The sequence below is a fragment of the Lampetra planeri genome, chromosome 49 (assembly GCF_965212315.1).
Source record: "Lampetra planeri chromosome 49, kcLamPlan1.2.h2, whole genome shotgun sequence".
NCBI classification, from domain to species: domain Eukaryota; kingdom Metazoa; phylum Chordata; class Hyperoartia; order Petromyzontiformes; family Petromyzontidae; genus Lampetra; species Lampetra planeri.
In genome coordinates, this window is record NC_136155.1 from 6731779 (window position 1) to 6875957 (window position 144179).

Below are 144179 nucleotides of genomic sequence, written 5' to 3' on the forward strand. Positions count from 1 at the left end.
GAGTGTGGTGAGTGGTGAGCTGAGTGGTGAGCTGAGTGGTGAGCTGAGTGTGGTGAGTGGTGAGCTGAGTGTGTTGAGCTGAGTGTGGGTGAGCTGAGTGGTGAGTTGAGTGGTGAGCTGAGTGGTGAGTTGTGGAGTGTGGTGAGTTGTGGAGTGTGGTGAGCTGAGTGGTGAGTGGTGGGCTGAGTGGTGGAGTGTGGTGAGTGGTGAGCTGAGTGGTGAGCTGAGTGTGGGTGAGCTGAGTGGTGGAGTGTGGTGAGTGGTGGGCTGAGTGGTGAGGCTGCTAGAGGCCCCCTGTAAGGAGCGGGGAGGGTGCCCCGCGTCTCGTCGCCACGGCAACCGGCGCTGTCGCGCGCAGCCAAACAACGCGCACGCAGCCTCCACTCACTCTCAGCCGCAGACTCAGAAAGTTCACATCTTGGTGATTTTAATTAACCATTATTATTAGTATCGTCGTCGTCGTCGTCGTCAATCAATCAATCGAAGGGAATCCGAGGCAGCGTTATCGCGATCGAAAGAGTTTTCATAGCAGCAGGAGCAGGAGGATGAGGATGGTGATCGCGCGGGTCTGAATCCTCTGGTGAGTAAAACGTTTCCCAGATGCACAGCTGTGATGGTGGTGGGTGACGAGGCGACGAAGACGACGAAGACGCCGCCACCGTCGTCGTCGTCCTCACGCTGTCGACGACTCTTTGTGACTTTCGGTGGAGTCGCGATGCGGTTGCGCGGACTGTGTGGGGAGCGGTGGTGCAGTGGTTAGCGCGCTGCGCTACGAACCCAGAGTTCCATTCCCGCTCACGGCCCAACACCGGTCACGATTATCTGAACCGGTCCCTGGGCCTCGCCTAGATCGACTCGGCCTCAAATTAGTACCTGGTGTGGTGCATAGCAAACATCGCCACTGGGGAGACAAAGGCGGCCGGGCGTGGAGCTGGCCACCCACCCCCTCGTGTGCCGTGCCGGCCTTCATAGGTGCTGCTCGCTAACAGCACTTGCCCCTACAATCTGTTAAGGCTACACGGGGGATCTTTATCTTGTGTGTGTGTGTATCAGCAGCGTGGACAATTCGCACGGATTTACGTTCATCACGACTTGACGTTGACGATTTAAAAGACCGCGCGGTGTCGGTGAGCGCGGTGTGACACACGCAGCAAGGAGGAGGCCCCAGAGCGGCAAGCAACAAACATCGCCACTCGTCGTGTTTGTAGAATGGGCACGAGCTTGCGTGACACCTGCACGTGCAGTACGTGTCCCGAGTTGAGAAAGTTTACACCGTGTTTAGGAACTTGGAGGAAAAGAGATGATGGTGGTGATCATGGTTATCTGGTTTTGGAGAAAATCAACCCGGAATGTGTCTGATCTCGGAAGTTCAGCAGGTTTGAGCCTGGATACTGCTGGCATCATAGACTCATCACCATGCATGACCGCACGGTTAAATAGGCGAGCGGGGACTACTGTATGGTTTGACAGCATGGGACAATCCTACGTATGAATGTTGAACTTCTTTCGCATCTAATGCCATCCTAAGCATGGCCATCATCACCGTTGCTTTTGTTATTTCTGTGTTCCTACTACGTGCCTGGGGGGAGTGGCGATGCAGCAGCTAGCGGGACCACTGCCTTGTGGACTAACCTGAGTTCGAGTGGCCGGTCCGGACGTGGCTGATAACAAACGTCAGTGGGGAGCGAGATCTGAATCGTTCCTTGCGCCTCTGCCAACACCAAGTCCGCACTTACTAACGTGGTGAAGTATGGTCAAATAGCCCGCTCCCCACCACGACCCGCACGGCGTGGAGAGGAGACCATCCATCCAGCCAGTGGATTAGCAAAACGTAACCGTACATGTGCATTGGGTTTTATATGGACATTTACAGGGCTTAATCTTTCATGACATTATCCTGGCACCCACCCCCACCCCCACAAATCCCCAGACACCTGCCCCCTACCTCTGACAGGGGTTGAATATTTTTTTTCCGGAGCTTAGCCTGGACAGCTCCATCTGAGTGAGTGTCTGTGTGTGTGTGGCAGATTTTACTTGGCAACTGGGCGTGTGCCCCACGGCGCCTCACGTGCCCTGTCTTGCCACGACATACACGTGAGGCAACGTTTGGCATGTTCGACGTGACGCTTATCGTTCAGACCCCCTGTACTTTCACTCCTGGATGGAGGCTTCGTCTCCACGCCATGTAGACCGTGGAGGTTGTTTGACGATTGTTTATCTTGCTGGTCGGTGAAGGTGAGTGAGGATCGGGGTTGCCCAGTTATTGATCACCACTGGTTAGCCAAGGCTGGGAATCGAACCGTTATAAAAAAAGTCTTGAGCTCAGTCGAGGCTTCACAGGATAAATAAATGGCACACATTAAGTATTATTGCTCAATTACAATTACGACTGTCCTTATCCCACATATGGAATATGTTTGTTTGGTGTTAGGGTACAAATTGTTTGGCAATTGTTATAATACACGTACATTGTTATAGATGGAAGTTGTATTCATGAAATTTTAGTCTTAAAAATACAAAATGCACTTCATATTTACTTCAGAAAAAGCATTTAAAGAAATACCACTGTGAGCCACGGTACTGCGTAAAGACATTTGCGAGTTATGTCATACTGCACAGTGTCGTTTCGCCGGACACACTGAAATGGGATTATTTTGTATCAAGTTAAAGCCTGGAATGCTCGTCTGTGACAAGCCCTGCTTTTATTATAATGCATTGAATGCATGCACGGTCATATGCCCTATGCTCTTAGTTTACAGATGTGAATGGGTCCTGGTGGTTTCAGATTTTCCCTGACACTGGCAGTAACAGGAGATGTGCTCCGGTCACCTGAACTGCGCGCTGTTTAGATTTTTGGTTGTATTATTTCTTCAGTGCTGCCAGACCTATACAAACAAGACAATATAGTTTTTCACATTTTCAAACTGATATATATATATATTTTGGCATAATCGTGTGGTGTACAATTGTGCCTAAAATGTGCAGGTAAATATATTGCAATACAGTAGTAGTAACTATAATATACAGGTAAATTTGCCGTATGACATTATATGTGGGATTGGCCACAACATTAAATTTAGCTCTTCTAATGCATTACTGTATAGCCTTTGATCAAATGGCCAAGAATGCACAGATCCCATCAATGCTAAGTGGGGTTGAGCTTGGATAGTGCTTGGATAGGTGGCCATGTGCATGGCAGTTTCTTGTAAGTGGCTGTGGCGCTGTGCTTGCGTGTGGGGCAAGCAGAGGGCGGTGCAGCGAAATTCATGACAGTATCGCTCTTTACTCCTCGGCTCTACCAACCCACGTTGACCGGTGCGGTGAAGTATGGGCAACTAATCCCAGCAGCTCACGTGGCATGGCGAGGCCCTCATCCCGCACTGTGATCATCAACGTCACCGTGTTATTTATCGTCAGGTCAATTCGCTGAGCCCACGTGTGCGTGGCAACTGATAACCAAGCTCTTTGTTAAAATCCACACATCCATTCGCGTTTGCACAATGTTTCTGTCATTGTCGTGTACATTACTACATGGTGTACGTACTGTATACGTGCCACCGAGCACACTCAGTGGCGTGTACAGTCATGTCATGGTGCCACATAGACACCAATGCTTGTGTATAACTCAGTAATGCAGCAAATTATATAATCACTGACCCTGAAATGCCAAGGGATAAGCATTTGTATATAAATATATTGTTGCATGACAAGAGCATGAAAGAGGCTGAAGGCTTTGTGAGGCCTTCATCCAGCACTGCACTGGTTATGGCTGATATGATATATTATGATTATGGTTATTCATATCCAAAAACACAATTATATTGTGTTTATAACCTTGTTCAGCCAGCAATGTGAATTGTAAAACTATTCCTTGGCATTCACTGGACACTCAATTAGTCATGTGGCCGAACCTAAGACTAAATCACCCTGAATGTGCCTGATCACTAAGATCTCAGAAGATAAGCAAAGTTAAGGCTTGGTTAGTACTTGGATGGGAGACTTGGGCTTTGATATGGCCAGAATCCATTGCATTACAGCAATGAATCGTTGAAGGGTTCTGAGCAGAGCGTTGAGTGGTATCTCCTCATGCGCATGATTTTTTTCTGGTACTCCGGTTTTTCCCTTATATCAAACTCGCCTTTTGCCCGTCCAAGGACGGGTGTATTGCAGTAAATTTGAAACTTGCAAGCGAAAAGCAGATCGCGACGTGATATTCATTGCATCAATTTGTGTGCAATTTGTAAGGCGGCGGTGACACAGACTTATTTCATTTTAAGGTTATAATCCCTTGTTCATCATGACGTCCTCTTTACTTTGATGTCTCAACAGCTTTACGGAGATCGCGTGACGTGAGGGTTCTGCCTTTGTAGTGAGGGTTGTAAGTTGACGCCGAGGAGGGGGGGAGGAGGCGCCTCGCCCCCCCCATGTGGAGTGACGTCACCCACTAATGAATATTAATGGTGGGGGGTGTCCATTTGGAGGACGTCACCTGTTCATGAGTATTAATGAGGGGGGCTGTTCATGTGGAGTGACGTCACCTGCTCATGAGTATTATTGAGGGGGGCTGGCCGACGTGGAGTGACGTCATGCGCGGGACACAGACATTCTTGGCTCATGGTAGTAAATATCCCTTGAGCGAGGATCCTCGTGAAGAAAATCGTTTTGAGGTTTGGTGAGAGGCATTCTTGGCTAAATATAGGGCATTCTTACATATTTGTGGCTGGTAGAATAAAACACTTTGTATTATTACTTGCAATTGCACTGCCTTTCATGAGCACGCAACTTGAGGGGCTGTACCTTTAACTTGTTTACTTTTTTGAATGGTATTTGGAGTAAAATATTCTTCAGATGTTTATGCCACTGCTCTGTCCCATTATGCTTGTGTCTTTACTGGCCAAATCAAATTTTTTTCTATCAAGTACATACTGTATATCCCACAAGTAAAGACATTGTTACGGTCATTAAGAGCCTTACCCACAGACATACTAAAGTACAACACATCATGTGGAGAATGGAATGTGCTGCTTTTGTATAGTGTACTGTTATGTATAATCATTGGCGTTTGTGTTCAATACAAAAAGTCATTCCAATTTCCTTTCAGTGGATGTTGACATGGTGACTGTATACAGTATTTGTTATGCATGCAGGATTTCCCTGGAACTTTTAAAAACTGGCAAATAACCAGATACCAAACGTATTACAAATTACCTTGTGTTCAAGTATCGTCTTCCTATAACTATTGAGGGAGTTTTAACACATCTGTAATGAGATCTTTAAAGCATTTGTCAACTGTACAGATAGATTGTTAGGAATAATCAAATACACAAGTACACTAAGTTATTCATCACCACACGTCGTGAATAACATATGTTACACACATTCACAAGACTCAATATTCATGGGCTATTCTTTGAAGAGGGATATAGTTTCAGTTGATCAAGGGAGTTAGCTGCTACTGGTCATAGGATCATGGTACAGTGTCATACAATAGAGTATAATTCATAATAAACGTTTTTGGGTTAGATCGCGTTATTTATAAATGTGTCGTAACCCTCCACCATCCGACACGGTCAATCAGCAAAAAAGTGTCACGTTGACAAAAGACAAATAGTTCACTACTTTAGCTCCACACCGGTGTGTTGAAGAGTGAATCCACAACATGACAATTTTTGAGTACGACGTTTCGCTGGTAATTACATCCAGCATCATCGGGCAATTCGCACTCAAAAAATGTAAATGTTGTGGATTCACGCTTCAACACACCGGTGGGCCAAAGTAGTGAACTATTTCTCTTTTGTCAACGTGACACTTTTTGCTGATTGGCCGTGTCGGGTGGTGGAGGGTTACGACACATTTATAAATAACGCGATCTAACCCAAAAACGTTTATTATGAATAATATTGGTCGCGAAAGCCCTACGTGTTAAATAGAATATAACTTCTCTTTCCCGAGGTGATTTGGGGGACGAATATCGCGCCTCCGATCAGCACGGTTGGCGACGTAGGATACGAAATAATTTCCACGTCTATATGGCGGATCCTAATGCCCGCAATGTCATCCGAAAATGTATTCCACTTATGCGCGACAAAATGCAAATAACCAACAAATAATAGGCTACATTTTCCGGATAACTCCTGGATAATAAAATTGTGGATAATGTGAAGCGGCTCCACGGTGCAGGATGGGATAGAATGTGGACAATAGTAAGACTAATGGTGCAGACCAAACAGCCCCCACGGATATTAGGAGCTGTGGGTAAAAGGCACGCAGATAATCAGACGATACTGGAGAAATCCGATTAGCTATACAGCTCTTTTTCACAGATGTGCAGTAGATGTCTGCTGCAATGCAACCTGGCAGTGTGACCTTGTTTATAAGTGGGAGGGTGGAGGCATAAGAACAGTCAACTTCAAACAATCTTGAAACTATTTTTTATAGCTGAGCCGATACGTCTATGGTCATTCACTGCATTGAAAACGGATGCAACGTGGAAACATCTTTTTGATTTCAGGTTTATTTGAATTGGCAAACGTTCAGGAAAAGCCACCACTGGTGATACATATTGTACTGGCAATTTTTTACTTTAATATTATAATTAAAATGGGATCTGAGTTTCCCCCCCCCCCCCCTCCGTGACGCTACAGGACTGACTCAGTACTGTGGCGTTATGGGTAACTGCGAAAAATCGTCCAGCACACTTCCTGTGCCTTGACCATAATGCCACTTGTCTTCCTCAATTTTGGTGGAGGAAAGAGCTATGTGTTCCGCATCCGTTGTGAAATTTACAAACGCCACTTACAGTGGTAGTGTCTCGTAAAAAATTTAGTGCGTACACTCTACCGTTCAATAAATGAAGCATTTTCTTTGGGTGGATTAAAGTGATGGTAAGGCTTGTCATGTTAAGCAATATCTGCCAGATAACGGTTGTACAAGAAAACGGAACGTTCCAGGCAAAAAGTAAGCCACTTATGTAAGTTACTGCTTCTGTGATACTATCAGTACTGCTATATACTACTGCATGAATATGTATAACAGTCAATAGGTTTCAGGAATATTGTAATGCAAGTGCAATTACTATACAGTAATGTACAATTGTTAAGTACTCAACTGGAACATACGTATGAAACAAGCATGGGTTTTGTAACAAATCCCAACGTGCGTTTGTCCGTCAGTATTTAATGGACGATGATCGTGGCACTATTAGGGTCAGGCGTGCAGGAAGCAGCACGTCCGTAAGCCATGACATGAGACAAAAGGGGCTTGGATAGCGGTACTCCAGGAGAGCCTGTGGAGAACGTTGAGATCAATTTAGCCGGTGTTCTCCAGGGTGGAAACCCAACTTTATACTTAAGTTTTGCTCACATTGGATCAACGTCACGAGAGTTAATGTGTGCACCCCTTTTTACAGACAGAGGGGCAGATGGAACTAATGCGCTTAAGCATTAGGGCTGAGAAGTATTAAAAAAGGCATGCAATGATTCACACCCACTCGGGATTAATCAAGTATCATTATTTGAGAAATGGGTCATGATTAAATTAATCGATTGTTTTTCTTTGCCTCACGTAGTAAATGTAGATTTTTTTTAAAATAACATAGTTTACATGTTTTGAATGTATTGTGTTATTTTCATAAACGTAATGCATATCGTGTGTGTAAAAATACAATAAATAATACAGTCTCAAATGGACACACTTCGATGTATGTAATTTGAACGTTAAATGTTTTTTTAATTGATATACTGTACTGCAGTGTGTTAAAATCACACTTTCCATGATCAAATGAGCATTCAGCAGTGCTAATCTCAGTTGGTGATCCTCAGCCAGTTGTGGAAATTCCGAATTACTGTGCTGGGGGTCTGTATCTGTTAACTTCCCACAAATACCCCTATTTGTCTGGCACATCTAAGTTGAGCCTCGCAGTAAGGGTGGCTTTCCACTGGCTATTGTCTGCGCTGAGCCAGAACCAAACCATGCTACGCTGGCTTCACAAGACATCCAAATCTGACTCGGAGCCAAGCAGGGCCAGGGATGGGTCTCATAACGCGTTCATTGCGTCAGCACGACTGAAACAGCGTCACCGCATCATATATGTGTGTTACGACTCATTCGCTGATGGCACGGCTCGGGTTTTGCAGTGGAACAAACACCTGGCACCTCCTCAGCAATGCTGGGCTTGGCTCGGTTTTGACCCAGTACGGCTTATTTGAACAGTGGAAAAGGGCAAATAGTGATCCTCATAAGTAGATGATGGACTGAGTTGACCCCCAACTCGGATTTGAACCAGAAACCTTTTGATTCAAATCTTTTGATTGTTACTGAAGCGTTCTTGCCTCTGTTCCATCCAACCAGATAAGTAATGTATGTACAGCCTTCAAAACATTTCAGGCGACTAGTGTTTGTATACAATACGGTACTGACTCACTGAGCCACATCCTGCAGACCAGTTATTCAATGTTGTGTATTAAGTGAGCTTTCTAGCACCTTCTGCCCCATATTGCATATGGTGCAAAAAGTTTTTTGCATGTTCTGCATGCCTGGTCCATACTTTACAAACACAGTGCCTTTCATGCTGTTGCCAGTGTTTAGTTTGTAAGGGCCACTTCCATTCCAATGCAAAGACTGTGCAAACACACAGACAAGTCCAGGCAAGTGTAACTATGATTTAAAACGGGCCAGAGTTACACAGTAGCCCACTATTTTCCAACTGGTGAGACGTACTCGACTCGTACCGTGTGCTGTATTATTACAGCAATCATTCTGCATGCACACGGGCAGCGTTTTATAATTCCGTGTACTCTGCAGCACTGTATACCATTCACTGGAATTAATTACACAATTGTTGGTAACCTTTACATTCATAAAGTAATACCGCACTGTATGAAAAAGACACATTTTTGGCAATTTCGTATCGTTGTGGGTTTTTGTTGTTGTAAAATTGGACAAGTCAACCAGGACATGCCACTAGCTTTAAATTGATCGCGTAATTTATGCTAAAAACTTTTACTAGTATTCTAGAGCAGCTTTAGCATGTTTAAAGGAGGCAAGCACATTCCTTTGTGGGCGTGAATGCTGGCATGGTTACCCACGTTGTATCCACCATGCTGGATCTTCACACACTGCACGGGCAGTGAAGAACCTTGTTTGCTCTCAAAATGAAGGCGAGCCCCTGTGCAGATGTACTATTCAGAGGCCTCGTTAGCCGTGCTGCTTTTAGGCGTGTTGCTAGTCACATAAGGCATTCAGGCGTGTGGCTCCAATTTACGATGTCTGTGGTCGAAGACTTTGATGTAACTATTGGTTTGCAGCGTAAGAAAATTGGATCACCGCTGCATTGGGCCCATAATTCGTCCACGAATTCCATCTTGGGGACTGTCAAACTCTCGGACTGCTGCGAGGTCTTCAGGATGTTCACGATCTGGACGTGCAAATTGTTGTCCACTGTACAGTAACAACACCACGCACCCCACCTTCTCGTATCCATCCTGACCAGTCAGCCGTCCACAACCAGTGGCTAAGCTCACAGTGTAACTGTCGTTTTGGACAGAAGTTCACCAATTTGACCTTTCACATTTGCTCACTTCTAAAGCAGTTTGTACTTATTTTCTATCCAGTAACCTATTTGTGCTTGGTGTAACATATTTTACGTATGTTTACATGTCTGCTTACCAGAGGTGGGACAAAGTCATTGTTATGCAAGTCCAAGTCGAGTCGCAAGTCATCAAATTCATGACTCGAGTCTGACTCGAGTCCAAGTCACATGACTCGAGTCCACATCTCATAGGTGGGACAAAGTCATTGTTATGCAAGTCCAAGTCGAGTCGCAAGTCATCAAATTCATGACTCGAGTCTGACTCGAGTCCAAGTCACATGACTCGAGTCCACACCTCTGCTGCTTACTATATACCCCAGTCCCCAGTAAGTTGGATATGCAGCTTAACACTTTATCCCCCCCGACTTCCACTCCCGCATGTGTGGATTTTCCATGGGTACTTAAGTTTTAGATTAAACGAAACTTTTATTTTTATTTCAACCAGGTAAGGCCCACTGAGCTATATACTGTAGCTCGTTTTTAGAAGCGACCTGACCACACATAATAGCTCAACGAAGTGGGTTACCGTGTGGAAATGTATATCACCCATATACAGGTAGTCCCCGACTTACGACGGTCCGACTTACGATATTTCGATCTTACGATGGCGATAGCGATACGACAAAATTGTCAAATATTTCACATTTCGCGCGGCAGGCAAACGCAGCAGCGTACGAGGTACGATACTGTACGTTGGGACGCATATAGTTTATACAGTACGGTACTGTAAATTGCTCTGTTTTTGCTAAATTATCACCATTCTTTAAGACTCCTGGGTAGGCTAGGCCATCTTCGACTTACGATATTTTTGACTTACGATGGGGTCGTCGTAACGCATCTCCATCGTAAGTCGGGGACTACCTGTATTCGTATCGAATGTTTCTAAATATGGAGTGAAAAACTGTAGAACCCGGAGAAAAATCCACGCGACCACGGGGAGAACGTGAAAATTCCAAATTTGCGGGTGTCAGGGTCGGGTTTGCACCCACGACCTCCTGTATACCAGGCGAGGTAGTTAACACCTCGCCACCATGGCGATCCTGCCATGTGCATGCACACAATGGGGAACTGGCCAAACACCCTGATGTAGTGCTTTGTTGAAAGGGTATTGAGACTCGGGGAGAAATTCCTGAATATACGCTTAGGTTTTTTCGGTAAAGTCACGTAGATAAAAATAAATAATAATAAAAATAATAATAGAAATAGAAATAAAATTTATAAATCACGAATTATAAATCACAATTTATAATTTTATTTTTATTTCTATTATTATTTATTATTATTTATTTTTACCTATGTGACTTTGCCGAAAAAACCTAACCTTGCAGTCACGAAAGCTTCACATCTAGAATTCCTGAATATGAGAAAGGAACAATATCATTGATGCTGTAGAGCAGTGGAACCAGATTCAGGCACTATGCTATGAACCCAGCGAACTTTAGTTCGAATCCCGGCCATGGCTAGAATCAGCGGTGAGTGATACCAATAATTCACTGCTGGCTCGCACACAAGTGACAGTTCCAAAAGTGGCACTTAACACTTAATTCGACAAAGCCTCTCTCAGCTCATACAGTGCGAAGCAGCAGCTAGGACGGAGGTGGGGGTTGGTTAAAAATAGCTCATTGATTCTGGTATTAAGATGAGCCCTGTTGCTGGCTTTAACTAATCTAGACTTAGTCAAGATTTCAGTCGCTTACTGTGACAGGGAACTCAGAAAGTAAAAGAAGATTCCACCCATCGCGTTGTGTGCCTGCTCGTTGCTTGGAGAGGAGGCTTTTGTAGGGCAATGTTGAAATGAAACAATAACACATCCCTTTCGTTTTTGTACTGTAGTTGTTGATCTGCATCTACAGCAGCCATACGGAAGAAGAAGACTGCTCGATTGTCAGGTCGCGCGTGGTGGGGTGATATGTGGGTGCTCTCAACTCTTCTAAGAGGGTTGTCTGGACAGCGTGGAAGAGTACGCAAACCATACCCTCGAGGCGGGCTTTGAGCAATTAATGCCAGGGCTGCACCTTTACCTTTGTATCGTTAAGTGTATTAACTGGGACATGGTTCTGGCTACAACCAGCCACATGTGGACCGTGCCTGCTCTTTATAGGTGCTCACAAACAGCACTTGCCAGCAACATTCTATATGGATGGCAATACGGGGGATATTTGTATACCCTGTATTTTAGGATTTTTTTCACTCTTACTATCATACAGTGCTTCCCAGCAGATGTGGAGTTGGGAGCAAGGTCACATGAGACAGGTAAATATCCCAGGTGCATTGCCGACTGCACGACACTGCTGCGTTGCTAGGGCTCAGCAGAACCGCTGTATAATTCGTAGTGAACAACGTGTGATGTTGTAATTGGGAAGACTGTGTCTCCGTTACTGGATTAAATAATAGCCAATGATTTAAACTGCCTTGCAGATTAGGGACGGCATGTTTCGCGTATTTGGCTGCTATACATTTCCACATAAGCCACTCCGTTGGGCTTTCACTTGTGACCAGGTCGCTTCTGAAAAACAGCTATATAGCTCAGTGGGCCTTACTTGGTAATATAAAAAAAGAGTTTTTTAAATGTTAGTTATGTCCACTAATTTACATTTTCTCCATGACCATGCTCCTGGTTTCTGCAAGCGGCAAGTTGCACATTCGATTAAACATTTAGATGCCCTTTTTATGTACGTAGTAAAGGAATACTTGTAAATATTGAGCAGCGGGACCTGGAATAGGAATTTGTATAGGTCAAGAGCTGTTTATGCAAAGGAACATATGCATGAGCTTGATCCCAGCCATGGCCAATACCAGTGGCGAGCAATATCTGAATTTGCTCCCTTAACCAATCCACACTGACCAGCCTGGTGAAGTATAGGGGAGCCGCAGTGGCGAGATGTTAACTACCTCGCCTGTTATGCAGGAGGTCGTGGGTTCGATCCCGATCCTGACGCCTGCTGTTTATTTGGAGTTTGCATGTTCTCCCCGTGGTCGCATGGATTTTCCTCCAGGCTCTCCATATTTTCCCTCCACATTTAGGAACATGCGTTTATAGAATATTCGGCTGCTGTCAATTTCCACGTGATGAGCCATTTCGTGAGCTATCATTTGTGGCCAGGTCACTTCTAAAAAAGGGCTACGGTATATAAACTCAGTGGGCCTTGCCTGGTAAAATAAAAAAAAATAGTGTACGTAAGTTTATAGTCAACAATCTCCATAACCGAGATAACATGGGTGGGGGCCTTCATCTAGAAGTGGATTATCAAAGAGCTGTGCATTATTATTTTACATGTATCCTTCACACAAACCTGCCAATACTAATACAAATGCATAGCAAAAAGGTCGAAATTAATATGCATCATTCACTTTTATCCGATTAAAACTTAAACATATTTAGAATTCTGTTAATATTTTGATTTAAAGCTTTCGTGACTGCAGGGATTCATATTCTTGGTTCTTTCGGTAAAGTCAAGTAGAAGGGAAATAATAAAAAAACATTCTCACGACGTTTCGACTGCCACACAAGCAATCATCATGCAACACAAGCAATCATCATCACCTGATGATGATTGCTTGTGTTGCAGTCGAAACGTCGTGAGAATTTGTATTGTTTTATATTTTTATTATTTCCCTTCTACGTGACTTTACAGAAATAACCAAGAATATAATTCTGTTTATGTTTTTATTTAGCTTGCCAAACGTGTAATTTATTTGTGCGTAAGTGTTATGCCACTTATTTGCTATTTTGTACACGCGAGTTGAAGTGCTAAACCATGAGGGGATCATCTACCATCCATAAACCCGTGACTATATCCACTGTGATTGTGTTGAGCAATGCAATGCTGTTATACTAATTGCGATTGACAAATCATTAAATGCAAATCTGTTTAATCGGCAGCAATAGGATGGGTCTGGTTTGTTTAAAGTGAGTTTAATTCTACGGGGAGACGGGGTATCTGCGTGTGTACACATTGTTGCATTTGTTGTTAACATCTTCGTGGCAAAACAAGCCTCTTGTGCATTCGCTGTTAATTACCGTTTGTTGAAAGAAATTGCATCGGATGTATCGTCAGGCGGGGTAGTGGGAAGTACAATGCAGAAGTTTGTGTGTGAAATTAAAAGTGCAAGACATTGCTGACAGATGGGCTGACAGCATTCTTTCAATCAACATGGCAGCATTGAAAGAATGCTAACGAGTGGAGAATTATTCATAATGACGGTAGTTTATTGTACTATAATGTCACATTGCATTTGATTATGATTATGAATGTTACCTCTTTAGACCACATAATGACAAGCCATAGTGAGTGTTTTAAAAAGTTTTCATATCGCCATACCAATTAGTAGTTACTTTAATCAAACTTGATTTTAAGCTTTCGTGACTGCAGGAATTAATCTTTGGTTCTTTCGGTAAATTCACGAAGAAGGAAAATAAATTAAATAATAGAATACGACGTTTCGATTGCAACACAAGCAGTCGTCATCAGGTAGAACTAAATTTGAGAGAGAGACAAAACACAGACACGGAGACACACAGACAGACACACAAGCAGAGAGAGACAACACAGAGACACACAGAGAGAGACACACAACATAATATACACAGAGATCCAATGCCTCTGTGTCGTGGCCTTAAATAGAGAGAGGGGGGGAGGTGGGTCTGCTGGAGCAGAGAAATTAGCATGTCTATGAGAGAGTTGTGTGGAAATCCACCCCGAAGCGGCCGGGGGAGAGAACAAGCGAATGGACCTATGAGAGCCTGGTCAATTTTAGAGAGAGAAATAGGCAGTTTGAGTCCGTGTATGCCCCATGCATTTTCGACACGACACTTCCCTGGTTATTCACGACGGATACGTTCCGGAGATGCTCGTGAACATAGCAAATTTGGCGGATAATGATATTGGCCTATGCAAACGTATCTTGAATGAATTACGTTGAATAAATACATACGCTGTTAAATAATGCAATTTATCATAACACAAATACATCAACATTGGTTAGAATAAGCGTAACGTAAATTTAAATAAATATTAAAGAATCACACTTCATAAATTAACTTACCTTAAATCATGACGCTGCTGCGCATAATTATTTTATTTCATCCTTTTCATTTCACCACTTTCTCACATCACATTCTCTCTTATCACTTTCTGTCATCACGGTATTTCTCTCTCCCCCAATGCAGTTGTGTAAAGTTCCAGATGCGAAACTGTTTTCTATATAAACCAAAAACTATAGCCATCCTCCATCCACCAAATCATTAAGGCCTCCCCAAACCAAACAATTAGTTATTCTTGTGCCTGGTACGTATTTTAAGCTGAGTTGACCAAAGGGAAGAACAAGCCAGATTTAGATGCCACCTGCCCTTGAGGTTGTACCTGGTTTTGAATTGAATCCAGGTTGTTGGGAGCAACAGACGCGTTTATTATTAATACTAATTTTACAGGCACTTTGTCAAGCCCACTATGATGTGAAGGTTTATGCGGACATCATCGCTTGCCACTGATGTGAGGAGCTGCGCCTTGGATTCGAACTCGGGTGGCCGGCGTGTCAGCTCAGTGCGCAAGCCACCGCACCATCAGCTCTGCAATACGACACCGCGCGTCTCAATCTGTGCCTCCTTTTCTTACAGACGAAGTTGTTGTGCGCTCTGCTTGAGCCACGTGCTTCGAGGGGGCCGCCACTGGAACAGCGCGGGGGCGCGTTGGGCATGGGGCGAACGTTGCCATAACGAAGGGCGGCGGTGGATTCGGAGCGCCCCTCGTGCACGCGACGGCGATGTCTGCCCGCTCGTCTGACGCCGAGGTGGAACGAAGCGTCCTGGAGGAGATGGATGAGAACGGCATCATCCGAATGGCGCAGTTCCCCGACGAGTTTGAGTATCAAAACGTGTGTTGTTGTTTTTTTTCTCTGTCTAAATGTTATTTTACATTGGATGCACGTGTTATTTAAATGATCGCGCCGCTGTTTAAAAGGAACGCACCCCGCTATTTGAAGGGAATGGAATGGTTGGTACAATGTTTGCGTAGACCAGACTCGCAATCCAGGGGTCGCCGGTTTGATTTGGCAGTGTGTGATGGAGTGAAGTGTGGGTACTTCCACCTATCTTCAAGATGACGGACCAGCGGTGAAGGAATAGGCTAAATTACGTTCTTGAGGGGCTCTCTTGGGCTCCCTCTAGTGGCTTCTGTTTTGCCAGAAATGGTGTGAGCAAACAATTGCAGAGCTTGACCCTATTATTTTAGAATTCATAATGTTCTCGTAATACTATGGGGCAATAACGCATTGCATTTATGAAGGGTCTCATTGTGACCACTTGTGTGGGTCGTTTCAATGGTAGAGGCCACACCGCCAGGGTAAACATCGATGATCGGTAAGAGGGAGAGGAGAGCTGGGAAAAATGGGCGGGAGGTCGTTACGTAGTGGAGATGTCACTCGTCAGAGGCGAAAGAGAAACACATGAAAGGTCTTAAGCCTGGAGTTCAAGAGGGACTGTGCGGAAAGGCATTCCAGACAATATGAAGTGGAAGAAGCCACTTACCACACATTCGATCCCAGGATAATCGATTCTTACCGTTTGGTTGTATTCCTCCCTCCCCCACCCCGAACAATATTTTTTTGAACGTACAAAATGTGTCGCAATACTCCAGGGGCAGAAGTGGAGAAAGACACAAACAAACAAACACAAAAACATGCCTTCAGGCAAGCTGTGTCGTCAGTGTAAATGTCAGATAAACACAGCTATGGCGAGTAGTGTGCGGGCGATAAGGGGAACAGTTCCGTGTTAAACTGTGTGAAGAAAATGGAGCGAGTTCATAAAATACCAATATTCTTAGGTTGTTATTTTATATATTTACCAATTTATAAAATTCCACTTTCTTGTGGTCAAACCATTCATAATACCACCAATCCCAGCGTATCTCAGCAGCTAAGCAGTGCGAAGGCTGGATGGTGCTTTGATGGGCCACCACCACCATGTACAAACAGGGTGCCATCAGGCTGCTGTGGAGCTACGTGGTGGGGCAGCAGAGGGCTGTGTGTCAAAATACATTGTTGCGATGTGGTGTAATGTGCTTCGATGTTATTATCACGTCTTCGCTGCCTGCCTTCACCGACCCATCCTGAGCGGCGTGGTGAAGTATGGTCAGATAACCTCCACGACCGACAGACAGCGTGGTGAGGTCCTCATCCAGCAGCGGACTGACACAAGGTTCCGTACATGTGGAAATATCCACTGTGCAGTGTACCTAGCATGTGAGTGAAACTGGATATTTAAATGATGATTATTTTTGGCTGAACAAAATTCAAGCTCACCTCGCAAAAACACGTGTTCATTTAGCACTCTGTCCAGTAGAGGGCATGTGTGTTCTTCGCGGGTGAGAACATGAGATGAGAAAAGAGGCAAATCTAAAGTGCTGAGATTTTTGTTCAGCATTCATTGGCATCTCACCTTATTGTCATGCACGTTTTATGGTCTTAGCAGCTTGATAATAAGTGGCTTCCATTGGCATAGGCAATTACCGTTGTCATTTCATGCACACGAGAAACATTCATTTCTAATTTGATTGTGAAAAAAATATCACGCCTGGATTTCGCCACAAAACAGCATGTATGCTGTTGTTGCTGTTGTTGTTTTGACATGTACTCTTACGTAAAAACATGCTTTGTTTCACACAGAGGGTGCTTGACAGGGGAGATGATGGCATTGAGGAATTTTATACACCTGGTGATGAGCTGCCAGATGGCGACCCATCCAAGCACGGGTACGACGGAGACTTTTATACCGACGAGCCGAGCCTCACGGCCAGTGACATCCCAGACTCGGCAAATTCGTGGGGCCCTCCTGCACAGAATGGTAAGTACCACGTGTGAAATTAAAGGGGAGGGCGGTGGGGTGGAGGAAAACGTCGTGTTTTGTTTTTGACTGATTTACGTTGTGGATGCTGTGTAATGGCGAGCACGCTAAACTTGAAATCCACTGGTCATCAGTTTAGTCTCTTGGCATGGCAGTTGAAATAATGGTGCAAGTTTATTAAATTTCCCCCACACCCGCTTCTGTCCATCTAGGGGTTTGTTGGGGAGACCATGGTTAGTTTATTTGCAGATTGCGTGCGGTGCGGTAAAGTGTGGGTACTCTCACCTTTTCCAAGACGTCTGGCCAGCGTGGACAAATAGACCAAAATGCTCTTGAGTGGAGGCTCTTCTGCCAGCAGTAACATCAGCGAGTAATTGCAGGGCTGCAACTTAACCTTTAGTGAACAAAGGTCAAATCCAAATGGCTCCTTTGCTCCAGTGCTCATGTCCATTCGTGACCATTGGATATTGCACATTTTTTTATGGCAAGAGCTACTTTGCCAATAAAATGAACGCGCATCAGTGGAGATACTTATGCCACCGGAGTATTTTGTTGGTAAAATAATATTTGACCAACATGGAATGGGGAATGCATTCATGCAGCAGTGAATTAACAAAGTCGTCTAAATTCTTTAAGATTCACATCGAATAGGCCAACCTTAAGTGACAAACTCCATTTTAACTTATTAAAAATTATATTTTAAAAGTATTTTAAAACAATATAGAACATCAATTAATATTAGGATTATCTGGATATAACTACCAGTATTGCAGACCATACTCAACAGCACCTTCGGGTAGGCCTTGCACCATGAATTCCAAACGTACAAATTATTTTCTTTTATTATCTTACATAGATTTCTATCTCACCTTGTTCCAATGCACTTTACAGCGATTATACAATTGTACATAAGACGATGGGAGTTGAGATAAAATATGGGGTTATTCAAAGTGGTGGTGTAGTTATGGTGACACTTAGGAGAACAGGTGGGAGAGGTTAAGGAGGGGTTGGGGTTGGCATAGGAGTAGTGGTAGTGATAGGGGTAGACGCAGGCCTGGTCATAGCTGGGAGGGCAGGAGCGGGGATTAGCAGAAGCAGAATGGGCTAGGGCAGGGGTCGGAAACCAAAATGACAAGAATACATATTTTTTTCGAATTCGGTAAAAAAACTCAATATTTCAAGAGCGGCAATGCATGTGAATACGAGACGGTACTTAATAAATAAAGTCACGAAGCAGTCCTTAAAGAGCTGTACGCGGTTCCGGAGCTGCAGATCGCCAACCCCTGGGCTAGGGAGAAGAAGTGGGTTGTTTTAAGGGAGGAACGGAAGCAGGTGAGTGAAGCCGATTGTGTTGTTGTGCAGAGCGATGGGCGAGTCGGTGGAGGCGCTCGAACACCACCGGCGGCCATGGTGGCAGCCGGAAGCCATCGCTGCAGGAGTTTGTGGAAGCAGAGGACGCACTGGGAGGCGCCCACGGGAGCGCGGAGGAGCAGCCAGACCTGCCGTACGACCGCTCGCTCATGAACGACAGCCTGGCCCAGTGGCAGGAGATGGAACACCTCCTGGAGGTGTACAACAAAACCCTAGATGCCAGTGAAGATTTCTCCGATGGACCACACAATGCTGGCGCGGCGGACTTCCTCGGCTCTGGGCACGAGTCGCACTTTGAAAACTCTGAGGAGATGTACGGGAACACCGGGAACCTGCTGGGGGACACCATGCACTTTCCCAGAGACTCGGACGTGCAGGGTGTGTACAACCTGGAGGACGCGCGCGAAGCAGTGGGTGCTGGCCAGCTGGACGGCGGTGCGGAGCTTCGTTGGGCGGGCGCGCCTCGGGAGAGGATGGATTTGAACAGGCATCGCCTGTCGGAGGAGTTTCAGCGCGACGAGATCCACCCGAGCAGTTTCATCGCCGCCGAGATCATGCCGGACTTGAACGGGGAGAGTGCGGACGAAAGAAACAGCAGAGTTAGCGAACCCTCACAAAGGAGCGACCACTCGTCGAGGCTGCGTAATGTGAATAAACAACAGGACAGATGGCTAGAGGGAGACGCAGACTACTCGCCACAAAATAGGCACGACGTTGGCAAAACGCCGGCTGGACTGATGTCCACACAGCACAAAGGGACGTACGTGCAGAGAAGCCCGCTAAAGGCCGACCATGGGCTAAACGTGATTTACAATGCACAGGACGACCATCAGCACGTTGCAAGATCGCCGAGCTCGAACGCCACGCTGGCAGCTCCGCAGATGGTAACGGAAACACCAGGCAGGTCGAGGCGCTCAAAGCCGTCGCCTATGGAACCGCGGGGTCACGTGAAGACGCCGAATCGGTCACAGAGCTCGAGAGCGTCCGCTTCGAGGTCTGGTCACACGAAAACAGCTTCCAACGACAGAATTGGCTCCAGGTCACCGAGCCCTATCGGAACCGCGCACAATGCACGAGCCTCCCGCTCCATAAGCCCCGGCCGGTCTCAAAGGCAGCTGAATTACCCACTTCCCGACTTGTCCAAAGTTGGACCCAAGGTTAACTTTCCCAGGCAAGGCCACGTCTACCAGAATAAAAGGGCATCACTCGGGGAGGTCGAAACACCGAAATCCGCGCGGTCGCCGGCTGATGTCGTGCGCAGGGTCCTGGCGGATTCGGATGCTGCACCGTTGTGTGAAGGTCAGAGTTCAAGGGTTGTCACTTCTGACCCCGCGACAGACTTGGTGCACCAATTGCAGGTGAGAGCTTTAGTGAAGAATTACAAATGTGATTGTTTTTTTATATATATGATTTTAACAAGCTACAAAAATGTCAGTGCTGCATCATGCTTTCTGATTAAATAAGTTGACATTTAATACTGCTGGATGGATAGATGCAGGGGGATTAAAACTTCCATGCCTGGGAAATTTAATTTGGGACATACATAAGGATTCCAAGTCCAGAGTGCTAACCATTATACCAAGGCAGCATCCCTTTTGCCAAAAACTAATAAAGCATACTTATAAAACCATCCTGCTTGCATTTATTACCACATTCAGTTATCCTTAGTGGATAATTGAATGTGATGATTAAAGGAAAATTAGTTGGTATGTTTATGGTGATTATTATTGATGGTGTTGTAAGTGGCCATGGATTATTCTTTTTTTGACCATGTTTATATCTATTTTTTATTCTGCAGGAAGATTATGACCGGTTACTTACTAAGTACGCTGAGGCTGAAAACACTATTGACCAGCTACGACTTGGAGCAAAGGTCTCTGCAACAACAACAACAATCTCGTTGACTGTAAACTGAACAAATGTGTGCCGATTCAAGTCTCTACTACAGATGTCTGTGTTGTATGGTCATTTATTTAAGTGATCCATTTAAAGTGGTTACACGTGGGTTTATCGTTGTCACTGAATTATAGTTGTCATTGAATTGCTGTTCTAAACACAGCAGAATGATGTCGGGAGAAGGGGCTTAATTCTAAAAGATAGCTTCACGATTCAATTGCACGGATGTTGTGCTCGAAAATAGGATCATTGAGCTTGTTGTATCAAAGAATGATAGTGTAATATTTATTAGAGCATTTGACATAGAGTACAAGAGCTTACCCTGCTTCCCTGGGGTTTTTGCTATTTTCCGCTGTGGCTCGGGACGATATGTACTCATTCACATTTCATTTTGTCCATCACAGGTGTCTCTGTATTCGGATAGTCCTGTGCCCAGACAAGTGGTGCAACAGCGAGTGCTCCCCCATTCCAGTCAGGTCATGACCTTACAATTCCCACACTCCCAGCAAGCAATGCTGCATAACACCAATCCCGCGACGTCGGAATGGGCACATTCGACAGCACAGTTTGGTGAGTCGGGATATTTTTGGCTGCTTTTATTTTATAATTTACACTAATATGGGACTATCGTTTTTAATGGAAAAAGAACGGATGATACACTGTAACTTGATAACAAATGTCATTTTAATGGCTTCAAAAAGTCAAAAAGTCTCCCACTTGTTCGCCATCGTTGTCAACGCGTGTCTGGAATCTTCTCCAGGTGGTCTCCAGAGCACGGAGGCACATTTATTGTGGTATTGTTGCATATTCTCAGAAGCGTTAACATTTTTTGAAGCAGCTAGTATATATGCATACGTATATTCGGTGCACATTACAAGGCTGCTGCCCTGATGTCAAGCACACTGGACTCGCAATACAGAAGTTGCCGTTCAAACAGTGGTGCAAGGTTTTCTTTTTATTCTCTCACCTCCGCACACCCCGCAGTATAAATGGGTGCGTCACAGTCGATCGGCAGGTTGTGTGTGGTGGAGTAAAATATGCGTACTCCCACCTCTTGCAAGATATCTGGCCAGCGTGGAATAGTAGGCCAAATACCCTCAAGAGGGGCTCCCCAGAGCTCTCTCTAGTGGAGGCAGTTCTGCCAGCCCGAGCACAACATTGTAGGGATGCAGCTTTACCTTTTACACTTTGCAAAGCAGCCTGCAATGGTGGTGTTATACGTTTACAGCCTTTCATTTGGGGACATTTTTTCGGAGTTTAAATACCCTTCCAGGTGATGGTCTAGCATTGTGTCAGGGTAACATTCAGAACTTATTTTGTTAATATCTTGATGAAGGTGCTCCAGTGTCAAAAACATTATTTTCACTTTGTGGGAAGCCAACAACAGTGATATACATGGATTGGCCCCTGCTCTAAGATCGTGAAAGTTCTGCTACCGGTCATCAAGCAGTGGATTGATCATGGCTGCTGCTGCTGATCCAGGAACTACTAATTGAGGATGTGCACCACCCACGAGCAAATGCTCACTTAAATATATCATAAGAGACCAAACTTTGTCTCTACATTAAATAAAAAAAAATGCTATGGGGCAATTGGTCCAATCATCCCATAAGTGTTTTTGGACCAAACTTTTTGCCGCTGTGAATTATTTTAGTTTTTTATACCTAAAGAATATATGATCTGTGGTTAAAGCGGCTGACGTTTCACTCCGCCTGCTGGGAACGGAGCGTTGGACATCGTGTGGAACAGCAACGCGTAGTGCATCTCGAATACACATCGCACCCAGTAGAGTGTGTATTCATCGTGTTCATTTACAAACACACTCCCCACAGCTCCTTACACGCAGCCAGGAGAGCATGAGGTCGTGAATGAGCACGGGGCACAAGGCAGCACTGGGAGTTTCGGTAGGGCCCCACAGCCTCCCTTGGATTCCCTTGATCCTAGCATCACCTCTCAGCTGGAGACAGAGCTGGCCAAGCAGGTGAAGAAATTCAAGGAGCAGGTGAGCCACTCGGCACGCACAGCGATGATCATCAATGCTGTAGATGCCACCCAGAGGCAGATGTAGAAACTTCCCAAACGGAGGCCGTTCAGAAATGTCAAGCTTTTTTTAAATCAGGCCCTCCATGAATAATACGCAAAATCACGTTCAGTGTATTTATATCAATAAATACAAATAAAACACCAATTGTATTTGTCTCAAGAAGGTTGTGATCCATCCCCATGAGCCCCCTGTCTGCCCAGTCGTTGCCTCCCAACTCTCACTGCCCTATCTTGCTGCCCCTTCTCTTCCGCTGTGGAGTTTGTATGTTTTCTTGTTGTGCACAAGTTTCTTCTGCGTTCTCCCGTTGTCTCCATTAGCTTGAAGTAAACGTGCAATGCAACATCCCAATGTTGAAGATTTACCAGCAAATTATCTAATTGGGATTACACATAGCTGCAAAGTTGGCAGGACCCTCCTGAAAAAGAGTTTTGAGACTCAGAGATGTTTTACTACATAAACAAGCATAATAACAACAACAACAATAAAATACGAACTTGGTAAGAGCTGAAGGAATCGGATTCCAAAACCGAGCAGTGTGAACATAATGAGGAGATGTTATTTATTGCTCTTTGAATTTACTTTTCTGAAGTTATCGCCATTCATTTTGCAGCCTGGCAGACCTTTCCTCTCCATGGCCCAGAAGTCGATCTCTTTTTCATTTTAGAGCTCCCAAATGGCTAAATTAGCTGTGGTAAGGTTCTTACAATATCCCTCCACCTGGCTGAGAGTCTATGGTTGATAATATATTCAATAATCATTAATTAAATTTAACCAGTGTTGGCAGTGCTATGAATTATACAACTGCTTATAGGCCTAGTGGTGACAATGCAAGTCATTTTATTTACCCATTAAAGCCTCCCTGAGTCTCAAGGCTCCTGTTCAGGAGGGTACCGCATTGGGATATTTGGCCAATTTCATTCATGAGCATATGGCACGAGGGAGGAACAAGGCATACTCAGAGGAAACACACACATACAACGGAATATCGCTCAAAGCTCTGCGCATATAATATATATTCAATCTATTGCTGTACTGCACACAAGCTAAATAAATGTAAAGAAATAATTTGCAATTTCCTCGCCAGCTGGCATGCAGTGCTGCAGATGTAAATGGCGATGTTTATGATAACATTATCTACAATATATGCAATATTTTACACATGATACAATTTCAAGCCTCGAGAATGTGTATATAATATGGGAGCCACGGTACCTGGTATACAGGAGGTCGTGGGTTCTATTCCAACCATGACCCCTGTATATTTGGAGTTTGCATGTTTTCCCCGTGGTCGCGTGGATTTTTCTCCGGGTCCTCTGGGTTTTTCCTTCCACGCTTAGAAACATGCGTTTAGAGTATTATGCTGCTATACATTTCCACGTGATAATCCATTTTTTTCAGCAAAAATGTGTGGCCAGTACGCTTTTGAAAAATAGCCGTATTGCTCAGTGGGCCTTTCCTGGAAAAACAATTTTTTTCTCGTTTACAATATGTGGCAGGCAGCAGAGGGCAATACTGACAAACTCAATGCTGTAAGTATAAGGTGGTGATGTGGCCGAGCCGTAGCGCGTTTCGTCCACTTGTTTCACGGTTGGAATCCAGTGGCTGCCCTGATTAATACTGCGGGTGTAATACACTTGATAATGCTGCATGCCTTCTGCTTCACTCACAGTGCACGTGAAAGGTGCCGTGACGTAATTCACATCAGTGGGCCATTGGTGTCGGGATCTACATTTCCCCAATTCGAAAATTAACCGCAACTTACTCAAATTGGGATTACGCGTAGCAATCAACGCCCCCTGCTGGCAGAATGATGCCCCAAGTCACTTCTTGCAAATGAGAATCGTGCTGCTCTCTTGAGTCCTTACCTCGTAAAAAAAATACACCTTAAAGTTCACGTACTATTACTTAATGTATGTTGCTCCCCCACGTTTACGCTCACCGCCTTCACCAACCTGCACTGACCAGCGTGGTGAAGTATGATCGATTAACTCCCGTGACCTATGGTGTAAGGATGCTCTCATCAAGCAGCGGATCGACACAAAGGGCTCTACATGTGCATTATGGTGCAGGGAATACATCGCACACGACGAAGTGATTGAAAGGCGTAACGTATGCACATGCGTTTAGCCGAGCAGGGGGATTTATAAGCAATTTCACAATGTTTGAGCAGACCCCGCAGAGAGGCGAAATGAAATTGTACAATGAGCTGTTGACGCGGTGGATGTATCTCAAGATTCATCTCACGTCATCTCACTGGGTCTTTGTTGTAAAATACAATCGTGCCCTTTGGCGCAACTTTCCACATGGCGTACACGCTGCTGGGAAAAGTATTCGAGAGGAGACATCAATCCGGCTGTGTTGAGACAATCTTGTGACTCTTGCCACGATGTGCCCACTGCCGTAGCTGAACAAAACAGCTCTTAGCGATAGCCAGATAGATAGAGATATATTTAAAGCACGGTACAAAAAAATATATTGGTGAATAAAAATACACAAATCAATTGCAGATGAAGGCCTCCCCTTGCTGGGTTGGTCATTTTTGGGGGGTTACTTGACCATACTTCACCATGCTGGTTATTGTGGGGTCGTGAAGAGAAGTACCCAGGCCCAGTTGACAGTGATTTTAGAAATAACCGCGAAACACTGTGCCACTGCTCTACTGATTATTGACTAGCATCTTTGAATGCTGACATTTCATTAAGTCACTGGGGAAGGGCGGTGGAGGAGGCGGGAGGTGTACGCTTATGAAATACACTGCACAGCAACCACAAATATAAACACACCAACATGATGCAAAACGTTCCGTTACTTAGCAATGCAGCCTTCAAACACATGCCCTAAGTCACTGCTGACCTGCCCTTTCTGGACATTCGTGAAGAAGAGCTGTATAGCAACTTCGGATTCCTCCAGTATAAGTAAATGTTCTGATTCTGGTAATCTTACCACTACGATGCTACTATCTCTGAGACGTGTTTTCGGGTTGGACCGTGTGTTCTCAGATAGCAATGCAGCACAACCGCGAAAACCTACCCAGTATCACTACACCAATGCAGCAATACACAAGTGCCAATATATGCTGGCTGATTCACAGTGGACGTCAAACGTCCGTTGGCGTCATTCACAAGAATGGGTCATCGTGTGCCGGTGTCAGGGTCCAAATTTGCCAAATTCACAAGTCTCCCGAAAATTACTAAATTGGAAATAGGCGTAGCGATAATCGCCCCCTACTGGCAGACTGATGCCCTAGGGTCACTCTCGCGAATGTGGCTAACCCTGGCCTTTTGAGTTCTCACCTGGTGCAACAAAATAACCGTGAACTCAACTTTATACTTGCATACTCTTAGGTTTTTTTGGTAAAGTCACGTAGGTAAAACTAAATAAAAATAATAAATAATAAAAATAATAGAAATAAAAGAATAAATCACTGTATTACAGAATTTACTGTATTACAGTAAATTCAGCTGTGACGGTCCCACCTGATGACGGAGACTTGTGCTGCCTCCGAAACGTCGTGATTTATTATTTTATTTCTATTATTATTTATATTATTTACTTTTATTATTTATTTTTACCTACGTGACTTTACCGAAAAAACCTAAGAGTATGAATCTTTGCAGTCACGAAAGCTTCAAATCTATAATTTATACTTGCAATTCTGCCTGCATTCATATCACTTTGTTTTGCTGTACAAATATTCGTGTAAAATGTGCCGCCATATGTGCCGGCTCATCATTAGCAGCCAGGCCTCACAAGTGATGAAAGAAACCTGAATAATAATAATTATTTTATGCTCATTATGAAGATTATCCACCCCCTGTCCCCTCCCCCCCTCGCCCCTCCTCCTCGTACCTCCCCACTTCCCCCACCCCCATAGGCTTCTGTGCCTTACCAATATACTGGCCCATAAGCCACCACTGAAGACCATCCTTACCCGAGTAATCATACCACTGCAAACACCACAATACCGTCTCTTTTTCTGCTGCCATGGCAGGTGGACATCTTCCAAAGGATGCAGAAAGCTGGACAAGTGACCCAACAGGAGCAGTTTCAGGTACATGTGAAACAACCGAATCACTGCCCATCACTGCTCTGACATCACGTTAGCTCTCAGAAGCTAAGCAGGGGCGAGCCTGATTAGCGCGTGGATTAGAAACTACTAAGTTGGCGAGGAGATTGCAGTCCAACAATGGATTCTGGAATCTATCTGCACGGAGGTTTGAGTGTGTTACCTACTCGTATGTGTCGGTTTGGACTGCGTCCTCAAGTTTCCTCCCACATTAAACCAAACATTCGTTAATTAAATCGACCAAGCACTCCAATGAGTGAGATTAAATCCTAGTCGATGGTTGACTAAGCCCATCATTATCCCACGTTCATAAAACTAATACAACTTTTGGGGAAATTAATCGTGGTCCTTCTATATAAAGACTATCCTGGGCCACAGGAATGTAACATCTCCACCACTTGCTTAGTACCACCAACAGACATGAGCACGATCACTTTATTCATTTGATCAGATATACATTTTGACTCTGACTTATCAGTAAATATTAAAAGCAGGGCATATCATGCAACGAACAATATCTAACAATACTGAAAGAGGGGAGAGCCTGACTTATTGTTATGCAACTGATACCGCTGAGACTTACAGATTTCTCACGACAGCTGCTTCAACAATAGGATGTCCTGGAAAACTTACCTATACTCGTTGCACTGGATATACTGAACTGAGATAACAAACTTAGCTGCAATGAAGTGGGGTAAACAAGTCAGGGTATATTTAGTTCACTGCTGATGCATTGGGTGCCTACACAAATATTGTGCTAAGTTGTGACCTTATTGAATTACGCTAACAGAGGAAGTTTAATTAAACTGTGCAGTGAGATGGATGTGTGTGTGTACGTGTTTGTGTGTCGGGAGCGGTAGTTGAGTGGTTAGCGCGCTGTGCTAAGAACCCGGCGACCCGAGTTCGATTCCCGCTCATGGCCAACACCAGTGACAAATATCTTAACTGGTCCTGCCCCCCCCTCCCCCTAGGTCGACTCAACCTCAAATTAGTGTGGTGTCTAAACATCGCCACTGGAGAAACAACGGCGGTCGGGTGTGGTGCTGGCCACCCCCCCTCCTCATGTACCGTGCTGGCCTTCATAGGCGCTCGCTAACAGCACTTGCCCCAACAGTCTGTGAAGGCTACACGGGGGATCTTTGTCTTTATTTGCATGTACCCCCACAGACTTACCAGCGGCTGCGCGAGGGTCAGGATGTCCTGGAGCGTGGCTATATGGCCGCCAAGCAGCAGCACCAGATGGCTCAGAGAAACTCAGCTGGCAGCGGAGAGTTTGATGCCAACAGGTTCTGTGATTCAGCCAGCAAGAGTGCACTACCTCACCCCATGCTTTAATATTCTTTACATTTGAAAATTCAGCACTCGAGGCGGAAGGGTGGCTCAGAGGTCAGAGCGCTGAGTTGGCACTGTTCAGATTCTGGGTTTGATTATGTTGGTTGCACTCTCTCTCTGATGGCATGTTCTAGTCATGCGAGTTGACTTTCTTGCAGCTTGTCTGAGATGGGCACCTCTATTGTCTTCTTTCTCATTTCTCCATGTCTGACCTAAGTCAAATGTTGTCATTCCTGAGCTCCGTATCATCCTCATTTTTTGTGGTGCTCATCATTCATCTCCTTTCTAGAGTCCAACAACAAGTCGCCCATGTAAAGACAGGTTTTATTACACTGCTATAAATGTCCCTCTTCAAGCTTCCTCTCACACATCACTCCATTGCTCTCTGTACATGTCGGCCGAGTGTAGTTTGTTGTTGTTGTAGTTGTCATCCCGTGACTTCCCACTGCTGGGCAAAGATCTCCCCCCATTGGCTTCCATTGCCCCCCTTTTCACAGTGCCTCCTGTCCAGTTGTGACCCCCGAACTCTCTGATGTCGTCTGGCTGCTGCTGCTGCCCCTTCTGCTGTCTCTCTCTCTCTGCTTCTCTTTCCTTCTTGCGGTCTCTACTCCCCGAGTAGATGTTTGTCTCTTGTCTCTCGTCAGCTGTTTTCATGACACATCGTGACCATTAGCACTCAATTTCCTTTGCTTTAATGACAGAGTTTGCGACCCCTGTTCTTTCTCTTATTTATATAACTGTTTATTTATGTATTCTTTATCCTGTCTCTTCCACTTACTCCAAGCATACTACTTTCCAGAATGTTTTGGTGAACCTGTAGCTTTTTTTTTTACGTGTAGTATAGTTACATGTGGTATAGTTATTCATCTATTTTTGTACTCGTGAGGTTTTCTGGGGTGGGCTGCGCGTTGAGCATTTCTTATCGCAGGCTCTCACCAAGCATTGCTGTGGTGGGCTTCTTCAGGAGGCGAGTTAAAATTAAAATGCTCGCCACGAGGCCCAACACGGAAAAGCCTCACTTGCATTGTCAAGCGCCTTCGAAATAACGTAAGTGGCTCAATTTACATTGCGTGCATTTTAAGCAAATCGTCTGTTGTGTTACAGGGTGTTGGAGAGTGCCATATTCCAGTTGGGCATGCAGCTGGAGGAGATTTCCGAGTGCATGAATGAAACGCCGAGGACACCGCTGCAGTTTGGGGACGATGACACGCTCCTCCTGCCAATCGCGCCATCGGCTCTCGCCCCATCGCCTACCTCACAGACTCCGTACCCTCACGTATGTTCACAAGCATGATCCGGCTTGAGGTATTAGCCTGAGCCATTAGCGAAAGAAACAAAAAAACACACACAATACAACTGGTACTGGCCAAATATCACGATGCTGATACATTGCCTATAAATTACTCAACTGGGATTACACTTATAAATATCGCCCCCTACTATGAGAACTGTGCGGTACCCTGCTGAAATAGTTTTTTACCAGGTCAGTGAAGCTCACCTGGTCTAAACAATCATAATAAATAATAATAATTGTGTTAATTACGGTGGCCTGTCAGCATTCGCAGCCTGGATTTAGCTATCGTTTTTGGAGCTGAATGGTGAAAAAAACCTAAGAGTATAACGTAGGGGGTGTAGCATGGTGTTTATTATTATTATAATCAGCAGTTAAGTATTGTTGAAGTTTTTTTTTATGTTTTCTTCCTCACCTGGTATACAGGAAGGTGTGGGTTCAATTCCTGACCCCTGTATATTTAGAATTCGCGTGATCTCTCTCCCTTTGGTGGTCACATGGATTTTTCTTCTGGGTCCTCCAGTTTTTCCCTCCACGTTTAAAAATCTGTGTTAATATTTTTTGGCTTTGACTATAAATGACCACATGTGATGATGATGATGATCAGATGATATCAGCCACTTCGACGATCTGTCATGTGTGGCCAGGGCACCTCTGAAAGAGAGCTAACAGCTCAGTGGGATTTCCCTGATAGTAAAAATAGTTGAGTAGTACATTTCTTTATTTTTTTCCTCTCGTTGGCTATGGCCCCATGGGTGCCTAATGACAGGCCACCACTGATGTCTGCTTGCATGATGTATGTATGTTGAACCTCTTTCGCACTGTACGTAGCCAACCATGATAATCGGAGGTGCAGGGGAAGGACAACAAACTAAACACAAAAAAGAGTTCTAGAGAAATGAGTTTTCAATCTAGATGAATTAAAAGTGCATAGCCTCGAGTGGCTTCCTAATATCAGAAGGAAGAGCGTTCCAGACGGCCGCAGAAGCGCATTTGAAAGCAAGCGATGCGGTGACCGTCTTTGTTCGATGGCCAGCCAAAAGCCGCTGATCCTTTCTGTCTCCACCAGAGCCCACTGCCGGATGCCACTCAGCACCGTGGGGCGCTGAGCATGGAGCTGAGCTCGCTCAACGGAGACAGCGACAGCCCAGGGGCCCTGCTGCTGGGACTTCCGCCACCCCTGACCTCGAAGAGAGAACGAGCCGAGATTGAATACGCACGTCTCCTTGGCCAGTGAGCTGCGCAGCACCTGAAGACTCGCACACTCCAGTTTTCAAATCGAAATGGCAAAGGGCATTTGGTTTTCGCGCCGCTCCTAGGGCACACGGCGATCAGGATGTCGCTGTGTTTCAGAGACACAGTCCGTAGCCGTTTCACAGTACGGGGGCAATGCTAATGATGTGCGTTTCTCAAATTGGTCATTTACGAGGCATTTATTTTTTATTTTTTACATAAGTCACATAATGGAAAATGAATCGTCCACCGTGAAGCGGACATCACATACGTGTATTGTGGTTAATACACCCGCGGTATTAACGAGGGTGGCCGTGGGGCCCTAACCGTGAACCCCTCTGCAACATGGCGAAGACGCGCCACTGCTCGGCAACTGTCATGACCCAAACACATCACCACACATCACACTTCACCACACATCACCACAGATCACACATCACCACACATCACCACACACGAGACATCGCTCCTGCCCAAACTGCTAAGGACGATTAACACGCCTTCCAGAACACCCCCCCCCCCACTCCCACCTACTGCTCCATTCCTGGATAATTTACAGCCCTAAGCAGAAATTATTACAAAAAACATTGGCGGAGAGATGTAGATGAGAGATAGAGATGTAGTGAGATGGTATAAATCTAAACAATAGCAGTGAGATGCAAGAAGATAGATACAGATGAGACAGAGATGTAGAGGCATCGAGATATGTAGACACGAGAGAATGGTGGATATAGATGATAATAGATGCAGACCAGACAAGGATGGGTGCAATTAATTTCACTTTTCATGTTAATTAATTTGTCATGTTAACAAGGATATGAATTCTAGATGATTTTTGGTTCACCGATATTCTTTTTACGTAGAGAGGGCCATTTGAACTGCTTGGGGCCTTGAGCTTTTGCTTAGTTTTCTTATGCCTAGTGCCACGGCTTTACATGTGTGTGCCCAATGTATGCTACCTGCATTGACACTGCATCCAAAACTGCAGATTTCTCCTGTCCCTACAGCCTAATTACACGGCACGGACTGCAGGAGTAGTGATCCTCGCTCACCTGGTCTCACAGGCCAGTGTTGATTAATGAGCAGTTTGAGAGCCTTGAGCCGGATGCTGCGTGGACTATGTGCCAACACAAATCTTCCTTTGCTAGAGATGGCTCCTGCCTTAAGCGTGAGCATAATCCTTGATGATTTGGGCACTGGATTTTTTTGAGATTTTTGCCAGTCACTCTCGATGCTGGAAAATGTCCAAAAATGTTCAAAATATCACCTGGAAAAACTCGTGGCCTTTTATGCCTGCGCTGAAATCTGGGTTTACAAAGGATTTAAACAAGGACCAAGCCAAATATAAAATTCTATGAGATCAGAGTGAAGCCTGCTTTGAAATTATTTTCACTCTCGTGAAAGTTATTCGTTGGCTTATGGACAAGACCGGGTATGACTGAATAATTGCAAGAAGCATTATTGGTTGGTATATATATGGAAAATAATTTCCATAGTTATGGAAATGCAGTAAAAAATCGGGTTTAATAGCGCTGAAGTGACTGTTTATGTGTTGGTGGAAATTGTATTTTCCCATTATTTGGCAATTTTGTTTTAAGCAAATTGGAAAAATAAAAAATGGGCAAATGTCCATATATATGTTGGTGGAAGCAGCCTTACGTCCCATTTATAATTATGCATTGCCAATAAAAAATGCCCCACTGCTCAAATGAGTGTGGAGGCATTGATCATCTCAGACGTGAAAATTTCACATTCACATTTCAGAGGCCAGTCACTCTATGATAAGACCACTGTTGACAAAGTGGTGCTCCATTAATTCACCATTGACAGATTTTGAGCTGAGTGAATCCACCAAAACTTTGATTTGAAGTTGCAATCTTCTTATTGAGGATCGCACGCTCCAATCACAGCACTGTCCAGACAGTGGCTGTTAAGCCAGTCCATGAAGGGAGCCTCGTTTTGTTGAGGGATTCATCTGCATAAAGAAATGTGTGCACTGAAAGAAGGGGCATTGCCTGAAACGTTGCCTTTAATATAACAGTTTCTTTTCAGGGCCACAGTTTTATTGAGTAATGGATATAATTTTTTACTATTATTTGTGTCTGTACACCACTGTCAAGGTAGCATCACAAGTTATGTTTACATATATATGCATATTTATTCCTGAGCAAAGCAATGCAAAGCCCAATCGGCTTCCTTAAAACAAGACCACGTGTGTCTTATCGTTACTGTTCGCCGTGGCAGGTACAACAACTTTAAGACGCTCCCAGACGCGTTCAGTTCGCGAGCGATGGACGCGGGCAGCGGGGACGGGGCGAGCGAGCGGAGCGACTCTGCCAGCCCCGACGGTGGGCGCACGCCTCGACCGTACGTATCATGTGTGTGTGTTTACGTATGTTGAACTTCTGTTGCACCGTACGTATCATGTGTGTGTGTGTACGTATGTTGAACTTCTGTTGCACCGTACGTATCATGTGTGTGTGTTTACGTATGTTGAACTTCTGTTGCACCGTACGTATCATGTGTGTGTGTGTACGTATGTTGAACTTCTGTTGCACCGTACATATCATGTGTGTGTGTGTACGTATGTTGAACTTCTGTTGCACCGTACGTATCATGTGTGTGTGTGTACGTATGTTGAACTTCTGTTGCACCGTACGTATCGTGTGTGTGTGTACGTATGTTGAACTTCTGTTGCACCGTACGTATCGTGTGTGTGTGTGTACGTATGTTGAACTTCTGTTGCACCGTACGTATCATGTGTGTGTGTTTACGTATGTTGAACTTCTGTTGCACCATACGTATCGTGTGTGTGTGTGTACGTATGTTGAACTTCTGTTGCACCGTACGTATCGTGTGTGTGTGTTTACGTATGTTGAACTTCTGTTGCACCGTACGTATCGTGTGTGTGTGTGTACGTATGTTGAACTTCTGTTGCACCGTACGTATCATGTGTGTGTGTGTACGTATGTTGAACTTCTGTTGCACCGTACGTATCATGTGTGTGTGTGTACGTATGTTGAACTTCTGTTGCACCGTACGTATCATGTGTGTGTGTGTACGTATGTTGAACTTCTGTTGCACCGTACGTATCATGTGTGTGTGTTTACGTATGTTGAACTTCTGTTGCACCGTACGTATCATGTGTGTGTGTGTACGTATGTTGAACTTCTGTTGCACCGTACGTATCGTGTGTGTGTGTTTACGTATGTTGAACTTCTGTTGCACCGTACGTATCATGTGTGTGTGTTTACGTATGTTGAACTTCTGTTGCACCGTACGTATCGTGTGTGTGTGTGTACGTATGTTGAACTTCTGTTGCACCGTACGTATTGTGTGTGTGTGTGTACGTATGTTGAACTTCTGTTGCACCGTACGTATCATGTGTGTGTGTGTACGTATGTTGAACTTCTGTTGCACCGTACGTATCATGTGTGTGTACTATGTTGAACTTCTGTTGCACCGTACGTATCGTGTGTGTGTGTTTACGTATGTTGAACTTCTGTTGCACCGTACATATCATGTGTGTGTACGTATGTTGAACTTCTGTTGCACCGTACGTATCATGTGTGTGTGTGTACGTATGTTGAACTTCTGTTGCACCGTACGTATCATGTGTGTGTGTGTACGTATGTTGAACTTCTGTTGCACCGTACGTATCATGTGTGTGTGTGTACGTATGTTGAACTTCTGTTGCACCGTACGTATCATGTGTGTGTGTTTACGTATGTTGAACTTCTGTTGCACCGTACGTATCGTGTGTGTGTGTGTACGTATGTTGAACTTCTGTTGCACCGTACGTATCGTGTGTGTGTGTGTACGTATGTTGAACTTCTGTTGCACCGTACGTATCATGTGTGTGTGTGTACGTATGTTGAACTTCTGTTGCACCGTACGTATCATGTGTGTGTACTATGTTGAACTTCTGTTGCACCGTACGTATCGTGTGTGTGTGTTTACGTATGTTGAACTTCTGTTGCACCGTACATATCATGTGTGTGTACGTATGTTGAACTTTTGTTGCACCATACGTATCATGTGTGTGTGTGTACGTATGTTGAACTTCTGTTGCACCGTACGTATCATGTGTGTGTGTGTACGTATGTTGAACTTCTGTTGCACCGTACGTATCATGTGTGTGTGTGTACGTATGTTGAACTTCTGTTGCACCGTACGTATCATGTGTGTGTACTATGTGGAACTTTTTTAGCACCGTACGTATAGTGTGTACTTATGTTGAACTTCTTTAATACCGTACGTATCCAACCGTGCTAATCGGAGATGCGGGGGAGGGAAGGGCAACAACACTAAACACAAACGTCTCGTATATTTGCGGAACCACGGCGTCACCGAGTCTGTACACGAATTGCCGACGATGTGCGTCCAGCGATGTGCGTCCAGCCAAGGGTTAAGGTTGGGGATAGAATTCCATATCAGACGCCTGAGCGCAGATGTTTGAGATGGATGGCTTTACATTTTTCAAGTGGTGTTGCAGGACAATTCTGTCCAGCAGATTGTAGCCTGGGGATGAAAAAAAAAATACAAACAAATTCAGGAAGATTGCAATGATATCAAGGTGAGAATTACTTTACCTCTCCAGAAGATGAAGAATGCATGATGACTGGTGATTGATATTAACTGCATCAGAACATTAACAGGCCAATGCACACATCTCCTTCACGAATGGACAATTAAAGACAAGCCACGGTGCCATTCTGGCTATGCAACACAAACTATGGACTGGATAATAAACCACTGTAGTCTGTACTCCTTCAATGGAGGGATATCAAAACGACACAAACTCTCTCCTGAAGCCCTCTCGTGGAGAGCAAACGTCGACATTGGCATTTGGCTTTAACATATTGCCGAATAGAGTAGAATTAAAATGCTAAACTAAAAGTTCTCAATATACCTACAACATTCAAGTACAGGTGTCTGACACATGTGCTTGAAATTCCGTGGCAAGATAGGTTAAGCATTGTGGATGTCTGGAAGAAAACATGGCAGGTGAGTGTTGTATATTTGATTGGGCAAAAGACGGTTGCGCTGGGTGGTACATTTGTGAAGGATGGGGCAGGGCTGGTTACTGAGGCCAACATTGCAGTGTATGTATGTATGTTGAGCCTCTTTCGCACCGTATTTAGCGAACCGTGCTTAAACTAAACTATTCAAACTAAAACTATTTTTATCTTACTAGGTAAGGCCCACTGAGCTATATAGCTCTTTTTCAGAAGCGACCGAAGTGGCTTTTCACGGGGAAATATATAGCAGCCAAATACTCTGAATGCTAATCGGAGGTGCGGCGGAAGGACAACAAACAATGAGTTTTCATTTCGATTTAAAGCTTTCGTGACTGCAGGCATTCATATTCTTGGTTCTTTCGGCAAAGTCACGTAGAAGGGAAATAATAAAATAATAATAAAACAATACAATTCCAACGACGTTTCGATTGCAACACAGACAATCATCATCAGGTGTTTGTGTTGCAATCGAAACGTCGTGAGAATTTTATTGTTTTATTTTTATAATTATTTTATTATTTCCCTTTTACGTGACTTTACCGAAAGAACCAAGAAAATGAGTTTTCAATTAGAAAACAAGTTTGCAATTGGAGTAATCTCCACAAGTCCATCGACCAAGGGGGGAGGTCTATGATCAAGTGGTGGAATACTGCCAGAGCAGATCCTGGTGGTGGCGTGTCTAAATCCCAGAAGCTGCTGGATCTGGCAAAGGGTCGAAAGCGTTGGCTAGGTGTGGTGGCATCAACGCTTTTGGCCATGAGTACATCTCGCTCGAGCGACGACACGATGCACCTGCCTGCGCTCGCCCCCGTAGGCGGACGCCCATGTGGCCGGCGCGTGCCTCTCCTTCAGCCACGGAGCACGACGGGAAGGCGGGAGGGGACGCCGCTTTGCGCAGCGGTCGCCGAACGGCTCAGCACAGCGGCGCGGCGGCGGTGGCGGCGGCGGCGGCGGCGGAGCACCACGCCACGGCGAAAGCAGAGGTGGCGTCGGGCGTCGCCGAGACCGCTTGACATTTGTGGCACAGGCTCATGGTTCAGCGACGGTCCTGGTTAACACTCCGGGTGTATTGAGCAAAAAATGCACGCCGTTTGCTGCATGGTGGACGGTAAAAATCCCGGGATGGTATTTGTAAAAGAGTAGGCGGTCTATTGCTGGTGCCCCAGTCCAAATTTCTCAGATTTAATAACTTATCTGCAAATAATGTAATCCTGTAACACCATGTATATTCGCCCCCTGCTGGCTGACAAGAGCTATGAAACACCATAGGTATCGCCTTCACGATAGCCGTTGTGTGCTATGGAAATTGTGTGATTACCAATCACATTACATTATACTGGTAGGAACCACCTGGTTCCACCAGCCCACAAGGGATTATTGTGTCCGTCCGTCCGTCGTGCATCCAAACATGGGAGAGGTGGGGCTGGGTGGAGAGCGGAGGGTGGGGAGGGGCTGGGTGGGGAGGGGCTGGGTGGGGGGTGGGAGGGCTGGGGCTGGGTGGGGAGGGGCTGGTCACGGGCTTGTGCCCGCCCTCACAGTTGGCCATATTTGTGGAATACACCACGCCGCCGTTGACCCTGGCCATTGACCGAGCAACCCAACGTTCCTACCAGCTCCCTCCGCAGGAATGTGTTTATAAAATAAGAATAAGTTTAGGTCATGAATTTGATTTCTGTGCATTGTCAGGTGGCTTTGTGGTGAGACACTCAGAAGGATTTGAGTTCAAATTCCAGAATTAAGGAGTCGATTGCCCATCATCCGTGCATGGAAATAAGTACCGCTTCATGGGAAGTCCACAGTGCTTGTTCTATGGACAAGATGACACCTGCCATAGTAATGTGGAATTTACAGTTTCCTTGGGGCCACCAACAGAGGTGAACACTGCCCCACACTCATTTGAGCAGGTAGCTTCTTTCATTTCTCATCCATCAACTGCTCAAAATTGTCTCTTTATTGTGCACTATAGGGACATGAATACATAGTTGTAATATAAATAGACGTAAAATACATTTAGATTATCATGGTTGAATAAAAAAGACTGGATAAAAAGCTTACATTTGGCATAAACTAGAAAATATAAATACCAAAGATTTTGACTTGGGCCCCAAAAAATGTAAGCTGAGAGCTTATAAACACAATACAGTTAAGTCTCTTGCATTTATACCTACGATCCGTCTTCAGTGAACCAAGCAGTTTTCCTCCCATGGATTGTGTGACGTTGAAGCCAATAGCAGGGAAAGTCTACTACCGGTTATCGGTAGAGCATATTGATATTGCACGTTGTATAATAATGTAATTATATTATTTAACTTTATAGTCTTTGAGTATGTCTTGAGCGAATATATGACTTTGTACAGACAGCACGTAAAATATCACAAGCTGCATTCATTGAATGAGCTAATTATATTACAGCATGTATCACCATCATCAACACCATCTTTACAAATGTTTAATTCTTATTTACCTCTAAGAGGTCTCAGAGTGCCAACACTTTTTTTTATGATCCATATTAAAGTTGAAAAAACATAAAAATCGTAACCAAAATAAAACATACAAATACATAGAATGTGTCCCATCTCAGTGCCAGGCAGTAGAGGCTATGCACGTGGCTTGTAATCCATCACTTGAGGCAACGAGGGTTGGTGGATTACACACACATATTTGTAAAACTCCCGGTAGGTCTCGAGGAGAAAACGTTACAGCAAAATGTGGACTCCACCTGGTTCCATCTGTATGGGATAGAGTGTTTCCACCTTGCACACGTGGGTTTTTGTATAAACACATGAATTGGCAGAAAACATCTTAATAGACGAAGGACCACAGAGCTTGGGCAATTGTTGGTAGTGCCAGCTCCCCACGTAGCTGCTTGCTTTTCCTGCTTGTCTTCGAGATTGCGGCGATTTAAGAGTTGAAATTGACAGCATTAAAGTGAGTTATTTGACTAAGTCAATCCAACCAAGTTATAAGTGGTGATTATTAGTGGGGTGGAGCTGTGGTGTAGTGATTTGTGCATGGCACTATTAACCCGGCGACCCAAGTTGAATTCCTGAACGAAGCTCACCTTGGTGGCGAGTGATATCTGAACCGGTATTGGGGCACCTCCTCCTTTACAAACTCACACTGACCAGCGTGGTGAGGTATGATTACATAACACCCGTGATCGGCATGGCGCGGGGAAACATTCATCCAGCAGTACACTGCCAAAAGGATGCGTGCATGTACATTTACTATTTGAGTACAGTGAAATCTCACTAGACTTCCTGTACTTGATGTCCCAATTTTTAAGTCCAACCAAAGCATTCGCATTGATACAACTGCTGGTCAAAGTTCCACTAATTTACATTTTTGTGCATCTAACATTCAGTTTGGCCGGTCCACTTAACATTGTTATATTGGGTTTTCACTGTTCTACTTTTGTGGGAAGTCAAGAGCTGTTAGTCTATTGGAAAACAAACTGGCCCCAATTATAGGAATGAGAAATTTCCACTTTTGGTCCTGGACCACCAATGGAGATGAGCACTTGGCTACACGAAAGCAATTCATCGTTTGTGTGGTTCCCCTGGCGAGGATTTGTCTGATCATTGCGTCCGTGTCCCTTGCCTCGCCTGCGACGGCGCCGCGTTTTCTAGCCGCGTGCGCCGGTGACGCCGAGGGCCCGGGGAACACAGCCTCGCGCAGCCACGAGCCGCAGCAGCCTGAGCAGCGGCACGGGCGACGCTGCCAACCGTGAGCCCCGGCCCCGTCCAGCGCGCCGTCCGGCCGCCGGCACCAAGCAGGAGGTGAGAGCCGGCACCCCTCCGTGAGGCGTGGGAGAGGGCGGATGTGTACACCTCGCTTCGGCTCTTTGCCATTGTGCTGTAAAGCTCTCCGATGTCTTTTCAAACAATAGCAAACTCGCAGGTTAACCACACACAAAAAAAACACATCAGGGCGTTGGGCACGGATGTCAAATATGTTTCCTCCCATCCTTCAGGTGGTTAAGGCCGGCGGTCAGAAGCTAGCGGAGGTCAGAGGCAGCTCGCCTGTGAGATGTGCGAGCGCACAGCGGTTGCGGCACCTCATTAGGGGCCAGTGGGAACAGGCCCCACTGATGAAGAGAGAACCTCAAAAACACTTACCTGTTCATTATAGAGATGATAAACTGCATACACCCCCTGCCTCCCCTCTCTTTCTCCCACTACCCCTTGTTCAACCACGGGTCTCAGGGTCTCTAAATAGAGAATGAGAACCACTGTGACACATTTATTTATTTCAGTACTGAGACACCTTGTTGCAGTCACCCAAGGAGTCTGTGATGGCTCTGGGAGTAGATCATCGTGTGTTGAATTTTAGTAAAATTAATCAATGTTTATTTTAACAGCTTAATAAAAAAAGTGTTAATTTCACACTCGATGCCCGCTCAATGTTACACATTGTCAAGCCATCACCAGCCTGGTGCTTGTTGTTGTGCCCCAGTGTTGTTGGAGATATTTGTGTTTATTTGTGTCCCCGTCGTGCGTAGGATCGAATCGTGTCACCGGAGACTGATAGCGGCTTCGTCGGTTCAGAGAGCGGTCGGCTCGGAGCAACGCTCACGACCCCAGAAACAACGATGCACGTGACCAGGTCGTCTGCCCTCGACCCTGTATCTCACACAGACAGACATATATAGATGACCCTGATGGAGCGGGTGACTGATGTCAATTTCAATCATGTTCTAGAAGGCTTGTCAAGGTGGAACTTGACCCAATTATAGTCGAGGGCTCCATTGTGGGCATTCCAGGGCAGTGCAGCAAAATCTATCATTGTGCTATGCTATGCTCCAATGGCTATGCTGCCCAACTTCACAAACCCATACTGACCAGCGTCGTGAAGTATGGTCAATAACCCCCACGACATTCCACGGTCGGAGGTCCTCTACCAGCAGCGATTTAACAAAATGCCGATACACATTAATTCAAGCGGTTCGCTTTTCACGTGAAAGGTAAATGCACGCACTAAATAAGCACGACGTAGTTATCTTTAGTGCATGCTGGTTAGTGATAAATCTGGATTAATAATATCTCCTTTTGCAATGCAATGGGAGATTTGCGTGCAACGTGCTCCATCCTCAAAGCCTACAACTCTCTCTGATCGCTCCACAGTAGAGAAGGGGGGGAACTTCTCCTGATAATTGTCTTAGGGCCCTGGTGTGATGGAACGCCAGGCAGGCCGGGGTTTGTCCAAGAGAGCGTGAGACAATTCACGGCAATGCAAAGTCGCACAAGGGGCCACAACATCTGTTCTCAGTTGCAGCGCTGGCTCCTGCCCAGGCGTGACTGATTTCAAACCCCAGCATGTTCATTGCAGGCTTCTCGTTTTCGCAAACAGGCATCCCAGTGGCGTCGAAGCGGCTCCGAAACAACGCAGGGCGGGGGCAGCGCCGCGGGCAGCGCCGCGGGTCCCGCAGGATGAGGAGGCGAGGGCGACTGGCGCGGGATCCAAGCGGTGGGCCGCGGGTGAGCAGACGAGCAGCACTCGTGGAGACGTCACGCCCATCCGCGCCACCGCACCCCGCCTCTACGTCAGAGGCGCGGGGAGGGATGGAGAGAAGGGGGAGATCTCCACCCCACGAGGTGAGCCCATGCCTTATTCGGCACGCTGTCCAGCGAAGCGTCGTGATGTGCATAAGGGTTGTTCATGTACGCGTATGTATACGTATGTATGTTGAGCTTCTTTCGCGCCGTACGTAGCAAAATGTGCTAATCGAAGGATGGAAATGGTCAAAATTTCCAATGCAGGACCCTCCTGAAAAATAGTCTTATTAACAGAAGATCAGTGTCTCCCCATAATCATACAACTTTTACTTGTTCAATTTTGAAAAAGTTAAACAATTTGGATACTCAAAAGAGTGTTGTGCAGTGCCTTATCTCTATATTGTATTTAAAGAAAATGAGAATAAAAAAATACCGAAATAGTTTTTTTAAGCAATGCCAGCATAATTGTCAATTTAACATAGAGCAGGGATCTTTTCCATTCATGGCCCTTAGCCAGTGGCGGAAATTCCACAATCCTCTGACAGGGAGCATCCATTCCCAAAGATGACCACTGTTAAATTGCCAGAGTGGTGCTAATAGTCACTCTGAATGGACAAATAACTTTTTTTTCCAACCCACACAGGATTTGACTTCCTAACTTTCTGATCACTTTCTGCCACAGCACCAGCCAATTCCTTATATGTCAAATGGGCGCATGCACCAGCTGCTGCAGCTGCCAGCATACGTCTGCGGCAGATATGACTGTGACTGACGCTACTGACATAACCAGTCCTAACAAGTGTCTCACAGCCTGCTGGATGCTGAGTTTTACGCACTGTCACCTGGGTTGAGACTGTGAACTTCCTACGCAAGTGCGAACAAAAAAAACTGAGATTGCAATGTAACATGACACATGTTCCCTGCTCCGTAGATCCTATTATAAGTGTCAGCCAGGGATGTGGCCAAGGTAGATTTCCAGGGCATGTGCTGTTTGCGACCACCAATTATAAAAAGCCAGCATGGCACACAAGGGGGTGGCGTAGCCAACACCACACAAGTGCCTATAATCACGAAGTATGGATTGTGGATTGGCTGGCCCCCTTCAAGACTGTAGATGAATTGTCACGGCTCGTTGGTCCAATTATATTCAAGAACCGATTCTCTTTTCTTGCCATTGTGGTTGTTGTAGCGCCGCTATGAGCTGCAGGGTTCTCATGAACCGATTACGAATTGCAAATATTTGATCCTTCCGTGCACAATTGGAGTGTTGTTTCGGGAGAGTATGAATTGATTGTAATCGATTATCTGATGCATCGTTAAATGCCTAATAATCGCCTATTTCCCCAGTTCTTAATTTAAGGCTAAATCGAATGGGAATGTCAAAGTTTAACTCTCACTCTCCAGTGATGATGTGCATAGCCTGGAATCAAACCACACGCACGCACACACAAAGACGCCTTAACTTTCTGTATGCGACCATTTAGGAGCCAATATCCCTGCGTGCGTAATGAGAAGAGTGGTGGTGGTGTAGTGATTAGCGCCCAACACTCCGAGCCGGGCAACCCGAGTTTGATTCCCAACCATGGCGAATATTAGTGGTGCCCGATCGCGATGAAATCAGCTCGTGTGCATGTGCTACATCACAATGCAGGATCGTGTGAGACGACAATGGCTTGGGGGAAGCCTTCATCCAGCAGTGGATTGATCATGGCCAGTGTTGATGATAACAGCGAATGGTTGCTCTGCTCGCTGCCCTGCAGCGTTGGCGGTGGAGGCGGTGAGGACGGCTGCACGTGCCACTAGAAGGAGCGCGGACGAGGGGCCTGGCTCGCCAGGCTCCACGCGCCTCGGCTCTGGCCAGCCCTCCCGTGGCAGGCGCCTCTCCCAGCTCAGCGACGGGCAATCGTCCCGCTCGTCAAAGCAGTACGCCGTCTTCCGTTGCGCACAGTTCAATTTCTCTATGCAACGTCACATTCTATACACAACTTTTAATTTTATACACACAGTTCAATTTGTGTACGCAACGTTACATTCTATACACAACGTACTTTAAGGTTTTTTCGGTAAGGTCACGTAATTTTTTTTTATAGAAATATTATTTATTTTAAATTTTTTACCTACGTGACCTTACCGAAAAAACCTAAGAGTATGAATCCTTGCAATCACGAAAGCTTCAAATCTAGAACTATACACAACGTTTCATTCTATACAAAAAGTCAAAATCTACATATAAACTTTAATTCTATACACACAGTCCATTTCTGTACACCCACTTCAAGTCTATAACACAGTTAACTTCTTGACTTAAAGCTTTCGTGACTGCAGGAATTCATATTCTTTGGGTCTTTCGTTAAAGTCATGTAGATAGGTTCAAAGAAAATAACATTATTTTCTCAAAGAAAATAGCATGATTTTCTCAAAGAAAATAACGTTATTTTCTCAAGGAAAAATAATACTATTTTCTTTGAACCTATCTACGTGACTTTATCGAAAGACCCAGAGAATATAGTTAACTTCTATACATCGAGTTGAAGTAAAAAAAAAGTTTACTTTCAGAAATAATGTAGAAAGCATTTCAGCATTAGCTCTGTCTGTCCATCCATCTGTACGTAATGGAGGAGGCACTATAAGACTCATAAATTATGATATAGAATATATCTTTCCTACAAGTTTTGTTTGTTCGGCCGGCTTACCCCATACAAAACTAACCAAATTGATCAAGTAGTCACTCAGAGCATAGACACACCAAGCAGAGCTCAAATTACCCTTTGCAACCGTATTACGAATACACTAATTCTGCAGACAGAAGCATGTGGGAGCATGTTTCACAATATGCAAGATTTGTTCTCATTTGCAGTGCATCACCCTGTCAGAGAGTAGTCCCATAAGAGGATATCTCGTGATTGCTGATGAGGTCGCTCCAACATATTTTTTATATTCACACCTTTTACATGCCCTGTAAAGTTTATTTGTGTGTCAATTAGACTGATGTTTTTTAATTGTTAGAGCTGGAAAAAAAAGCTGCATTGGGAAGAAAAAAAATGACTAATGTGTCTTTCTTGGCAATTATCGGTTACCAGACCGAGACCGTGCTTAGTGTTTATTATCCAGTAGCCTAAATGTAACATCGGTATAATACATTCATGTAATTTGAATACATTGTAATACATTCATCCTTACACAAATTATTAAATGCATGTATTATGCGCATACGAATGCGTCTCATGTTAATCTCTGAAAATGAGAACATGGCTTTAGTCATTTATTAGCTGCCTGGATTCAAACCCAAGTTCCCACTGGTCACCAACTCTGTAAAGTGCCTAGTTTTTTTTACATTGCAGTCATCAGTAGGGCCTCTTTTCGTTGCAAAGGTGAGATGAACCCATTATATACAACATATCAAAATCTAGTAACATGCCAATCTACTGGTGGATGAAGGCCTGCCCACACCTTTCATTCATGGGAGTTGTTTGACCTTACGTCACACGACGCTCAGTGTGGGTTTTGTAATCATGACTTATTTACCCGGTAAAGCCAAAGACTCTCTTTCAGGAGGGGCCTACTACATTGGGTGGTTTGGCCAACACCAATGACATTCTATTAGAGGACACCAGAGAGCCCAGAGAGAACCCATGCAGAACAGGTGGAGAACATGCAAACTCCACACAGAAAGGCACCCAAGACGGGAATCAAGATTTACTGTGCAGTGTATTGCCCACTGCACCACTGCTCCACTTACAGAATTATTGAAAAAAACAAGAATTGTTACACACATCATTTGATGCATTTATTCTAAGAGAAGAATCGTTGTTCAAAGATCAATCAATGCATCATTGCACTCCTACAATGTAAAATGTAAGTATTGCAGGAGTGATGGTTTGGTGCATGTGTTGTTGAGTGTATTTAGGTTCATGGTGGCGTGGTTATTAAGTTGGCGTGGTTATGATCTTTACGTACGACATTTTCATATGGTGCTTTGCACAAAATTTGTGCTCTGAATAATTAGTATAACCCAGTGGTTGGTTTTATACATTTGTTTTATGTCCTATGCTTTATGTGCATGCCAACAAGCCATATACATCTTTAAAAACTCAACTTCTGGCCATTATCCAAAACGTCGCCAATAATTTATTGTCCTTTTTAAGGCCACAGAATTATTCACGAATGAGACTTTTGTTGGTTTGTGCTTGTGCACTGCTGCCAACACAGTATCACCAAATACATTTTACAACCCCCATCACATTAAATTTGGTTCTGCACTTAATTTGTCCAAAATATCACCTCTAAAAATAACAAAAAATCATGATCACATTCCAAACGTTACTCTTGGAAGAAGAGTGGATAGGAAAGTACTACCCATTACTGTGTGGAACAAAGGTCACTCAAAGGTCACTTCAAGAATCTCAGAGGCACCTCAATGACACCCGTCTCCACGAGCCACTCTTGAACGCGAAGGGTTGCACTGCCGTGTGAGAGATACTAATTTACGCTTCATATCATGACATTAAGCCGATCGCACAATTGGGATCAGTATCCACAATCTCTGCTGAGCACTTCACCCAAGATGTGCTCTCGTTCGTACCTCCTAGGGAAGCCATGCTGGCACTGCAGTCAGAAATCGCCAAACTGGGGCGGCGCCTGGAGCAGAGCAAGAGGCCTGGCCACGTCGCCCGGGACCCCGAGAGGTCTCGCGAAACCTCGGCATCGTCGTCCGGCCGATCCCGTGGACGAACCAGGCGCCGCAGCCTAGTGCCGCCGCCGGCTCCCCTGGCGAGCACGACCAAGCGAGAGTGCGTCCTGGCACTCACCGATTCACACTACAGACACTCGCTCACCGGCGGTCGGTCGACTCCGTATCACCCTTCTGTCATGGTTGCTGTTCCCATGAACTTTCACTTCATGATTTCTTCTGCCACGAGGATTCAGCCTACCCGTCGGACTGTTTCATCTCGTCCGTGTTGTGTTCAGCCACCATACTACACAGGACATGACACTTATCTTTCTTTTTCTTTACCGGTACTGCTTGATGTTGGATCTCCCTCACATCATCGTCTCTCCCCTTTTCCCAAGTTCATACAATATCTTTGCTCCATTCAAGAGACTATAAACTCTCATCTATTAGAGCTTCGATCGCACTGTGTGTTGTTGCCCAGGGCTTTTGGGCCAGTGTTCAGCAACCATGAACTCTTCCCTTCTCAAAACATACATTTGTAAATTTTAGATCATTTAAAAAAAATGTCTACGCCTTTGAAAATACATTTCCTATTCATGCACGCAATCGTAGTGACTATGAGATACAGTCACCTAGCGATGGTGGTCAGTGGCATTCAAGTGAGGGGACACGTCAAACAGGAATCCCACCGTGGAGCTGGAGCAATGGAATCATCTCTTCTGCATATGCGAGGTGGATCGTTCCATTGCAGGGCAGCGAGATATAGCTACAGCGGGTGGGAGGCCTTCATCCAGTGATCATGCCTGACGATGATGGTGACGACGGTGAGTTGGCATCGGCACGCGAAAAATAATTAACCATAACCGTCATAATCCTCGTCAGCCGTGATAAATCCACTGCTGGATGATGGCCTCCCCATCACAGGCGATGATGATTGTTGTCCTCTTTCAGGAAAGCGTCGGCAATGGGACGTTTCGGACACGTGGCTTTGGCATTTGGACGGGCGCCGAGTTCAATCTAACACTGCTCTCTATCCCTGCGCCGTTTAAGCAAAAGCGTGGAGGACCTTCACCGCGAAGTCGTCAAGCTGCGGGAGGAAGTGAGATCGAGATTCAGCCAGTCGCAGCCTCCTCCCCTGCGCTCTCAACACACTCACTGTAAGTTCTATGAGGGGTGGGGGGGGGGGGGTCATGGGAACATATACCAGACTCTTGTAATGTGGGATTGCTTCGAGCAAAGTTAGGCTCGTAAGCTAGTTGTGTTGCGGATTGCAACCGATGCGCGTGAGGTTTTGAACCGTGCACAGATTGCGTGGGGCATTTATCACGGTTGAATGCTGGACGGCAGAAATGCAAGCCGTATTGTTATCGCATGCGAAAGTATCTACAAAGGCGTAATTTGGTGATTCGTTTCTTTTGTTACGTGAACGTGTGACTCTGATGAGGTGTAGGCCGCATTTGCTAAAACGGTTAAAACGGCGTGCACAGCTTTCAGTAAAAGACAACCTTCAGAGGCAGTGTGTATGGAAACATATCCATTTGAAGCCACTTTCATGTTCCACCTATGTGCGGGTTCACAACATTTTCATCAGATCGTATGCAGGCAAGAGTTTCTCATTGGCATATTATCACAGCACCGGGTTTGGGGCGTGCATAACCGTTCCTATGTACTGAGGCTTTATTTGCACCAGGGACTGAGCGTCACCTCCCTTTGAACTGTGAAATCTGTAAGTGTAAATGCACCTTTGTGGGAGTTGTTATTGGTTGTCAATGTGTATTGAAAGCGTAAGAGCTTTTTTTTCTTCTTCTTTTTTTAGACGACAGTGCTTATATATTTATTATTATTATAGTTTGTCATATGTAAAAAAAAGAACCTTTGAAAAAAATTACCGTGGTCGTTTTTATTACTTTCACGATTGTGCTGTCGACCTCTCTCCTTTGTGGTTTTCGGGCCGTACCACTGACTTTTTCGGGCACGACGTCTTGACGTTTCGTTCCGCATGCCGGCAACTTCTTCAAGAGCTACTTCAACAGCTATTCAGAAGCTTCTCATTCAGCTCCCGAAGAAGGTGCCAGCATGTGGGAATGAAACATCAGACAACCGTGCTGAAAAAAACACAGTACAACCCGAAAAACACATCGGGGAGCTACTCATCTGTATTCGAAGTATAAAATAACTCATATAATGTATTTTTCACATTGTTGTGGTGAACATGAAATCGCGTCCTTCTTCAGGTGGGGACAACTTAGCGAAAGCACAACCGCTTAAGTGTGTCGCACACCGCTTAAGACACACTTGAGCGGTGTGTTTTCGCTAAGTCGTCCCCGCTTGAAGAAGGACGCTTGTGTTGTGCCCGAAGCATCGCGTCGGGTTTGTTCCACGTTATTTGCACATTTATCCTCCCCCCCCCTCTTCAGAATATACTTTGTGTTCTGGGTTCTTGAATAGCAATGAACAACAAAATAAAACGGTCGCTGCTGGATGTGTCGCTCAGTGGTGCCCCGGCGCTTGCGTTTCTACCGCAGGCTCGGACACGGAGGGCTCGCACGCGGCCAGCGCTTCCCGTGCTGCCATTCCCAACCGAGCCCCGCGCATGCACAGGAGCCAGTCAGAGGGCAGGCTGTCCTTGCGAGGCCCATACACAGGTGTGACGGATATGATGATGATGAGTATTATTACTACTACTACTACACTTGTTAAGCTGCGGAAAGCCTCACTCAAGACTTTTGTTTCAGGAGGGTCCTGCCAGATTCTTCGCAGGAAGGGGCAACTTTGTAAAGTGTAATCCCAATTTGGTAATTTGCAGGCGCGTGTTTTTATTTTTGCACTGGGATGTTTGGCCAATATCGGTTACATTGTACGTGTTTGTGTCAGCATTGTCATCAATGGCTACATTATAAAACATTACATTTAGTTTTCTATTTGTCATATCTGAAATTGGACTATTGGCGTATTTTAGTGTGATTTTCATATCGCAAGTGAGGTCATTCCTGCAAATGAAACTACCCTTGTGTCTCGAGTTCTCACCTGTTTAAACAATAAACTTGACTTTCTAGAGTACACAATGGTTGCTTACCAAGTTATGAATGAAAACGACCAATTGAAGTGACTTAAATCAGTGTTTCAGTGAAGCTACCTTCCGGGGCTATTCTAATGAGAGGATGCAATGCAGTACTCACTGTGAGACTTCCTCTCTTTCGAGACTCTCCAACACACCGGTTAGTGCTGTACTAGTAACGAATTGGCACGTTCTGTTTAAGTGACAAACCTTACTAATTGGCTGTGTGGGGTGGTGACGGCTTGAACGACACATTTATACTGATAGGAACCAAAAATGGGAGGGGTGGGGCTGGGTGGAGAGTGGAGGGTGGGGAGGGGCTGGGTGGGGACGGAGGGGCTGGGTGGGGAGGGGAGGGTGGGGAGGTGCTGGGTGGGGAGGGTGGGGAGGGGCTGGGTGGGGAGGGTGGGGAGGGGTTGGGTGGGGAGGGGCTGGTCACCCCGTGGTGCCCTTATAAAACTCAACGTTTAACCTACTCACGCCGGCTTGTGCCCACCCTCACAGTCGGGCATATTTGCGGAATACACCATGCCACCGTTGACCCTGGCCATTGACCGAGCAACCCAACGTTCCTACAAGCTCCCTCCGCAGGAATGTGTTATTTATGCGATCTAACCCAAAAAAATCTCTATTATGGAAATGTCTTTGTCTCATGGCTGGACACGCTGAGAGCACAACTCCTCTGACAGCGAATACAATGGATTTTTAATATGCACATTCAATGTCATTTTCCCTCAATTTTAACCTGCCTGTGTTATCAGTGTCATGTCACGATATGATGAACACATTCGGGTCTCTCGCACTGCAATGCAATCGTTGGTGTTAGAGACTGGCTCATGGATAGGGCCAGAGCTACCTCTGCATATGAGATTCATGTTTATTGCATGACAGCCAATATTTTTAATGCTCAAGAGCTGGAACTTCACCAACTTACATCTGAATCCAAATGTTACGTGATGTTTGTGCAGTACATACGTGGTGCTCAGGCTGAGACCCATCAACTCACTCCCTTTGAGAATCCAATTTAATCACGCAGGCAACTGCCAGAATGTGAACCCTTGACCTCAGCGGTGTCAGCTCAGAGCTCTGACCTCTGCGACACATGGCCACCTGAAGAAAAATGAATGTAAAGTGCACAATTGACGGAATTATGTCAATGACTACAACCGTCTTATCTATGTTGGCCGTCCTTGGTGCGATCATCACTAAGATCATGGCAACAAAAGTTACTGCCTTGAGGGTCGTGTCTGTGCTGTTTTTTTTTTAGTTATTTATTTTAGTTTTTTCATTATCACTAACATCCACCAATCAATGGGACACAGGTGAGGAGGTGAAATGCTATTCCCTATTGGGGCTCGCAGCCACAGCAGTAGGCACAGATCAAGGCATTCATAGGACCTTTTCTGAAGCTCAATCAATGAACATTTTTGTTCCTCATACATCTCTCAGGTGTATAACTTCTGCTAGATCATCGAATAATTCCACCGCTGTCTACATGCCGCTGTTTACTTTCTAGGACATCACAATGTAACAAAATATGCTTTGCCGTATTATCTCTGGGTCCCCCCCCCCCATTGTTTTCTCAATCGTCGGTAATTGAGCTGAAACCGTCAAATGCACTGCACTTGGGGAGCCTTTTTGTACCCCCTGGAAAAGAAAGCCACATTTTTTCGTTTTCTATCCCCTCGGGGTGCTTAACTGCAGGTTCTGAAACCTATTGGGTCACCAGTCGGACACGGTGCGTGAGAACCCTGCGCTAGGCGGCCCGTGAGCTTGAGGTCTAAGGGTCTCACAGGTGCCGGCTCAGTTCCCCGATGCGCTGCATTAGGCTCCCCTGAGCCACTGGGTCACATCGCACCCCCCCCCCACGGATTTCCCATTGGCACTCTCTTTCACGCGTTGTATTGGCACCAAATGTTATTCCGCAGGAGAGGAGTGGTGCTGTTATGCACCGGAGTGGTTGTGTAGGATCAACCGTGGAGCTGCGCGATTGCTGGGCGTAGGGGCTGATGTAAAAATAATAATGTCAAAGCTATTTCTGCTTGAACATTGGGGTGGCACTTACCTCCCAGTTACAGCTCCTAGCGAGTGTCAGAAATTTCACATTCCTGTGGTGGGGGTGAATCTCTCGATTGGAATAACCTTCGTTGCCCTTCGTTATCCTATCCTTTTCTCCTGAGTTCTCGCTTGGTTAAACTCAAAACTTTGTTGACTTACCCACAGAGTGGTACTCATTGTATTGACCCTGCAGGGATAATGGACTGGGTCATGCCTGTCTCCATTATTTGAACTCGCGACCTTCGTACTCTGAGCCGCGACCTCCTTACTCTCCCGCTGAGTAACCTTGGTTGGCAATTAAAAGCAATTTTTATTTTAGCAACACTGCAATCCCTGGTGATAGGTGCATGTTAGCGAGACAGGCAGGGTGTACTTTGTGGAAAGCAGGCCATTCGAACACCTCCTTCACAGCTCAGCACGTGACCTTTTGAGGCGGTGCTCATACAAACGATTATTGAGCTGGCCAATTAAAGTGCACATTAATGAATATTGGACGTGCCAGTGAGTCAATGCAGGTTCCCATTCCGCCAGCACTTCTCCCTTACCGCCGCTCACAACGTTAACCTCTTCCGTCCTCTTCATGAGCCAGGCGGCGGTGGCTGTGTACGTGTCCTGTAATCCAGCACTGTGGAGGCCGTGAGGGTTGGTGGGTCACACAAGTGTTGTGAAATTCCCTTCTCGTCGGCATCGAGGTGCCATAACCCTGGCTCGCTAGTTAACTATTCGCCATATTTTTCCATCGGTACAGGGACAGAGCGTTGCCCCCTCGCCTGCCTGAGTTTCTCCCGGTGCTCCGGCTTCCTCCCACATGTATGAAAACAACTCATCATTAATTGGCTGAAGACATTCTAAAATAAGCACCCGATACAGGAGCCTCCTGAAAAAGAGCCCTACGCCTCAGTGTTGCTCTCCTGCAGAAATAAGTCGATTAGATTACGTGCAAAAATTTGATGGAAATGTTGCAAGGGTGACTTTGCTGGGGACCTGAAAATAAATCTCTGGACCTCTGCTTGGAAATCATTCCATGCGCTAGACAAACCATATGTGAAGGAACTATTTTTGGGGACAGGTTAAGATCATTCATCACTATGGCAATGGTTTTGCTGCCCGACAGGTACACCATGCTTCATTTCCCTCTCCGATCTGTGTTTTTTTCTTTCTGGCTGTAACGCATGTCGTTCCGCATGTTGTTCGGCACAATGTCAGGCGTTTCGCTCCACACGCCGGGAGCTTCCTCAGGAACTGAATAAAGCAGCTCACGTTCTCCCTTGATTAGATATCATTGCCTGCTGTTGCTTGTGTGAACAAGATGCAGTACAGCCCGAAAACACATTGTAGGTCACACAGCACAACCGCAGACAAACCTATGCAGCAATATGCGGTGCCTTAGCAGTAGGCTATCTTCCATTGGTGCATGCATTGAATTGAAATTCTACATCGGATTAGAAAAAAATGTTTTGTTACATCTAAGCCATGGATCGCCTGTTGCACTGGGAAGGACAATGCATTTAAATTTAGCGCTGCCGGTTGGCAGGCGTGGGCCCATATAATTACATTTAGCGGAGGTAGCTGTAGGGAAAGACATAATTTATTAGCAGAATTTTTAAAAAGTCTAATCGGTTGGTTTACCTGCTCAAACAGGCACGCATATATTTTGCTGGCCGTGAGCTCGTTCAGCAAATTCCATATTCCCTCTGCTGGGACCTTTCTCTCGACAGCATGACCACCACTTATGAACACTACACCTAGAGGTGGCCAGCTGGTTCAGAGGTCAGCACACTTGACCTGGCATCGCTGAGCACCCGTGATCAAACCAGGTTCTCAAGTGCAGTGAGTTGATGGTTTCAACCTGGTCGTGAATGGCGGCAGCACAAAACAAACCGTCGCATTCAACTTCGGGTTTGCACTGAATTTGGAAAAATTTCAGCTGTGAGAATTACAATGAACCATCTGGGCTTGTCATCCAGTAAAACAAATAACACGTAGCATAGTGTGTGGGGAAGTATGACTCGTACCGTATAAAAAGGATAAAAAGGCAATTCACCGGATTGAAGTCCCGTGAGCTTTCTCAAAGGACCTCAGGCTCCAAGATCTCCTGAATGGGTTCATCGTCTCCATGACAAACCCCTATAGCGTGACCTTGTGGTCTCAAGGGAGGCAGACAAAAACTCTGGGGTGGGTGCAACATATTCAGTGTTAAACAAATTCTAAACAATCATGGGTAAGAATACGATTTGATGTTATATCTATCCTGCATTCGTCTCTAGCTCTTACTCCCTATGTATGTGATGCACACGGGAATATATGTTTTTATGGTTATGGGTGTTTGCCAAGATGGTAAACTTTTAAAGAAAATAACTATTGGCTTTGAATATTTTATTTCTACTTTAATTATTTATCCAGGAAAGCCACACGGAGTCGCCAAACTCTTTTTCAGGAGGGTCCTGCAGTGGGTGTTTATTTTAAGATGTTTTGAGCCAATTAATGAGCAATGACTATGATAATCTACAAGGAATCCCCTGATGCAATGGGGCTGTCTCATTACATATTTTCGATTGCAAAGTTGGTTTTATTTGTGAGAAAAAAAACTCCACATTTAAAATCTCCGGCTCCCATACCCGTAGTGCTACTGTTCATGGAACCCGAGGCCATGTTTTAAAGTGTAAAATGAAAAGCACCAGGGATGTTTAGGAGCCAATGATTTCTCGCTCCACAATGGATTATGGCTTTATGGAACAGCCTGCCAGACGCTCATCCACGGGCCCTCTTTAAAGAGCAGCTGTGTGAATTCTTATCAGCGCTGTGACGTGCACAGCCAGGCGGCTGTAAAGGGAGCAGCGGGAAAAAAGTTAAAAGTATATGTGTGTGTATTTCAGGCTAGAGAAATATCATTGTGATGGCCGCAGACATAATGGGTTTTTCCAGATGGACTCAAGTGCCATGCATTATTCTAAACATTGTGGTTTTTGTCATTCGTTATTTTTCCCTGACCCCCTCTAACTGTCGGCACTTTGTGCCTGGTTATTTATTTGCCGGCAGGACGGGACTATATTTCTCCGACCGTGGACCTTGCCAGCGTGGGCGTTCCTGCGGACTCAAGGGACACGGACCAGGCTGTTCCATGCCACTTTTGCAATGGCAGCGGAGTTCAAGAAGGTCAGATTGTCTCACGAGTGCCTTACACCACTCGCCCCTCACACCAGTTCTTTCCGTTGTACTTCAACCCAATCTGCCCATGTTTTGGGGTGCCACACTTTTTTTTATTGCAGGGATTCATTTCGGCTGGGTCTGTCCAGGTTGGCGACCCTAACAAATATTTCCACACCTGGCACACCGCATTACAGTATACCCCTCTCAATGTGGCTGAGACTACAACTACAAGTCACGTGCTTCTTCAGTACATCGTTCTGCTAAAACATTCCGTAGAACAATTATGCCCTGATATTAAATTATTGCCTACTGGGGATGAAAGTGATCACAGGGGCATAGCGTAGGGAACATACTCCCCCCCCCCCATTAGCACTGTCTCGCTCTGTTCCCATGCGCTATTAAATACGTACAGTATATGGAATGCTGCCACGGTGCAATGGTTAGTGCACTGGACTTGCAATCCAGAGGTCGGCGGTTCGATTTTATCTCCTAGCATGGCAAGTTAAAACAACGCTATGACTTTCTTAAAATCCCCCCTATCTCTGCCCACCCAGAAGTGTGAACGGGTCAAACACAGCTAGTCGATCGACAATTTGCGTGTGGTAGGGTAGAATGTGGGTACTGCCACCACTTCCAAAGACTAGTGCCCAATATGGAAGAGTGGTTCTTAACCTTTACTGCAGCCTTGCACCCTTTTCATTCTCAATCGTAAACAAAAAATTACATTAATAAATACATATGGGGTTTGATGAGACAAAGTAGTTGTACTTCGGTGCCCGTGCTTCATTTGAGTTTCGATGATTTACCTTCAAAAAAGATCTGGCCACGTCTCACACCCCCCAGGGGGTGCAGCGTGCACCACAGGTGAAGAAGAACCACTGCTCGAGAGGGACTCTCCTGAGCAGTTCTGTTTTTTTCAGGCGACAGCCCTGCAGCTTGACCTTCTTTTAAAAGGAAGAGACAAAAAACTCTGGAAAACATGAAGAGTGTCAAATGTACATTCTAAATGTGACACTATAAAGACAATGAGTAACGCCAAAATGTGCCTCGCATACTGCCCTTCCTATCACCCCCTGTTTATTATATATTATACCAACATTTGTTTTGCTTGACTATAATCATTTGGAAGGGGCGGGCGGGGGGAGCTGAGCAGAGGTCGCAAACGGGTTTTGATTCCTTACCCGTACCCGGCCGCACCAGGGTCGCAAATGGGTACCCGTACCCGTACCCGTACCCGGCCGGGTACGGGTACCCGTTCCCTACCCGTACCCGTACCCTACCCGAAATGAGTGACAAACGGTTACTCACCAGTGACTCACGGCCTACCCGTACCCGGCCGCACCAGGGTCGCAAACGGGTACCCGTACCCGTACCCGGCCGGGTACGGGTAGCCGGGTATCGGATAGGGTACGGGTATCGGGTACCCGGTTGCGACCTCTGGAGCTGAGCAACATTGGGGGTGGGGAGTGCGGAGACGGTGGTGGGGGGGGGGGCACATGCCTCTCCACCCGCCCCCCTCCCCCGACGTTACAGAGCAGTTGGGTGGCAGAGTGGAACGGGATGCTTCTTCACCCTTGGACCCCACCGGTTGCAGTCGTCCGCGCTGGCAGTCTGGACGGGCTGAACCTCCGCGTGCCGCTGCCCTCTCCGCGGCAGCGGCGGCTGAGCGACACCCGCGCCGCGCCGCACTGCCCGCTCTGCCGCGGCCAGGGCACAGTCGTGGTGTCTCGCGGTCACCAAGAGGGTCGCGCCAAACACGGTGGGTCGTGCCCACACAAGCCCTCCGGAAGAGTGGAGGGTGGGGGGTGGTGTGGGCCCATGTCTAGCAGTGGATTAACAAAAAGGGTTGCACGTGTCTGTGTATGTATGATTGATTATGTGACTGTTTCATCATTATCAGTAGCAGCAGTCATGGCCAATCCTCTGCACTGCTGGATAAAGGCCTCTCCAAGCTGCTGGGGTGTAAAAAAACAAAATACACCGAGCACCTGCACACAGACTGAGGTCATCGTTCCATCTCCTTGGTGGAGGTCCTTTCCAGTGCGCTCCATTCCTTGGCTGCCACTCCGTCATTGTTGTTGATCACCGGACATCGTCCCTGCCATCGACGCATCCTGGCCATGCCCACTCGCTTTTTGTGTGTGTTTAGTTTGTGGTCCGTCTCAAGCACCTATGATGAGCACAGTTGGCTCCGTACGGTACGAAAGAAGTTAAACATACATGCATACATTCACAGTTTGAATGATGTCACGAACCTGAGCACGTTCTCCAATTCACACGTTTCTCTTTCTTGTATATTAATAGAATATCCAAGCGTGCATCTCTCCTGGCCTTGCACACTTCCATTTTTGTTCCATATATGTTGTTAGTCTGTATGTATCCGTGTGGGTAGTATGTAAATGTAGTTGTACTCATGTGTAGATCACTTGCATGTAGGCATCATGGTTAGCACGTTGTGCTGTGCTCGCTAACAACCCTTTCCCCCAACAGATTGTTAGAGGCTATATGGGGGATCTTTGTCTCTGCGTGCGCGTGTGTGGGTGTGTACATAGTCCTTGCTGTGCCCTCGTGTACAGTTGTCTGGTTGCACGTCCCCAGTCCTGCATGTCAATGTCTCAAGTTCTCTATTCCCATGCTGCAGTTCACTCTGCAATCAACCATTGATTCAATTTAGTGCAGCATTTATAGTAAGTACCATGAGAATCAATGTTGAAAGAAGCTATTATCTTGTTGACGGTTACCAATCAGGGTCGCTACATGCAGCGCCAGCCAATGTTGCTCACGGATTTCCCAGGCCTAGTTTGCATCACCCTCAGCTAATATTTGATCTTTAACACCAGCGTAATTAGTTTGCATTGGGAGTGGATCTTGTTACGCTGATTTGAGTCAGCAAGTTTACTTTCACAGTTATACAGCCATTTCCTTGCGCTTAGGTTGTTACACACAATCTCATACTTTTCATTGTTTTAGAACTGATGTTTGTACTTAGCTTGATGTCCTTACCACGCACCTCCAATTAGCACGGTTGGCGATGTACGTTGTGAAGCAAGTTTAATGTACATACTTGCTCTTCCATGATTTAAGTCAGTTTTCCAAAACCACTGCAATCAGTTCTCATTTACGGCGTTCTTCTAAAGAATAACCTTTTAATCACTCAATTTTACCTGCGATGATCATGCATTAAATAAATGCTCCAAAAGAAACACATTTGCTTTGTGAGATACTTGCTTGCGAATTGAACTCACGGGACGGGTAGATGGGCAACATGGGGAAGATAGCATATGCAAGATTAAGAAAACATAAGTTGGTGTGGCCAGGACACGTCAGTAGCAAGGATAACCGTCGGTGGTCAAGACGAATGACAGACTGGCTGCCAAAGGAGGGAAAATCGGCCCATGCACAGGAGGAATTCGTAAGGTGTCGGACTTAATCTGCAGAATCTGCAAATCTGCACGTCAGCCAGTAGATGGCAGCAAAGAGCAAAGATTGCTGAACCCGATCTTTAGGCATTGCCTCTCAGTCCCACAAATGAGAGAGTTGTCTCTGGAAACTCTCGTTGCCACCCAAATGGGAAATATACATTCAGTAATTGTAAAAAAAAAACGCATTAATCAAAAACGTTTGTGGCCTTAAAAGGAAAAATATACAATCGGCAGGGTTCTGGGCAATGGATGCGTCCTCATAGCACATTAAGTAGCCAAACGTCCCAAAGAAGGACCCTTCCGCAAGGGGCATTGAAATGCAGTGAGCCTTTACTGGATGAATAAAAGACATTGTTACCATGACAGTCAAGTATAACTGTAATAGTGCGTGTCTCGTGTAAAACAATTGTCCACGGTAAGCGACTTGCGTCAATGTCATTGGAGGAAAAAGTTACGTAAGCTACTTCTGCGATGAAAATGCGCAATTTCCACAAATACGTCACCACCCTTGGCTCATGTGACTTGTTCGCATCTTTTTTGCTGAAAGCGAAGCCTGATACATGCACAGTTGGTTATGCACAGTGCGAAATAAGTTCAGCATACATACATACGTACATTGGAGTTATTTAACCTTACTTCACCATGCTGGTCAGTGGTGGTTGGAAACGGTGAGAAGTATATTTACGTATTAGCGTGTTAGTACAGACCAACACATGATGTTGCTGAATTGCCTCCTGCTGCCTACCATGTGGCCCAATAGCCTAAATAGCAGTCAACCTCGTTTTGGTCAATGGCCCTTCTTGATAGCACACGCACGACGCTGTATCCGCATGCAATCGCCGTGTTGCTTGCGTCCGTCCGTCCGCCCCGGCAGATTCCTTCCAACGCCAGGGTCGCAGTAAAGGCAAGCGGAGAAGCCACGAGGCGGCCACGCTGGAGGCCGCTGCACCCATCCTGCAGCCTGGGGTCTCCTTCCCTTACTCGCTGCAATACGTGCCCCACACGCCACCCATCATGTACGTGCCTTTTCACTCCGAGCGAGTTTCCCGAGCATTGCCTGTTTTTAAAGTTCACATCTGTGTGGATTCCTGTAGCTATGCCGCTCTAAAGAAACACTATCTCTTTAAGTTTGAGATATTAACCATAAATTTTGGTTTTTTTTCGGTAAAGTCACGTAGGTAAAAAACTAAATAAAAATAAATGCAAATGAAAACAACTAAATTATTATGATTTGTTTTAATTATAGTTGTTTTCATTTTAATTTATTTTATTTCGTTTTTTACCCACGTGACTTCACCGAAAAAACCAAAGAGTATGGATCCTTGCAGTCACGAAAACTTCAAATCTAGAATTAACCATAAAGTCTAAGAGTCCAAAAGGGTCCTTATTCTGGATGTTTGTGTGCACTTTAGTACTACACAGTATGCAGAGAGTGGGCAAAAATGTTTAACAGATATAACTAACAAAATGGCGACTACCACCTCACTGCCATTTGCGAATTGCAGAGCAGTACATGTTGATCGAATGAGAGAGCACGTGCACAAATGTACGTTTGGACAAGGTGAAGGGAGAGTTGAGATTGCATCCCATTCTTCATCATCATCATCACCATCCATCAATCACTGCAATCGGATGACAACTGTGATTTTAAGTTTGTACGTTGCTGCTACCTATATCTAGCGCTCTGTTCAATCAAACTTCTTAATTCCGTTGGCACTTTGAGATGCACCTCCGATGAGCACGTTTGGCTACGTACAGCGCGGAAGAGGTGTAACGTACATACGTATGTACGAGATGCGATATCAAGCAATTAACGATGATAGTCACGTGGGCTGAGCCACCGCAGCAAGTGAGATGGCACCAGAGGTACCACAGGCTTCCGCTACTAATATTATCCGGAACAGAGGCTTTTGGGTAAGATCGCACAAATGAACATGTGTCGTTAAACGCACCACCATCCGACAGCCAAGTAGTAAGGTTTGTCACGTGAACAAAACATGCCAGTTCGTTACGTGTTCAGCACACTGGTGTGTTGGAGTGTAAACCCACAACACCTTCAATTCGAGTATGACGTCTCTCCAGTAACTAGTTCAGCACACTGGTGTGTTGGAGTGTAAACCCACAACAACTTCAATTCGAGTACGACGTCTCTCCAGTAACTAGTTCAGCACACTGGTGTGTTGGAGTGTAAACCCACAACATCTTCAATTCGAGTACGATGTCTCTCCAGTAACTAGTTCAGCACACTGGTGTGTTGGAGTGTAAACCCACAACAACTTCAATTCGAGTACGACATTTCTCCAGTAACTAGTTCAACACGCTGGTGTATTGGAGTGTAAACCCACAACAACTTCAATTCGAATACAACGTTTCTCCAGTAACTAGTTCAACACGCTGGTGTATTGGAGTGTAAACCCACAACAACTTCAATTCGAGTACGACGTTTCTCCAGTAATTAATCGCCTCTGGCCTTCGCACCTGATTGGCACACAAGTGATGACATCACATCTATCCCTCTATTTGAGACCGAAACAGAAGGATTTCTCCATAGCTCTGGCTGCTGGTTGTAATTCCGGCGAAACGTCATACCCGAATTGGAGATGTTGTGGGTTTACTCTTCAACACACCAGTGTGCTGTACTAGTTACGAAATAGCACGTTATATTTACATGACAAACCTTACTAATTGGCTGTGTCAGGTGGTGGCGGGTTTAACAACCCATTTCTATTCACACGATCTTACCCAAAAATCTCCATTATGGACCAGAGGTACCGTTTGAACGTCTTGTTTCTTTCCCCCCAGATACTACGCGAGCCCTGCCCCCATGTACGTGCCCGTGTCTCCCGCACGTCTCTATGCCGCGGTTGACCGCGTGCCGGGGCAACCACCGGAGCGGACTCGACGCAGCCACAGCGTGGGGCCCGCTCGCGACGGAGACGGCCGCTGGGTGACCGCCAGGGACATCTTGTGGAAGGTGCGTAGCATCAGAGCCACAAGGCAATTGTTGGAAAACGAAGAAAGCGAATAACGGTTTGGTGCCAAACGAAAAAAAAAACGAGCACTACAATTATGGGACAATACAATTATAGTAGACATCGTATTGTACGGTTCAAAAGGTGGGGGGTGCCCACACTTTATCCCACCACACGCAACCTAACAATCGACTAACTGTGGTGGTACGCATTTATACTGTTTCAACTACCACGCCGGGAGAACGAACCAGTGGCATCTGAATAACAAATCCAATGTGCGACTGTTACACCAATATGGCATCCACCTTTACCGACACTGTACGATCAATCACAACATTACGGTCTATCGTTTTTCGGCGGCAGGGTGACACATTCGTACCGCTTGTGCCTCACAGCAAGGAGAGCCTGTGCTCGATTCCTGACTTGGGTTTTTTGTGTAAAGTTTGTATGTTCTCCTCGGGGTTTTACCAATTTCCTCCCGTAGTTAAAAAACAAAAACCCAATGTAACTAGTATTAGCCAGATATCCCAATGCTCAGATATCACCTGCAAATTACTCAATTGAGATTACACAAAGCAGTAGCATCGCCCCCCTAATGCGAAAACTTGGCAGCACCCTCCTGAAAAAGAGCCTTGAGACTCTGTGAGGCTTTCAAGAAAAAGAATAATAAATAAACAAATGGCTATATTGCACAGCTGTGCCCTGTGCAAATGTGCGCGCTTGGTAGCCATGTGGCTTTGCCACCTCTTACCCCTGACAGCAACTGCCTGCCGCTCTCCCTGGATGCCCCAGTAATGAACCGCAGGCGCTCCTCCGCTATCTCGGAACTTATGTCAAACCTGCTGTCTTCGCCGCCGCCTCCTCCTCCTCCCAGCGGACGCAAGATAGAGATGTATGTTGCTATGAATTGTATTTAAATGTCCGCGAAAGGTGAGGCACGCATATGCGGCCAAATCTGCACCCATTGTCCATTTTCTGTGTAATGAAGCCGAGTGCGGATTTTATTTCACATAAAGACAATTTCGTAAATTAAAAAGCTACACTGGGGCTCTCCACATGGGCTCAAATGAGCATTGGGAGCGTGTCTTTAATTTGCCCCTGTGCGGTGTAAGTATGGCAATGAGCCTCAGCTTAATTACTGCGATCGTGACTGCCGCTTCGGAAATCTCCACCGGAAAGCCTTCATTACAGAATTGCGCTAACAGAGCACTGCCAATTGCCTTTCTTGATGGGTGGCATTTATCTGAAAGTGAATCCTTTGCAATTTTCCCTTTTTTTTTGGTTATATAACTTGCTGCATTGAGATCAACGATGATAATTCTGCTGCTGCAAATTAGTGGTCACCTTGCCTATAAAATGCAAGTGTTAATGGCGATGTGCAGTTAGCTGTGGTCACTCACCTCCCCTTATTTCTGGTGCAGCTTCTTGTCAGTGTCCTGCATTCTGAAAAATATCTGGCTTTTACCTTTCAGCTGACGGATTGTGCTGTATTTGTCAGCTGTTGAATCTTGGTACATTTTTATGGCATGTTTTTTTTAAATATTATAAACATTGGCTTGTACATGTGCAGCCCTTTTGCCTCCCCATCCCATACTGGTAACAAGGGGTCATTTGAGCACACTTCACCAGACTAGTCAGTGCGGGTTATTGAATGCGGGGAGTATAGACGTGGGAACATCGACGTGCAGTACAACAATTTATTTGGCTGCACTGCCCTCTGCTACCCACCACATAGCCTCACGGCTCTATGACAAGCAATTTGTGCGTTGTGGCCACTCACTCATCCAGGCTCAATTCTGCTTAGCTTCCGAGACCTGGAAAGTTACGGGTCATTCCGGGTGATTTGGCCATCGACTCGAATGCAAAATTCAATACAAAATTCCTCTTCTGCTCAACTAAAAACTTCTTCCACCACACGGATCCATAGAAACTGCTGAATTTAATGCTATAGCTGCACTCTTCAGGTGCCCTTGGGGTTGTTAATCATAGAACAAGTCACACGTAAGGTGGCAGGCTTTTCCAACAGCTGCCCCAAACTATGGAATACGTTTCCAATACACATTAAAGGTTCCAGAGCAATTGTGCCCTTTAGGTCATACACAAAAAAATATTAATTAAAAAAGGCGTAGGCTAGAGCAGTGGCGGTGGTGCAGTGGTTAGCTCATTGTGCTACAAATCCGGATTTGATTTCCAACCGCAGTGAACATCAGTGGCGAGCCAACGCTGATTATATAGTGCTGCCTGCTGGTACTGTTGCCAGCTCTTGGCAATGAATCCAGTTTCTGAAGAAGCTCCCAGCACGTGGAACGAAATGGTACAGCCCGAATACCACACATCGTATTGCCAAACAGCACAAGAGCAAACCCTACGCAGGAGTAATTTAATCATCAATATGGAAATACCACTTTCCTACGGCACGGGTGAGTCTGTCCACGGGTGGGACAGACACAGCAGACGTCACGGCGAGCAACACGTGGCACAACCAAACCACACCAGAGCTGAACGATGACGAATGCCCTGCCGGGACGAAACGGCGTGAGGGTGATCCGTTACTTTCCGCTAACAAAGGAGGCGCGGGGAAGCATCCGGGCCGTCCCCCTGCGGAGACGCGGGGCGTCACGCGGCGCCACGCTGCCCACCGCCGTCTTGCCGCGTCGGGGTCGGGGGGGGCTCATGGCCACGGGAAGCGAGCGCCCCGCCACGTGAGCCTAACCCTTGCCGCCCCGCGGCAGGGGTCAGGTTATGAGTCCGGCGGCAAGGCCATCAGTCAATTTAGCAGAAGCACGAACAGCATGGATACGGTAAATTGATCCAAGGTCGAGCGAGCACAATGCGGGGACGCCCGTGATTTTTCTTTTTTTCCCGTCATTAAACGTCTTATATTCTCTTAATGCTGAAATGGCTATGAAGGCAAAAACTGCCGAATGTATCATTGTTTCCTTTAAATATTTTGTTTACCACCTGCAAATGTATGAGAGGAACAGCTGCATCTTGTTATGTGGTGGTATGGAAGATGGAGGCAGGTGTGTTTTGCAGTGGTTTGTACGTCGGGTAGAATTATTGCACGTATTATTTGTATCCGCAGGAATGTTGCATGCTTCTTCCGGTGTCAATAGCATATCATTTCATTGGTTCAATTTGTGACGGACAGTAGTTGTTGAATTTTTAAAAATTCATGTTCACATTTGATTCTCTTTGTTCCCTTTTAAAGAGGTTTGTTAAGTAATCGCGATGTCTTGGAAGCCAATAAAAACTGAGCTGAGTCAGTTCTTAGATGGGAGACTGCCAGGGAACAGCAGGTGTTGACTTGAGCTAGCAGATGGCCAGGAGAGAGCAGCAGTACTGCAATAGGTTTAAACAGAAATTGCGTTAAGGTATGTCACCTCCTCATGTTCGTGGGTTTTATCTGGGTAATGCAGTTTCCTCGCAAAAGCCAAACACTCTTTAATGGAATAACCAGACATCCCGATGGCAGGGCCCTCCTGCAAAAGAGTCTTGAGACTCGATGAGGCTTTGGCACAATTCTAAATGAACTCTCAGCATTAATAGCACCACTGTGTTCCTCACGCAGTCCAGGGTCACTAAGACAGAGCACCCAACTCAATGTTGTGGGTTCAATTGAGGTTGCGAGGTAGGGAGGGGGTGGAAGTACATCAAATGGGTTCGTTTGTGGTCAGTGCAAGGTAGGTAAGTGGACACTGTCCTTGCCAATGGGATTGTGGCATTTTCACCACTCACTCGGAGCAAATGCTTTTTTTTTCAGGGAGATATTTATGATATCCACGCCTTTCCATTGCTGTTACTGTTGCTGCAAAAGAGACGCGTCTCAGTCTCGGTGGGCTCTCGCCCCTGTGCTTGGATGAAGTGACTCGGTGGCTGAGCACAGCTGATTCTCTCCCTACAGTCGTACGACCCTGGCCTGTTCGCGTCACTCGACCGGGCCATGGAGGCAGCTGAGTGCGTCCGTCGGAGAACCAAGAAGCTGTCGCGAGCCCTCCGCTCAGACGTGACCCATGCCGGAGACTTCTACAACGCCCTGGTGTAGCACCACCGCTCTGGACCATCTCCCTGGGAACCTCCTTGGCTGTGATGCTGTCGCGCAATGGAAAGCCGGTTCTGGTCACATGCAGCGCACTTGCTGACACCTTGTTTCCGTGACCATTGGGAAGCAGGCTTTGCTGGTACAGGGTTTGGGTTAGTAAGTGGCTCGTATCAGCAAGGACAGAGTCAAACCTCTGAAATTTCGACTCGAGTAAGCTGGGGGGCTTTTCCGAGATCATTAAACAATAAAAAAAAAAACCCTCCAGGAATTTGGGAATCTGTTCTCTTGGATACCGCGTGATGTTTTTACGTTGATTTTAGGTTTAATTTACAACTAAAATAAGTGTTTCGAGCCCATCAGAAATCTATTCGGCCTTCCAAGTCCAGTGAAGCTCAGCCGTCATCTTGTGCTTCATGTTGATGTAAATTCGCTCAGACTCCACTATATGGTAGTGATAAAAAAATGTAATATGTAAACAGCAAATATTTAGTAAATTGTTATGAAGTATGAATCAAATATCTTGGAGTTGAATTACGTGTAAATGTAATGATATTTACATGAAAGTAAAATTCAGCATTTTTTAAAATTATTGAATGAGTTACAGTATGCAGAACATCATCCCCCAGAATGGGAAATGTTTTCCCCAAAATTGTTCTGCCTTCTCGAGGCTTTACTGTAGTCCAGGGCCATCGGTCACCGTATGCGATGAACTATTATGGTCCAAGGTCTCAGCCCATAAACCCTCTCTCTCTCCGGCTTTCCACCCGCCATGAGCAGTGAGGAGACGGGGGGGGGGGGGTTAGGTTTGACCACGCTCATTTAGCATTTGTTGATTTTGTAATTTTTCCCACCATGGTTTTTCTTGAACAAGTCACGTCCCTCGCTTTCATGTCGACTCCACGACGGCATGTGATGGCCCAGGTAAAAAGCACGTGCAACTTGGTTGCAGACGGGAGCTGAGAATCACTATTTGTTTAACTCATGGGGGATTGGCTCTCTGCTCTGACCGTGGTTCCAGCAAAGACACAGCAGGACTTCCACTGGCTGTGGAAGCAATGCCTAGAGCTTGCAGCACCGTTCGTAGCTCTGTTGCACCACCGGTGCATTCGCTTCAATATTCATGATGTCGCCGTTATCATGCAGTGTCTTAAAACCTGAGCATGCCTGTTCTTATATACAACAAATACGCCTTGATTAGCCTTACGACTGACAGTGCAAGTGCTGTTAGCAAGCGCCTATTATTGCCAGCATGGCAATGAGGAAATAGTTTGGCCTCTTACCTCCAGCCACCTCTGTCTCTCCAGTGCTGCCTTCAGCTCTACTGATCCTATGGGGTAGGAATTTTAGGCTCAGCAGACCTCGGAGAGGACGAGGCAAAGTTCTGACATCACTTTCTTACGAATGTGCATGGCAAGGAATGTAACCCAGGCACCCGTGATTGTGGCAAAATGAGCTAAACATTGCATCACCACTCTTCAATGAAACACATTTATATGAAAAATAAGTACACGTGCATATACATTTGAACATCACATATCCGACTGCGATGTAGGTGGATCTGTGAAAAGGTTGAATATGTGAGCGTCTGTGGGAAATCACAGTTATGTCATGTAAAATACACTGCACCAGGCGTGGGCGAGGTTGGATATGCTTCGTTGTAATGCATATAAATAATACACCAGCTTGCTCATATTGCTTGTAATGCAGACGATATATGCAAGCTCTTATGCAGTGGCCTTACAGAAGCTTTTTTTGTTGCTGGAAATGAGATTTGTTTTTTGTTATGTTTTGCAAAGAGGCCTTCATTCGCAATGTATCCGTGAACATGTAACACATGCTGCATGTATTCTTAAACAATGCAGAGTGATTTCAAATCAAAATCCACAGCATTAGACCTCACAAGCTTCAAGGTGTGGCTGTAGGTGTCTCACCTGTAAGTTGTTCAGGATTAGTTTTGTATTTATATCAAAGTTTTTGACGTAGATCCATAATAAATGTAGCATATGCATAGCAAATAGCTACGTATACATTATATAAACAATGAGAGTCAAAGTCTCTTGATTTACATATTCACTTTCTCATGTTTGAGTTGCTTTAAAAGTGAACTAATATCATTGGTATACGCATCTGTCTTCTAGGAATGTTCGTGTAATCACTGCTCCAGAAATTGCATCAGCTGCTTGTTTTCTTCACGGTGAAGTCAAAGATGTAATCACGGAGTGTTTCTCCCCAGCTAAGATCAAACAAATCGGTGCATTGCTGAGATAAAAAATATTATTGACAATGTGATGTTTTTATATTTTTAAAGCTGTGTTAATCTAGCAGAGTTTTTATTACTGCTTGAGATAGATTACAATGTTGTGTGTGTGTGTTGAAGGAAATACGCAATTTGTACAGTATATGTTTACCTCATCACTTTGGTACGCATTCAATTGGATTTTGTTTTTGCTATTACATCAGAGCTGAATCAAATGTTTATTCATACACTGGTGTGTTTTTTATTGTGTGTCTACATATGACAAGGTGCCACACTCTAAACTCTGCTGTTTATAGTTTAGATCATGGGTCGGCAACCAAAATAACAAGAAGAGCCATTTAAAAAAAAGAAATCGGTAAAAAAAAAATCAATTTTTCAAGAGCCGCAATGCACGCGATGAATACGAGACGGCGGTGGTCCTTGATAAACGACGTCACGAAGCAGTTCTTAAAGAGCCGCACGCGGCTCCGGAGCCGAAGATTGCCGACCACTGACTTAGATGAATGGACTCCTGTCTGTGACATCACGCTGCATAACGTCGGTCGATGAACATCCCAGAATTCACTGATGGCATCTAGACGATTCAAATCGGTCGAGATCGGCCAGTGTTTCTCAACTCCAGTCTTCACAACCATCAAACTACACAGCTGTCCTTGATTACCAACCATCAGGTGCATGCAGTGTGCAGTGGGCTCAATTTGCATATGGAGATAAAATATTGGTAAATCTGGAAAAGGCTGATAGAGCGCATGGTGGCAAGGGCTGGAATTTGAGAAAAGGTGGTCGAAAAGTGCCCTGGCTCTTGGTCCAGAAACCCATTGGTTGATGGACTGTGACAACATTCTTATTTCATCATTAGACCTCCTTTGCCAGTACCAAAATATAATAATAGGGTTTTCCCCCTTTTTTCTGGCAACAAAACTGAATACCTTTTTAGAAGGATTCATGTCTGCATTAACCACAATACCTGCAGTCTAAATGCAAACAAAAAAACACACTCTGATAATATATGCATTGTCCTTGAAACTGATTGGTCCACACCAAGGGACGGCTTTCTTTTTAATATAACATTCTTATTCATTGAAAAGGACAATTATTTTGTTTCCCACACTTCTCTGCAAAAATCCCATGAGTTGTATAGCTACTTGATGTACAGCCTTGAAAGGTGAGGGAGGTAATTTATAAGATATTCATTTTATAAACACGCAAAGCTATTTCCAAGTACTTGCAGTTACATGGGCCTTCCCAACAGGATAGAAATGCAAAGGTCACGCGGTGGATTGATCTGCTTTATGAATGTCCTTTAATTAGAAAATAATTGCAAGCCACTAAAAGGTAACTAATAGACTTTGAGCATATTTAAATAAAAACACATATATGTTTCCAATGACTTGTTAAAAATACAATGTGTATGTTTTGCCTTAATATGTTTTGACACTTTTCCTCCCGTATTTAAAATTATGGCACAAGCGAACTGTTGTTTTAATTTAACATTTTAAAATTAATCGTGATGGTTTTGCTACGATCAAATATGTAAACACATTTTTCGTTGAGATTTTTTTAAGCATATATTTTTAAACTGTAAGAGATATATATATATAATACTATACAAAAAATAAAACTTAAACCTCACACGATTGTCCTCTTAATGTTCACCGTACAAGCCTAATGTCATTGTATTTGTGTGTGCACAATATTTGGTTTTCAGGAAACAAAGTTCAATAATGTGTGTTTCTCCCCCCCCCCCACCTCCGATTAGCACGGTTGGTTATGTACGGTGCGAAAGAATTTCAGCATACACGCATTTCTGCACATGCATACAATAGTTGTACAGCATTGAGTGTTGGTTTACTTGTAATTTGACCACATTCGAAAATATTTTGCATTCCTAAAAATGACATTATGTCGGTTAAAACATTTTGCGATACTCATGTTGATTTTCTCAATCCAAATGACGAGCTCTTCATCATGCTGGCGTTGTTAACATTATTACTACTTATAATGGGACTTGGTGGCAAATTTCCAGTTTCCACTGCTGCAGTGGTGGACCCACACCAAAAGGGGGCAATACCAGCGTGTTGTTTATTCTCTCCATCAGCACGACGCGCTTTAGAAACCAGAACTTGAAACCTCGATCGGGTCCAACATCATACACGACGGGGAAAGAGCGAAATGCTCCAACATCGGTGTGCTGTTGGAACTCACACCGATGTTTCATTAATACACGTTTATCTTATCATAAGCGTGCTTGTTTACCCAAACGTTTGCAGTCAGGGCTGATTTTGTGGTGTCATCCCCATTGAGTGGTTTGCAGGGCAGTTTTATTTGTTAAAATTAAGGATATTTGGCCAATGCGAGTCACTCCATTAGGCAACGTTTTTTCTGCAGCTATTTTTTTCTTTGCCAAGACACGAGACATTCCGTTGCATTCCTCATTCCAAGCCAAATTGCTGCAGGTACTGCAGACGCGTGCGTATGGTTAATTCATGCTCGCTATCCAAGTGGAGTTTGAAGCACACAAGCCTCTGATGTATTTTTAGATGGTAAACAAGAGCCATCTCGGGCAGGCAGTTGTGCTTTGATGGTCAACGTTTACGTCTGAGAGGCATCCGCAAAATACAAAGAAAACATCCCCCGTCAATTTTATAGCAAACACAAAAACGCATGGTTCACGGTGTAATAAAATAAATAATTCTGTACATACAGCTCTCTGTCAATGCACTGCTGAATGAATGCCTCCTGACAATGCGTCGGCGATAGGTGTTGTTTAACCATACTTCACCACACTGGGCAGTGTGGGTTGGTGAAGGGATGGCTAGGACCGCTTCAGACTCTTCACTCACTGGTGTTAACTATGGCCGGGGAATTTCGATTTAAAGCTTACATATACGCTCCAAGCGTGGTGGTGTTTCATTCAGACGCTGTCTCCCCGACAGACCTGGTCTTCACCTGCTTGCGTTGTGGCCGAAACGTCGTGAGAATTATTTTATTATGTTCTATTTTTATTATTTTATTACTTCCCTTCTACGTGCCTTTACTGAAAGAACCAAGAAGATATGGCCGGGAATTTAACGCAGGCCGCCGGGTTTACAAAGCAATGCGCTAACCATTGCACCGACGCTCCACCCCATGGAAGAACATCGTGTTTCCAGATGCCGTCGCACGTACAAAGAATAATCCAGGCAGCTCTGATTCTGTCTGAATGGTAACATGTTGTCAAGTCGGTTACTTGCAAATAGGAAATTCACCCCATCGTTAAGATGGGCCAGCACTCGCATGCTATTCAATAAGCCAAAATGTCCCAGAAAAAACACACACACACACTTTGAGATTTTTCTGGATAATGAAAGCATTATTTTCTACTGCGGTACATAAACATTCATGGTGATGATATTTAAACAAAATAATGAACACTTCCTGCCACGGGTTTAAATTAGATTGTTCAAGGTACCCCCACCCCATCACCCCCCCCCCCCCCCCCAATAATGTAAGGAAATTCAATGCGGTGGAGGATTAAGGGTCACGGTGAAGTGGTACGGGTGTAGAATTTCTCCAGGTGCAATGCCATCACAGCGATGCTTACAGAGGATGGCGGCTCGAACCCCCTCCCACCTCCCCCTAATGCGCCGCTGGAGGGTGGTGTTGATTTCACCACTCGCTGCTGAGCACACAGCTTTAGCTTTGCTTCTATGTCATGCAGCACTTGTGAAAATAATAACATACTTAATAATACATGGAGGAACAAGGGCTGATGGAGGCGCGGAAGGGGGTTTGCTGTGATGGTGCAGCAAGGGCGGAAGCCACGGCGTCTGGCAGGTAGGGTAGCAGTTGAGAGTGGTGGGCTTGAGGGGTGGTAGTGGGAGTAAGGAGACGTGGGGGGGGGGATGATGGGGGGGGGGTTATCACTTATCAGTGGAAGGGCAAGCAGGAGCAAAGCCAGAATGTCAATAAAGATCAGAGCAGATTAATGCACCTTGATGGCATCCAGACAGTGTACAGGACAGTGAATTTCGGAACACTTTGCTTTCCTACACAGTAATTGCTGCATTTCCAAATGATACCTGCACCACCAACACACCCCCCCCCCCCATTGCATATCAGGAGTGAATTGCAGAAGTAGAGGTACTGGGTTTTAAACCAGCAGGCGCTCAATGTGTTGACGTTTAAATGTTTCATTTGGTAAACAAGCTGTACTTAACGTTTGCGAATTTTCAGGTAAACAAATGTTGAAAATTAGTTTGTACGAAAGTTTTAACTTTGCGGGAGGATTATTGGTCGAGGTGATGGTTAGGAGGTGATGCTACGGGGTTGGATAATCAATTAAAAGACAAGCTGAATCCCAAAGTGATGCTAAAGGTTATGGGAATTATAATCAATCACAATAACACTGCTATGTAGTGTTTTGCAGTTGTGCTGTATACCTCTCCGATGTATTTTCATTTTGCACCGTATTTTGTTCAGCATAAATTCCGATATTTCGGCTTACGTACTGGGAGTTCCATCAGGAACTGAATGGAGTAGCTCATGTCCCCCCTCAAATGTATCGGGTTGGGGGCTGATGCTGGTGTTTTCTCTGGACTGCCCGGTGTTGTTTCAAACATTTTACATGTCTGGGGTTGAGCCAGAGTGCCCGGAGAAAGTGCATCACTCTGTCCATGTCCGACGCCCACTGGTCACTCAGTTAATATTAACAATTAGCAATTGTATGTATGTTGAACTTCTTTCGCATTGTACGTCGCCAACTGTGCTAATCGGAGGTGAGGGGGAAGGGCAATAAACTAAACACAAAACTCAGTTCGTAAGAAATTAGTTTTCAATCTACATTTAAAACTGCACAGCTCCAGTGGAATCCAAATGTTGGAAGAGCTTTGCAGGCGGACGCAGAAGCGCATCTGAAAGCGTGCCATGCGGTGACCGTCTTTGTCCGGTGGCGAGCCAAAGGTAGCTGTTGCAAGGAGGAGCGGAGTCCGCGTGCTGGTTTATGCTCCTTGACGAGATCAAATACATCTGCAGACGTGGTGAACATGGGAGTTATAAAGCAACATTAATCTTGCTCCAATATTCAAAGTTCATCATAAGTGCTAATAACCAGTTAAAGCAGGAATCACTATGCCATTATGGGTAGCTGCTACTGTGGATGAGCAATCAGCTCACCATCAATTCAAATTCCCGTTGGGGAGCGATTCATTAGAATGAGCTTACCTGAGTTTTATGGATCCGAGTTTGAGTCTATAAACTATTTTTTATTTTACCAGGTAAGGTCCATTGAGCTATATAGCTCTATTTCAGAAGCGACATGTCCACAATTGATAGCTCAGAAAGTGGCTTATCATGTGAACATTTATATTAGACAATAGTATAAACGCATGTTGATTCTACATTTGGAGGGAAAAACTGGAGGGCCCGGAGAAAAATCCACACGACCACGGGGAGAACATGCGAACTCCAAATTTGCAGGCATCATGGTTCGGGCTCGAACCCACGACCTACCGCATACCAGGCGAGGTAGTTAACATCTTCCCAACCTTGGCACCACAAAATTTTTTTTTATCATGAATCCGAAGACCTCTTGAGATAGTTGAGTCATCATTGTACTTGGCTTCTACGTTATTGCTGTTGTCATTGTCGTGACATAGGAATTACCACCTTGTTCGACAATTTAAACTTGAAACTTGCGCTGTTTGGAGAAACCTGTGCTTTTGCTTAGGTCGCATGTGACCTGCATCACCAATGCCCTCCGTGCCCTCCAAACTAGAATAGTTTTTTTTGGGACGGTCACCCACTGCCTGTTTATAGGCACTCTCCACCCCTCACTCGCCCGCTCGCACACACACACACACAAAACCCCGCCGATCACCTTTGAATGTGAGCCCTGGGGAAAGTTGGGGAGGGCTTTGTGGAACTCGGGCTTCAGACCCATTATCAGACCGGGCGCACACATCCTGTGGAGGCGGGCGATCAATGATGGACTTGGAAGCCTCGACTTCCCAAGGCGATGTCCCCACAGACCGCGGTGGGTAGGTGGGGCTGCACCGCCCGCACTGTACCGATGCATCCCGGTCAAACAAATGGCAGCCATCCAACAACCCCCCCCCCCCCACTGTATGCACCTAACGAAGGCTTTGATCGTTGTTGTAGGTGCAAATAAATAGCCATACAGAGGAATAAGGATTTGCATGGATAGGGTGCTCAGATGCCTTAGTGGTGACCCACAAAGAAAATCTCCACTTTGGAGGGTACAAGGCAGTTGGTGGCGCTGGGTACCACAATCAAACTCAGCACAACGCTTCGGGCCACAACATGATCAAAGGGGCCCTACGGATTCTCGAAAAAAATAGGGGTACACCGAATCTGACTCATACCCTTATAAATATCACAGACGTCATCACACTTAGGCGGGTGATGGTGTGATAACGCCTGTAATTCAGCGCTGTGGCGCTGTGGAGGCTGAGGTTGGTGGAACGCACAGCTGTTGTGAAACTCCTCGTATGCAGCATCGGTCTGAAAATGGGCATAAAGTCTGCGAGTAGGGGGCGACATTGAATGTGTCCGTCTGTGAGACGAGACAGTCGACGGATTTGAGTAATCTTCGTCATAAAGTGGCAAGTGCTCATTTCGGAATGAACCAGGGACCTATGGCATTGATAGTGAGCTTTGTACAACAACATTTGACCTTTGATTTAGGGCATACAGATATTTTTTCACTCTCTCTCTCTCTCAACTCTTCCCATTCATCTAATATTTTAGTTGAAGGTTGTGAATAATTTTGTAAAATTAAGGAAAAACATCAGCCTCACATGCAGGGGGAAATTACGTTTTTGGGGCACTCATACCGTGAAATGTCACGGGTAACTCACAAGCGTGATTTCAAACGTATGGTATGCACCTTTAATTGGAAATCTACAATATTTTCCTAAATGTTCAGTAAGCACGTGTAGTTATTCAACATAACCAGGTGGTGGTGTCGTTGCAGTGCTCGACACAGCTTCACGATTGTGGAGTTTAAATCCCAGTCAGTCGTCCACTCGGTCCATCATCCTTCGAGGGGTCAATAAAATAGGTACCACATTGTGAGAAGTCAACAGTTTTTCGGTCTATGGAGAGAATTACCTCCGCCAAAGGACTCTTCAAAGCAGTGAAGAGCTGCAGACCAAAAACGATCACCTGATATACAGACATTTTGCGCCGTTAGGCATTGGTATTAATAGGCATTGTCGTGAGGTTCCTGAGTCTGTAATCATTAGAATGTATAATGCACAAGTTAAGTCACCACAAATCTTGGTATGCAATATGAATGAGGCAGCAATGTTTCTGTACGCGAGTCATCAATCTGCACACACGCGCAGTATGCAAATACATGCCTGGGGATCCTGGTGAGCAGTGCCCAATACCGCACCTGTGCAAGGTAAAGCAGCAGCCCTGCAACTGCCTGCTCACGCCTCTGCCAGCGGAACAGCCTGCATTTAGAGGGGAACTCTGGAGAGCTCCTCGAGGGGATATTTGGCCTACTCTTCCACGCTAGCCAGATGTAACCCACAGTTTACCCCAAACAAATGTGGCGGTGCCGGTTGACTCGTTGTGGTTGTACCCATCGATTCTGCTTGGGTGGACAGAGGGAGGGGGATTTAATAAACCTGCCCAGGAGAACAAGCGACCTCTGCATTGCAAGTTACGTGTTTTAACCATTACATAATGATTGCATAATTTTGTCACGGCAGTTATTATTAATATTTGTTTTCCACAAGAGGCTCACGGCTGCCAACAGAGCTGAGCGTCACCCAACACTCATTCGAGCATGGGAGCACTTTTCACTTGACATTTTTGGTAGGCATACAATTATTGATCAATTCTTACACTCACTACGATTATAATAATAATGCGTAGTCCATTGTCAAGCCACTGCTAGATTAAGGTATCCCCATTATACCATGCCACTTATGGATTTGATGTCCAGTTTTTCTAACCGTTGGCACCACGGCGTTCATCAATACCTCCATCCTGAGCTAAATGCACAGCACATCTCATGCTAGATAATACCAACAGTCCGTGTGTGCTGGAATTAGTGGGCATGGTCAGTGCAGAGAAGTAGAATTTTGTTTGCACACACTATATATATATTTATCTATCTCCATTCGAGGTGAAATGGCCTTGGCAGCCATCCCCGGACAACAAACACACTTCACCTGCACTTCACCTCCTACAGACAACATTTCATATTCCCAGAGGGGAGGGAAATATATATATATACCACCAAGATATTTTCCCTGGGTCAACATTCCAGGAGGGCTTCCAGGAGGCGCTTGAAGGGAGATTGCAGCAGCGCTGGGGGTTGTTTCGTCTTCCTGTAACGATCCGCGACGTCGTGTAATCAATGAACTGAAGTTGAGTTTTTTTTTATGAACGTCATTTCACACTCGTGTACAATTATTATTATTGTTTATTTTTGCACTGCCGCCAAAATTGCATGACAGGCTTTTTTGATTTAGGAGTGACGTTCCGTTCAACTTGTTCGGAAAAATAGAGTGAAAACAAAAAAGAGCGTGAAAAATCATCAACTCCTCATTCTTGCTGCTGCTGCTGTTGTTGTTGTTATCAAAACAATGGCAGATTCAGTGCTAGTGTCAGGATTGTCTGTAAGCATAAGTGCATATGCTGCCTCATTACAGCTGGCATCTTGTGTAATGCCTCGCGCCTCACATTAAATATTAAAATGCCTTCGTGGATGCTGCACGGCCGTAACTTCCTTCATGCATAGCTATATTTTCACGACATGGCACAGGAGATATCCCGATGATTAAATGTACAGCGGCGGGAGATGTGGCATGGTTAGAAGTAAGAGTCAACCGCTGCCAGATAATAACTTGGTGAACGTGAGTTAGGAAGGGAGAGGGCTTGCCATTTGCTTCGTAGTCCCGCAGGTAATGAAATTAAATGTGAACATAGATTCAGGGGGCAACTCAAACGAAGGCAGAGCCAAATTTTATTGCATACGCCGGGCACTCGGTGGTATTTAACACCCAAAGTGACATCACTTATATTTCCAGTCTAAGTTAAAGCATTTTTACGAAGGGTTATAGGCAAATGTTTTGAAATGGATTCATTTATGTTGTCTTAAGTCTAACAGATGTGTTGCTTTAGATATTTTGCTGTTGGTTTTGTTTTACTAATCACCGCCACCATCATCAGCTGGTGGAAGAAGGTCACCCTAAGCTGACGTCACCTCTCTTGTTTCAACACGAAGGGAAATGATGATAATACTATAATTCTCAGCTCTTTATCAAACCACTGCTGGATGAAGGCTCCGCACGCCGCGTTGGTCATGGGGTTGTTTGAGCATACTTCACCACGCTGGGTCAGTGAGCGTGGCCCTTTCAACAGGCAGCGGCGAAACAGAGACAGCTGTAGATTGGCTTCGTCAGGACTCGTGAGGAATATACAATACAGACATCAATGTTCACGGTTGGGATGACCAACGTTTCGAATGTTTGAGCCGGTGGTCTCAATAATAACGCGGCATCTTGTTCAGCTCTTTCGGGAGGGGGGGGAGGGGTTGGTGGTCTGGACAAGGCTGAGAGCATTGTACACGCTAATGTTGCGATCACATGACACGCATACAAGGCACGATGGGAGTTGTGCCCTCCTGCTGTATGTGAGCAGCGCCTTTGTGTGTTGTCATCTCGATTTGTTTCAAGCCTGCACATATTTTATTTACCTGTGTGATTGGTGATCTATAATTTGCAGAAAGTGTCAGATTCGAGTTTTTAGGTCGAATCATAAACACGCAAGCGGAGACTTGGGTAGCCCTCCCAGCCATCCAGATCATTAGCTGTTCATGTTGAAGTATTTCACAGATAGTGAAATAAAGTTCTGGCTTGTATCATTTAAGTGTCTGTCTCAAACATCTCTTTATAAAATATTTGCCTAATACAGTGGTGAAATAAAGCACTATATATTTCTTACACCTGCCAACCTGAGTTATTTCAATATTTTAGAAAAGCCCAAGTGAGCCCGCATTGTCCACACTTGGAAACGGCACAGTTTGATGGCACCAGCCTGACAGAATATGTATATGATTAAATCCCACGATGTCAATGACTGAACCACACGAGTCACCGAGTGACTTTGTCTAAAATGAAACTTGTGTTGAGCTGCAAAAGTGTGCTGAAGGCGAGCACTCACGTCTCCTGGAATAAGGCTCCGAGCCACCGGCCACGTGGAAGTGGCCTTACATCGCTCTGACTTCATCTTGTCAAACGTCGTTGCGAGCCAGCGTCATTCTATCCGGCAGGACCGCAGACTCAGTGGCAAAAATACAGTGATCCCTCGTTTATCGCGGTTAATGGGGACCGGAACCCCGTCGCGATAGGTGAAAATCCGCGAAGTAGGATTGGCCCCCTAGGAATTTCCGTATATGTGTGTGTGGGTACCAGAATGTTTAAAAGATGTATATTTATACTTTATATATATATTTTACTTAAATCTATTTAATTGTAAAACCTTAATATTATACATTCACTCTCTCTCTCATACGATACGTATTATGGTGTTCTACACTCACCAATGACAGTAGTATCTTGAGACTTGACTCCAGTAATGACGACGACGACGATGACAATGACAATGACGACGATGACAGACCTGTGCAGTTCGATGAATGTGATGATGAACGATGATGATGATGGTGTTACTGCACAGGTATGATGAGGCCTTTAAATCAGTTCGAAAAATCCGCGATGCACTGAGGCCACGAAACTTGAACCGCGAAGTGGCGAGGGATTACTTTAATATGGATGCAGGTAGATTCCAATTGTACCAATGTGTGGGGGTTTATTTCACCCAGCAGAAGAGAAAGAATGCACAATGGACTGGTGAGTAATAAAAACAAGCGCCAACAGCATTTGAGCACAGGTGTCTGAGTCAGATGCTAGGGATCTCGTGGCAAGACAGTGGCAGGTCCGTGTTGTAGATGCGATTGGGAAACACAACGGTTGCGCTGGCTAGCGCGTATGCAGGGTAGAGGAGGGCGCATAGATTACCGGGGCAGGAATGATCTACACGAGTCTGGCAATGATGGGGAAGCCCTGAGAGCACATGGTGGTATACTGTCAGGGCACATCTTGAAGGTCACGTCATTCACGTGGAGGTCACGCGAATGTTGGAGATGGTAAAACGCGTTGGCGAGGTGTCATGGCATCAACGGCTTTGGTCACGATGATGTATGGATAATTGATGATTCAGAGGACTGTATTACAATGGATGATGATGATGATGGTGGTGGATGATGGATAATTGACGATGACAATGATGATGAAGTTGATGATGGAAGTGTGATTGCAACCTCCGAGCCTGCGGCCATTTGTTCGCTCGCTCCCAAGCCACCAATTAAAAAATATATAAACAAACAACTTGTTGATGAACGCTGATAAAATACCGATTGGGTGAAACGTTTCTCTACGTCCGCAGTCGCCCACGGTGATGATGTCCATCGCGTGTCGTCACTGCGACGGTGAGGCTGGCACTTGCTGCGAGGGCTGCCATGATGAGTTCGTCAAATAATCCCACCTTGATGGACGACGGTCCCTTGAGTGCCCTAAGAAAAAACTCACGATTTTTGCTTCGAAAACACGTCAGCTTGCCCAAACCCAATGATGGCATCACAAGCAGCTCTGCGGGGAAACAAATATAGAATAACGCACTTTTATTTCTTACCCTGCAAGACATTTTGACAACGACTGGCACGCGTGTTCCTGCCCGCAGCGCGCCGTCGCCACTTGATAATGGCGAGCGAGACGAGTCGGCCACTTCGCTCTTGTACACAGAGCCGGGGCGCGTCCGTGGCGGCGATGGGGTGGACGGCGGAGGGGACACGAGGCAGACGGGGACATCGCTTTGCGTCCTAACAAACGTGAACTGAACGAGGCAATCGTCAACCAGCCAGTCCGTGCGAGCCACGGAACTCGGCCACCAAAAACCCAGGGCTGCTTTGCATTCTACATCAGACACCTCCGGTGCCGTTAAAAAATTCAGCAGTGCTCGAGCTGGCTTGGAGACGCGGCGTTTCCCTTCCCCGAGACGACGACGACGGCGGCGGGTCCTCGTTTAAATTCCGTAAGAAGAGTTTGCAAATGTTCGCTCTTGCACGGGCGAGCGAGGCAGAGATGCGCCGAGGAGGCTTTTGGTGGCAGAGTTCTCTTCCGATGCGTTCCAGGTCGCAGGAAATCACCGCAGTCATGCGGTGCTTGTACCCGTAATTTGCTATCGACTGGGATGCCCCATTAACATCGAAAAATAAAACAATCGTGGCGGCGATGCGACGGCGTCGTGGATGGCACGCTGAGCTTGCAATCCAGAGGTCGCCCGGTTGGATTCGATCTCTCGACGTGGGCATGGCATGTGAAGCGATCGGGGGGGGGGGGGGCAGGTTCATGAAATGCATCACCCGGCCCACATCTGTCCAAGCAGCAGCGGCGTTCAATGGATACACAGCAACAGTGAATCGATGAGCAGGCCGCGTGTGAGCTGGGGAAAAGTGTGGGAAATCCCACCTCTTCCGAGACGTCTGGGCAGTATTGAAGGCCAAATACCGTCTTCTAGAGGGGCTCTATAGCGTCTATTTTAGGCCATTCCAGCAACAGTGGTGTGTGAGCAAGAAATTGCACGGCTGCAATGCTTTTACATAACAAACAAAAAATACCGCTTCTATGAATATTCTCCACAGCAGCTTGAGATGTAAACACAAATCATATTGTATTGTGAGCCTCTCTGGGAGGATAAGTGTATATATATGTGTGTGTGTGTTAAACTTTGTTTGTGCTGTACGTAGCCAAGCGTGCTAATCGGAGGTGCGGGGGAAGTACAACAAAAAAAAAAGAACAGTTCTCAAGAAGTGAGTTTGTTAATGTAGATAATTTAAAAGTGCATAGCTCCAGTGGCTTCCTAATATCGAAAGGAAGAGCGCTCCAGACGGCCACGGAAGCGCGTCTGAAAGCGCGTGATCCAGTAGACTCCCAACTCGGGTATGAACCTACAACACTACAACTGTGTAGTGCAGTTTAACTGTGCAGCTGAACACCTTGCTACACCACAGCAGCCAGCTGCATGCACTAAACAGAGGATATTCCCAAAGATGGGACGCGTTTACAAAAGATTAGTTTATGCTCATAAACATTTTTTTTAATGGTAAAGGTGCAGCCCTGCAATTGCCTGCTCACGCCGCTGCCGACATGAGCAGGCAATTGCAGAGAGTGAGCCCCTGCAGAGAGTATTTGGCCTACTCTTCCGACCTGACCAGACATATTGCAAAGAGGTGGAAGTACCCACAATTTACCCCGACAATTACATGACCTGCCGATGGACTTCAATGTACCCAATTAAGCTGCTGGGTGGACAGAGGTGGTTGGATTTAAGAAACGTGCCCATTGTTTCAACTATCGTGCCGGAAGATCGAACCGGCGACCTCTGGTTTGCAAATCCGGTGCGTTAAGCACTGCAACACGGGGTATCTCTCAGTTGCCTTCAACGTTTATATTAATTATTTGCAACAATCATCTTCATCACTTTCACCCCGGGTCCCCGCACACGAAGATGTCATTTGTTTTTGGCTGGCACCAGAAACACACGGAAGCCCTTTGTTCCAATTGTTAATTGTGTGACAGCGTTGATGAATTGCGTTAACAAAGGGAAATTTAATGAAGAACAGAACAAATACGCGTGACCAAATTATACAACAAAAATCAAGAGGGCATGGGGGGGGGGTGCAACCACCGGCGATGTTATGCAGACGCAACTCAAAGAATTCAACTCGCCAAAATTCATCATTAACACTACCCTATTATACGGAAGGAATAGAATGTATTGGAAAAAAACGGAAGTTGCTGGCAATTGTCCAAAGAGCAGAGCACTGGGAGCGAAAAGATCGGATCGACTTCTATTCTGAAGCAGGTCTTCATTTCATTAAACTGTGCCGCTCTTAACAGTGATATCATCTGCGAGCAACTCAATACAGAGTTATTTTGTTGGTGGACCTAACCAATTAGCGTGGGCAATTTATCATGATAATCATCGCCATTATTAATTGAATACTCTTTCACCATGCAGCAATATATATAAGCGAGACCGATGACAGATTGAAATAATTGTTTATTTTCTGTACGTTTCCTGTAATAATATTATTAGCGTCATTATTACAGTGCCAAAATATCCATTTGTAACTTCTTAACTTTTTCAATTTAGTCTGAAAAATACGTAAATAGAAGCAGCATTAATCCCACGGAGTCCAATGGAACTTATCCAAATCCATTATTACGGCAATAATTAGGTTTCCCATAAACATCATAAATAATTTTCTTGTTATTTTTCCGGAGTAAGCTGGCATCATTATCAAAGTATAACATCTACACTTGTGGCTGCCCTTAGATAAATACCAGCAATTACCCCCTTCCGATTGAAGAAGCCACCATCACAATGCAAGTCACGTGTGTGCGTGTGTGTGCGTGTGTGTGTGCGTGTGCACGGCACGCGCTGATTAAAGAGAAATGTGCCACTTTGCATGGCATCGGTCGAGAGTTTCGGGGTCACGGGTTCAGATTCTTCTGGGGACGAGGACACTTTACCATTTAATGCACACTCTTAATTACATTCGTCGTGAGCCATCCATCCATCTGCTTTACATTTCACCAGCCAGCTCAGATCATAGACATCATTTTCTGCTACCCTACCCATAATTACACTGCATTTACTGGGCATTACAAATGAAGTTCATCCAAATGCGTAAACATGCTTTTTTTAGGGGAATTCAGCCGCAATTGAGAGCGAGTGCCGAAGGTTTTGAATGCACTGCTGGCGAGCAATCTCAAAAAGCCCAAGAGGTTGCTGAGTGCCGCGGTTTTCCCGACTCGCGGTGCACAGGGATAAGCCTTTGCCTCCATCAGTTGAAAAATGCCACAATTGTGCACAGGACAGATCCACAAAAAACGCGCGACCATGCATAAACCCGTAAGACCCGGGGGGAAGAACGGGAAGAGAACCGTGCGCTTTGCACGTAACGTTACGCGCGCCGACACGCGGACGCACGTCTGTGCACACGTGCACACATTACATTCTTCAGCCGTATGGGAATGCCAGTGAAATGTTAGTTGAGGCTGGCATCCACATCCCACTGGATTTGTCTCCCCCCCCCCCCCAGTGCCGTTGTTCACAGATGTACACACTCCATACCAGATATTTATTTAAGGCTGAGTCAACCCAAGGGAGGCCCAAGTCGGGTTCAACATATAAATTGTCAGTGGCGTTGTGCACCACAAACTAAAGCAATCGAATCCAGGTGGCTCGGATTGTAACGCATTGCCTGAGCCGCTACACTAACATCCCACATGACACAAAAAATAAAAAGATCTCCTCTATAGCCATACAGACTGTTTGGAAAAGTTATGTTAGAGAAGACCGTTTAAGGCCACTAGCAGGTGGTGTGCCTGGCTGCCTTTGTCTCCCTAATGCTGATATCTATACATTGTGCAAGATACTCATTTAATTGTGAGTTGGTCGAAGAGAGGCACAGGACCAACTCTAGCATCACTTACCACTGATGCAAGCAAGCCATGGCTGGGAAAGGAGCTCAGTTTTTTGGGGTAATGCGATGTGGCAACCATTGGACTACTGCTCTCGATATGACAGCAACAACAGCCGTCATCTGCCACTAAGTGGCGGTGACTTCGCTTGTGCCAGGTTCGGTTCACTTTGAGGCCATCACGTGAATCGTGGAAGGCTCGCTGGCAGGAGGTCACGGGACAGACCCAGGTGGGTCAATTGAGTGAGATGACTGGCAACACGCACCACCCGTGCTCCCCATTGTGCTACCTTGATGTGTTTTACTCACCTGACACTCTGATCAAAGTTGTTTGTCTCTCATTGGCCCTTCATTGTTGCTGGGAGGAAAATGCCTCCAATTGCCCAGTAGTGCCCTTCATGACACTGCTGATACTAGTCATCGGCAAATCCAATCAACTCCAAATCATTTCGTACCCAATGAGTCCATCTCTTCTGTAGCCCGCGCTGGACCCACTGAGCCCCCTTCATCCAGCCAAACAGAAGCTGCTTCCTGACATCACAAAACAAAGATCTGTGCTGTTAGCGCAGATCTTTGTTAATTAAGTCCTGCGCAGCACACGAGGGGGTTTGGTGGCCAACACCGCACCCGGCTGCTGCCTGTGTCTAGCCAGTGGCGACGTTTACACACCGCGCCAGGCACTCATTTAAGGCTGAGTCGACCTAGGGGAAGGGCGAGGACCGGTTCAGACATTGGTCACCAAAGTTGGGCCGCGAGCTGACACCAAAACCCGGCCTCCAGGTTCAAAATTATAAGCGCGCTAACCAGTGCCCTACCACGTCGCGTATGAGACGCACACACCACGTCGACGGCTCGAGCATCAACGCGCGCGCTCACTCGTCTGCCTTGGTGCGTGCGTGAACATCCACGGCACACAAAGTGCAACGCCGCTCGTCAAGTCACACGATACTCAGATTCAACCCCCGGAGGTGCATACAATCAACGTTAGGAAGAAAGGAAGAAAATCGAATGATTTCACTCGACGCCGACGTCCACATACGTAAGTGCATGAAATGTAAAAAAAACAGAGGCATTTACAATAGCGGAGATTATCTTGTTAAACACCAGAGCCATCTGCCTCGTGGAAAAAACGAAGGCCCTCTAGGAAATAGTGCAGCTCTGGGGACGCGATGTATTCAGCCACATTTAGGGCGGGTTTTATTCCACGGGTAATCCGGCACTCCGGGTTGGGAAATAATGCATTTACCGCCTCTCGCACACAAACTGAAATGGCTTTTTCATGTTAATTAAAACGGCGCTGATGTTGACAAAATAAAAACCTATTTAGAGCGGAGGCAATTATGCATCCTTATTAAACTGCAATGTGAAGCCGAACAATTGGCGAGTGACGGTTTTTCAAAAAAGAATCAATGTGCGCGCTCCGGTGGCCTTTGTCGTAATCGTATTTAGCGTTCGTTGAAAACGGCCGAGCGTGAGCGCGGTTTTGATCATAAACGCCTCTTAAAATTAGATTTGACCGTCGCGCAAAGATGAAAAGACATTCTACGTATGTCTGTTATAAATAATACGATAATTTCAACCATCGCCCTGTGAAATGTAACGTAAGTTTTTTTTAATGTACGTCATTAACTCTGCTAATCAATACTCAATTAAATACACCACTCATTTTGCAACTGTGGTTTTTATTTACTTTCCTCTTTAATGCACATTTATGGGTTTATCTTTTCATCTTTTACTGCTAGTTAACGGGCAAAAAATAACACATTTTATGTTCAACATGAGAGAGGACATAATACGCGTGGAACTTGGCTCATGCTTCTTTCATTTAAGGCATTAATGATCTCAAAATGTACAATTCTAATGTATATATATGCAGCCAAATGGTGAAGTTGCAGCCCAGCAATAGCAGTACTTGCTCACACCACTGCAGGTGGAAAGTGCTCCATTTATCGGGGAGCTTTAGAGAGCCCCTCTAGCGGGTATTTGGCCTCCTCTTCCACATCGACCAGACGAACATCTTGGATGAGGTGGGATTGCCCACACTTGACTCGCCCCTTCGTACGGTGCGAAGGAATTTACACCATTGGAATCTAATTGTTTTTTTTTACTGTCAAATGAGGTTCCAATGGTGTAAATGCTTACCCCGAGCTCTCATACTCTGATGGTGCATTGTCTTTGAGTTGTGCGCCTTTTGGCGTCATCTGGTCCAACCCATGTGAGACTAGGCTCTAAGGAAAGCTGTCAAGGGTGTGGACCAATCAACTTCAAGGACAGTGCATACATTATCAGAGTTATGTTTTTTGTTTGCATTACGACCGCAGGTATTGGGGTCTATGCAAACATGACTCCTCGTAAAAAAGGTGTCAGTTTTGTTGCCAGATAGAAGGATAATAAAACAATTATGGTGCGAAGGAAGTCCAACGTACAGACGTACATACTCTACCAAGATGCTGATCAACTAATAACTGTGGACTACCCAATTCTACTGCGGGGTAAAATAAAAGTGGGGGGATTTAAGAAACGTTGCCATTGCTTCAACGGTAATTCTGGGAGATGGACAAAGTAAACTTCGGCTTGAAGACCCAGTGTGCTGACCGTTACACCATGGCCATAGACGCAGTTATTTTTTTTACATCTATAAAAAAACATTTGTTATTCAATATACAATGACTTTTTTAAAAAAATCTTAGAATGCATTAGCGATAGTGAATTAATTTATTACAAGCATACTTTTTTAGCCAACTATGTAACTTGTTACGAGTACAGTAAGTCACCAAATATATGTGTTAAAACACGAGAACTTCATCTGGAAAGGACATTCAATGAGGAAATGGAGTGATGAAATCAGGTTGCGTGCAGTATCACTGAGGGTCCAGGATTCAATCGGTGTTGAGTTGGGTTCAATGGTAACGGCTTTGAGAGGCCTTCATTCAGGAGTGGATTGATCATGGCTGAAATTGATTATGATGACTTCAAATTTACATAATCATTGGAACCGGCAATCGGCGGTCTGTCGGGTCAAGAGTGTAAACTTGCCTAGATTATTCGTCTAGAGCAGTGGTTCTTAACCTGGGGTGCACGCACCCCCTGGGCGGTGCGTCTCCCTGGGGGTGCGAGATGCCCTTTCTGGGGGTGCGAGACGTGGCCAGATTTTTGTTAGAAGGTAAATCATCGAAACAAAAATAAAGCACGGGCACCTAAGTTACAACTACTTTGTTTCATCAAACCCTATATGTATTTATTAGCATTATAAAGTGTTTAACAAAAGAGAGCCAAATGTGTGCACGGTTGCAGTAAAGGTTACTAGCCACTGCCCTAGAGAAATCCAGAGGAATCAACTAGAATGGCAGTGGCGGTGCAAGGCACAAGCAAATAAAGGTCAAGCAAAGGGCCCCAAGCAGCTGAAGGGCACCCCAGAATTCAGGAAAAACAAAAGGAAATAGGGATGCATCAATTATCAGCTCAAATTCAAGTCCTAATTAATATTTAAAAGTGAATTCAAATACCACGCTAATCACTCATATATACTGTATATCAAATCTGAATCGATTTTCTCTGCCCTAATGGCATCTCTATTTTTGTCTACATTTCTCTAATCTTACTCTATCTCTTGGGATGGGGGGGGGGGGGTTCTTATCAAATAATTTCTGCTCAGGACCTCCGGCATGACGAGCACCGCCACAATTCATTTAAAAAAATGCAACAATCCACCACCTGGAGGTTATGTTCATTATCGAGAATGTCCATTACATTTGTCATTATTATTTCACGTGTTTACCCAGGAACGACTCACCGAGCCTCAAGACTCTCTTTTTTCAGGAGAGTTCTGCCCAGTTATCGTAGTAGGGGGGCAATGTTGCCACCTGTGTGATCCCAACTCAGTATTTTGAAGGTTACTTTTTCAGCATTGGGGGATGCTTGTTCAATCGATTTCTTATTCCGTGTGGCTGATGTAGATGCACAGCAACGACGACAATTTCACATTCAGGCGGCCAAGCCAGATAACCGAGTCTTGAGCAGCGGAGTGCATCGCTGTGATGTCTCCTTCGTATTTTTAAATCCTTTATATTAAGTTCACTTGCTTGCTTGCTTGCGCGCTTACGACCGTGCAAATATTTCGGTCGTTTTTAACCCACTTCCCGTGATCCAATCGAGCTGACATTTTGCACACAGACTCGTTGTGCGTGACAATTTATTTTCGTGAAAAAAATTTCCAAAATTTTCCACTTTTAAGGAAAAAAAAATTGTCATATTTAATTTAAAATACCAATGTGATAAAAATGAAACTCTTACTCAAGAAACACAGAAATGAATAATAAAATAAAAGCGATACCACGCATAAAAAGGATTTATAGTGAAAAACTTTGTTTTTACGGGTTAATTTTTTAGATCGGCCATTGCGTCGCTATGTGTTGTACGGTCCTGTTCTGGGTGACCACAGTCGCATACTACTGGAGAGTTTTTTTTTCCATTTGTGCATCAGGTATCTGCATCTGCCATGATCTGTGCGAATGCGGTTTAGGGTGGACCTGAGCTTCGTGGATGACCAAACCCAGAGATCTTTCGGCTATGGATCTTTCACACTTCTATTAACTTGGCCAATAGCTACAAATAACAAAGGTGCCCGAGTCAGGAATCGAACCGAGGCACTTCCTGCTCTAAGGCACACATGTTTACCACTGCGCCACGCTGCCACATTTCCAACAGACTAAATTAAGAGCTCCCATTGTATTTCCATTAGGTTATTGCAAATTAGCATGGATTTTGTTCTAAATGTGTTAGCAAGCCTGTGCACAAATGCCTTCATAAATAAATCAGGATGTCTCCCTTCGTCATGGCTCTATTCATTACCACTCCACTCGCCTGATGAAAGTGCATCAGCAGGGACATTCACACCGCTATTTCTTAAAATGAACGATATCTTCTAATTTACCACTAACTCGACCGCACATTCTGAACAAAGCACACACCACGACAACAACAACAGTAGCAGCAGCAGCAGCCCGCCATTCGCCACGAAGTGACGGTGATGTCTCCGCCGTGCCGCCTGTGCCAGGCCAAGGTGCACTCTGTGGCCGCAGTGAAGTGTGGAAGGCTCGCTGACACGAGGTCGCGGGACAGACCCAGGTGCTATGGGTTGACTGACTGAGATGAATGGCAGATGCACCAGCTGTGGCCCCCTACTGTGCCAACGTACACACACACATACAGTTAGTATTAAAGAAAAAAACGAAAACATAGACCAGGGAATAAAAATTATTATTTTTTACATTAAAATGTAATAAAATATAGTAATACATGGCAATCCGATGAGAAAATAATCGATCTCACACCGGCACATGAGCGGATTTCACTCTCACTCGGCTCGACCACCAGCAATTGTAGGGTTGTCTCCCTAACCACCTATCACCTGGATACATTTGTGATGTTTAGTCTGTCCACTAAACCTTCATTCCCTCCAACACCCTTCTCAAGCATGCCATGCACAGTAGGTTTGTTGGGTTAATGTTCTTTCTTAAAGTGTAATGCCATACATAAACACGAACCGAACTAAACTATTTTTTATTTTTCCAAGTAAGACCCACTGAGCTATACAGCTCTTTTTCAGAAGCGACTTTGCCACAAATGCTAACTCAACGAAGTGGCTTATCATATGGAAATGTATAGCAGTCAAGTAGTCTAAACGCATGTTACTAAATGTGGAGGGAAAAACCGGAAAATCCACGCAACTATGGGGAGAACATGCAAACTCCAAATATACAGGCTTCAGGATCAGGATCGAACCCATGACCTCCTGCATACCAGGTGAAGGAGTTAACATCTCGCTACCCTGCAATTTAATTGCTCATGCCACTGCTGGCAGAAGGGCCTCGTCAGGAGGGAGAGCTCACGATAACCAGTCCCTCTATAGAGGGTATTTGGCCTACTCTTCCATGCTGGTCAGAAGTCTTCACATGTTTGAGTGAGGCACACTTTACCCCGCTGCACGTGACCTGCCGATGGTGCCCCCATTCATTCCGCTAGGTGGACAGAGTAGGGGAGAATTTAAGAAAGTTGGCCATTGTTTCTCCTGCTGCGGTTAAACATTTTAATTGGCAGGGCGACCTCTTGATAGCAAGTCCAGTGTGCTAACCGGTAGATTTAATCATAGAGCCGTATAAAACCATTGACATTCAAATATGACAACTACGTTGATAAAGCTATTGATCAAAATGCAGCAATTAATGTCATCATTAATCATCGATCTGGTGGGACTTGACAAAGACAGACATTTGTGAAGTAAACTTTTTCTTCATTATTGTAAAGTTATTAGGCTATTATTCAAAAAAACAGGGCAGTGTTAAAAACTTGACAATTGTTCAAGTTGGGCAGTTAGGTGTTGAAAATTTACAATTACTGTCAACGGAAACAGCTCACTATATTAATTTCCTTGCATGGACTGGATATTTTATGTGCATGTACTGATGGATGAGTGCTCAGGAACTCATCTGTGCGGACCTGTGAGTGTGATCCTCTCATATGCGTGCATTTTCTCCGGATCCTGTACTCTGGATTCCTTCCACGTGTGCAACACGCCTTAAAACAAAGTATTGACAAAACCTGCCAACGCAGGCTGAAAAGTCTTGAGAGAGTGAGTCTTTCTCGATAGATAAATAACATTAAGGCAACAACGTCGCATATCCGACCGTCACGTATCCACCGTCCAATTAACCCAACTACACCCATTGCAGCACTTGTGAATGTTGTGACTGCCCTTTTCTGTAAAATGTTCTCATCGCCGTCAGTTTCACAAATCCAGCCGGTGGGACATGCCACGTTGCACTGGATTATAATAAGGCACGTGTTTAACAAATTACTGCTGCATGTGAAAGTGTGGTTGACGATTATCTGAACTGGTCCTGAGCCTCCCCTAGGTCGACTCAGCTTCAAACGAGTACCTGGTGCGGTGTTTAAACATCGCCACTCGGGACACAAAGGTGGTCGGGCGAGGTATTGGTCACCCACCCCCTCGTGTGCCGTGCCGGCATTCAGAGGTGCTCGCTAACAACACTTGCCCCTACAGTCTAAGGGTACCCCACATGTGACTGTGTTCATGTGATTACAACCAGTAATCTGTGATGAATCGCTCACTCTGACTTTTCGGGAACACATCAGTGCACATCAACAAAGTCTTTTAAACTTGGCAACAGATGCCCCCCCCCGCCACCCCCCATCAGGATGGAAGGCGTCCAGATTGGCGGGTGTGATTAATATCCCAATGCGGGCTGAAAACAAAAGGCCTGGCCTCGTGTCTCTTTTAGCAGAGCCAAAATTCACGGCGATGCGACGCGGACGCGCACGTAGATGACCGCATCCTACCAGCGCACGCGGCAGCTGCGTCTGTACTTAGCGACATGCGTCTGTCGGGAAGAAGGGACAGGCAACCCACCGCAGATCCCCTTGGCCAAATGAATGACAATCTTGAGCAAGTGATGACTTCATAAGCGTCGACCAATTGAAACCAACGTTGATCGGACAGCATACCGCTAGTGTCTAGCATACTATTGATTGGCTTCAAACTCATACCTCGTAATAATTTACGTTTATTTGTAAGGCGCCTTCCACTAATATATCAAGGCACGTGATCGTGGCCCGTTTTGGCACTGAATCCAATCGCACACCGACTTTGATTGGAAATGTTAATGCGAAGCTTGGATCTCCCATCTGTTTGCCTGTGGACTTCAATAATCCCCTGGCAATACTTGCAACAGCGAGTGTGTGTGTGTGCTGCAGCGAAGACACATTTATTATGCAGACTGTTCTCAGCAGGTGCGTACAAACGTTGTCGAAATGACAACAAAGCCAGTGCGAGATCTTCAAGCGCTCACTGTGCAGAGACAGTGGATTCTCACGTTTCATGTGGAACGGTTTCATTTCAGTGGCCATTTATAACCCAAATGAGTCAACGTGTGTCACTGCCCGACAACAGAATGGTGGAATGTACGGTGATCATCGCACGTGCAGCTTTCTCTGGGTGCTCCGATTTTCTCCCAGATGAATCACAACTGCATCAGCAGGCCACCGTCAGGGCCTTGACCAGAGAGCTGAGCCAATCAACATCCACAACCAGTAACAGCAGCAGCCGTCATTGCCGTGTACATCATGGGAGAACGGTGAGCTGCTCAGTTCAGTTCCTGAAGAAGCACCGAGCATGTAGAAGCGAAACGTCGGACATCGTGCCAACCAGAAGCTAATGCAGTGCAGCGGTGAAAACCTGCGCAGGAGAAATAATATGCTGCTTTTGGGTTGATGGATGCAATGCTGCCATGAGATTTTCACTGTCATGATCAGAGATTGAACCCGGTTATTCTGCATCACCCAGTCCATTGCAAATTTGACCATTAAACAGCGTAAAGATCGTGCCCTCATTTTGCAGTTGCGCCGACTAAACAGATGAGTCAATGAGGTTAATTGAGTGCAGAGAAAGCAATTCATATTAAATCAATTTCCTGCTGTGCGTGAGGGCCTTCTAACAATGATATTTGCTCTGACACATCTTTTTACGGCCAATATTGTTTTTTTTCATTCCATAAACATTAAGATTGTATGTATAAGTGCATGCATGTTTGTATGTATGTATGTACTCGCTAACAGCACTAGCTCTAATATTTCTGTTAAAGGCGATACGGGGATCTTTGTTTTTTTCCTCTCTCGTATATATACATGCACGAGGTTATTTATTTAACCATTATTGAATCAGTTTTGTCACTCTAAGGACATGTTTATAATAAAAAAAACGAAACCAGGTCAATTGTTTTTGTGAGAAGAATATGTAAATGACTCAATGTTTAAAACAAAGCACAGTCCTCTGTAGTAAAAAAAAAACACGCACAATTGTAAAGCAACAAAGACGAATAATTCAATGAAAAATACGAAGCACAACAAAACATCGACAAACCAATGATAAGTTAATGGACCACAGCTTGCCAAAAAAAAGTGAATTCGAGGGCTTCCTGATGACATCCTCGTGCCATCAAATTATCCCCGTGTCATCAAAAACACGAGACAGTGGCTTTTGCAGAAAACAATCAAGACACTATTGCCACGGAGAGAGGCTCTGATGGTGCCCCCATACATATCTATCCCACACCCAGGTAAGGCTCGATGGCCCCTTATCAACGCTGACATTTTTCTCCGTATCGGCTCGTTGCGATGGAAAGGGCAGTGGTGGAGTCGGGCTGTTTTTTTGCTTCGTCTCTTATGAATAACGTTTATTTATAGCATTATTTACGCATTCATTTATTTACTCAACATGGAAATGTTGGCGAAAGCTTTTACACATTATGGTCTGAGATCGTGTGAAGTGATACATAAATTGATTTGGAAGTGGCTTTAAAGCTGGTTGGAACATTATTTTTTGCTTTTTCACGAGTGAGCAAATGTATTCTCCGTTGCAATGATCACACGCTCTTTTGATAAAACGTTTCAGAGTGACCTTGTTCACTGATCTGCAAATAATAATAATATATCGAGACCAGACTGCGGGACCTTGCCGCACACATGCTGTTATTATTGCTCTCACAAAATTTCTAATTGTTTAAAATAATGCGAACCAATTGGCAACACACTCAACAAACGTGAACGAATGTGATTAATTTCACTGCACACAACTGAACACAATGCAAAGACGTTTTCAAAGCAGCGCAGTACTGTATTGTCTCCATAGCCACTAGGTATACTGTACCTGGGAACGCCTCATTGAGTCTCAATACTCTTTTTCAGGAGGGTCGCTGCAAGTTGATTCACAGTTGGGCGGAGGATGTTGCTTTGTGTCAGTACAACTTTGTAATTTGCAGGTATTTTTCAGCAATGGGCTGTTTGGGCAACATCAGTTACCTTGAACTGTATATTATTTCAGTTAGCTATAGGAGGGAATCGGAGAACCCAGAATGAAATCAATGCACAACAGTGGGAGAATATACAAACTCCAGGCGAAAAAGGCACTAAAGTTGGGAGTAGAATCGAGTGCCTTCTTGCTGAGGCACGAGTGTTACCACTGCACCACCGTACTGCCCATAGCATAGCAAATAAAAAAAAATATTCTCCAAAACATCCCAATCGCAGGACGTCCCTGAAAAAAGCGTCTTGAGGCTCAGTTGAGGGTTTCGTGAAAATTAGCCGACAAATTCCCAGCAGATGTAAAACTGTAACTACTAGACTATGTTTTTATTTTAACCAGGTAAGGCCCACTGAGCTTTATAGCTCTTTTTCAGAAGCGACCAGGCCACAAAAACACGTAACCTTGGTGCAGCGCTGAAATGGGAAAAAAAAAAACTTAAATTGCAAGGATTTCTTTTTTACATCCGTCACGGAATGAAAATGGAATATAATCCGCCGTTTTTGCAACACTTTTTTACGTGACATTTGCTTTGCTTATTTTAATTCGCCGCAAAATTATGCACGAAACGATTATTTGTGTCCATGTTTTGTCCTTGTGCATTAAAAAGTAAACGAAAATTAGTTCATTTTAATGAAATTAGCGCCGATTAGAGGACGAAAGAGGTTAACGCATACAGTGCCGACACGGTAACCCTGGCCCTCCAATTAGGACTCTGTAAAACCAAATTACATTTTAACATTTTAATAGGCATCATTTTAAGGGTTTGAGAGTGACAAAAATTGCCAATAATATTCAATATACTGTCCTGCTTCTTTGTTGTATTAACTCGTCTATCAATGTTGCGCCATTTTACAAAGAATACATTATGAGCCAAAACTCCTTTGAAATGGCCTTGCGCTTGAGAATAATCACATCTGTTCTTAACATTCCAAAATATCCATCATGTACAATAATGCAAGATTTTTATCCTTCTTGTTAAAGATTGGCAGGCACTTTCACCTCTTCCATGGAAGATTAGGCCAAATAACCTCCAAGAAGCCCTTCTGTGGCCACCTGTAGTACAGGCACCTTCACCCGCAGTAGCATTAAACATAAATTTCAGGGGACGCACCTTTGCCTATTAAAGAATCACAGGTTGATTGCAGAAAATCCTTAGGCCTGACTTTTCAACATGTAACAATAATAGCGATATTATTATTCTTTGGCTGTATTCCTTGCAAATAGGATGAGCCACAGAGCTGCTCCTTTGAGTGCCAGCAGCCTGTTTGTCACACTCGCATTACCCAGTGCGGTGATCCGTGTCTCAGGAAACACCAGTGTATCAGTGCGACGCTTAGCACTCGACGGACAGCACAAAAGTGAAATGCTTCAATTGGCAAGGGAGCCACCAATTCCACGCACACTGAGCAGCGAGAGAACAAGGGCATGCCACCCAATCGGGGCTGGCCATCCAGATTACAAGGTGACTGCCACCTGGCCCGCTTTGAGGGGTCGTTGTAAATGTGCCGGATGCTTCTGTGGTCTAATGGTTAGGACACTTGACTTGCAATCCAGAGGTCACATATTTGATCTGATCTCCCGGTGTGGTGGTTGAAACATCGGTCAAGTTTATAGAATCCCGCACCCTTCTGTCCACCCAACAGTATAAATTGGTACGATATGGTCAGTAGATCAGCGGGTCGTGTGTGTGATGGGGTAACTTGTGGGCATTCTGACTTCTTTCAAGAGATCTGGCCCAGTGTAGAAAAGTGAGCAAAAAAACCCACTGGAGAAGTTCTCCCTAATGATGGTCCTTCTTGCCAGCAGTTACACGTGCGAACAATTGCAGCGCTGCATCATTACCCCTTTGACCTTACATCTCTGGTGCCAATCTAACCCATCGGCAATGCCTGCAGCCACACAGCGCTCCCCACGGCTCTGGGTCAAGACACTCAATTGATGCGAAGTGTCAAACACAACTAATATAAAGTCATTTTCACAATGTCTAAATTATGCACATTCATCGATGTGCAAACATATCAATGAAACGCCGTGCCTCGGGGGGGGTGGGGGGGTGAGGGGCATCATGGGTGGTTGGCGCTGGAGGACAACAACCAAGCTTGGCACAATGTCGCTGTTAGCGGAGCGGCTTCACTCACAGTTGGAAAGGTCACGAGTGCAAATCTTGGTCAGGCGATGATTGACTCATGCCATCATTCCTCCGGGACTTGAAAAGAACAAAAATAGAGCACCAAGTTGCGGGAAAGTCAATGTTTGTCATCCCATGGGGAGAGTGGTCTTCGCCATGGGGAGGTGGAATTTTCATCGATGGCTCGGGGCCCTCAATGGTAATGGGTGCTGCCCCTATGCTCACGTAAACTTTTCCTCCAATGAGGCGAGGGATGTTGCCACGGTGAAATGGTTAGCCCACTGGACTTGCATTCAAGAGGTTGCTAGTTTGATCTCCGTGGCTTGCCAGTTGAAACAATGGGCAAGGTTTTCGTGGATCCCTGCAACCTCTGTCCACCCAGCAGTATTAAAGGGTACAGCACAGATCATGTGACATCTGGCTGGTATGGAAGAGTAGGCCAAGCACCCCTGAAATGAGTCGATTAAACTCCTTCTAGTAGATGCCCTTCTGCCGACAGTGGCGAGAGCAAGAGATTTGCATGGCTACACCTTTACCTTTTGTCTTTAGGTGGCAAACAGGGCTGCCAAACTGGGTGACCTTTGTACACAATTGTGATTCATACAAATGGGGATCTTCTGTCCAGAGGTCTTGGTTGCCATTCGCCACCAAAACACACATCTGGCAGTCCCATGGAGCAACACACGATACTACAGCCGTGCAATCTTGGGACTCTTGGTCATCAACTCTTCAAACTAACGCAAAGCTAGGACTGCCCATTAGCTCGCACGGGCAATTGCCAAGGAAAAGACAGGTGGAAGTTAGGAGTGGCCGGTTGCTCTTGAGCAAGAACTAATCCACACAAGCGGGTACACTGAGGGCTTCGCCTGTAATGAGTCAACTTTGCGATTTGATGAACTGCCACGCTTGGGATTCTGTTTTGATTAAGGAGTCAGCGATCTATAAAAAAAATACACTGTGAGGAATGCTGCGAACTCTAGTGGCTGCAAGGGTCACGTGACAAGTTACACCCCCGCCTCGATTTTTGCCTCTCCAAAGCAGTCGCCATCACTCACGGACCTATGATGAGATATTCCTAATCACACCACTGTTGGATAAAGGCCTCCCCCAAGCCGTCTCCATTACTCATGGTCCTGCGATGCAACGATCCATCGAGGTCCCGGTCCCGAGCTGTAACAATGATCACTCCGTGCTTGTCCGCGGTGGACGTCCTGTTGGGTGTGCGTTTGGAGCACTTGTTGGGAGCGTAAGAATCAAATTGAGTTCGCGAATTAATGTATCGTTACATGCCTAATAAGAGATCAATGTTTCCACAGTGCTAGGGCACACTGTGCAGTGGGGAGTACTACCCACAATTCTGAATATCCAGACAACTACGGTCTCATTCTACAGGGTGGTCCAGATATTAATTGACCCGTAACATTTGTTTTCATTGGCATGAATTAATTTCTGCTTTAAATAAACCTTACTTTAAAAAAATATTTTTTTGGAGAATTAATTTGGGTCACAATATATCTGGACCACGCTGTACATTGACAATTGATGTCCTGTGAGATGTTGTCCCGTAGACTGGAAGATCGCCGTTTCGACGGCATGCGTCATTGATTTCTCACTTGAGAAAGTGGGCTACGTGACGTCCTGTAAAGCGAAGTTGCATAATACAAGGCTAGCAAGGAATGAGTTAATCCCGGTGTTCTGTCCCGAATTCTGCTGAATGTAAACAATCTCTTGCCTGGGCAAATCCTTCACGCATGAATACGTCTCAAAATACGGTATTCACCTGCGTCTATTGGTGTTGAACATGCCTTGCAAATAGGCCGTGTGCATCTGCGTGAATTTATCCGTGTAAAAAATTAAATAAAAAAAGCTGCTCTTCATTTCTCATTTTCAAGTAAACAACATCGGCCAGAAGAGCGTATTCTAATATAAAGTTTCACGGCTGGTAAAATAGCATGAATTTAAATCATAGTTGGGATCATAAAAAAAGAAATTGTCAGGCTGGCCTACCTGCTAGAAACATAATTTTACGAAGCAGAACACATGTATGAAATGCCCTATCATAATTGGAATCGGTATACAAATAACCCTTGAATGTGCAACCTATTATACCGTATTTCAGTAAAAGTGTATCTCGAGAGGGGTTCTCTAGAGCTCCCTTTAATGCAGGCCCTTTTGTCAGCAGTTACACAAACAAGCAATTTCAATGCTGCACCTTTAACTGTTTAAATATATTTGACGGCTCAAAAATGTTTTAAAATAAAATAATTGAGCTATTATCCATGTTGCGCTAAGTCTGCCAAATGCATGTTTCACTGCGGCGTTTGCTCCAAGGATTCTTGGAACAGATTTGAATTGATTGGATGCCATCAGCTTGGTGTTGCTTCAAAAACGAACGCCACCGATTAACCATCACGCGAATAGAAATATATACCGAAAAAAAGAAAGAGTACGAATATAAATATAAGTTCATGAATAAATGTGCAGCCACAATTTTTGCGTTGGTGTGCAATGAACGGAAAGTCGACATTAGATGGCAGCACCTGATTTCATAGACATTCCCGGCATTCAGTGCCCTGAAAGGGATGCACACAACTCATTACATTTCTCATTGATTTCTCTGTTCAATTAAAGGAGAACGAAATATTAAAATGGTGGCCCTCAAACATAATCACCACATCAAATCTGAAAAAATAAAAATAACTGTGACATATACTGATTCATTCAACCGTGTTGCAATTAAAACGGTTGCACAATTACATTGGGATTAACTTGCAATTGGGAGGACATTTGTAATTTTCATGCAAGACCCACTTCAAAACTTAGTTAGGCTTATCCCCCCCCCTAATTTTATTTCTTTGTAATAAAGCCGCAGGGACTGTAACATTATTAACCAAGTCAAATCGTAAACCACAACTACACGTGCCTGCAATTTGTAAGTGGATATTCTTGTGAAAATGAAAGATAGCAGTTGCTTAGTGTAAAGACACGCAACTCAAAATACGTTCACACAACACAATTATGGTGTAAAAAAACAAAGCCTCTTATTAAAGGGTGGTCGACAGAAGGTGGTGAACAGTTACGGTTTCGTTCTGCTCAATTACATTTTTACTAACGTAAAGGATAACCACAATAGAGAAGAAATAGCGACACCATTCGATAAATATAATTATTCAAAGGTGTTCCCCGATCGCACGCAGGCACCCTTTCAGCCAACTCCGCTGTTGCTGCAATGCGACTGGTTTGTTTTAAACACGTAGGGATAATGGGACTGAGTTAATCCCAACAAGCATTACGAGTTGAGAAGTTTACCCGCAGTGCCAGCCCCGGCTGAATTTGTATTAATTTTCTCTTTTAAACCCACCGCCTCATAAAACGTCAATGTGTCTATCTTCAACTGTCCGTATTTCTCTCTTGCTCACTTCTTCACCCCCCCCCCCCCCCCCCCATTCTGAAAAATTACATGAAAAATAATACATTATTAATCTGTCATTGGTGCACAAAAAACACCATAAATAGTATTTACAGAAGCAAAGCCATTCACTATTTTTTGCGGGTGTGAAATCAACACGAGCCCTCCGCTCCACCAGATATTGGAAAATACGGTCTTACGACCCCAATCATTCTTCCCAAACCCCCTTTGAATTTGCGCTCACACACACACACACAATCGCGGGGCCCTATAGGCGCACGATGCAGAAATATGCCATGGGAATGATGCGAGCAAATAAAAGAAAGACGGGGAACAAAAAAAAATCTTCCCAGTAGCCATCATTCCTCAGGTGCTCTCAAAGGCCCACTACCCCCATCTCTCTCTCTCTTCGGGGTTATTCTCAAGCCTCCTGCTGCCTTTGCGGTGGCTTCGGTGCTTTCCTGTGAACTAAGAGATCCGCTGGCGAGTGAAAATGGCGCTGCTGGCTTTGATGCTAAAGGTTACGCGGGACCCCGTGGACTTATGTCCGAATCGCCGTGGCCGGGGGTGGTGGTGGTGGTGGCCCACACGCCGAGTCGCCGTCAACACAAACGCGCGGCTCCACTTGATTAAGCGGCCTTTTGAGAGGGAGAGATCGAGGTTATTGTAATAGTCGCTGACGTCACGTCGTTTTGATGTCTTGTTTCTTTAGCCTGCCAGGTAGTGAGATTGATACTAATCAGCAGTGCTTGTGCATCTGGAAAGGATAAAATAACACACAAAAGAAAAGAATACACGTTACAACTAATTACTAATCTACAACTGATTACCAATCATAACAATTAACTGATTACTAATGTATTATATAATTACAATACCCCCCCCCTCTCCACCTCTGATCTCTGCATCTGATTTGGTAAATGATGACGTCACCCCGCTGCTCTATTTAAGATCGGGAGCAGGTGGAGGGCTTCACTATTCTGGCAAATTGCCCGATGATGCTAGATGTAATTACCAGCGAAACGTCGTACTCAAAAATTGTAAATGTTGTGGATTCACTCTTCAACACACCGGTGGGCTAAAGTAGTGAACTACTTGTCACTTTTTTACTGATTGGCCGTGTCGGGTGGTGGAAGGTTGCGACACTTTTATAAATAACGCGATCTGACCCAAAAAGCTTTATTACGAACAAAATAATTGTTTAAAAAAAGAGGTGAAAAGTGCGTGATGTCTATGGTATCCCAGTCAAAATGTCTTCCTGCCCCAAATGCTCAATTATGCATTGGGGCAGGTGGTTATTTCAATGACAGCACTGGCAAGGGTAGGGCGGTGGTGTGGTGATTTAGCACGCAGCACCAGAAATCTGTCCGCCTGACACCAAGTGGGCAAGTGATATTTCAACCGGTCTTTGGGCCCTCCCTGCACCAACTGGCACTGACCAGCACGGTGAAGTATGATCAAACACTCCTCAGGAGCACAACGGTCTGAGCAGGCTTTCATTCGATTAGTGCGGTTGGCTACGTACGGCGTGAAAGAAGGTCAACATACATATGTATGCATGTTCACTATACATATACATACATTCAGCAGTATATTGAAACGGCATGCTACATTCACATAGAGGGTGTCGGTTTCTTCACAAAGACGAATAACACTGGTCAACACACTTTTTCTGGCCCATGGTATTCCAACGGTTTTAAGTTAATTTTGGGGTGCTGATTCCAAATCTGGCGTCAGTATTTGTCTATTACATCAGGTTTTTGAGATGTCAAAGATTGCATTTTCAATAAAAACTGCAGAAGAAAAATATTAAATAAATGTGGATATCTACATAAAATGATATTATAAACACACTATCCTAAAAATACAGCACCATATTTTAACACTAAAGCAGTCACTGACTCGCAACAACTTGCAATCATAAGTGACAGAGTTAATTTCGGGTAAAATCAATAAAAATGGGGTATGCCGATAGCATAAAAATGAGATGTGATAGAGCAAATCTGAGATCAGATTTGGAATCAGCACCCTGAAATTAGTCTAGAACAGCTGCAAAAGTCCAGGCCAGAAATTTTTTTTTTGTTGACCAGTGTAATAGAACGAGTTGACTACCTATTGGCATTTGAGCTCACAACCTTATGATTCTGATTTGAAGAATCTTGTTTCAGCAACACCCAGCTAAATATGTTAATTACCTCCCCTAGTATGCAGGAGGCCATGGGTTCAATCCCGACCCTAGCGCCTGTATATTCGGAGTTTCCATGTTCTCCCTGTGCTCGCGTGCATTTCTCTCCGGAACCTCCGGTCTTCCCCTCCACATTAAAAATCAGCACCCGTTTAGAGTATTTGGCTGCTATACATTGCCAAGCGATAATGAGCCACTTCGTTAAGCTATCATTTGTGATCGCCAAGTCGCTTCTCCATACCAGCTATAGAGCTCAGTGGGCCTCGCCTGGTTAAATAAAAATGGAATAGTTGATGTGGGCCTTGGGGTTTCTTGACTGGCGAGGGTGGGTTTCTTGAGGCGGGGAGCGTAGACCGATGCGGACTACAACCACCGAATTAATGCGCTGTCCTCTGTCTCTCACCACGTGACCTTCGCAAAGGCTATAACAACCTGCTATGTACAGTCGCCAGGCTCTTATCCTGCTGACCTTCAGATATTTCTGGCGAGATGTCGGTGGATTCCGAGTGATGTGGCCACGGTGCCACCGTAACTCCATGGCCTATGCGAAAGATTAAGATATTATAATATAGAAAAAAAAATTGAGCTTCCATTTCTGCGTGACACATGGCGAGCGCTATGTATAGCCGCATCCGTTACTTTTAAACACATGTGCTTTTATCCCTCTCTGTTTCATGCCCGGAACGCAACACAAGCATGCACTCCTTGGTCACCATCTGGCTTTCATGTGCCACTATCTGCCAGAAAAGGCTGACTGTCCGGATAATATCTGCAGAGCCCTTTTGACAAAGGCGGACAAAAGGGGAGGAAAATAAATAAAATAACACGCTCAATGCCTTAACTAAATAACTGAACAACGGAGTGGGGGTTCACTTCAGTTCAGCATATGAGACACTGAGCCTCTTCCAACAGAGCATTGTATTCAGCAAATATTTATTGCTCCTGCAGATACGTGCATTGGACATTGGGTCAGGAGATCACGGAACGACACTTCTAAACAGCATTTAATTAATTCAATAATAAATTGCTAATTTCCCAGGCAAATATGTACATCCGACTGTTTTGGGAACCAGAAAGCACGTGCATAGATGTCAGACCGCCGCCGGCACTGGGCGTTGATCAGTTGCAGGTAAAACTGTGATTACGGTAGCAGGATTACAGCCTGACCTGATACGGTGACACACAATGATCCAGTGGCCCACATTCGGCCACTGTGACTCATATTAGATCGCTCTGACCCACAGTGACCCACAATTAACTACAGTGATCCAACATCACACCACATTAGACCAGTGACTGACATTACACCAGCGATACACATTAGGCCACAGTAACCAACATTAGGCCACATTAGGCGAGTGACCCACATTAGGACAGTGACCCACATGAGGCCACAGCATTCCACATTCGGCCAGTGACTCGCATTAGGCCAGTGACCCGCATTAGGCCGCAGCAACCCACAGGAGGCCACAGCGACCCAAATTAGGTCACAGTGACCCGCATTAGGCCAGTAACCCAAATTAGACTAGTGACACATATTAGGTGACATCGACCCGCATTAGGCCAATGACCTGCATTAGGCCACAGTAACCCACATTAGACCAATGATACACATTAGGCGACAGCAACCCGCATTAGGCCAGTGACCCACATTAGTCCACAGTAACCCACATTAAGTCTATCTGACTGACATACAGCGACCCACATTGAACCAAGTTGGCTCACAATTAGGCCACTGCTAGCCACACTCAAGACCACAGCGACCCATACAGCAGACCCACAATAGACCGCCGACCCAACATCAGGCCGCAGACCCAACAATAATATCGCTCCGACCCACACAGCGAGCAAGGAGACTCGGCGATCCGGCGATAAGCCACAGCGATGGGCCCACAGCAGACCGCCCCCCCCCCCCACTCCATCAACGTTAGGCCGTGCCAATCACAATCACGGCAGAATTACCTCTTGTTGGGACCCGTCTCCTGTCTGGGGGATGGTGGAGGAGGCGGAGGAGCCGGGCACACCACCACCAACACCAATACCTCCACGCTGCTGCTGCAGAAGGCCGTGAAGGCCACCCACGTGGGGCCTGTAGGCCCCTGCACGGGCAGAAACTGCAGCTGCAGCGTGGCCTGCGCCTTGATGACGATGACGAACACCTGGATTGGTCCTGTGACAGCCTGACAGCGAGCCTTCCACAATTCACATGGCCTCAAAGTGCACCTAGCCCGGCACTAGTGCTCTGGTGACATAAACACGACTTAAATGGCAAATGGCGGCTGTTATCTATTTTGGTAGAGCTGTAACGCTGAATTGTGGGCCTGTGCCACTTTTACACGCACATTTGTCAGGCCACTTCTATACGGGGTGCCACGGTGGCGAGATGTTAACCTCCTTGCCTAGTACTCAGGAGGTCGTGGGTTCGATCGTGACCCTGACGCCTGTATATTTGGAGTTTGAGTGTTCTCCCCGTGGTCGCGTGGATTTTTCTCCGGGTCCTCTGGTTTTTCCCTCCACATTTAGAATCGACATGCATTTTGACTATTTGGCTGCTATAAATTCACACATGATGATGATGATAAGCCACTTCGTTGAGGTATCATAAGTTGCCAGGTTGCTTCTAACAAAAGAAGCTATATATTCTAGATTTGAAGCGTTCGTGACTGCAAGGATTCATATTCTTAGGTGTTTTTCGGTAAAGTCACGTAGGTAAAAAAATGAAAAATTAATTAATAATTAATAATTTTAACAAATTACCTACGTGACTTTACCGAAAAAAATCTAAGAATAAGAAACTATATAGCTCAGTGAGCTTTACCTGGTAAAAAAAAATCATTTTAGTTTTCAGTGGTGAGCTAGATCTGAACTGATCCTGGGTAACCTCTTCACAAACCCGCACTGGCCAGCAGGGTGAAGTATGATCAAACAACCCCTATGAATGACATAGCATGCGGGTTGATAAACAGCTCCTCATCACTTACAGCAAATACTACTGCACAACCTCAACTGGACCAAGAACAAACTACAAAATAATGCTACCATGGTTCACTTCACCTCATTGACGTGTGTATTAAGTGTCACCCGAAATGCGCCCATTCTCCGCAGATATCATAAGCTCAGCAGATGGGAATGACAGCCTGCACGGTGCTTCGATTGGTGACCGCCAAGAACCAAACAAAACAGGTGCAGTAGGTCCCATGTTGTAGCTGCTCACCCCAAGATATAAATGCTCTGATAGTGCATTGTCTTTGTACTGTTCGCATTTTGGCATTCTCTCGGCCATGAAAAAGAAGTCTGTCTCTGGTGTGGGCCAATCAGTTTCAGGGTCAATGGATACATTAAATGATCAGAGCATGTTTTGTTTGCATGTTCGTCGCGAGCACGTGCGGCTAATGTGGACTTGATTCCTTGCAAAAGGTTTCTATTTGGTGTTTGTATATCTTAACAACTGTTTTTTATTGCCAGAAGCGGTAAAAACGATTAATATTTTTTCATACTTCGATACTGGCAAAAAGGTCCCATTTTCAGTTGGCGTTGTGGGGCAATCGATGGCAGTTCAGTAAAAGCATTACAGTGATCCCTCGGTTTCGGATGCCATCGATTATCGATACCTTTTACTGATTGGCCGTGTCGGGTGGTGGAGGGTTACGACACATTTATAAATAACGCGATCTAAACCCAAAAACGTTGATTATGAATAATATTGGTCGCGAAAGCCTACGTGTTAAACAGATCTCTTGAATGCTTAGTGTTTTTGTTTACTTAGCTAAAAGTTAAATAAGTTAAATGCAAATAGCATGTTTCAATATTATAAACTGTGTTTTTGGGTGGAGCCGATTAAGCCTTTCGCATGTATTTACTATATTCGATTAACTATAATTTCAAAGACCGATGGTTTTGTGGAGCTAATTAATATCGTTAACCGAGGGGGCCCACTTTATGTTGTCTGTTGCTGGCCGCTTGGCTCTTTTTTTGCCCCGAGGCCTCTGCTCAACAACAATGATAAAAAAAAAATTACGGAAGATAGATAATACAGTATATTTCTAGATTTGAAGCTTTCGTGACTGCAAGGATTCATATTCTTAGGTTTTTTCGGTAAAGTCACGTAGGTAAAAAAATTAAAATTAAAATTAATAAAAGTAAAATAAAATAAAATAAAAATCACGACGGTTCGGAGGCAACACAGACGAAAGCTTGTGTTGCCTCCGAAACGTCGTGATTTTTATTTTATTTCAATTTAACTTTTATTAATTAAAATGTTTGTACCTACGTGACTTTACCGAAACAACCTAAGCATATGAATACAGTAGATGTTTCAGCCATGCACCTGCACACTCATTTGTAGGGGATTTTGAGATTTAGCTATAATGCCCACATGTTACAGATGCTATTTGCATGCAATATAAATAATCGAGGCCTGGCATTCAGCTCTGTATCACAGATTCCGTGCACTCTATACGCGTCAACCTATTGCTCATCTCAAATTAAAGTAATACTAATTATGAATAATAGTTAACAAAGCCTATGAAGAAAATGGCATTCTGAGCAACGACAAAATTAATTGCCAACAATATTTAAGAGAATATATTCCTCAAAGTGTCCAACAAATTATTTGTATTTGGACAAAGAGTTGAGGAAATCTAATAATTTGAAGTTAAAATAGATTGTGTAGGTAAAACGAATCCTGAAGTTTATTTCTCACTTTTATTAAATGCAGCATAAAAGAATCAGTGGCAGTTCAGCTTTATCATTCATATACCACCTGCAAAAAATATAGTATTTTTCTATCCAAAATAAAAGAATAAAATGTAAACCCGAACACTTTGAATTATTCAAAAGCAGTCATTTTTCTGCGATCCACAAAGGGACAGGAAAAGAGTAATCTGATATTCTTTTCTCCTTTCACTGTTGTGGTCAAATGCAGCTGAATCAGGCAACAGACTCCTCAAATTTATTTATTTTTTCGCAGGGGCCATTGATGTCAGTCATTTCCACGGCAACTGCAAATCGTGACAAGCCAAGTTCATGACATGAGGCCTGCCACGATGACACGTGGGACAATGGCACAATGCTGCATTTTCGATTTGAATATCATCGGTGACATCTTTCCCCACCCTTTCCCCTCAGAGTTAAACTAATGTCAGAGAGCCGTGGCAAAAAGATTAGCACTTCACAATAAATGCAGGTTCATCGGCAGGATGCAAACAACAGTTTAATGGCTAATATCCTCAACATATATATTGTGTGTTGAATGTGGTCCCATATTTTTTATGGAGTGCTCTTGCCTATACCAACATGTTTTAATCCAGCAGCATTTGTTTAAAAGGCCTGACTGCCGATGAAATCCAGATGGTTGAAACCAAACCAGAGTTGGCTTGCTTCAACAAATGCGCTTGATATTGGTCTGAAAGTCAATAGGCTGATGGTTTAAACATATTTGTATCTATATGCCTTTACAGAATGGAATTCTGCTTAAATTGAATACCTAAATATGATTTGGGTATTTCGGTAAAGTCACGTAGATAGGTTCAAATAAAATAACAGTGATTGCTGAATTTGTACCAATCTTCTCAATTGAAATTGTGTCTATGTCTGTATATATGCAAGTACGTTATCAACCAGTTTAAGTCATAACTGGCTGTAATGTTTCCATTAAAGACCTGGCAGCCCTTTAATTGGTGGAAGCCAACCACCAGGACCATCACTACCCACTGCTACCATCACCTCTAGCAGCAACCTCCACCGTCAACAACATTAACATCAGCTGTCCCGCCCATGCTGCTGACACTTGGGCTATGCCCATTTTAAACCTTTATTAACAGTTTGCCTTTAGAGGCTAACCCCCTTTTTCTGATGACGACCGCTTGTGTTGTGATCGAAACGTCGTAGTTTTTTTTATTTTATTTTAACCTATCTACATGACTTCACCGAAAGACCCAAAGAATGTGAATTCCTGCAGTAACGAAAGCTTTAAATACCTACAGTAAGAGTATATTTCTGCTTAATTTAGTGATGGGACTCTTCTCAACCTATTTTAGATATTCCATATTTTCATGGCAGGGCTTGATACTTCCATAGAACAACAAATGCTGACTTTCCACACAGTAGTACTCTCTCTTTATCAACCCCAGAGTGATGATAGCAAGAATAAACCAGGATTATAATTTGCAACCTTACGATTGAGCTCGACTAATAATGCTTTTGTCACGTGAGCTGAATAATTCTAAATGCGATTCTCCACTTGTACCTCCTCAGATTTTCGCAGTGGAATCGTTTCAGCGCAAGTTCAATTTAAATGTGTTTGTGAGTAATAATGGTGAGAAACGGGAATGCGGCTTAATGGGAGACTGTGCAATGTTTTCATTACAACCCTCGTGGCCCGCGGCTTCAAGTAAATCATTCGTATGAGTGAAGCAACGATGCGAGAACGCACGTGCAATGCAGCCGCTGATTGAACTTTTTTTTTAAGGATCCGGCTAACTTGACGACAGGTCCCTGCCCCAAATACTTGGCCACATCCATTAATGACACGCGAATTATTATAATGTGGGAGAAACAACAAACGACACGAGAATCTTTCACGTGAGGGCCTTTCTTTTTTAGCTTGGCTGGGCAACTTTGTGCAGGCTTTAATATCCATTTGTGGGTTGCCTTCAATTACAGAAACATATGATGGCATTGCGCTCGGCTTATGATACAGATGGAGTTCACGCTCGAGCATTGGGGTCTTATTGTTATAGAGCATAGTAACAAGCTGCTGCGAGGCATTGGAATATAGGGAGAGAGAAAAAATACAGACTCTTTAATGCAAATTTAAAACATTACGCTACATTAGCGGCACACGTTGTTGCAGTGCTGCTTGTCAACCAGAGATGTTTTTTTTCGGAATACATTTCCTGTAATTTCCCACGCACTTACACTCAAATATGCCTAATTAAAGACCTAAAAGGGGGGCAGACGACTTCTAAGCAGTGACTTAACACCACGATCATGTTTGCCTTCTAAAGGCAGGAAAATCTGTGGAGACTGAATTTGTCATTGGCTGAATGGCTACACTAATTGCCTTCCTCGCAAGTCATTGTCGAACATGAAAATTGTACCCCGAGCATCAGCAAGTGAGACAGGTTACCAGTGATGTGAGTAGTTGCGACCTTCTGCTTGTAAGAGCACGGCTTGGCATCTCCGGGTTCGAGAAACGTACCCATGACCTCACGTGTGTCGTTCACAATTTTTCACCGGTCGTGAAGTTTAGTTCGTCTGGCCTCCTTGTTGTATCCTGCGACAATGCGAGGGCTCCCTGAGCAAGAGGGCTGTACCTCAATTATTCTTCGTTTTGAATGATCCGTTGTGTGTGTGTTTGTTTTTTTAACTATCACAGATCCTGAACATAGGCTCAAAGACAAATCCTGCAAAGCGTCCAGTAATTAAGATTCCTAGTAATAGCGGATACCAACTGGCACGTGTCTCGACTTGAGCGAGGTCATAGGAATATAGAAAAAAAACACAATTGGAGGGAATTCCAAAGTCAAGCAGTATAAGACCACAAGACGACATTTGTTTGCGTCCTACAATGTGGTACAGTAGAAATCCTCTTATCCGTGACTGAATGAACCATGACTCCTATTATCTGACCTATAATATCAGATTATCGAGGCTTCCTCCATCTGGCCTCGTAGAAAATGCGTCTTATTATCGGCAAATATTTTGTATACAAGCAGAGTTCATTGGTAAATTAATGTTGTGGCTTGGCTCTCCAACACACCAGTGTGCTGTACTAGTGACGAATTGTCATGTTCTGTTTATGTGACAACCCGTACTACTTGGCTGTGTCGGGTGGTGGCAGGTTTTAACGACACATTTATATAGTTACGCGATCTAAACCAAATACACCATTATTATGGATGATGTGTGGGTCCTCCCACCTGGTCCGAAATGTTTGGCCAGCCTGGAAGAGTCGGCCAAACATCCTCTTCTCGAGGATCTCTCTAGAGTGCTTTAGAATGGGGTCAATGCGATGTCTTTAATTACCAAACGACCCATAGGGTTTATCATTGTAATAGAGTATTACATTTCAGCCAAGTACAGTGTATATGTTTTTGGGGATGTAAAAAATCTCAGGCCCCGGGCTGCAATACTCTGGCCCAGCATGCAACGCAATACATTATAAATATAATCAAATGATACAGTTCCAAAAGTTAGCTTCAGAAGTTGGCATGGCAAGCGTTATTAACGAGCACCTGGTAAGACCTACACATCACAGGGTAAGTGGGTGGCTTTGGCCAATACCACTCCATTCCTGATATGACTGTATTGCACTCGGTTTTAATTTGAGGCTGGGTTGCTCTAGAGGAAACACAGGACCTGTTAACTCAGGGATAGTCATATATATACACACATAGACGCACGCGTACATGTGTAATATCCTTGTTCTTAGCACATATGCCTTCCAACATCAGTTTTTCTGGAGAAATATTTATGCCCTTCGGGGCAGTGTAAAGAATGTTCTTTTTTTTCAATCTATGTTGAACTAATGATATACTGCTTCAAAGGAAGTCCGTGACATGTGTCAAAACTTGCCACACCATCACCAGGAGCTGTTTCTGTGGCCCCTTTACGAGCCGGGTTTGCATTTGACAGCTTTTGTTGGCTTTGGTCGTTGTCCTCCCCTCCCCATCTTTGCTCCTCAAACACAGGTCATTTGCACGATGCCTCTGAATCAGTCGGAGATTTGCCATACCTTCCTTTTTGGAAGTCACACTGAAGATGTTCCGCAAGACAAGTCTGCGGCAGCTGTGGCCATGTTCCGCTTAAAATGCCACAACAACAGTTTTTTTTTCTCTCTTTTCCCGTTGACGTCGCTAAAGGTCGCGCACAAATGGTATTTGAATAAAAGAAAGATTATCAAAACAAATGACCGAATCGGTTAACAAGTAACAGGCTACTCTTATTTAGAGATTGACAAACTGGGATGGCTTAAATTTCGATTTAGAGCTTTCGTGACTGCAGGGATTCATCTTCTTGGTTCTTTCGGTAAAGTCACGTAGAAGGGAAATAATAAAATAAAGTTTTTATTTTATTTCCCTTTTACGTGACTTTACCGAAAGAACCAAGAAGATGTGATGGCTTACTTGTCATAGCCATGGGCAGAAACCATAGCAAAGACAATGCATGTTGGAACAAAAAATCGTGGTAAAGTTTGACCACAATTTATATCCCGATTATGCTATGAGCATCAATCTCATGAGACAAAGAATCCGTATGAATCTCTCGCAGTGCATTGCAACCGTTCATGTTGGAGATCGGCCCGTTAGAGTGAAACTCACAGAGCTCCCTCATAGATGCTTTCAAGTGTCCTCTGATCCACACAGCAAAGGGCATCACTTTTCACCAGTTAAGCCAAGATATTTTTTATTTTTATTTTACCTCATTATTAATTGAGAGCTTCGTGTCTGCCAAAAGTGCAAGATCGTCTCACACACGCTCATTTTTTATTTATTTCATTTTAAAGCACGCTCTTGATTGGCAGCCTCATAAACGTGGCAAGCAATTTCAAACGCTCCCACCAGATTGTCCAATTTCATTAAAGTTTATGCAGATTTAACATTTACTCGCATACATTTGGAAAAGCACTGGGCAACTGTTTCTAGATTATTTATTTTCGTTTTACCTGCGACATTTATGTGCACGCATCCATTCGTTTATAAGCCACGTCGATAAAATATTATGACAGGATCAAAATAATCTAACGCACATCACTTTCATTAATGGGAAACACGGTCAATGTTTTCGTATGATTCTGAAAGTAGACTTTATATTTCTCACAGACTTATATGAGGCCTTCTATCATATTTATAGCACTTTTACTTCTCCTCCTATTGAACACAGTCCCAGGTAGTGCCATAAGAATTGCACAAAGCCGTATAGAAATCAATGAGACTTATATGGGGCCATGTGTCAAAGGAGTATATGGAACTTTTTTTTTAGAAATCCAGGCAGTTTGATGGCTTCATTATGATCAACTTAATTTATTAGCAAAAGAGAAATACCAGGAATTGGAAACGTTTCTTGAAAGTGTGCCAAGTGTATGTGAAGCGCGCTATTTTATAGTCATCGCACATGCAAAGGCAAAGGTCCCCCATACAGCCTTCCAAACTGGAGGACAAGTGCTTTTGGGGTGCGCACTTACTAAGGCCGGCACGTTGCATGAACGAAAGAGTGGCGTTGTCTGCGCCTCGCCCAGCCACCTTTGTCTCCCCATTACCGATATTTTGACACCACGCACGAGGTACTAATTCTAAGGCTGAGTCGATCTAGAGGAGGCCCAGGACGAGTTAATATATTCAGCACGCATGTTGGCCACGAGCGGGCATCAAACCCAGGTCTGATGATCGCAACACAACAACTGCTGCGCCGCTGATGCCAACGCGCACACACCTTTCCCGGGCAGCAACTTCAGAGGAATTATTTGAAAACTATAGGGCAACCGTATTGTACACTCCTTTATAACGGGGAAAGAACAGCAATTCGACGGCATTACATAGCTGTGCAGCGTACGAGTGTGTCCTTCGCCACTGAGTACACACCTCTCATTATTCCATACACAAACACTTCCTCTCGCTGCCATCATTACCCCCTACCCCTCCTAATAAAACGTGTATTATTTACCAGTTGTCCGCGGTCATGCATTACGTTTACTTCTTTCTTAATCACTTTCATATTGATTATCCCACTTTTTTTTCTTTACAGCCCTTTGCTCCGGAAACATACCGGCAGATTTTTGGTCACCGCGGGCCAAATCCGCGGAAAATAAATTTTATTTTCTTCCGAGTAATTGGACGCATGGCACCCACAGCTCAGGACACATAATTTACAGCGTTCTAAGTGGCTGGGGTGCACTGAAGCAACCAAGTGCTTTTCTTTATTTTTTTGCCTTCTCCACACTGTCTGATATTTCCCCCCCAGAATAAAAAAAATAATAACCACAAGTGAAATATATCATTAAATGGGAAACTTTTGTTTTCATGGGTTTAAAAGCGTGGCGCTGGAGAATAAAATTAAGGCAGCGATGTTAATTTAATTGCCTAAACATACGTGCCAATTCAGGACTGCCCCGAACAAAGATTTCTTATACTCGGTGAGGGGTGTATTGATAGTTTCGATGAAATTGAGTAAATTAAATCGAGAATCGATTGCACAAAATGAACGCCTCTTTGAGGGACACTGACATTCGTCGTCCATTAGACACACTTGTTTCACCGTAGGAATGTGGAATTTCCAACACTGGCTAGGGCCACCAACAGATATAAGCACTACCACACAACACATTCCTGCGGAGGGAGCTGGTAGGAACGTTGGGTTGCTCAGTCAATGGCCAGGGTCAACGGCGGCGTGGTGTATTCCGCAAATATGCCCGACTGTGAGGGCGGGCACAAGCCGGCGTGAGTAGATTAAACGTTGAGTTTTATAAGGGCACCACGGGGTGACCATTCCATCCCCACTCAGCCCCACCCCTCACACCCCCCACTCAGCCCCACCCTCCCCACCCAGCCCCACCATCCCCACCCAGCCCCTCCCCACCCACCCCCCCTCCCCACCCAGCCCCTCCCCTCCCCACCCAGCCCCACCCTCCCCACCCAGCCCCTCCCCACCCTCCCCTCCCCACCCATCCCCTTCCTCCCCACTCAGCCCCTCCCTGCACGACGGACACAATAATCCCCTGTGGGATGGTGTAACCAGGAGGTTCCTACCAGTATTCATTTACTCATAGAGGCATTGTTAAACTGATCGCACAAAAAATAAAGTCATTCCTTTAGCTTTGTTTAATATTCCATGCGTGAAGCCATTGATGCTGCCATTGAGCAATGGTTAGCACACTGGTCCCTCTAGTGGAGGCTCTTCCGCCAACAGTGGAGTGAGCAAGGCACTGCAAGGCTGCTCTATTATCTTTTCTTATGCAGAACTTCTTTGGGTTGCAAAGAATTGTAAATGAAGGTTTCTTCTGCCCCGTGTCCTGACATCTCGCATCCATGCGACAAAGGTGGAGTGACCTATTGATCCCAGTAATAGCGTGTATGGATTTATTTCGCACACGCATACAGAAAATAGATTTAGATTAGCAAGAGACGGACATGCCCGGTGCGGTAAGTGAATGACTGAAGATGCTTCGAGGTCAATCCACCGTGCTTTGAGTCAAGGTCTTTTGTGACCATTCCCATCCGCTGCAGGGAGTGTCAGCGAGAAAAGAACACGGGTCATTGATGGCGTTCCACGATTTTTGCTTACTAACCTCAAGGTCACTTTGGTGCACAGGTCACCATTGTTGCAGGTGCGAGGTGAATTATTACACTGAAGGATTGTACAAGATGGGGGTGCCTTGCGGAGGCCCTTCATCCAGCTGTAGATTGATTAAAGCTGCCGCTGATGATAATAATAATCATCATTTCATGGTCAGTGAGTGATAGTTCCGTTGTTAGCGCATTGTGCTGACCTGAGTTCGAATCTTGGCCATAACTAGCGGCAGTGGCGAATGATATCTGAGCTGGTCCTGGGCCTTCCTATTCACCAACCTGCATGGTCTAGGGTGGTGAGGAATGGTCAAACAAAGACCATGACTCACATTGGCATGGTGGCCCTTTGATTGGCAGTAGATATGCAAAGGTATATCAATAATTTTACTACTTTTAATTTCACAGTCTGTTGGAACTGTCAACAGAGTGCTTAATTCACAATTGGACGATTGCATTTCCAACTCCCGGTTGGCATCTGTCTCAGCAGGGTTAATAAAATGAGTACCACTTTGAAGGAAATGAGTGGTGGCTGTCCTATAGACAAACAAAAATGTTCTCCCATTATAGGAATTTCCAGCACTGGCTCGGCACCACCAGCAGGTAAGTATGTTCAACTTCTTCTGCGCCGTACATAGCCAGCCGTGATAATCGTAGGTGCAGATGCGAGCATTGCCCTGCCAGCCTTTGATTAAAGGTGCATGCCGAGTTTTTGTCTTATACCATACGAGGAATGTCATGGCACGACAGGGTAGGCGACTTGGGAGTTCAGAATAGAACATGGCAAGAAAGTGGCATGAGAAAGACGAAATGGAGATGGGTGGGGCCTCGTGCGCAGTGTGAAGGAGGACAGGTTGCCTCGACACGCATGGCAAACCAGAGGGGAAGACCTTGAGCCAGATGGTGGGATACTTGAATATTGGATACAGCTATGAGATCTGCCGGAAGATAGGAGGCTATGTAGTGGTCAACATTGACTGGAAGTGCCTGTTGAATTGACCACATTTGTGAAAGTAAATAATCATGATTGCATCTCACGGACACAGCGCCACGGGACATTACGCGCACATTGCACTCGTAAAAAAATAAGCTTCAAATCAGAGAGTTTTCATTTTTGTTCTTGGTTGCTAAGTATATTTAATTTTGGTTAATACTGCAGAGAGTTCTAAAGTCTGATGCGCAGAGCTGGCTGTCTGAAAAATTATGGATGCACTAGCAATAAGAACAAATATTGAAAGTGACAAGCGCTAATTGGGGAATTCGAGGTATCTTCATATAGTCGAACAGAGGACATGTCGAGTGCTGTATGGGAGTGACATGAGGGACTGCCTGGGTAGGTTAGAGGAGATGCGTGTGTGTACATACGAGCCAGCATGATTGTGTATGTGTGTGTGCACGAGTGTATGGGGAGTGGTGGCGCAGTGGTTAGCACGCTGCGCTGCGAACCCGGCGACCCGAGTTAATTCACCGCTCATGGCCAACACCAGTGACGATTTTATGAACGAATCCTGGGCCACCCCAAGGTCGACTCAGCCTCAAATGAGTACCTTGGTGCGGTATGTAAACATAAGATAAGGCTATACGGGGGACTTTTGTCTTTGTGTGTGTTTGTGTTCACGTAAATGTCCCCTCACAAGGGATGATTTAATATGGAATATCACACGGCAACTGATAAAGCCTTCGATCTAGAGGACAGACGGTTGACCCTCGCTGCCCCTTATCTGGCAGAAGAGCTTTTTTGAAATTTATACTGGGGCCAGCCGTGGCGATAAATGGAAGCCGGGGATAACAATCCCATGGAAATGCCATAAGTGCTTGTAAATGTTATCTACCGAGTGGCAATGCGAGCGTTGATACCAGGGCGTGCGTATTTATTACGGCTTTGATATACAATTGTGTTGCTCCTATATTCTACTTTTAAAAAAAAACTGTGTTGAATAATACGTTTTTTTTTTACCGCAAACTATTTTTTTCCAAGCAATAAATGTGCTCTATGTCGGCATCTTCATGTCTGTTTGAGAACACCATATGCGTAAGGCATCGCGTTGCTTCGTCGCCGTGAGCAGCAGCAGCAACAACCATCATCGATCCAGCGCTGGATGAAGGCCACCCAAGGGTGGGATTTGACTTCTATATTTAGGGGAAGGAGGGGATGTGATTCGCTTTGTCCCTCATATTAAAAATTGCGGGTGTATACAGTGATTTATTTACATTTGTATCGTTAACTAAATCTTGACTTAAAGCTTTCGTGACCGCAGACATTCATGATCTTAGGTCTTTCGGTAAAGTCGCGTCGATAGGTGAGGAATGCAGACTTTGGAGCATAGCACAATACAAGTTATGAACGTGCATAGGCATGGGTTATGTAACGCTTCTCAACGTGCGTTGGTGCTTAGAGGTATCGGATGAGCAGTGTGGAAGTTGACGATAACCGTCAGGGCAGAATGTCTGTGGATAATTGAACATAATCCTCTTTCTGGACTATTTAATTGTTTTGGGCAACCCTTTGATTAATTTGGCTAATCTTCAACCTATCTACGTGACTTTACCGAAAGACCCAAGAAAATTGAAAACTACTGAAGATACATTAACAACGGTGTCCAGTTGTTTTTGGAAGGGGGGGGGGGGCGTTGGCTTCTCCGTGCCACCCCCCCCCCAACTCCACCCATGAGGCCACCCCAAGCCGCTGCTGTTTCTCATGACCCTGCGATGCTGTAGTCACCTTGCACACGAGCTGATTTCATCACTCCCATCTCCTCAATGATGAAAAAAAACAAGAATAGGTTTTACCCTTTCTGGCAATAAAACAGCAGGTGTTCAGATGTTCAAATGCCCAAATAGATACCCTTTGTCCAAGGCATCAAGTCTGCATTAACCGCACGTGCTATTCTTACTTTTAATCCTTCTGGACACTTGCAAAAAGGTCCCACAAATCCAATGGACGGATGCTCCGAAGCGTTCCATTCCTTTGGCCGCTCCTCTGTCATTATTTTTGACCATCCCACCCTTCTAGCGACACGTTCTGCCCAAGCTCATGTTCCTTAACAGGTTTATGTCGTTAGCCTGCGTATGTTCCCTCATCCAGGTGTTCCTCTTTCACCTATCTCTCCATGTTTCGTTGCGTGCTTTTCCATCGTTGTTTAAATTAATATCATGTAAATTTCGATTTAAAGCTTTCGTGACTGCAGGGATTCATCTTCTTGGTTCTTTCGGTAAAGTCACGTAGAAGGGAAGTCATAAAATAATAAAAATTAAACATAATAAAATAATTCTGAAATTCAGACACTGTCTCCCCGACAGACCTGGTCTTCACCTGAGTACGGATGCTTGCGTTGTGGCCGAAACGTCGTGAGAATTATTTTATTATGTTTTATTTTTATTATTTTATTACTTTATTTCTACGTGACTTTACCGAAAGAACCAAGAAGATAATACCCTGTAATGAGATTAACATTTAATGAACGATTTGAGATTGAATAAATGCATTAAATAAACCATTTTTGTTTACTAATTACGTAATATATAAAGTAAAATGTATAGTATGCCGAAAAAATATATAGCATAAGACATAAATGATGAGGGGAGTGGTGGCATCGTGGTTTGTGCACTGCAATCCACACCTTGCGAGCTGGGTTCAATTCCTGGCCATGATTAACGTCAGCAGCGTCAGTAAATTGCAATCTATATTTTATTCTACATGCTTTTTTTTTGGCAGCACATATCCCATGCATTATTCATGTCTTTCATTGATAGCCCATTGAGGGCAAGACGATCGTTCAAGGGACACCTGAGGAGGGGAGTGTTTGCCCGCTTGGTCAGAAAGGAAATTGACGATTTTAGCATCTTACATTTTTATCCTAAAAAAATTTGCGGGCATTAATCGCATGCACGTATGAAATACAAGTAGCTTAGTGGCAGTACTGACAGCACTCGTGACACTTTAAAAGCGTTGAGTTGCTGATGAGCACAACTGGATATCATTTCCATTAATCACCCTCAATGACGGCAGTGTGGCGATCAGAGCATATTTCAGGATTTAACAAAACAAATTGCACCCAGTGCTTCCCATCCATCTGTGTTGGGTGAGGCATGACTGGAAACCATAACAGAGTCCTTCTGCGTGGGAAACATAATCACCGGTTAACCTACGGGGTCAAAAAGGCTACGCACAGATGAGTGAGGTGGTGGGAATATTGATCCACTGCCGCACATTTGCATACCTCGTCGCACAAAAACGGAGTCAACAAGACGGAAGATATTTCAGAGATGATAAAATGCAATTGAGTTCCCTTGTAGAATCATTATTCCACACGTGCCATGAGGTCTTGGTATCAATTTATCCATTGGCGGCCCTGAGCCAATGGTCAAAATGTCACATTCTTACAGCTGCTCTTACGGCCCTTGCTGTTTTCAATCAGCGCGTACCTATAAAACTAAGAAAATATTTTAAAAATAGTTTTACCAGGTAAGGCCCCACTGAGGTATAAAGCTCTTTTTCAGAAGCGACCTGGCCACATATGACGGCTCAACGAAGTGGCTTATCGTGTGGAAATTTATAGCAGATTCATAGCAGCCAAATACTCTAAATGCATTTATATTCTAAATGTGGACGGGAAAAACCGGAGGGGCCGGAGGCAAATCCACACGACCATGGAGAGAGAGACACGCAAACTTCAAATATACAGCAGCAGGCGTCAGGGTCGGTATTGAACCCACGATCTCCTGTGTAAGAGGCGAGGTAGTTAACATCTCGCCACCGTGGCTAGATACCTGTGATGGCAAAGGGGCTCAGAAACATGGCCATGAACAACGAGAACGTGGGACGAAAACTGAAAAGGGCACAACGAAGCGTGGAGAGATGCGTGCTTGGAATCACGCTGAGACATAGGGACGAGAGAACATATGCAGGGTGCAAGACATCAATTCGAAATTGCGAGTGACATCCGAACCGGTTCATGGCTCCCCTTCAACCACCCACACTGACGAGTGCGGTGAAATATGGTCAAACAACCCCGATGACTGACACGGAATGGGGAGGCTTTCACCCGACCGCTGATTGACAACGGGATGTGAATTAAATAACATTTATTATACAACCTTTGTATTACACACATGCCAGGTTTCTAGGCCAAACCCTGACTCTCGGCATACCAGATTTACATTGATTTATTCCGTGAGACATTAATGTACTGGAAGTACCGTGCAAATGCAGGCATAACTCAGCTGTCCTAGCGATGTATAAAATTTGCATCTAAACATGCAGAGGCACTTTTTGATGTCCGTGGCTCTTGACTCAATCTGCGGATGCATCTTGAGTCAACTGGAGCCAGTTAATAGACCCGCAAACGTTTAGGAATATGGACTCTGTAATAACACAATCACGTTAAATTAATAAAAAAAAATACTTGAGAGGCGACAGCCCTCGACATTGCGCTTCCTCTTCCAGTGCTGCATACTGATCAGAGGGAATGAGACGGCATCCACTCGCTTGGCGAGTAGATGGGGATTGTAAAAAAAATATAGTGGCTGTTTTGTGCCTCAGCGCTCTAAAATACGAGAGATTACCTCCAGAAAAGTATCGTCTCCTAATTTTTTTTTCTCTCTCTCTCTCTCTCTGTAACTTTTTTGTGGAACTAAATAAAAATGCTTCAAACACGTTTTATTAATGCATTCAACAAAGTCGTCATCCCCCCCACCTCCTCCCAGATTACGTTCGCCAACCGGAGCCACGAGGACCAGCATTCTAGCACGGTAAAAGTATTCGTGAGAGTCACGCGGCAACCATTCGTGAACGGTGTCCTGTACAAAGAGCGGTGTCTATTTTTTTTTAAAACGTTGTTCGTATAGGTCACACTTCAAAAGGCTTAGACAGACGGAGATGCTTAGTGTGCCGGATTTACGCTGTACAGTGGATGGGGTGCACAGTCAATCCAAACGGTGCAATGGCCCCTGGCACCCCTTCTCCACTACCGCAGCTGAGCCGAGCCAGGCGCGGAGGTCCTTCAATGGTACGGGAGGTTTTCCACTGGCGATGTGCTGCGATGAGCCAGAATCAAATGACGATTCGCTGGCTCTGCAAGACATCTGCATTTGGCTTGATCACCGGCAGGGCCAGGGGCGGGGCTAACGTACGTCATCGGAACGAAATCGGAAGAAAAACTGGATAAAATATCTTCTTGGTTCTTTCGGTAAAGTCACGTAGAATGGAAATAATAAAATAAAAAAATAAAACATAATAAAATAATTCTCAATTCATTCAGACGCTGTCTTCCCGACAGACCTGTTCTTCACCTAAGGACGTCTGCTTGCGTTGTGGCCGAAACGTCGTGAGAATTATTTTATTATGTTTTATTTTTTATTAATTTATTATTTCCATTTTACGTGACTTTACCGAAAGAACCAAGAAGATGAATCCCTGCAGTCACGAAAGCTTTAAATGGATAAAATATCTTTATCGGTACATTTTCAGGTCGGAAGACGTACCAATGATCCCACAAGGCCATGCAAGAGGGCGTGTGACATAGTTTGGCGTCAGCTATCGTAGAGCGCGGTCGTGTCGCTACAGTTCTCTGCGCTGAGTACAATGCCATTGAAAACAACTGCGCAATGCCTCTCTGAATAAAATTAACGCCAACAGCTTACGTGTTCCAACATTCAGCGGTGAACGGGATACCCACCCTGCAACTTGTTCACGTCAGTCAGCACAGAACTCAAGCACGGCATCACTGCGTCATTTACATGCATTTCAACTCATTTATTACGGGTGACATCAGCAGCACGGCTTCGTTTCTGCAGTGGAAAAACAATTGTGCCAGGCTGGCTTAGCTTAGAAAAGGAGGTGTGATGTCTTCAGGCTAGTGTGTGGTCTGGTATTGTTATGTTGGAGGACGGTTTCTCCTATCTGGAAATCGCTCATGACATTCACACCATGGCCCGAATTTAACATATCAAGTTATGTTTCAGTTCAAGAAAACTTTATAGAGGAAAAAACATTTCTTCTTGATATACAATATATGTTTCTTACACGTTCAGCCAGCGGTTTTCAGTTTTACACAGCAACTGCATTTTTTTGTTAATTCCCATCTTGCTCTGACCTAGCATCCTTTATAACCTCTGCACACCCTCTCCCCTCTGCCTTTAAGGTTGCCTTTCAGCACTGATGAGCTTTTCCAATCAATCACTTCCTATATTTAGAAAAGCACAGAGAGAACACAGAGATACAATATCTCTTTAGCTAGCTATAAAGACACTGTGCCAGCGATTCCTTCATTTGTCATGATACACTATTTCATGCCATGATACACTAGCGACCTGGCCACAAATGATAGCTCAACGAAGTGGCTTATCACGTGGACATTTATAGCAGCCAAATACTCTAAACGCGCATTGATTTTCAACGTGGAGGGAATAACCAGAGGACCCGGAAAAAAATCCACACGACTATACGGTGGAGATGCAAACTCCGAATATACAGCAGGTGTCAGGGTTGAGATGGAATCCACAACCTCCTGCATACCAGGCGAGGGAGTTCACATCTCACCACCGTGGCACCCCATGATGCACGGTCACAGTTACAATTCAAGTCAAATCTCTCTATCATCCCCATATGCAACATTTATCATTGTCCCGTTAATGCGGGGTTGTTCACTCGATTCTAGCTTAAATGTAACATTAGCACGTCATTGGCATGTTGAAGGTAAAGGTGTAGCCCTGCAATAGCTTGCTCATCCCACTGCTAGCAAGGGGGCATCTGCGGAGGGCAGTGGTTCTTAACCTGTGGTGCACGCTAGACCCCCTGGGGTGCGAGATGCCCTTTCTGGGGGCACGAGATGCGGCCAGATCTTATTAAGTACAACTACTTTGTTTCATCACAACTATGTATTTGGTTTAACACGTAGGCTTTCGTGACCAATATCATCCATAATAGAGGTTGAGTGACGAATTGGCATGTTCTGTTTACGTTAAGGCCGTAATAATAATATATATTGGGGGGGGGGGACATCCCCCCCCCCAATATTCAAATATGCTCAAAATGTCCCCCCCCCAATATATTGCTGTAAAAAAAATTGCTATGCTATGTAAATAAAAACAACAATTTGCTAAACCTTGGCCACAAAATCTGGACTTGTCGTCATATAAATCAATGATTGTGGTTATGGTTGTATTTTATTAATCCCTAATCTCTGCCATGACATACAATGAAACAAGAAATTGTAAAAAAAGTAAAAACAGAGCAATGTAATACAATACACTATTAGACATTATTGTAAAAATATCAATAAAAAGTCCATCCCATGTGATAGTGAATTTTTTAATATTTTAGGCAGGAAATTGGTTTTCGAATGTAGATATTTTTCTGGTTTGGGACCCCCAGACACCCTGGAAGATTTGGTCCCCCCCAATGTTGACTCCATGGCTACGGCTTTAGTTTACGTGACAACCCTTACTAGTTGGCTGTGTCGGGTGGTGGCGGGTTTGAACGACACGTACATTTACGCGATCTAACCCTAACAAACCTCTATTATGAACTATGTATTTATTAACCATTGGGAACCTAAGCGGTGCAAGGCTGCAGTAAAGGTTTAGAACCAACTGTGCTAGAGGGAGATTTCGAGAGCTGTTCTCCAAGCAATTTGGCTTCCTCCGGAAGGGGTGGGTGTCTCGACACTTCATCCTACCATACGCGTCCTGCCGATCGGCTAACTGTGGCTGTGCCCACCGGTGAAAAAGAGCTTTATAGCTCATCGGATATCGCCAGTATAAATAAAGATTCTGATGGTGATACCGCTGGACTGACACGGGGGTGGTGGTGGTGGGAGGGGAGGCAGTTAATTTTGCACAACCAATGTTCTAACTGCCGAGCTGGGATATTAAATTGAACCAACTTCCTAAGTGCAGTGTGCTGACCATTAAACCACCGCAGCTCCTTGTTATTTGCATTTCAGTAAAAAAAAATCACGAAGAATATTTTGTCTCACGCACGAATCCTCGTACGTATTTTTGGGGCATGAGAAAATTGCTTTTAATCGATGAATCAACGGAGAGGCACACGCTCGCTCACTGCAACAATAATGGCAGCGTAATTAATTTTTGTTTTTTTTCGATAAGATCGCCTACGAATGTTTGGAATTCGCGTTACGGAGCTGGAACGCTCTGGCTAACTCCGGGCAGCCTGCTAACAATATCCTTAATGTTTCACTTTACAGTCTAATATGCACTTTGGTAATGCCCTGCGGCGATGCTGACCACGGAGGTATTCAGACGATCCAACGCAAGCCATTCCAACGGCGAGAGAGCTTCACCCATTCCGTTGTCAGTTGCCTCGGGGTAGATATATAGAAAAAATATCGTCGGAAAAAAACGTAACTCCAGATATTTTCTAAGCACTAAAATACATACAATTTCTCAATTATCAGACCATAATAAATAATGTTAAGGCCCTTTATTTATCTGCGGAAGCCTCAGTCACCAGAATTAGTTTTACACTGAGAGTTTTTCCACGAGGATGTTTGCTCAATTCCGTTAATAATTATTTTGGTTAATTCCGTTGTTTGTTGTTTAAAAAGGTGACGACTCAAGAGACAGGAGACTTTATTTTTGCGAGAGTGACCTGGGTCACAAACATTTTAAAAAGTACAAAAAACACGGAAAGAAAAACTAAACACACTGAGAGCAGAACATCCACATTACGGGATAATAAAACAAGGAACCGCACGAACATCAATATTAAATGCAAAATATTACAATAAAATATAGTTGACATGTGAAGGGTAACTTAAGCACCCTGGCCAATTATATTAATGAGTCTCGACATGTGGGAGGAGACTGGACTCGTGGGGTGCAGTGATGTAGTGATTAGCGCACTGCGATATGAACTCGGCCACCCGAGTTCGATTCCCGCTCATGGCCAACACCGGTGACGATCATCTGAACAAGTCATGGGCCTCCCCTTGGTCGACTGAACCTCAACTGAGTACCTGGCGCAATGTGTAAACATCACCACTGGGGAGACAAAGGCGGCCGGGCATAGTGTTGGCCAACCCCCGCCACCATGTGTGCTCTGCTCGCCTTCACAGGTTGCTCGCCTTCACAGGTTGCTCGCCGTACGAATGAATGTTGACCTTCTTTTACACCGTACGTAACCAACCGCGCACCTGCCCCAACAGTCTGTTGATGCTATACAGGCGAGCTTCGTCAAGGAAACCGGACCACTTCGGGAATGACACTCAAACGCAGATTGAAGGATCCACTGCTCCCATGCCACCATCTGACCACCTCTCAGCTGCAGCGACCAACCCCTGGCATCCCAAGGCGACCACCCATCCCCACGGCACTGACCAGGTTTCAATGCCACGCTTTGCGTCGCCAGGCAAAGCCGCGTGCATTTCACTGTGACTCGGCCAGTGAATTGGGGCCTGTCCTGTTGACAGGCCCCACTTATGCTGGAGAGAATTGCCACCGTTTGAAAAAACACATTGCAGTGACCCCCGACTGTTTATCACATCCCGCGTGCACGCACCGACGCACGAAATGCGAAGTGCTCAGCTGCACGTCTCCTAAGCTACAAGGCCGAGCCGTGACGCAGCCTCTCCCAAGCGCACGCTGCCCGCGTGCCTCCACGCAGAAGATGGAGACCTTGAGGGCTGGCCGGCTGATGGGTGAGAGCAGCTGACATATGCGCAGCGGCGGCACTGCGATCGCTCTAATTGCGTGCCTGCAGATTGGTTAAACACCCCAAAAAAAACATTGAACGTGTGTTTAGAACAGCTTTACACGCCGCCCACACTCTCCTCCACCGAGAATTGGCAGAATCTTTATTTAGGAGGTGAGACTGAGGAGGACCCCTGAGTCATGTGAGCGGCTGTTATATTACAGCCACTTACAGCGTACGCGTGCAATGCGCGTGAGCGGTGCGCACTTCACCAAGCCCCCATTAGCTGTGTTTGTGATTATTTTCCTCGTCGCTTTCGATTGCTCTCGTTCTGTTATGAAGTCAAAGTATCTTCTCACTGCTCGCACGAGGACTGCGGGGCGCTCATTGCTATTGGCGGCGAAAATTCCATTTTCCAGATAATAATATTTCACATTCCTGTTGTGAGGACAGGTGACGTTTAGGTCAAGGTCGAGTCTTGAAATTGTTCGCTCGTGAAACTGCCAGCGCAAGTGCCTCCACGAGAAGGAGCTCAAGAAGGCCCATCTAGAGGTTATTGGCCTACTCTTCCACTGTGGCCAGACATCGTGGAAGAGGTGGGAGTTCCCACAATTTACTCCACTACACAAAACCTGTCCATAAACTAACTGTGGTATGCCCATGTATAGCTTCTGCATGGGGACACAACCAAATGGATTCGTTAAAACTCTCCCGTTGGTTCAGCTGTCGTTCCGGGAGATTGAATCGAACCGATGACATCTGGATTGCAGGTCCACTGTGTAAACCATTACTTCACGGCAGCATCCCGAAAAACGGGGTTTTAGAACTTACAGGTACTCCTATACTTACGAACATTCTAGATATGAACAAACCTGTCCGTATGTCCAGGTGCCTGTTCGGACCAAGAGGCGTAAGTTAAATCGCCGCGCAATAGATGGCGGTGGTGGCAACTGCATCTGCAGAACATGAAGAACCAGTGTAATCTATATCTACATGAGATTATACAACTTTTAAAGCAATTATCCGTGTTTAGTGTATATGCCGTACAACATGTTTGGAATCAACAGGAGTAAAGTTGGACTTACGAACAGACCTCTGGAACCTAACTCGTTCGTAGGTAGAAGAGCCTCTCTATATTGAACCCAGTTTTCAGAGCTGGTGACCCAAACGATCCGACTAATCACCAATAAACACTGCTCCTGTTCCTGGAACACTGATGACTCGTGGTGAAAAAAAAAATACACGAATATTATCTGCGCAACACTTTGTACTTTCCGTCTACGTAAAAAAGAAAGCTGAGCTTCGGCTACCGGCGAGAGCTGGAAACTCTGGGTCCGAATCCGGAGCAGAACTCAAAATCACCGAGGAAAATGGTGGCAGAGGTCACGTGAGGCGTGGAAGTTCTCCCCTCCTTGCTTCTGCAGTAAAATAATGACAGGAACGATTAACATCGATGAATATCGTTCATTAACATCACTATTTTACACGCTTTCTTCTAACTCACTCTGTCTGTTGTTGTTGTCGTTGTTGTTGTCGTTGTTGTATCCTCAAATCTTGTAACTCAATTTTAACCCACTTCCCAATGTGGTATCGACTGCAAACTTGGTATACTTATGTCAAACTGATGACAATACTATATTCTATCATAAAAAAAATTAACATTCTTTTTTTATGTTATGTTTTGGCTTGGGTCTAATTGTCCAGGGTCAACTGACGTTGGCTGTAATTGGCCACGGTCCCTTACGTTATGGCAAGCTTCGGGGCCACTTCCTGGAGTCGTGGATTTCTGACATTACTAGTACATTTCATAAAAGCGTGTTTAAAAAAAGTTTTGTAAAATATTGCTTATTTTTTATTAACATCGTTCGTGTGCCAGGTTGGCTACGTACGGTGCAAAAAAAGTCCAGCATACATACAAACATTGTGTCGGTGACCAACGTCAAAATCACTACTGATTCCCACGAAGTGGAACCCAATGTGTCAACTCTGAAGAAATTATTGGCTGCATCTACCCTGCCCAGGATATAAACTCTTTGAGTTTTCTCTGTTAGCCAGGAACTCATATGTCACCAAGCAGAGTACAGCGTCACCTATCCCACCCTGACCGTTCAACTGCCCACACCCACTGCAGTATTCGTGTATTGGTTTAGCTGTCATTTTCGAGGGACGTACAAACATCTGACATTTCCATACACAGCAACGTATATATTCCTAATCGGTTCATACATTCCCATACTACTAAAGCAGGGCAAAGCATTTCCCCATATTTAAAGTAGTTTTGCGCACTTATTGTATTTCATTTACTTATGTGTGCACAGTACAACCGTAATCTATTGTAGATGTTCGCATATCCGACCGTTTGACGTATCCGCCCGTACCGCAGTCCCCTCGCGAGTCAGATTTGCGACGTTCCGTGCGTGGTGTCATTCCGGCATTTGACAAAGAGCAACTCTTTGATTCAAATGCACCGAATTCACTCACCATCTGGGCCCTGCTGGAAATGCCCCCCCTGATCACTTTGCCCGGGCGCCTTGCCGCTCCTCAGCAGGGCACGAGCACCCACAGCTGCGGGTGCCACACTGGAGCCTCCTCTTCGGCGTTCCCGGGTGTCCAACGTCGCACGGTCGTCAGTTGACGACGACGCGGGAGCACGACTGGGTCCCGTGTCACCCCCCCCCCCCCCCCCACTGGGTCATGAGTCAACGGCTCAGTGAGTCCCACAGACGCCTGACAACAACAACAACAACAAAATGGGCAAGCGATGTCCAACATCTATCGGTGATCACGTAAAAAAAACACAACCCTAAACTGTGGGCACGATTGATGCGATGAATATTGATGCATAAACAAACAAACAAGATTTCTGCACTTGTACATATATCTAAATTGTTGAAGTATATTTAGTTTAGCAATGCATTGCTAGAGAGGCGTCAGAAGTGACTTGGCATTGACATCTTAAAGGCAGAGGCAAAAGGGGGTGACGCTTTTATAGACTTTTTTGAAACGAATGCGTCACTCTCCGTGCTCGCCTTGACAGCGCGTCTCGCCAGCGAGATATGAGAGCTGTCGCCACGGAGAGGCGACAGAGGGGGGGGGATCCTGAGCGAACGCGGCTGGATGCAGACGCACGCCACACCACCGTCGTTCAAACGGGCCGATCGCGAGCAGCGATTTTTATTTTTCATACTGTTCACGTTTCGACGAATGGCGCGGTCACTTTCGCTTGTTGTTGTTGTTGTGTCTCACGTTTGTGTCATCCACCCTCCGTTCACAAGCGCCGCGACAAACCGCTTCGAGTTGCCACACCGGCGAACGAACGCAACTGATTTCGGGAGGAAAAAAATGTTAAATCCGATGCTACGAACGACGGTGAAATTGCCTTTTGACGGAGGTGTTTCAGAACAATGTTTGAATGCGAGTTCGGAATGTTTCAGTGGCTCGTGATTTCTAAAACAAACAAAAAACGTTTGTTATTCTTAGGTTTTTTTCGGTAAAGTCACGTAGGTAAAACATCAAAATTAATGAAAATAAAATAAAATTAAAACAAAAATCACGACGTTTCGGAGGCAATACAAGTATCCGTCATCAGGTGGGACCGTCACAGCCAGATTAGCAGTTAATCTGGCTGTGACGGTCCCACCTGATGACGGAGACTTGTGTTGCCTCCAAAACGTCGTGATTTTTGTTTTAATTTTATTTTATATTCATTAATTTTGATGTTTTACCTACGTGACTTTACCGAAAAAACCTAAGAATATGATTCCTTGCAGTCACGAAAGCTTCAAATCTAAAAAAAAACCGTTTGTCTTCAGGGTGTGCTGTTATCGAGATCGGCGATCGATGTTCAGCAGCTTCGTTGACGGGCATCCCGTCGCGATTTCTCGCTTAACGGAGCTGGGGCCGCTTGAAGGCTGCTGCCATCTTCCACTCCGGTGTTTTTATCTAAATTAAGAAAAAGGTGAACTGATTCCCAATGAACCGGTCGTGGAACCATGCCCTTCATCACAACGACGAGCGTGTTGAAGTACCCATCACCCCCCCCCCCATCCCCCGTCATCACTCTCTCATCCTCCTACGCAATCACATCAAACAACACCTACGGGGGGGGGGGGGGGGGGTTGGCCACCCTGTAGTTGATTGACAAAGAGATGTAAATTATGTATAATTTCTTTGTTATGAATCTGCATAAGTGTTCATGACTCTTGATCAATCCACCACTATCCTTCAGACAACATACTATCGTGAAGTCCTGCACATCTGGTAATTGTCTAAAGAATTGTGCAGAAATGATCGACGCAGTCTTCACGAGAACAAGAAACGTGTTTTTTTTCTTTTTCACGAAATACATTGCGACCTACTTCAATGGGCAGTTGAGGCACGTATCTACAACAGGGATTCAAGGCCGTAGCCATGGAATCAACATTGGAGGGGGGCAAATCTTACAGGGTGTTTGAGGGTCCCAACCCAGAAAAAAGAAATCTAAATTTGAAAAGTAATTTCCTGCCTAAAATATTAAAACATTCACTAACGCATGGGATGGACTTTTTTATTTACAATAATGTCGAATAGTGTATTGCATTACATTGCTCTGTTTTTACTTTTTTTTACCATTTCTTGTTTCATTGTTTGTAATGGCAGAGATTAGGGATTAATAAAGTACAACCATAACCACAATTATATAAACATAAATCTATGCATTGAGTTATATCCAGATATTGTGGGTAAGGTTTAACAAATTGTTCTTTCTACTTACATAGCATAGCAAAAAATTTTTTTATACAAAAATATTGGGGGGGGACATTTTGAGCGTATTTGAAAATTGGGGGGGGGGGATGTGTCCCCCCCCCCAATATATATTATAATTACGGCCTTGCAGGGATTACCCCTGGCGTGGCTAAGCAAGGGACCTTGGTAGAACACCGCGAAAAGACTCATGGATACCACGTCTACATCAACAGCACGCGATTTTTTAAAACGAGAAAACCTATGACACAACAAAACACCAGTTCACGCACGGAATCCTTCCCCTTAACGTAATTATAATCTGCCAGGCGTGTATAGAAAGAACGCGCCTGCTGTTTTGTGCCCACTAAACTGACCCGATAGACATTTGTTGCGAACAGCCGCACGTGAATGCGTGCGCGTGTGTTCGAGGCAAAGTGCCGCCCCACAACTTCGAAGCGTTCCACGTTCCTATGGCGGGGGGGGGGGGGGTCAGTCTCTCCAAAATGGTAATGGTGATCCTCATTTTTGGAGAAAGCAGGCGGCATGATGAATTAAGTTGACTTCCTCCCCTACTAAGGATTAGAACTCAACGCCCCACAATTGTGAGCCAAATGTCCATTAAACAACATAGACGAGGCGGAGTGCCTCCGTGTGTGAGGACATATTTAACACCACGTGACAAACAGGGTGAGAATAACTTTTCTCTGTGGAGGGGCAGAGATTCAGCGCTCAGTGCCCGGCTCTCTGATTCCAGTGACTTTAATTCAGTTGGCAGTCATGGCTAACGTCAGCTGCGTGAGTGATATCTGCGATATTTTAATCGGTTCTGGAACCCGTGTTGCTGCTCATCCCATCATCCATCCATCTGACCCCAGGTGGTTGATGTGGTGAGCAACGACACCACCATGCCAGCTCGAGTATAGTTGCATAACCACTATCGCTCACCAATTGCGTATACACAAAAAGTTAATGTTATACAAAATGACCCCTACTTCAGAGCCGTACGACAAGTAATTTAAAATTAAGACCTGGCTGTGTGTGTGTGGCTCTATGAAATATTAAAGCAGGTTGCTAATTTTGGCGATGACCCAGTCACGGCAATGACAAGCTCTCACGAAATAATTTGCGGGAGAATTATATGGTTTAGCAGCAGCTGGTCAGGAGGGACGTAAGGTTCAATGTCTTCCTCGTGCAGCTCACTCATTCCGTTCAGTTTCCCACCGACAATCCCCAGATTCAGAAATAATTATTCCAACCCTAAGCCTGCTCACCTAACGGTACGCCGCACACAATGATCCCTGTGACATTTTTTTGCTCAATTTGGGCCGTCTTTCTCTTTTTTTTTTTAAATACGCACCATCGCACCAAATGGAGGAGTCGGGATCCCGAGAGAATGAGAATGTTAATGAATAAATACCGCGCAATAACGCGCGTGCACAGAGGCTGTGCAAGATGAAACCAATGTTCCGGGAAAAATCTCCAGTCGGTAATAGGATGTGCCCAAACAAACCACTGAGACTCTGCGCCAAACCTCAATGTTCTTTTGAGAATAGCTCAGTCAACAAGCAGCTCATGAAGCTGGAAACTGGTGCATGAGCCAATTACACTCAATTAAAGCCCAGGTGACTTGATATTAAGAAAATGTTTACTGCAATAAAACGCATCGAGGATTCAAGTAGAGGTTCGGAACACCATGCGGAGATTACGATGTTACGCAATCGTCAAGTCGAACTGTCTTTGTGCGCCAAGCGAGTACTGGGACAGAGTTCATGTTCATTTGTCGCACTGAGCTAGTGGTGGTAATTCCACGTTCCTCTGACAGGAGGCAGTCGCTCTCTTTGGCAAATGTGAAATTCCACAAAGTGATATGAATGTATTATCAACCATCACCCCCCACCAACTAGGATTTGAACTGGCATCCTTCCGACCGTGAATTTACATTCTTGCCAAAGTTCCATTCGACCGGATATGTTCAAACAGCAGCCATAGTGGGTGGTGGTGGGGGGGGGGAGAGAAACCCACAGCAAAAGATGTAAATAAGCGATGCCAATCAGGAAAGTAGAAAGTGGGTCGGTGGGAGATGGGTGGCCGACTAAACAACGAGCCGTGGCTGAGGTGTCACGAACACACGAACACAACCCTCTGACGAAACGTGCAGCGGCCAGTTAACCAAGCGAGCGCTCGCACCCACAACCGACCGATGCAATCTTCAAGATGCCAGCTCAGAGTTGTGTCGCTCGCGACGGCTCTGGCTCACCGGCCGCCTCTCGCGGCCGTCGACCTTTTGGTCTGAGCCACGCCGCGCGTGGGTTGGGAATGTCTCAGTGCATTCACCTGGCTGGTGTGGGCAGGTGCGACAGAGCCCATCTGACAAACGGCGCGGGGGATTTGTCGACGAGGAGCCAGCCCCCACTGGGTGCAAACGCGTCGTTCCTTTCTTCACCAAAGAAGAGGAAGGGGGGGAGGAGGAGGAGGGGGGAGGCAGCAGTGCGATCGTGCGGTTCGGAGAAGCCCGTTGTCAGAAGTGCTCAACCATCGCCGCTGAGGTCTAAGGCTTTGGTACAAAGTTCTCACGTGAGACGAGACCAAGCAGGTTTCTCACGGGCGGGGGGAGCTTGACGGTCACAAGTGGCTGCGCAAAGAAACACGAGCTGATAAAAAGGCTGTCGGGAGCCCCGTAGGAATGGGGGGGGGGGGGTGGAATTGGATGGGGCCGAGCCCTCCTATTTAAAAGCTCAGTCCCGTCCTGCTAAGTTGTTGGAGTCAAGTCGAACAATGTCGGTATGAAATTGAGCTCGAGCAGAATGCACTGCAGTATTCAATCGTTATTCGCGAGGGATACGTTTCAGAGATGCTCGTGAACAGCTAATTTCACGGATAATCATATTGGCCTACGAAGACCGATCTTTTAAACTAGGGGTTGTTCCGGGGCGCCTGCGGTGCCTCTCACAATCATTTACGGCCTTCAGCCAGGAAAGTCACGAAAAAAATTGCACTCGAACGACGCATTCATGCAAGCACCATTTTGAAGTTTTAAAATTAAACATCTTTGAATTGTGTTATGTTTTGAATTAGATAATTGTATTTCTTCATTAAAAGCTTATATCATTTTACATCCGGAAGATTTAATTGAAAACGACATTTAGTGTGAATTTTCTCTCGTTGTTAAGTAAATGGCCTTGCTGGGAGTTCGGTTCGATGCGGACTTTCACCTGTTTGAGATTGCGGGATCGAGATAAGGCATAGAGCTGCTGGCCGTGCGAGAAGACCGCCGTCTGCAGATCGATTCCAACATAATCGAACGTCGGTTCCTGCGTCTTCGTCGTTCATGCAGGGGGCGCGTAGGTTTGCAGCGCCCCCTGCATGAAAACGACGGAAAGTGCAGCGTTCATCACAGATGAAGTTGTGCGCTTATTTTAGAGTATGAATTACCTTATATAAATATGTAAATAAGCTATGAAATACATGAAAATGATCATTATATAAAAATTGGTTATAATAGACATAGAGAAAATAAAAATACATAATAATGTATTAAATAATAGTTTAGAAGTAAACTTTCCTTAAATTATGATGCTGTGCAGTAGCATCATCATCACTCCCTTTCTCGCTCTCTCTCTTTCTCGATGCAGTTGTGTAGAATTCCAGATGCGATTCACGGACAGCCAAAATCGCAAACAGTAAGTTCATGGATAACGAGGGAATACTGGATTGACTATCGCATTTCTTATGTTACTTATTCTGTTTAGTTATTTTTTTTGTTTTTAGTATTTACAGCGTCGTGTGGCCCTTGGGTTTGTATATCTGTCCCCCTCAACCCCTTACCAAGGTCCCTTTACAGATTTGGCAGTCTGTAAGACGTTGACAAATTGTAAAATGCCTCGATGCCCCCGTGTCTGAATTTGTTATTTTTGGTGAAAATGAAAACAAAACATGTTTCCAAGCATTCCATTACAGAATACATAACTTAAAATAATCATGAGCGTCGTTGCGAAAATGTCAATACCAGAATATAATGAGCAAACAATACGTCTCCTTCACATATCCGTGTCTCCACGTTGTAACAACAATTAAAGTCTTTCTTACACAACCCATCAGTCGAACAGCATTCTGGGAGTGGATAGTTTCAGCAGCATCGGTTCAAGACAAGCAAACTCTGGATCGGTCTCAACATGTAGCGTCTCACCGGACTTTCTTATATCAATGCCGGTGAACTTGCCGGCAAGGACCTAATCGTTACGGTACCGGTCTGAGTTTGACGCAAAACTAGTCGAATTTTTTCTAAAATAACCTTGGAGTAGACGACGTCCAGGCGAAGCCAGACGCGGCGACAGTATGTGGATCAAAACGTAGCTGGCTGATTCTCGTATTGTTTTGCCACTGGGTAAAATATCAATGTTGTCTTTGTGGATAATGTGTGTATGAATTTTTTTAACACTTCCATGGGACTATTGTTTTTTATTGAAAAGAACAGATAATAACATGATAACAAATGTTTGTCAAAAGCTACAAAAAATCAAAACGTCTCCACTTGTTCGCCATTATTGTTAACACATGCATGGACTCTTCTCCACGTGGTCTCCAGAGCCCGGAGGCAAACTTATTGTGTAGTTGCAAATTCTCGGAAGCGTTAACATTTTTTTGAAGCACCGTGTAAACACACTTTTTTGGAGTTCATCCTCCACTTATTTCCTCGCAGGATCAACTCCAAAGTGCATTGCCGCAGCAGCAGTTTGGCATCAGCAGTTAAGCACCAGTCTGGTAAATTTCCAATTTTCCAAAGCTTGAAAATCCTGCATGGTTAAGTGTCTCTCAGTCGAATCAGCCAAGACACTCTGGCTTTGTGCTCAGTCCACACAAAAATGTAAATGGAAGAAAAAAAACCACCCACCCCCACTTCTTATTCACAACTCCGTGTATTTACACCAATCGATTTACTTTACCCATCAATTGATCGCGTCGAACGCACACATTTCCAAGTATGGGCAGGATGCACGGGGTCATGAAGTGACAACTCGTTAAGAACGCGGTCTTTCCTGCAGTAGTCCGTGCGAAACTGTGTCCGCGTCCTCATCAAACGGCCGCTGCACGCATGCGCAGCCGTCGCATACGATTGCACCGCGTGCCTTTCACCGCTGGAAGACACCCATTATGTTGTGTTCTCCCAACCCGGCACATACTGCACCTGTTCGATTTGACACGGTCGTGCTAATGTGGCAATGTTCTGTGGTTTTTTTTGGTGTTATGTTGGCTTCTTTGTTCCTCCCCCCCCCCTAAGCCTGAAAGACTTGTCGCCGATTCGATTAATGCGAAGAAATGCCACGTTCAAAACGGAATGCGTTGCGTACACTTGAGAGGTGAAATGGTGCATGCCCATATACCGAGTCTTTATTGCGCGGACCGCAATATCTTATGAATATGCGAGATTCCTAATAGATAGTGAAAAGAATCCTAAATTTTGATTTAACGCTTTCGTGACTGCAGGGATCCATATTCTTGGTTATTTCGCTAAAGTCACGTAGAAGGGAAATAAAAAAATAATAAAAAAATATTAAACAATAAAATTCTCACGACGTTTTCGACCGCAACACAAGCAATCATCATCAGGTGTGATGATGATTGCTTGTGTTGCAGGAAAATGAAAAGGATCCTGTATATTTTATGGAGTGCTCTTGCCATTTGCGTCTGGTAATCCAGGCTGTGCATACTCTGTTGATGAGACGTCATGGGTTGAGGCTAGTCCAGAGTTTTGTGTGCTGCTTAAAAATATTGGCCTGGACAGTGCCAGTAGGCTGATAGACTAAAGCACAGGATTTGTGGTGTGGAGACAGGTCAAGAAGTACTTCTTGTAATTTACATTTACCCATCATTTTAATAATCTCAACCACCATTTACTAAATCTCAAATTTATATATTTTTTTGTATCTCAAGTATATTTCGAAACAGTTTGACATTGTTTGCAGTCCGTCTCATTTGTATTTTTTCATTCTATAAATTAGTCTGAAGGTAAGTGCGCGAAGGAGTACAGCCTGATGTCAATCGTCCACTGGTCAAAGCCTCCCCACGCCATGTCTTGGGGTTTATTTGATCGTAGTTCATGGTCATTGCGGGTTTATGGAGAATAAACTTCGGAGCATAGCACTACTGCAGCCCGCAGCAGCCTGTGACGCCTGTTATGCACGGTGGCGGTCACCCATCCAATCGCTATCCATACTCGACCTTGATTAGATTCAGAGATCTCTTGAGATTACATTCATTCTGCACACTTTGGTCAGAGGCATGAAGTATGTTGCGTTGTAATTTGCATGCATCGGAAAGCATACACAATTCTATACACATGAATGGAGAGCAAAGTAAGTGACTTTCTTGAATCGACAACTCGAATGAGTGGAAAAAACTTGTTTTTGTTTACATGAAAACATAAAAAAGAGCTCTGTCATCTCTTATGGCCCATTCCTCTCAAAACACTGGGACATATGTAAAGAATAATATTCCACAATATCTGAAGGGGGGAGAGCTGCATTTGAAACCTACATGTATGCATGTATGCTGAAGTTGTTTTTCACCATACATAGCCAACTGTGCTCATCAGAGGTGCGAGGGAAGGCCAACAAACTAAACAAACAAGTCAGTTCTGAAGAAATGAGTTTTAGATTGAAAAGTGAATAGCTCCAGTGGCTTCCTAATATCGGAAGGAAGAGCATTCCGGGCGGCCACAGAAGCGCATCTGAAAGTGCGCGGTGCGGTGACCACCTTTTGTTCAATGGTTAGCCCAGAGCAACTGCGAGGATGACCCAAGTTCGCGTACTCCAGTGTCTAGTGTAAGTTGAGTGTATCGAGTGGTCTATTACAACGCAAGTGACAAAGTCAGGGCTTTCAATGTCCCAGGTAGAAGATGACCCTGGGGAAACCAGGACAGGTGGCAACCCTATTCCTACTCTTAGTTCTTTCGGAAAAGTCACGTAGGTAAAAAATTTTAATTTAAATTAATAAAAAATAAAACAATAAAATCACGACTTTTCGGAGGCAACACAAGTCTCCGTCATCAGGTGGGACCGTCACAGCCAGATTTGCTGCATCAAGTGAGGCAGGGATTCAAGATGCAAGCCCTTAAATACAAGTTAAGGGGGAGGAGAGGGGGGGAGGAGCTTATCAGAATGTGGTAGCCAATGAATGTTTTATTTTTTATTAATTTTTATTTCATGTTTTTACCTACGTGACTTTTCCGAAAGAACTAAGAGTATGAATCCTTGCAGTCACGAAAGCTTCAACCCTATTCCTCTCACTCAGCCCCTGTGTCAACCCTTCACAGGGCACCGCGGTGCCCTGTGTGGAGGGGAGGTCGTGGGTTCTATCCCGACCCTGACGACAGCTGTATATTTGTCGTTTGCAGTGTCTCTCTCCCCGTTGCCACGTGGATTTATGTACGGGGTCCTCCGTTTTTTTCCCCCTTCCACAACATCACGCGTTCGGGGTATCTGGCTGCTATACATGTCCACGTGATGACAAGCCACTTCGGTGAGCTATCATTTGTGATTGCCAGGCTCGCTTCTATGCAGCTCCGTGGGGCCTTACCGGGTAATATAAACAAAAAATATTCAGTTCAGTTTGAGTAAAGACACGACCTATCTGGCGTCGTTTGCAACTCCACATTCCTATGACGGGGACCAGTGTTTGCATTGAGCAACCAATGTTGGCTTTCCACAAAGTGGCACTCGTTTTGTTGACACGAGACGGCCAATATGACCAATTAATAATATTTGCATTCCTTGGTCAATCCACTGCTGTATGAAGGCCATGGGGATCGTTTGACCATACTTCTCCACGCTGGTTACTGCCAGGCTGGTAAGGGTGTTGCCCAGAGCCAAATTAGATACCACTCGCCTCTGATGTTAGCCCGTGCCGAGGAATCAACCAGTTAACGTTAAGCACGAGTTATATTCTTAGGTTTTTTCGGTAAAGTCACGTAGGTAAAACATCAAAATTAATGAAAATAAAATAAAAACAAAAATCACGACGTTTCGGAGGCAACACAAGTCTCCGTCATGTGTTGCCTCCGAAACGTCGTGATTTTTGTTTTTATTTTATTTTCATTAATTTTGATTTTTTACCTACGTGACTTTACCGAAAAAACCTAAGAATATGATTCCTTGCAGTCACGAAAGCTTCAAATCTAGAGTTAAGCACGAGCTTTCTGCAAACCCAGGATGACCGTCACTCCGAGGGGAAAACAAGATTGATAAACTCGGGCATCGCGTTTATGTGATTTCACTTTCGGTTTTGTTTGCTTAAATTATTGGTTACATTGGGTGCCGCGGTGGCGAGATGTTAAATCCCTCACCTGGTATGCAGGAAATCGTGGGTTAGACCCCGAACCTGACGCCTCTATATTTGGAGTTTATATGTTTCTCCCCGTGATCGCATGGATTTTTCTCCAGGTCCTTCGGTTTTTCTCTTCACATTTTAGAATCAACACGCGTTTGAAGTATTTGGCTGCTGTAAATTTCCACGAGATAAGTGACTTCGTTGAGCTATCATTTGTGGCCAGGTCGCTTCTGAACAAGAGCTATAGAGCTCAGTGGGCCTTACCTGGTAAAATTAAAAGTTTACTTCCATTAGTTTAACACGTAGGCTTTCGTATGCCAATTGGTTTTGTTAACGTGTTAAACCTTACTAATTGGCTGGTTCGGGTGGTGGCGGTTTTGATGACACACATTTATATTTATGTGATCTAACCCCCCCCCCCCCCAAAGACCCCTTTATTATGGTTAGCTTAGTTTAGGTACCCCCACCCAGTTCGGAGATGAACTCCGTGTCCTTGCATGAGAGTCCCTGTTCTGTGTGAGAAACTTGAGCTTCTGACTTGTTCAAGCTTCTCAAGAGATATTTTCAAACACTAAATAGACACCTATTACAAGGCTTCAAGTCTGCGTTAACCACACATGCTTGAGGCAAAACAGGCAAACAAATATTATTTGACAATGTACGCATTGTCCTTGGAATTGATTGTCATATACCAGAGACCGCCTCTTTCATGGCCTTGTCTCATCGGTGCTAGTCCAGAGGCTGACAAATGGCGAACTGCACAAGGATTATGCAAAATCATATTTGTATGAATGTGATTTGTCAGGACCTGTTTGGCCAAATTAATGTTTTAATGTTGTTTTTATTAAATGTACTACTATTTTGCATGTCAGACTTGGAGAACGTTTATTTCCCCATGCATGTTGCTTGGGCGTCAAGGTGCCATACCCTGGCTTGCCGCAAGAAGGCGGTACAGCAAATGGACAAATCACCATCTGTTTCCATCGGTATGGGGATAGAGTGTTTCTCCCTTTCACAATGTGTGGGTTTTTTTCCGGGTGCTCCGGTTTCCTCCCACACGTAAAATATACACAACTCATTATTAATTGGCTGAAAACAGAACTCAGCGTGGATTTCCATGGATAAATAAGTGATTTTTATATTAATTATTACTTCCCCAAACTGGTCAGTACGCTCACCAAAGTTATTCACAGCGATATTATAAATAATTTTCCTTTAAATTGGATCTCATAAATACATGCATAAACATAAATGGTACAAATATTAACCATCTCACATTGCCTGAATTATCTATTAAACTATTTTAATTCTACCAGGTAAGACTCACTGAGCTGTATAGCTCTTTTTCAGAAGTGACCTGGCCACAAATTATAGCTCAACCAAGTGGCTTATCAAGTGGAAATGTATAGCAGCAAAATATTCTAAATGCATTATTCTAAATGTGAAGGGAAAATCTGGAGGACCCAGAGAAACATCGGCATGACCACAAGGAGAACATGCAAATTCAAAATATACAGCAGGTGTCAGGATCGAACCCACGACCTCCTGTAAACCAGACAAAGGATGTACCATCTCGCCACCATGGCACACACCTAAGCATTCCAACAACCATTGCAAATTAATTGTAGGACATATTTAAAACCATTAGTCGTAGCAATTAACACCAGTTTATATTCATTTAGTGCATTTCTTTATATTGGGTACTTATTTAAATTGCAATGACCAATACAATTAAACAAAGACTAATTTTCCAATTGTCTTAAATCCACCCCAAAACATACGTTTGGTCATCGCAAGTACTGGATGAGTGTTTGTACCCTGTTATGCAACGCATACATTATTCGGCCGGGGACGCGTCTGCCAAGTGTCACAGAGAACGAGCGTGTGTCAAAGGCCAGCGTCACTGTGATACAATTAAGGGCCTGGATCTTTGTGCTGTGCTCACAATGCCAGACGTGGCAAAGCTGGTCAAATATATTCACCGATACGAGATAGCGCCACAGGCACGGATCTGTCTTGGAAAACGGTGACAAAAATTCCAACGGCGAGATAACATATCATCCCCGCAGGCTCGCAAGAGCCACCATTAATTGGACAGAATTTAGGTGGCAAAGTGGCATCGGAGTTACAAAAGTTTAAATCGACCGCTGGATGAAGCCATCTCACGGATGTAAAAGTTATTAGCGGCAAACCGAAGCTTCAGGCTGCCAACATTAATTAAATCCTCTCTTACCTCACATGTATTCAAAAGTTTACTTCTGCCAGATATAGTATAAAAAGCATGAAAGGCGCCTATTTTTTTTTCATCTTATGTACTTTTTGACCTTAATTTCATTAGACTGACAAAAGTTCAGAAAGTGTTTTTGCTTTTCTTAATTTAATGGATTTACATTTTATTTTAAGTTCCTCACCTTGCTCTCTGCTTTTCCTAACACGTCTGCATAAAGTAAAGGAAAATGAAAGGCAATGTGTTTATATTTGTAATGCGGGCGAAAGCGACCTTCCGGATGTGACGTCACGAGGAGGCGGAGCCAGGTGACGTGGGTGAAAGGTAGGGGGTCCTTAAGCGGGTAAACCGGAAGGAGAAGGGAGTCGGGGCGTGAATGGAAAGGTGTGGGGCCACGCGGGCGTACGAGCCGAGGGGGCACCGTCAGAAGCGGGAGCCAACCCTGGGAACAGTAGGGAGCTACTGGGAGGTGTAAAGCTGCAGATAGAGATAGGCAGTAAGGCTGTGTGTGAGGAGCAGCGGGGTGGCTGCCAGGAGTCGCAGGAGCGACGAGAAGGCGAGACAGCACGAGGCCGTCAGAGCTGCAGCAAGAACAGCCAAGGGAGCTGTGTGAGAGTACAGCAGCGGAGCTGCTGTGGGGCTGCAAGAGCGACAAGAACAGCAGCGGGGCTGCTGATGTGGACTGGAGTGACATCGGAACCAGCACAGAGAGAATAAGAGAGACAGCCGTGTGGGGACGCAGTACGGACCGAATAAAGGACACTGAGCCAGATATCGTGGTCAAGTCTTTTATTACACTGGGGTCAGAAGTGAAACGGCATGTCTAAGCAAGTAAGGAAGAAAATTCCCCCGGCGCCAGCATCGGCTTCTTCGTCCGACGACGACGAATTCCCTCCGACCACGGATTTTGCTGGGGTGGTGGAGGAGAGCCCTGCTGAGGCGAGCACGGGGACGGGCGTGGAAGATGTCGGCGCGATGGCGGGTCCGTCAACAACATCGGACGCTGAGCAAAGATGGCAACAGGTGGCAGAACAACTGGAGACACTCAAGGACGTCCTGGCGCATCTGTGTCACCTCGTTACGCCAAGGACGACGATGGAACGAGAAGGTGCTCCACGGGCCGCCACGTTGCCTGCCCTGCCGCCGCCATTGGCCACGCGGCAAGAAGACGCCATCTTGCGCGCTCCGCGGCGCCAAACCGCCATCTTGGCCACGCCGCGGGCCGACGCCATTTTGAATTTACCTCCACAACAACCATCATTGGAAGACGGCGTGAAGAGGAGTCGGAGTCGCCACCTTACTACGGTTAAGGAATTCTCTATCGGGGGCGATTGGAGCGCTTTCGCCTGCCGATTTTTGGCGGCGGTTCGTTCAGCAAGATGGACCGATGCGGAGGCCTTGGAAGTGTTGCCGACTCTACTGGACGACGAATCTGTGCGATTTTTCCGTTCCATAACGGCCGATAAGAAAAAGACGTTATGTGGAGTTTTTGAGGAAATGGCCGACGCCTATGAGCCACCTGACGACGCGCATCGGCGATTCGCTCAACGACAACGAGCACCCGAAGAATCGCCCGTGGCGTTCAGGGGTGCGGTGTTGGAGCTGGCCATGGCAGCATATCCTGACACGCCACAGGATCTGCTCGAGCCTCTCATATTGGGAAAAATGCTGGAGCTGTCTCGGGATCTGGGGATCCCCATGCCTGTGTGTGGGCATGAGAAGCTCACGTCCCGGGCGGCAGCAAAGTGTCTGGACGCGCAGTTTAATCTCCGTCGCTGGAAGCAAGTGGCGGCATGGACGGGTGGGCCCGTCAAGGAAGGAGGCGCGATGGGGTGGGACCCCACAAGGGCGATCTATGTGCCGGATGAGCGGGGTCCACAGGAGCTGACGGCTGCCTCCTCTCCATGGCCGGGACGCGGAAGGCCGGGGCCGCGCGCTACGCCATCGGGACGGGGCCGCCGGGACGCAGGACCTGCGCTTCGGCGCAACGAGGCCGATTGCTTCCGCTGCGGCCGTAGGGGCCATTACGCCAAAGATTGCTGGGCCCGCTTCCCGGGTCCGCCGCAGCAGGAGCCCACAACACCGGACAAGCCGACCAAGGAACCTCCGAAACAGGCATGTCGGCACGCACCAGACACTCGGCAAGGCTTTACACCTCACCCACCACCTGTGTTGCGCGATCCTATTGTTGTTGTTAAAGAAAGGCCATCGACGGGGCCTTGTCATTCAGTTACGCAGTGGCGCAAATTGGCACGGAGAGTTGTCGCGGCCGCTACGGGTTCGTCCACTGTTCTGGGGTCCATACAAGGTGTGGACGTGCGCATTTTGGTCGACTCGGGAGCGTCTGCGACTATTATATCGGATGTCATTTTCCATCTGTTGGGCATTCCGCCGGGGGCTGTGCGTCCGGTTTATGGGTCTTGCGTCGCTGCAAACGGGGGTAGTATGGGGATTGTGGGCCAGGTGGATGCTAAGATATCTATAGGGGACGTGTCGGCTTCGGGCGTTGTGTTAATATCGAGATCTTTGGCGGTTCCTTGCTTACTAGGCACGGATTTTTTGGCTAAGATGCCCATTTTGATTAAAATTAATGAGAATTGTATTGAATTGCCGGGGGGCCGTCGAATCTCGTTTCTGCCGTCGCCCTGGGGGCGACCTGCTTCGGCCGTACAGGTGCAGGCGCTGTCCGTCGCATCTGTGGACATCCCACCTGGTTCACAGATGCTTATACCCTTGCGGTATCGGAAGCCCCTGCCCAATCGGCTAGGAGCATTAGGGGTCTTGTTGTCACCATCCGCCACGATAACAACGGGATTGGCATTAGTTGGGGCACAGACCATCGTCCGGCCGGATCAATTACCGGTTTTACAGGTGCTTAATGCGGGGGTGGAAAACATCCGTGTTCCGGCCGGTACGGTTGTGGCACATGCCACTACGGCGTTTGCGACGCACGATTGTCCGCATCGCCGAGGAGTGGTCGCTGGTGTTTCCAAGCCAAGGGGTTCGGATAATCGTTGGATCGCTACCTTATGTGACGAAAATTCTTCCCTGTCCGTGGGGCAACGTGATGCGCTGCGTAAATTGTTGCTGACGTATTCGGATGTATTCAGCTCCGACGATTTGGATTTGGGACGCACATCGTTGCTTTCCCATCACATTGAGACGGGCGACGCTGCCCCTATTCGGTTAAATTCGCATCGGATGAGTCCAGCGGAGCGAGAACACGTTCGGGGGGCGGTGGAAGACATGTTGGCTGCGGACATTATATCGCCATCTAACAGCCCATGGGGCGCTCCTGTGGTCTTGGTTAAGAAAAAGGATGGCAACTTGAGATTTTGTGTCGATTTCCGGAAATTGAATAAGATATCGGTGGCAGATGCGTACCCCCTGCCGCGTATGGACGACTCCCTTGACGCATTGTCGGGGGCTAAGTTCTTTTCCACACTGGACCTCTCTTCGGGATTTTGGCAGCTTCCCCTTGACGAGTCCTCACGGGAGAAAACCGCATTCCGTACGCCGCAGGGGTTATTTCAATTCAACTGCCTCCCGATGGGATTGAATGCGGACCCTGCTACGTTTCAAAGATTGATGGAGCTCGTTTTGACGGAGTTGCAGTGGGAGACGTGTCTTATATATTTGGACGATATTATTGTGTTCAGCCGCACATTTGAGGAACATTTAACGCGGCTGGAGACAGTGTTCACGAGGATGCGCTCTGCCAATTTGAAATTCAAACCAAAGAAATGCCACCTACTGCAACGGTCCGTCCGTTATTTGGGGCACATTGTGAGTGCCGAGGGGGTGTCCACGGATCCGGAAAAGACGGCGTGTGTCCGGGATTGGCCGACTCCGGCCTCTGTGGGGGATGTTCGACGGTTTTTGGGATTTGCCTCGTATTACCGAAGATTTGTGCCGGGGTTTGCGACGATTGCGAGGCCCTTGCATCTCCTTACGGGTAAAGGACGGAAATTTGTTTGGGGAGAGCCGGAAGAGGCGGCCTTTCGGAGTCTGCGCGATCTATTGGCTACGGCCCCGACATTGGATTATCCCGATTTTGATCGCCCTTTCATTCTCGATACGGACGCGAGTGACACAGGTATTGGGGCGGTATTATCACAGTCTAAAGGGGGCGTAGAGCGCGTCGTGGCGTATGGTAGCCGAGTCTTGTCGCCTGCGGAAACACGCTACTGTGTCACTCGTAGAGAACTTTTGGCGGTTGTTTTTTTCCTACGGCAATTTCGACCGTACCTTTACGGTCGTTCTTTTATTGTGCGTACGGATCATGCGGCCTTGCAATATGCACTTAAAATGGACCAGCCATCGGGACAGTGGGCACGTTGGTTGGACACGCTGCAGGAGTTTTCCTTCCAAATTCAACATCGGAAGGGAGTGCGCCATGCGAACGCTGACGCACTTTCCAGATTACCAGGGCGCGCCCCTTCTAAATGTGCGTCGGGGACGCATAGGTGTTCGCCGATTCTCAACCCCCCTCAGCCGCTCACGTTGGCCGTCGGGAAGTCGGATACTCCGATGGAACCGGGACCGACTGATGGGGTTTTGAATCTGCCGCGGTCTGTCTGGATTCGGGAACAGATGATGGACGAGTCGTTGTTGTCCATGCGGAAGCGGTCTATGAGGGACAAGGGGAGTCCGAGTTCGGCTGTGGGGCCGCGAACCGCTCTCCGAGATGGTCTGCTTATGTGGCAAGAAAGGTTCCAGGAAAGCTGGCGTGTGGTGGTACCAACGTCCTTGCGATTTGAGTTGATTAGAACTCTCCATTGTGACACACTATTGCATTTAGGGGTGCAGAAGACCTTGTTGACGTTACAACGTCATTATTTTTGGCACGGCATGGCGACAGATGTCGTAGGGCACGTGCGCGCGTGCCCTGAATGCGCCCGGCGTAAGCCACCTAAACATCCTTACGTGCCGCCTCTCCAGTCGATTCAGGTGTCTCGAGTCAATGAATTGGTGGCACTGGACATATTGGGACCCTTCCCACCATCGGCGAGGGGAAATAAATATTTGCTGGTAGGGGTCGAGTATCTCTCCCGTTGGCCGATGGCCTGGCCGTTGCCCGATCAGTCGGCCGCGGCCATCACCGACGCCTTTTTGTTTGGGTACATTATGGACAAGGGGGCGCCGGAGAGACTCCTCACGGACCAGGGCCGAAATTTCTCTTCTAAATTATTGGCTGAAGTGTGCGCAGGCCTTGGGACTAAGAAGATACGGACATCTCCATACCATCCGCAGACGGATGGTATGGTTGAGCGGCTGAACAGGACATTGTCTGCCATGCTTTGCCATACTGTGAGTGAACAGCAATCGGATTGGGATCTGCACATCCCCGGAGTGCTTTCGGCGTACAGGATGACGCCCCATGCGGCTACAGGGTATTCGCCGTTTTACCTTATGTATGGTCGGGAAAACGTGCCTCCGGTGGATGTGCAATTGGGTACTGGGGTGAAGGGACCTCGTAAACCACTCCCTGAATACATTCAGGACACGGTTCGCCGGGTTACGGAGGCGCGGGAAAACGCCCGCGTGGCTACGGCCAAAGCCCAGGCCCGGAACGAGCGGTATGCTCGGCGGTCTGAGGGGGAGTGCCCCTGGAAGGTGGGAGACCTGGCCTGGCTCCATTGCCCGCAGGTGCGGCCGGGGACCTCTCCTAAATTGCACAAACCTTGGCATGGTCCTGTGCGCCTCATTGAGGTTCCCAATCCACAGTCGGCGCGCGTTCAGTTTGGTTCTCGCCGTTGGTTTGTTCATACGTCGCGGTTGAAACCATATGTTGCTCCCCTACGTGATGCGTCATCTCCCAATGTTGCCTTGCCGGGGTCTGTTGCTGCTGACTCTGACTCTTCCCCGCCTGCGTCCATTGATCTTGCTAGAGCGCCTGTCGTACCTGTTCCAGACAGGCCGACCGTGACACCGCGGGGGAGGAGTGGGCCTGCTCGGAGGGCGCCTGCCAAGGCTGCGGGACCTTCAAGC

The 144179-nt window shown here is 45.4% G+C and overlaps 1 protein-coding gene across 3 annotated transcripts; it reads left to right on the top strand.

Annotated features, from left to right (window-relative positions):
* Nucleotides 1-359: 359 nt before the first annotated feature.
* Nucleotides 360-68441, top strand: LOC144733920 (microtubule organization protein AKNA-like). 3 transcript variants are annotated; one of them, XM_078615934.1, is made up of 25 exons: nucleotides 360-580; nucleotides 15207-15463; nucleotides 17252-17429; nucleotides 18792-20158; nucleotides 20599-20673; nucleotides 21101-21266; nucleotides 22529-22698; nucleotides 26732-26791; nucleotides 27974-28092; nucleotides 29243-29414; nucleotides 30499-30662; nucleotides 32907-33029; nucleotides 36498-36666; nucleotides 39313-39462; nucleotides 40185-40288; nucleotides 41033-41277; nucleotides 42939-43101; nucleotides 45768-45968; nucleotides 46901-47007; nucleotides 48376-48495; nucleotides 54006-54122; nucleotides 55711-55875; nucleotides 58413-58554; nucleotides 60341-60512; nucleotides 64415-68441. In XM_078615934.1, exons 2-25 carry the CDS (start codon nucleotides 15353-15355, stop codon nucleotides 64553-64555), a joined length of 4701 nt encoding a protein of 1566 aa, XP_078472060.1. In that variant the 5' UTR covers nucleotides 360-580; nucleotides 15207-15352; the 3' UTR covers nucleotides 64556-68441. The 3 variants fall into 3 exon arrangements, with proteins under 3 accessions (XP_078472060.1, XP_078472061.1, XP_078472059.1); XM_078615935.1 differs by lacking the exon at nucleotides 360-580 and adding an exon at nucleotides 6710-6970; XM_078615933.1 differs by lacking the exon at nucleotides 360-580 and adding an exon at nucleotides 6710-6957.
* The last annotated feature ends 75738 nt before the right edge of the window (nucleotides 68442-144179 follow it).

Coding starts and splice junctions, on each gene's coding strand:
- LOC144733920 (XM_078615934.1), top strand. CDS start 15,353: ATGTCTGCCCGCTCGTCTGACGCCGAGGTGGAACGAAGCGTCCTGGAG. Junction 33,030..36,497: donor GGTGGGCGCACGCCTCGACC/GTACGTATCATG, acceptor TCGCCCCCGTAG/GCGGACGCCCATGTGGCCGG. Junction 48,496..54,005: donor CTTGCGAGGCCCATACACAG/GTGTGACGGATA, acceptor ATTTGCCGGCAG/GACGGGACTATATTTCTCCG.